Here is a 113,585-nt window from a genome sequence, read left to right on the forward strand (position 1 = left end):
TCTAGCACAGAAGTTAATCTGATACAGTACAAACATTCTTGCCTTTACTATTTTGTAAATTAATGACTACTGTGTCTTAATTCACCTGATACCCAGTATCTTGGCTATTGATAACAATGAGATGAATGGCATCTCTTGGAATACAGCTCTGTGATAGTGAAGAATCATGTAAAATTTCTTAGGAATTATTTTCCACTGATGTATCACAGAGGGAGTATATAAGCCAACATCTAGCTAATGAGGGTTTTGACACAGTTCTTCTGGTGGGGGTTCCTAATTACCTACCAAACTTTTTTTATTCCGTTGTCTGAAGCAGTTACTGATTTCTGAACATGTGATACTCAATCATGTGGCTGATCCCTCATCAAACAATTTTCGGAGGCAGTAACAAGTTGACAGTGGAACTATTTATATGGAGTAACAGTGCTTTGTGTACATTTTTGAGGATGAATTTTGGAGTGCATCCACTCCTTCAGATAGAAGATTTCTGCCAGCAAGGTTTAAGATGGCTTTAAGGTGGCCTTCAAGAATGCAAGCCTACAGATAGCTGAAATGGGTAGGATATACTATGAATGGAAGCGCAAGGTATATACAAAAAATTACCTATGCTTAAGGTGATTATTCTAGAGCCCACAGACAGGTGTTCTTGTAGCTCATGGGTGCAGGTATTTCTTTGTCAGTCGATACCCATAACTGAGAATCATTAAAATAGCCCTTCATGAGTAAGACAGGGACAAGGATCATAGGCAAATTCATAAAACACAGGCTGAAGTTATCCTAGTTATTTCTAGGAACTTAAATAGGTTTCTTAAGTTTGGACAGTCTCCTTTTCTAGTGAATGGAAACCACCTGAGAAAGATTTGGCCCATAGAAAGGACAAATTAGCTTTTGGAGACACTTGATTCACTTTTCACCGGAGGTGTCTTACTCTGTCAATTATAGAAGAAGTCCAGAGCAAGTAAGCTCACAGAAACCTCAATTAAATACCTAAAATTTGTCAGAGTAAAATGGCCCCAGGAAAATGGCTCCAAAAACTTCAAATGCACCAGGCTCTGTTGTAATTCAGTTAACGGACTTTCAAATTAGTCAAAATGTGATCAAAGCATCACATTAAAGTACTATTAAGAGGAATACACTTTGATCATGACTAATGAGGTGCAAAAGTAGAAAAAAAGACAAAACTTCAATGAAATAAAAAGATAGTTAAATGTAAGAACTAATTTTCCTCCATACTGACAGGGCAGAGGTTAATATTAGTGCATATTTAGACAGGCATTATTATTTCATTCTCTAACCAGTTCTTTTCAAAAAAAAAGCTGAGGCTACTTTTCCTGAGAGTAAAAAAGATCTAACATAAAAATGATAGGTTATAGATTGATGGCTTAAATATAATTTTTCCATGCCACTTCAGGACTCAAGTATCAAGTCTAAATTCCAGGTTTTGGAAAAACTGATGAGGCTTTACTGATTCAAGAAAGGACTAGCACCAGCAGAATACCGTACTCATTGATTAAGCTTTGTATCTCTCTGTAAGAGATGAAATGAGTGCCCCATTTATTGGCAGAAAAATGGGAAAACATGGATTAAATGATTTTTCTAGCAAGGGAAATAATACTTTTAAATTTTACATCTATCATTCATTTGCCAGATAACACAGTACCCCTGGTTTATCGGTAAGAAATCTGTTATTGGTGTGGTTTGTACTGCAAAGGAGTATAGCCATGCCACTGGACGTGAAGGATGAGGCCTCTGTGCTCTGAAGAACTAGCACAATAAATATGTGTGGTAATAAAGCTAGACTTAAAGGGAATTTAAAATCTGTTAATTTATCACCATTTATCTTCAGCTTTTATTGACCTGAAAAAGGCTGTGCTACAAAAAAACAAATGTCCTATAAATGATGCTGAATCAACAGCTTCGAAGTATCATCACAGCTGTTGGTAGTATGAAAAATAATAAATATAACACAAATAATACTCGAGGTCTTAGGTTAAATTTCAGCAACAACGATGTATAAATAACATATCATACAATAAATAGTATAAAATTATATAGCATAAGTATAGTATATAATTATACTCTACTGATACTATATAATTATATGGCATATAATTTATAGTATATACATTATATTATGTTAATTATAAAATGTTGTTATGTATTATAAAAGCCAGTTTCACTAATATTTATATCACCTTTTAGTAATATGCATGTGGTAATCTCAATAACAATACGGAGTCTATAGACTGAATATGATACAGGATTTTACTGACCACTTCTTTATTGAATTAAAACATTCATATTTTTTAAATTCAAAGATCTGGAGGAAACAAGACTCTCTCTTTCATCTTGTGAGCATTAAATGTGGAAATAAAAAAGTAAATTTGTCAAGTTTGCTGCATAGGTAGAATTCGATTTATACCTTCTGAGAATGTCATCCATGGCAATAGGTTTGTCTACCTTTTCTCATTGGTGAATGACGGACTGCACCATGAAATAAAAAAAAAAAAAAACCACACTAAAAATGCTTTTAAGTTTGATAAATAGAAAATTATCAGTGAATTATGATTATGATACAAGTTTCAGACCATTGAAAGAGAGCATTTTTCTGTACTATACATCTTCAGGGAAGTGTGTAAATTATGCAAATACTGAACATGAGGTGGAACATTTGTAAAGAGCGAGCAGTGGGTCAGATCTCACTCAGCTGCCCAAAGTTTTTGCCTATTGTTCATGTGAATGTATTTATAAGCATACCCATGCAATCTTAATTCCCCAGCAGCACAGAAACATTCCAGAAAGAAAAATGGGGACAAAAGTTTGGGAAATTTTTTTCTCCTTAACATTCTGACAAGAGAGAAAAACTTCCTAAGTATAACTGTTTTAGTACACTTAAGAAGATGTAAGTATTAGATTATAAAGACTGCATTCAATATTTTTAAATTATGACATACAAAAGCACAATTCAATTAGTGGTAGGTAAATTTTTATATCTATTTATATTTGTATGCCTTTAGCATACATTCTTCTCTGAGTATGAGAAAAATTTAAAATTTCTTTGAGAGGCAGCAAGTATTGGGAAAGCATGAGTGAGGTTCATGGACAAAGACATGAGTCCTGGAACACCAGGTGTTCTGTGAACCTGAGCAATGTGTTAGTCTGATATAAACACTTAAAAATTAATATCTGGAAAATTTAGGAGTGTTATATTGTAAGCTACTCTATGTTGTGATTAAATGTTGATGTTTTGTATATACATGGGTCTTATGGAGTAAATCACAGAGCTGGGTGTTATCCTTCATACCAGGGAAATGACAGTTTTCAAGCTAAGAAAAGCTTTGGCTAGGAAATACTTTATTAAGCTGCATTTCATTGCCATATTTTAAGCAGAAAAGAAAGTAACAACAATTCAACTATGAGAAGATGATAATGGAATATTTGATAGCTAGATGCTGCTGTAGGTAATTCTATGGAACCATTAGCATGTGTCTCAGTATTAAGAATTAAGAGAGTCCCATCACATCTTCTGCTTCCCTCTTCTCCTGCATCTCAGAAAGAAAGGGTGATATACCCAGGCTTGTGATGCTTTCTGGCTTTTGTTAACAAAGAGATTCTTCAGGATGGAGGCTGATTATATCCTTATATTTGTATTCGCTCTCTTTGAAGAGTCTCTGTATGTACAGTTATTCTCACTTTTAACCAGAGATTGGAAACTTTCTGAATCTGAGAGTAAGAAGTCTATATTCTTTTGATTTACCTCTTAATTGCTTCTATATTATAGGAGTTGTGTTAGCTTCTCTTCATTCCCCAATACTCCCTTTGATTACCCATAGGAAGTAAGCTGTTCTCATCCTCTTATACGGGCTCCAGCAGCTTTTACAATTCTAAAATGTACACCTTTAGTCCTGAAACTGTCTGTTTTAAGCGGCTTTAATTATCATCAAATGGAAAAGGAAGTTTATTTATTGAAATGCTGGGCTTTTTAGTAAGGCAAGAAATAAAACATCAAAATCAATGAATTAATTGTCTAAAGCAGTAGCTTATTCTGATGCCAAATTCTCAATGAATTCCTTACTTCTTCTTAAAATGTGTTGTGGAGCAGATTTTTTTTTTAAAAAAAGCAAACAATTAAAAACCAATGAATATTTGTTTATAATGCTTATCAACATGTCTAATAACCTTTGTTAGCATTTCCATGAGCAACTGTGTTTTTCAGTATTTCTAAATTCATAAATTTCTCTTTGGCCACAGAGTTTATGATTGACAGATGGTGGCTGTGCAATGTATTTTGGAACAAATGCAGCTGACAGACTGTAGGTGGTTAGTACATAAAGCTGGCCACTCTCAGTGTTCTGCCCACATATCAATAGCACAGTATATAAGGTAATTTTTTCATTTGTTCCTCATTATTTAAAATAAAATTAAATACTCTGAGTGGGAGTAGGTGTGGTTAGCAGGTCAAGAGAGGTTCTCCTCCCTCTCTACTCTGCCCTGGTGAGACCGCATCTGGAATATTGTGTCCAGTTCTTGTCCCCTCAGTTCAAGAAGGACAGGGAACTGCTAGAGAGAGTCCAGTGCAGAGCCACGAAGATGATTAAGGGGGTGGAACATCTCCCTTATGAGGAGAGGCTGAGGGAGCTGGGTCTCTTTAGCTTGGAGAAGAGGAGACTGAGGGGTGACCTCATTAATGTTTATAAATATGTAAAGGGCAAGTGTCATGAGGATGGAGCCAGGCTCTTCTCAGTGACATCCCTTGACAGGACAAGGGGCAATGGGTGCAAGCTGGAACACAGGAGGTTCCACATAAATATGAGGAAAAACTTCTTTATGGTGAGGGTGACCGAACACTGGAACAGGCTGCCCAGAGAGGTTGTGGAGTCTCCTTCTCAGGAGACATTCAAAACCCGCCTGGACGCGTTCCTGTGTGATATGGTCTAGGCAATCCTGCTCCGGCAGGGGGATTGGACTAGATGATCTTTCGAGGTCCCTTCCAATCCCTAACATTCTGTGATTCTGTGATTCTGTGATTCTGTGGTATGTTGCATTGGTTTTATCCATCAGCTAGCAAAATGGTATCTCAGTCTCTGACTAGACTCTGCAAGATGCTCTCATAACATGAATAAATAATCTATATTTTATTGCAAGAGCATCAGTAGGCCATCAGAAAGGTAAAAAATGTGTTGTACAGCATTTAAAGCTTTTTTGGAAAGGAAAAAAAATAGACATAGAGAGAAGGTTTTTGGGCATAATAGGTATGAAAAGCCTACTGATAAAATCTTAAAGTTAGGTAGACTTTGCCTAATGAGATGCTTCAAATGAAGTGATTACAAGCACTGAACATCAGAACCTACAGTTAGTATTATGTGTGTACTACACTTAGTAGTAGAATGACCTGTTTAATGAGGTTATGGGACAAAAGTTTTCTCCTGAAACAAAAGCAGAGTTAAAAATGGCTCTAATGATTTTATTGCTCAGAACACCCGAAGGGTTGCCCCTGAGAGAAATAATTTTTTGGAACTCTTCAGTTCTTTGAAAGGTCAAATATAAATCTTGCAAGATCTTAAAAACTTTGTGTCACATTTGGTTACAGGATGATGACATTTCATCTTATTAAGGGATTTGCTTTAAAAAAAAAATTCTTTGCTTAGAATTCACAGCTTTCAGACTTTAGCAAGATTTCCCTCTGCTTGTGCTCCTCTTTAGCGAAAAAAGAAGAAAAAAAGTTGCTAAGGAAATACTGACAGAGCACCATGAAGAAAGCTGAGTTGCCTCCAGCACTCATCAAAATAATTAGGAGAATGATGAGGTGGTTTTCTGTCTACCTGCACAGGGCACAGACTTTTTAAATATTGACACTGTTGCTTGGGGAAACATGAACTTAACAGCTCGACCCAGAGATACTCAAGCTAATTAACTATTTCTGTGTAAGAACTGCAAAGGGAGGTCTGTTACAAAACTCTATTTTATAATCACATTATATTTTACCTACTTAATGCTTAAGTAGAGGCTCAGGGCTAGTTTAGTTTATAATTATTCATGTGTTTTCTTCTTGAGTTGAACTTCTGGTACTGTTGTATTCAAGGATTTCTCTAGGTATAACCAACAGGATACAGGGTATTCAAGCTAACAGCCATTTTCTGTACAAGCAAGTTGTCCTGTTTTATCTCTGTCCAAAATACTGCCAGTGTGAAGTACCTTATAAGAATATGAGCTCAAAATTAAATCAGTTTTTAAACAGCTTACATTAAATTTAGATTTTTTTTTGTTTGTTTCTTCTCTTCTTCAAATAGACAAGCCAATGTCCTTAACACTCTTAGTTCACATGAGCATCGATGCTACTGGGAATAGCATCTTTCCAAAGCAAAGAAGTTGTTGATCTTTTTCTAAACATACATTGTGGGACAAAAAAGTCCATGAATGCTTTTCCAGATGGCATTAAGCCAGGTGAGAAAATAAATGTCTGGTCCCATGAATAGTTGTGCTTGTAATACATATATGTCTTCTTCCTCAGTGTAAGTACAAGAACCACACTAATATATTAACCTGGAATTTTTTCCCACAATACACCTCATACTTATGGATAAATGCTCTTCAGCTATCCCCAGCTAGATCTCATCTCACTATCAATAGTGATGTCTACTGATTGAGCTTACTAGCTACTTGCAACTACCCTCCTTCCATCAGCAGTCAGTTTACAATAGATTACTGGAATACTACACACAATATCTGGATAAGGAATGGAGTTTCCTAATGGCTAGCATCAAGAAATATTCTGATGGAGAATAAATTAAAATTTATTGACACTTAGGCAGATTTTTTAATGCTCTGTGAGTTTAGTAACAAAATTACAGTTAAGAAAGATTTGGTAAGACATCATAGTTCTGTTTTATTGCATTCTATTGCATGTAACAAAGGGTTATGAAACTATCTTTCACGCGTTTTCAGAATATAGTGTGTGTGCTTTGGGGAGATTATGATTTATGTGTACATAAAGCACGCAAAGGTAGGAAAGGTCACTGAAAACTAAGCTAAAATTTATATTAGCAATATGGTGCTTTAAATCTTAGGTTAGCTTGAAAAAAAAGGTATGTTCAGTTCTTCTGAGCAGGAACCAAAACTACAACATTTTTTCACATATCCCAACAGAAGTCTTCATTGTGCTTAAAGATGAGTAAAGTTTTAGAGAAAACAGGGATATAATTTAAAGGAATTTTAATTTATACAAATTTGATTCCTTAGATACAAACACCAGGAACGTGCTTATTCTCTGATAATTCTCATCCTAATCAAATTACAGTCTACCTGCCTGTAACAGGGTTGTCTGCCTCATAAGGTCCAAAAGCTCTAGGTTAATCAGTTCTGTTCAGCTGCCCCATCATCTAACCAGTACATGATCTAAGAACAAGAAGGTAGTTTGCTCCTATAAGAAACTGAGTGAAATAAGGGCTCACAGAGTATGATTTGAAGACAGAACTGAGCCAATTGTACTGAAAGCAATGATAAAAGCAGTGGTAAGTTGCTGAAGATGGTTTTGGTCTTGACTTCTTACAATGGATTTGGGTTTTTGGATGCTGAGCGGTCAGGGAAAGGTGGCAACTGTGAAGAGAAACTTTGTGAAGAGATGTTTAAAAAGCAGAAGGAAAAGTGCTGTTTGGAAGCTGCAAGCAGGAGATGGCTGTGAAAGGGAATGTAGTCGCCAAGTTACCACGCAAGAAAATGCTGCATATGATTGATAAGAATAATGTCCAGGCAGGAACTTTGCAGAATGCAGAAGTCATAAAGCCAGTTGTAACATCAGTGTCTTCCATGTTGGGAAAGTGCTAAAAGCTGCTGGCAGAAGGGCAAATGGCAGGAGAAACATATCTTTTCTAGCACTCAGAGCAGGGTAGGAAGCGGAACTGGGATGTCTGAGCACTTCTAAATCAGCACATAGAGAAAATGAAGCAAAGATGGAAAAGAAGGGTAACAAACTTTCCCTTCATTTAAGAGATTCATTTTGAAAGCAGACTATTGCGCAGTGTGACAGAAAATGCTTGACAGCAAAGGAGGAAATATAAAAAATTGTAAGTCAGGAATTGGCAGGGAAAATGGGCTCTGAATTTGTGAAGACACCTGTCATGGGTGCCAATTCATTTAACCACAGAAAGAACTTGAGAGGTGTGTTTCGTAATTAACAGGCATGAGGTGGAATTTGCTGCTGTAGATGAGAACTGGAGGGAGACCCAAAAATAAGGTGCTAGCTGGAATCAGTGTTACTGTGCCAGGTGGGTACATTGATAGGTGAATGTTGTTAAACTCTGCCTCTGGTTAGCTAATGTGTGAGATGAACTCTGAGAGACGAGGCCAAATAAAGGAGCAACTGGGGGCGCTGAAAGCCATCTGGCAAGGAATGAGGGAAGAAATGTGTTTTGTATTACAGGACTTGGCCTGTTTTTGAAAAAGACTTTAAGAGGGATGTGTATAAAAGCTAGCTATTTTTTCGTGGGTTGTGAGGTATCAAGACTAGCTGTTCAGTTAATTGTGCTACTTCACTACTGTGGTGAACTTGAGAGAGAGAAAACCAGGTGGTAAATGGCTTGTGGGTGGTTGGAGTAGGATGATGAAAATCACTAGACACATTTTGCATACAATCTGTCTGGAACTTATCTTATGCCATGAGGTTCTGAGGTATACTACTGCCGTATGGTGTTCTGAGAGACATAGCTGCCCTACACAGTGGAAAATTTGAAAAACGCCCCCATTTGAAGTCGTTTGTATTGAACAATCTCTCAGTATGTGTCTGTATAACCTGGAGCACAATCTAACAGCAGTAAGCAATGGCTGCACTATTTACTGTGATAAAGATTAATTTTAACATTTTATCTTTTTCCTCTGATAATTCATTCTAGATAAAAACTTGTGATTCACTTCTCCTCTGGTACAAATAGATCAAGGCTATCATGTAACTGGTTGAGTTCAAGTTCACCACTTACATAAAACAAATTCTGTCAAATACAAAATGTCCAAGAAATATGGCTGAAAGCAATTACATTAATGGCAAAATATATTTTACAATTGCTTAGTTGTTCTAATTTTGAAAGTAATTCAACATTTTTTAAAAAGCACTGAAGCTTTAAAAGGTGAAATAATCTTTGGCAAATATCTCTTGACTTTTGACTTAACTACCTGCAATGACCCCAGCATTTGAAAGAACCTTTGTGATGCAGCAGCAAATTATCATGATTGATCCTTTCCTTTGGAGATTTATTGAATAGAAACTTAGGCCTAGAGAACAAGAAGGACACAGCTTGTTTTTATATTGAGCTTAAAACTGAAATTACTGTGGCAATTCTGCAGAATATGACGTAGATGGTAGATATGTGTGACTTGCTACCTTTACAGATATATGAGCATAGTTAGTTCTTGGGCTGTCTCTGTAGAGGCAATCATGGATGTATCTATCTATCTGTCTCAGTGAATTGGTGTTAAGTAAATATTAAGTATTTACAGTAATGGCTTATTTTGTCTCCAGATAGGATGCTGTTAAAAAGAGAAGAATATTGAGCAGGGCACTGAATGAGAAGGCTGTTATTTGAAAAAGTGGTTGCCTGAAAGCTGATAAAGCTGGAAAGGGGAGAAAAGCCAGGGATTTGCTGTCACATATATAGATAAGAGAGGGAATGAAAACCACAGGTGAGAGAAGCTACCTGCAAAACAATGGGTGAGTAGAAACCAGAAGGATGAGATTGGGAGTAATTACAAGCTTAATGATTAAGTTCTTTAAGCACAATGGGGAAGGGACACACAGTTGCACAACGGTAAACTACAATGTTTTAACTGTACCTGGTGGGAAGGAGACTGTGTCTGGTCAGGAGGACTTAGGTGTTTTTTTCCTTGAAGGAAAGACATAATCTTTTGGTCTGGTTATGCAAAGAAAGCCAACAATCATATTTGTTTTAACAGTGTGTTTCTGAAAAAGTATGTGTTTGGGAAGAGCTTAATAGATGGCAATAGGTGAGCTGAATTGTTTGAGAGATTTTGTTAATAACATGCTTCATGTGGAGAAGGGGAGAGGAAATATAAGGGTTTTGGGGCATGTAAGGAAGATATTACATTTACTTTTATGCTAAAGGAAAAAAGAGATTAAATACTATATCGAAAATTAATGGTCTTTCAGACCCAAACATCTAGCAGACATCTAATGGTAGTTATACAGCTAGACATTAAAGGAAAGGGCTAGCATTTCACTGAAATATAGAGGATGACCCTTGGCTTTGAGGAGTGGTAATTATCCTGAGCTCTGCTGGATAAAGTAGCTGTGGAATGAACCTCTGCTAATGAGTTGAAGTTACCCATTTTATCTGAATACTTCTTTTATCTAACCTTATGCCTTATTTAGAAGTCTACCCCTTCCCTGTTACACCACTATATATCTAATATTTGATTTGTACTGCTGTACCTCGGAGTCATCAATGCTGTGAGGGAATAAACAGCTAGCACTTGGAGTAAGGTCATTTATTTATTTTGACCAAATAACTTGTATGATCTCCATGCTCGTTGTTGCTCTATGAATTCCAGCTCATGTTTAGAGGTAAGCTGTTCTGTAACTGCTGATCTGCAGACTCAGCCTGGCATATGGCAATCACGCCATGACTTTTTTTTCCCTCCCTTCTTCCTTATCAGCTAGCACAAAAACTCTGCAAGGCAAACTGATCTTATAAATATCTATGCCTGAGGATAACTTGAAAAATATATCTGAAAGCATTTCAGCAAAACTGATCATTACAAGAGAACTTGCCTGGGACTTGCACTTTTTTGACTGTAATGGCTTCAATGGGGAAAATGGTTGTTTAAAATGTCAAAGAAAAAAATTAACTGCACAAAGGGAAGAGGTTTGTTGGGTAGAAAAGTACTACTTTACAAAGTTCTATTTAGAATGAAGTTGGATACTAAGGAATGCAGGGAAGATTATATATAACAGAAAGATTTGACACTTTAAATTGAATACTCACTAGACAACTTCTAAAAGAAAAGCAACTTGACAGACAATTTTTAAAAATAGGAACTAATGCTTGCGTATTAATAAGCAGCATATTGGAATATTTTATTTTCACTAGAAAACAAGTAGCTGTGCAGTTGAGAGAGATAACAGCTGGCATGGGAATCAGTAACATTTTTATCTCAACTTACAAACGCATGAAATATGCGTTTAACTAGAGTTCAGCTTGTTAATGCCTCCTTGTGTAATGTGTGAATGAATATACCTAAAGGGTCATAAAACCCAGGAAATTCCCCAAATACTGAATAGTGAGAGGGAAAATCATGTCTGTTTTTCAAGAAAACCTGTTTTGTTGTTGATTCTTAATGTTAGGAAAAGTTCTATCATGGGGGCTGAACAGCTTGTGTATGCTACTCCTGCTTCTGGTCCTGCCAGTTGACTGAATTTCACCAGTCTCTCAAAAAGACTTCGAGGTCAGGGATCCCTGTCCCTTAAATCTTTACAACTGAATTTCCCTGTTGGATCCAATAAACAAATGGTAAGGATAAGATGATACTGATCATCAGAACAAGCAACAATGCAAATCATTACGAGTGCAACATCACTGCTTGTTTATCCAACTAACTACAAGCAATGGTTGCTTATCACTCACTGTAATTAAATTAATATGATCCATGTGGTATTTTTATAGTTACTGAATGTATCCAGATGTGGACAGCTCCACTTTTCTTGACGGCCTTTGGGAAATATTACTTCAATAAGTATTGAAAAGGACTTGATGCTCTTGACAGTTATGTTACTGATCAAACATTAACTGAAGTCTGTGGAAAGATTTCATTAACTTTATGATGTTTTGAACCTGCCGTAAGAGTAACCATGCTATCCTTTCACATGTTACTGACTTCTCAAACCAAGAGCCAAACAAGGCATTTGAACTGCAGGTACCAGCGTGTCATGAATGGGTGTATCTGAGGTAAATACCTCCGGCATCACACAACAGTTAGCTTGATGATCATCTTCTGCTTTTCTTGCAGCTCAGCTACCTTTTATAGGTGACAGAGAAGAAAACCTGTTGGCATATCTAGCAAGTGCCCAAGTCCTTTCTGTGCTTTACTCCTCCCTGCTCATGAATATCCTTTCCTTAGACATCTTAGGCTGTGGATTGAGCATGAAATCTCAGTTCTAAACTTGACATTGATGCATGACCCTAGGCACTGCAAAGGCTAATTACTTCTGAGAATTATCCCAAGTGCATTGTGCAGTGATCAAACAGGAATACTGTGCTAGTACTGTAAATTAAGCAAAGGCCTCCTGAGTCTGAGTCTTAACTGCAAGAATTCTTCTGTTGATGCAGGAAACTTTCTGCCCTTGGACATATAACTGATGGCTTTATGACATTTTTCACTTAATGAAAACCTACCTGTCATTGGAAATTTTTAATCATAAAGGTCAAAAGCTTTTCATATGCCTTCTATCATTATCGCAGGCTCTAACACTGAATGTATTATTGAATATGTGTAGCTTACAGAATGAAATATGTGCCAGAAGTAATGTTTGACTTAATTCTTTGTATATTTCTTCGTATATTTCTTGAATAAAACAACAAATTGTAGATCTGTTATAGGAGGAACACAGAGGAGCCCTAAACATAAAAGCCCCTGGAGAGAGACAAATTAGACAGAATAGAGAAAGAGGAGAAAGACAAATGCCCTGAAAACATACTCTGGCTCCATTATTAAAATGTTTCCATGTAACTACAGGATGTAGTGTAGATGCATTTTTAGACCTCATCAGCCAAAGTGGATGGAAGGCACATAAAATATTTCAAATCAGACATTAGGCACTGTTCTCCCCTCCTTGTGATGTTTGAATGTGTTGGCCAAGCTGGTGAAGGGTCTGGAGGGTATGACCTATGAGGAATGGCTGAGGGAGCTGGGGTTGTTTAGCCTGGAGAAGAGGAGGCTCAGAGGTGACCTTATTGCCATCTACAACTACCTGAAAGGAGGTTGTAGTGAAGTGGGAGTCGGCCTCTTCTCCCAGGCAACTAGCGATAGGACAAGAGGACATAGCCTTCAAGCTTCGCCAGGGGAGGTTCAGGTTGGACATTAGGAAGAATTTCTTCTCAGAAATGGTCATTAGACATTGGAACGGGCTGCCCAGGGAGGTGGTGGAGTCACCATCTCTGGATGTGTTTAAGAAAAGACTGGCTATGGCACTTAGTGCCATGGTCTAGTTGACATGGTGGTGTCAGGGCAAAGGTTGGACTTGATGATCTCAGAGGTCTCTTCCAACCTGGTTGATTCGGTGATTCTGTGATTCTGTGACATGAGGTTTAAATTATAGTCTCTGTTTAGTGATGGCTACATTTGAAATATCATACCAGTTTATAAATCTAAAGTGGAGTGACTTAATTCATCAATATCTTTGCTTCTTACTCTGTTTCATCTTATTTTCCTTCTATATTTATATCCACCTTATGTAGCTGTTCTGGTTTGGTATCTATGAAAATAAGAAGGTAAACTGCCTTTTGGAAAATATGCTGAAGATGGGGTATAATATATCACATACCTGAAATGTTATTTTTCATTGCTTTGTGCACCAACACATTTATTTTTTAAGCCAGTAAATCACAGTACAAACTTTCATACAGTGATGCAGATTTTGAAGTAGACTTGAAGGATGGCAAATGAATTGTTGAGTATTAAAAGACAGGCTCTGTAACATGTCAGGAATGATTAAGACTCATACCTCTTAGTTGTGTACTTCCACAATAAGGTTGGGGGTTTGGCTACCTTGATTCAGTGGGAGATGTTTCTCTTCTCTCTGCACCTGTAGAGATTCACTTCACATAGCAAGATGATTAGATGCATTACCCAGAGTTTCAGATAAGCTTGGTTAGCTTTGGGAACATTGAGAAATGCCTCCCCATATCACCCACTCTAGTTCTGCCCACTGCTGCAGGTTTCTCTTCATGTACAGTGAACAGCAGATGGAGGTTCACTGTTCGAGAGGAGAAAATAGCTGCTTATGAGACCTGCACCCCTATTTTCAATTGATTCATCAAGGAATGACAGACACAGAGATTGCTGTGGTACTCTAAAGAAAGCAGGTGATGGTCAATAGGATGGGACATGCTGGTTGACTGAACAGAGTCAGGGCTACTTTGGGTACCATAGCTGCAAAATGGAATTTGGGTGAGAGAGCATAGGTTGGAAGAGGCACCAGCATGCCTTGGAAATGTCTCCAGTACTAGCTACAGTGTCCTCTGCTAAGCATCCTTTCAATGAAGAATACCATGTACAGCCTAATTTCGTGTGATAACCTAACAGATGGCAAATCAAAGACCTGTATGAAGGGGCAGATGGAGTTCTGGAGAGAAAAGGAGGGTCCCACAGCGCAAGAGATATTGGGAATGAACTGGGAGAAACCAGGCAAGCAAACAACTGTCCTTACTGTTAATGGAAATCCAGATTTCAAAGTGCAGCGGAATAGCCAGTTCAGTATAATCAACTGACTTTATGTGCTGGGAGATGTGATTTTTTGCAGGCAGGGATGGAAAGCTGCTTTGGCGGATCTGGTTGTTACTGAGAACCCTTCAACTCCCTTTGGGTGAACTGTGTGCTCTGGGGTTTGTTTCCAAACGTTGTTTTTATCTCTTTGACTGTCTTTATGTACTATGTTACCATAGATGTCTAATTGAGTCAGGGGAGGGATGTAAAGTTTGCTGGGGTGTTACATGCTTTTCATCAAGCAGAACATAACTTTCTCCTCTGGCAAGTGGTTCTTCTGCAGGATTGCAGATAAATACCAGATGGGTACTTACTTTTTTGGCTTGCATTTTTTGTTTTTAAATGTGTTGAAACATTTTTCTGAGAAGGATGTGATGCCACACAGAATTTCTCTCAGCCATGCCTCATTGATTTGACTGGATGTGTGCCTAGTTCAACATGCCTCGGTTAGCTGTAGCGTTACCCAGCACAATTTATGGGTTTAACACCTATTTCTTTTTTTTTTTTTTCCATTGAAAAAGTAAATAAAGAAGAAAATTCACCTTTTTAATGATCCAGGTAAGTGCAATGAAAGTTAAGTAAATTCTCTGTTACATAAATTGGAGGATGGAGCACCACTTCTTGCTCTTGATGTTATCACTTTTCTGAAGGTGATAAATATGGATGTATGGGAAATTGATAAATGAGGCTACTGTCTGAGTCTGAAAACATCCCTTGGTGCTGTGGATACCTGTGTTAACTCAGGAAATTCTAAGCTTCCTGCTACTTCATTACTACCAGAAATTGTCTTCACCATTCCTGTTGTGGCTTGCTCCAGAAAGCCTGATCAGGTGTATAGTATTCTGCCTGTATATTATCACAGATACTCAATTTGTGCTTCCCTCTGACCATTCAAATCCTAAATTAATACATACAAAAACCATGGGTAAGGACATCCAAATTAAGTAATTGTGCTTACGAGGTACAGTGTATTCTAGGCAAAGTTAACAGTCAAGAAGGGATGACTTCTTAGATAATGAAACTCACATGAAAATAGACAAATGTAATGCAAGGTCCTTATCAGTGGGCCTTTCTCAAAGTTGTAATAGCTGAGACTTCTCTGGAGTATCGCTGCTGACATTCCCAACACTGGACATGGTAAGGGATTCTGTGGCTAGGCTTGTTGACATTTCCTTAAGAAACAAGTAAATTAAATGCACAGCCAAGAATACTCAGCTATTGTTTACTGTTTATATTACAGTCCACCCTGATCCCTCATCCAGTTTTTGCTTGTTTGCATATCTATTGAACTTCTTCATCTGTTTGTAAATCACTTGCATTTTCTTCTGTGTGTGGAGGAGAAAAAAGGGGAGAGATTTGGGGGAAAGTGGGAAAAGAGGTGTAGGAGTAAGAAACTTTCCACGTTGCTTCTGAATCCTTTTTTGTTCATTTAAACTTTCTTGGTATGTTTTAGTCTCTAGCACTGCTTCTTTTTTGTCCATGCTATAGAAGTTTGGTAACTTTTTAAAAAAAAAAGAATTACAACTTTGACAAAGGCCCACTGATAAGGCTTTTGCATTACAATCATCCATTCTTATGTTTGTTTCATTATATTAAAAATAACCCCAACACTTTCCTCCTTTGCTGTAGCTTTTCTTGTAACACTTTAGAAACTGGCCGAAACTAACAAATTGCTCCTTTTGATGAGCTATTGCTCTTTTAAGTAAATCAGTCTTAATTAGTGTACACTGTGGCCCATGTCTCTCGCTTCTCAAGATAGTCTCAGCATCTTTGTCAACAGGACATATAATTAAGCATATTGAAGGAATTATTTTGATCACTAGAGCAACAACAGATTTACCTATGCACAAAATCCTTTTCCCAGAGAGCTTACAACAAAACCAGAAAAGCAACAACAGACAGCTGCTATACAGTTGGGCAGAAGATGGGCAGAAAAGATACACAACTCCAAGCTTCAAGGAGCAAATTAAAAAATTTGTGGTAACTTCTGATGTATGGAACCTGAAATGTAAAGCATATCTGCTTCAGCTTATCGATGTTCTTGATAGAAACTTGCCTGCAGTTTTAGGATGTGTTTGCATGATCCTCAGCTTTGCCACTTGTGACTTACAGGGCTGGGAGCTGGGTACTCCAGCAAGAATCAGCTTTAGCCAGAATGTATTTGTATTTCCCCGTCTTTCCACCTTCCACATTTTAGGCTTTCAAGCTCAGAACAGGAAACCTGATATAACTTCATTTAAACTTTCAGAGACCCCATGTTCCTGAGCTGGAGTTTTGGAAGCAGTAGTTCCTCCAGGGCTTTGCCCCTGGCTTCACCATGGGAAGCCAGTATCAGATGCTTCTTGTAACTTCCTCAAATACAGATACCAATATTGCAAACAGTTTAACAAATGATATCTATTATCCACTAATGCATAATTCTTGGTGGTGTTAAACTCAAATAACAATCAGTTCCTTATGTCTTGTGCATCTTTTTTTTTAGGAAGTTACATCTTTTAGCTTTGTTTCATTGAATGTCTGTAATATATATGTAGGGTAAAACTGTTATTTTCTATTAACTGTAAAACTGTGAATAATAAACAATATTAATAACAATAATATTGTTATTAATAATTCAATATATCTCTAATGTTCCAGCACTGTAAATCTTCCTTTGTCCAAAAATTTTGGAAAAAAATAGTTTTACATCAGTTTATACTGACATATTCTGACATTCTTAAGAGAAAATTATTGATGTTAAATCACTGGTGTTAAAGCAAATGTCAGCATCACAGTAAGTGAAATGGGCTTTTTATTTTTTTTCTTTTTTTTTCTGATACTTCATGCAAAAGAGAATGGCTGCCCTTATAAGAAGACTGACAAATCCTATTGCAAAACTTGCTTAAATAATTTTAATACCATATATCCTCTTATCTACCCTGTTCTCCTCTGGAAGTAGCAAGCTGGGAAATTAATAGGAAACAGCTAGTGCCAAAACCAGCTTGAGTTGTGTCTCTGCCCTCTGAACTTTATGTCTTCACCCTTACTGGCTCAAATCAATTACTTTTCCCAGATGACAGTCCCTATTAATGAAATTTTTCCTCATGTGCAATGTATATGCTGAGCTAATTGCCTTCTAAACAGGGGAAAATTCTCCTCTGTTTCATAATAGTTAAAATAAGCAGTCGTGATCCCAGCCTAAGCTGTGTAGACAGAGTTAATGAGAACTAAACTGAGGAGGGTAAAAGGTATACTCTTCAAGACTAGTGGTCTTCAAGTATGGAACTGTTTGACAGTGTTAGATATTGCAGGAGGCAATTGAAAAGTCAGGGCTGGAGAAATCACTGATCGCAATATCTGTGTGAAGAAGTGAAGTGTTCTTCATGGGGTTTGCACAGAGTCTGGGGGAAGTCTGAGCTTTCTATCTGTTCAGAAAGCTCCACAGGGAGAAACCAGCATTGATCTGGGAATGAAGATATGATGCGTATGTTTGTAAGTAAATAAAATGAACCAAAGAAGTACCAGATCCCTATCAGACTAATCTAGTTGATGGAAACAACCTGGTGAAGACCCATCTGGTAGCTCTTAAAGGCCAAAAGGAATAAAGTCTGTCTTCACCTTTGCTAAAGCAAAAGGCTTAGTAGTATAGTGCAAAACTATATCGTGAGGCAGAAATTACTTTAAACAGTGTTAACATACCTAACCTTAAACATTCAGTTTGGGTGTTTGGATATTTAAGACTGGGGAATTTAAGCCCCAATCAAAAAAGAAAAAAAAAACCCCAAAGCCAAAAAGCCAACAACCCTCCCAAAACCAAACTAAAAACTCCAAAAAACAAAACCCACACATATTAAAAAGAACTTACTGCAGTCAAGACTTGCATCATCATACCTTAAATGCTTATCTCACAGAATACAGCTCTCAGTTGACTTCATGCTATGCATGCTATGCATGAAGTGAACAAATTGAGGATAAGTTCTGCACCAATCAGAATGTAAAGTAAAAAAAAAAAACCAACCCAACAAACTTAGCCACTGTTTTTATTGTTTGCTGAATCAGAAAGCGAAACCTAGGGCCCCTTTCCATGTAAAAACACCTTAGCCATGAGAAAGCCTTAGTTACATTGCTCTGAACCCCGTTAATTTTTTTTAATTTTTGATTTTTTATTTTTTACTTTAGTTTTGCTTTTCAAAGTTTAATAGCTTCAGCAGAGGGGAGTTGGGGCACCCATTAATCTAGTGCATCAGGAAATCAGGAGTGTATGTTTTCCCTTGCTATGGACATGGTGGAATTAAAGAGTTTTCCCACGCCTTGAGTGTTGTATACAGTCACTCACTGGACAAAAGGACTCCTCTGTGATGGAGGTCATCTTTTGAATGGAAGGGATAGAGTCTTGTGGTTTTTATTCCAGTACAGTAGATTCATATCTGGGGAAATCCTGTAGCATGAGGTAGCTAAGATAATGTGGGAAAATGTCTAATCTATGTGGATCCTAACAAGGCATAGGAATACCAGTACCGAGAAAAGTTTAATAGTTTTGGTTTTGTGCTATGTGCAGTACTACAGCGATTGCAGAAACTGAAACTACATTGCTCACAGATTAGTTGGTAGCAGTAGTAAAAGTTTCTTAAGTTACCTTCAAGGAACTAAGTTCATTTTTGGAACTATATTATCAAATACTGCCTCTATAGAAGTGTTAAAGAGATATGTTAAGCAGCAAGCAGAATTAGTACTCATATCTGCATGGACTTTATCCATTTATAGATAGCTTACTTTAAATAACATTTCCTGCTCTAGTGTATTCTGCTGGCACATCCACTATAAATTGCAAATAGAGGAGGAATAATGTAGCTTACGGTATCTTTAATAAACTTTAATGGCTAACAAAAGATAATGTCATAAAACAATCTCATCACTTTCCAACTGAAACTGATTTTCCCATCCGTGATCTCTAAATAGTATTTGGAATCCATAAAAATGATATAATGTTTAATCAGGTTCCAGTACAGAAATCTCCTGACTCTCCTTTGAGACTTTTTAAAAATTACAGCATGTGCTCTGTTAATCAAGCTCCTTGTTGCTGAAAACAGAAATCCATTGTAATGGATTTCTGTGCCCATTTAATGCAGGAAGTGACAACGTACACTAATCTTACTATATTGGTAGCAAGCATGTGACTTACTTAATGCTTTTACTGTCTAGAACTCAAATTTTCCAAAAGAAATTGACTCTGTTATTCAGGCTTGTTGAACTCTTGTGCGAGGGATGCAACTAAACCTGCAAATCAACTCGGTGGATGTCAGAAGCTCTAAAAGATACCTCATAACTAATCTCTCTTTCAGCCATGGTGAAACTTTCTTCTTTCATACCAAGCTCATTACATATAATTTAGAGCACCTCTCAAGGTACAATAACAGTGAAAGACATCTAAAACCACTATGAAGCAACAGTTTGAGAGAGTTTACTAATTTGGACACAATAGAGTGTTCCGTTTTCCTTCTGATGTTCCAGAAAATCTATTAAACAGAAAAGAGACCTTTCCTAGCCAGGTTAGGACTGACTGAGAATCACATAAACACTAAAGCTGTCATCACTTAATTGCACCAGCTGAAACATCTTTAGGGCCTGCCTCCTTATATCCTATTTCCTGCCCCCTCCTCAGAATCCTATGTCTGGCCACCATCCTGTCAGATTTGTGTGCTAATTGTTTTATACATCCAGCTGGAGAATTGTTAATTAAGAATAACAGGGAAAATACTACTTTTAATCTTTAGATGGAACAACCAATAGAATTTAAACTGTAACAGGAGAAACAATTACTGAATAAACGTTTTTGAATATTTCTCTTATTAGACCACATTATTAATAACAATGGCTCATTTCCCTTGTGGGAAAACATAACAGTGGCAGGAAACTGATGCTTTGAAATAAACATGAAGTCCCATTGCTGTCTGACAGCAAAATGTGTTTCTCTTCAGTAGAGGTGATTTTACATTTTTGTATTACATCTATGCTCCACCCTTACTATATTAGTATTAACACCTAGCTATAAACACCCCACACACAAATAGTGGATACATTTCATCCTGTAGGAATAGACCGCTGAATTTCAAAAGCAAATCTTAAGTCATGTTGTATGTGTTTGGAGCTGGAGTAACAGTATGTGTCAGCCAGCAGGAGAGAAAGCTTTAATAAGTTTTGGAATTAAAACTGAAGCATACAATATAAACTCAGCATTCTATTCAAGAAAACATTAACATTTTATAGGTCTTTGGTCTTGTCCTCCATTTTCTCAATTTGGGCTCCAGGCAGTTCGGGATGTTCAATTTATACCAATTACATGTGATTGTCTTGTGTACTTTGTAATGCTTGGAACAATCAGGGGATTTAATCATCTCTGTTTCTGACGCAATAATGGGTTTCATTTCAAATGTGTTCATTATACAGAACATACTTCGAAAGCTAGATAAATCTGATGACTTTTTTTTGTTTACATCCAACTTAAACACTAAGATATACCTTGCCTGTTAACATTCTGGTTGTGGATCCTTGGCAAGGTAAAAATCAAAGAAAAATAAAGCTCTGACAGATTTTTCTTTTTTAAACTAGCAGAGATATAACTCAGTCAATAAAATACTCCATTTATCTGGGGATTAATTGTGTTCATCTAACAAAAATCCAACATTAACAATTCTATAAGAATGGGCTATGCACCAGGCTAATTCTGCTTCAATCCCTTTTCCTCAATTCAGTGTGTTCCTGTATTAACCAACAAAGGCCAATATTCTTTAGATAAGATCTGCCTGTGTTAATCTTCTTATTATAAATTAAGGATTTGTATTTTGCTTCTTTCACACTAAATCTGCTCTTGACTGGAGTTTTCTGAAACTGACTTTTTCTGCTCTGTGATAGGAAAAAGCAGGGGGTTTTAAGCTGAATTAGAGAGATCAGACTGCTGTTGCTGGTATGTGTGCTGAACTTGTTCCCACATGTGGTCTCAGAGCTACCCCATCTCTATCATATTCCTTAAACTATTTCCGCTTCTTCACACTCCCTGCCCATGCCCACACTTCCCCCCACTTACTTTGTAAAAAAAAATAAAAGAAAAAACCACCTCAGCTCTGTCCTTCCCCTTACTAGTAAAGACTGGTGCATGTGATAGGAGATACAAACACAACACCTAGCCCTGTCTCTCTTCTGCACTGCAAAGCTTCTGCAGCCGGAGCTGATAATGTTCATACCCACAAATGCAACACTACAGTGCTTGAACCTTTCAGACAGTTACTTAGTGAAAGGTGCATTGAGACTCTGGCTTGGTTTTCAGAGAATAAGTTAAATACCTTTATGCGATTCATCAAGAGGAATTATCAAAGGTCAGTTGGCAGGTTGAAAAAAAAAATTAAATCTTTTTTTCTGAGCAGAAAAATATTCCTGTCTAGCTAATCCGCTAGTGACTTAAATTCTGCCTTTTGTGTTCCACAGCACTAAGTACAATTGTATTCAGCTTGTGTTGCTCTTCTGGCCCTCTAAATCTCTGTAAATATGAAAACAAATGACATTTTTATATAAAGGACAACTTAGTAATATAGTAATTCAAATTTACCAAAGTTTATAGGTTCCCCTTTCACTTCTCATTCCCCTCTGTTCCCACAAACCTATTCAATTTTACTTGATTTAAATAATCCCTACAATTCTATTTTAGTAATAAACAAGATTCCCAAAGACTAAATTATCCTTTTGAAAATATTACAAGCAGGTTAACACAAAAATTTAGAACACTTACAAGTCAAGTGCCCCAAGTGTTGCCTCAGGTGTTGATGATTGAGTGTTACCAACTTTCTCACAGTGGAGATTGCAAGTGCCTGCTACTTGTCTCAGCTTTTCCTTGGTACCAGCTTCAGGTTTGTTTGCTTTTTTAAAATTTATTTCCATTGGCTGTTCTCTGTACTGACTACACTGCAGGGATTGGCAGTGGAAGGATAGCTTCATACCTCCTGCAGGTTTCATGTGTGGTGGGATGAGTAGTGCTCTATCACTGTTCTCCTGCTAATTGTGGGTAGTGAGGCTGGTCTGGTACTCTCTGATTCCTCTGGACATGGCAGTTTCTGTTAATCCCATCATACGTCAGGCTGTTAGAGAGTTGCTGTGCTACAATAGATGGCATCAGCTTTCAATCTCTCCAGTTACTGATTATGAGGCAGTTCTGAAAGGCTATGAGTGACATATGCTAAAGATGACTTCTTCACACATACCAAGAATTTATTGCGTAGGAGTCTTGTGAAAGTAATGAACAGAACAAGCACTCATTCCAGATATTTTTCTGTATTTTTGACATTATATTTTCTGCATTTTTCTGAAATTAACAGCTGGAGACTGCAGATTTAACCATTACTCAGTGGTTCATCATCATGACAAGTGTCTGAATTCAACAAAATTGACTTAAGGAGAAGTGTTGAAGTGAGTTGCACAACAGAATTTGACTTAGAAGCCTGTCTATCTAGAGCCTAAATTATAAAAAAGAGATTTCAGTACTGAAACATCTTTTTTATCTAAAAGTTCTGAAAGTTTAAACTTGAAGAACTGTGCATACTGAAATGGAGATTAGGAAAAAGATGGAGGAAAAAATGCACTGAATAGGGGAAGAGAATATTTTAGTTCACTGCATCTATGAAAATGCAATTGAAATCATTGCAAAGAATGATTTAAAGTCAACTTCCACTGAAACAAACCAGGAGAATGCTTGTGAGCATCACTCACTTGGTGCTGTAGCTGTGCCCTCCAGCTCTGTAGTTTCACATCTGCCAGCCCAGTGGAACATCTGCTTTGCTGTGTCTCAGCCCAACTGCTTCGCCCGAAGTGGCAAATTTGTGACTCCTTTCTCCCTCTCTTCACTTCTTGCCAATACATTAGCTGTGGTCATCTTTTCTTCTTCCCTGTGATTTTGTATACATTTAAATTAGACAAAGGTGGGTGATTCAAGTCTCACCGATTGTGCGGAAACATTTGCTGGCACAGTTGGCACACTGTGGGATATTTTAAGGGTGCATGGAGGAGGTAGTGTTTTGGGTTTTTTTGTTTAACTTTGCTTGGAATTTTTTCACTCAGCTGATTTGACTTGACATGTTTACAATACCTTCAACAATACCACCCCCCAATCAGTCTCACTGGATGTTTGCCAGTTCATGAAAAACAAGTGTGTGACACTACAGAGGTTTTGCTGTAATCTTGAAGACCAAATGGTTCTCTCAGCAGCAAAGCTTAAACATGCTTCAGAGGCTTTGTTTCTCATTGGACATGTATTAGTTCGATTAGAAAATGGAAGTTCCGAACAGGTTTTCAGGTTGCTGGGTTATTTCTAGGTTTAAAGTGATAGTCTGTCCTCAGTATCTGCATTAAGTTGGCTGATGTTGTCTATACTCACACAACGCAAAAACTTACTATCTCCTGAGATATTTATCCCTTTTTAAGTAGAACTGAAATAGCCAAGAACGTCAAAAAGTTTTTGGAAAGGAGAAACAGACAATGAAATTGTGTAAGAAAGACACATTGCCCAAGGAAACCAGGCTAAAGATACCTTTTATGTATTTTCTGTTGCTTTGGTTTAGGTCTGGCTTACCTATCAACCCAATTTCATTCTGAATTGAGGTCAGACTTATCTGAAAGGCTCACAAACATTTTCAACAAGCCTAGGATGAACTCTTCAAATATATAACTATCAGAATTTCAGGAGCTTCTGCTCCAATTCTGTTTTGCTGTGAATATCGTGCACAGCTCTCTTGATAATACGTGCTGTTTGTTGTGGATATGCTTTTAAGTGTGGTCTGCAATTGTTTGAGTGCCACAAATCTGCTTCTACTGAAATGCAGCACTATTGCCTCAAAGCATTTCAGTGTGCACTTCTAAAATTCAGTAGGCTTACTGAGACCCTGGCGTCAACCACTACATCCATGGGGGAGGTTTCAAAGTCGTTGAGCATCTGCTCTTTTTTTTTCTGAGTGTTTTTCAGTTTGTCATCAAATTTTTCTGATGGACAATAATCTACGGATAATCTACCTTGCTGATTCAAGAACTTAAACCTCCTATTTTTAAAATTACTTAAGAGTAACTAGAGTAATTACTTAGAGTCTCACTATATCTAGAAAGTGATTGAGAAAGGTGAATTAAATTGATATAAAGGAATATAACTTGACTATATTTATAAGCCAGAACAAAATAAACCCAAAGATTTGTTTTCTCTCTTACAGATTTGAGTCCTATGAATTAATTTTTTTGCCTTCCCAAATGCCTACCACAACTAACAGCACAGTTTATTTTGCCTCTCTCTTTTCTTTAAGGAGAATAAAATAGACCCCAAAAGTCACCAAAGCCAATATCAATGTGTTTTAGCCCTTTCCTCTGTCTCACCCCCTGCAGTTCTATGTTGGTGGAAATAATTCCTTTTTTTGATCACCCTGGGAAACAGCTTGGTTCTAATCCAGCCAGCTGGCTATTTATACATACGTAAGCATGAAAGTTACATTTGTGATCATTTGTTTATCTGCTCATGTAAATGTGTATGGAAAAATAAGCAAGCAAAAATTAGTGTCATTAAATTTAATGTGCTGACCTCCTACTTGTCTGTATAAGTGTGATGCAAAAGGAAGAATGCTCAGTTGGCTTATATAATGGTGCAGACCGCAAAGAGGAGATAATTAGTGCAACCTTAGGGAATTATTGTCTGGTAAAAATGTGTGGATGTTTTGAATACAAACTTGCCTGAGTATAAGACGAACTTGTCTAGCAAGCACTTGTGTGTGAAAATCTGAAATTAGCAGGGTAAGTCAAGAATGTTCCATACAAACTGAAATAGGTGAAGGTGGATATTTATCTGACAGTAATGTGCCCCAAATGGATCTTTTTCCCTTCTGCTTTTCTAAAAGCCAGGGAGGTTTATGATACAGAAAATTATAAGAGGACTTTAACAGGCAGAAAGGATGAAGACAGACTTTCTTTACCCCTCTCAAGTAAAAAATTGCTTTGGATGCTTGCATGCAATTTCCCTGATACAAAGACTTACAGAATACCCACAGGTCATCTCCCTCAAACTAGTTCCAGACGTGCAGAAAAGGAGAGTGCTTTCACTGATGCTACCTGCTTATTCCAAGCGTCATGCTTAGTTAAATGCATTATGGCGCTTCTCTGGGCTTGTCAGGTACCTTTAGCAGGAAAGGGAGAAAGACAGTGACATTTTGCCATATCCACAGCTGAAGTTTGGTGGTTCCACTGGTTGCAAATACACTTTTTGTGCCTGCTGTGACCGGGTAACCTGTCTGAACATACTGCAGCTGATCTTTTGTCATGGAACATTTTGAAGTGCTTTATTTATTTGAGATAGCTCAGAAAATCATCTAGAAAGCTTAAAGCTGGTTTCAAAAGACATCAACTCACTCTTTAATGAGAGGTAGTCTTGAAAATTGCCTGCCTAACTCAGGCCATTGAAATAAAAGGGTGAGGCATTGAATGGGATATTGCTGCAGGGTAGGACACTTGTAATCGTGGGGAAACAGTGATGTCTTGGCACTACTCAGTCTTGCTCGGAGGCAGGACTTGCCAACTCAAGCCCAGCATCATGCTGAGGTAGCCCTGCTGTGCTGTAGTCCCCAGATGGCATCTCTGAACAGTACTGCCCAGCGCATATTATGTGGGTGTACCATTGTGGCTGGAACTACCTCGCAAGTCTGACCACTATATCCCATTTTGTGATGTGGATATGCTCCATAACTGTAACATCTTGTGTCTGCCTCTTAAAAATGCTACTCCTTGAAGCAGCTTCCTTCTGAGTCAAATTCTAGTTGGCAGTACCCATTTTAAATATTTACTGGGAGCTTATGATCTACTTTTCGTATCTTATCACTTACACTTCACCACTATCATAAAAGTATGTTTTCGTTTTGCAACATTGAAAAAAAGTCTATAAAACTGTTCAGTATTGCCATTTTTATCACCCTGTCCAGTTTTATGAGAACAGTGCAATTCCAAATCTTTCCATTTATCTTCCAGACTTCTTCATGTTTCAGTAATTAAATTAAGAGTTTATAAATCCAGCTGGCTTTACAAGACAAAGCCAAGATTTTCATAGCAACATAGTGAAAATCACATTTAAGTATGAGATCAACCCCAAAATATTCTGCTTCAAGTATTAATAAGTGTTAGTTCTGTGCATTTAGTCATGTGATTCATCATCAGCCTTACACTGTTTTGAAGGGGTCATGTCTTCCAGCAATACAAACCACATACCAAACTCTATCTTGATACATTAATTAGTATGCAATTCAGACATCTTCCTAAGGACACTTTTGGTTAACATTTCAGTGACTGGATTTGAAGTGAATCTGACTCTTGTCCTCACAAGTTCTGAAACAAGGAAAAACTAAAATTGCCTCTAATGCAACTATTCTCTTTAATGGTCCTCAGAAATAAAGAAGTGCTAGTAACCCAGCTTACAAAAGTAAAGTTGAGGGACAGGAAAAGTAAAGGATCAGTGAGAAAAATATTCAATTCTCTGTTATGGTGCTGCTTCCAGGATGCTATGGGGTCATTAAAAGTTGTTATCTAGTACAGAGTACCAAGTACTGTGCAACAGAAGCCAGCAGGAGAAAGATCCTTGCGGAACCAGTCAAGAAACTCATGTGAAAAGTGCCAGATTTTGTGAGGATTTTCCTGCACAGACCAGCAGTGAAACAGATCTGCATCCTGCTGAGGACAGCTTGGGGAGCAAGGTGAGAGTGTTGACAATGGCAGAGAAAAAGATGGAATATCCTCCTGCTGCTAATCACACTGGTCTTTTGGAGAGAAAACATGATTTTTATGAGGTGGTGATATTAACTGTACAAAAGTATTGCTGAATTTCTGTAGAGGACAGTGGTAGTCAGTCTATTCCAGCAAGCGGGTCTCAATCTCCATCTGATGAGAAGGCCTCCGTCACTACTCTCTAATGGGACAATACTATACGGAATCGGCCACTAGCTGCCTAGGGAGAGGCACCACAGTAACATGCCCATTGTGACAGACGGTAGGGAAGATCTCTGAAGGTATGTCTGGTTCTATGTCAATCTGCTGAACCTTCTCATGAAACTAACAGCCCATTGCCACGTGACTTACAGAAAACAAAGGGTTTAGAGTTGTAACTTGTTGGGGAACTTGTCTGTGATGAGTTCTAAGAGCTCTTTCCTCAAACAGAAGGAGCATGATATTAATTTCCTTGGAGAATAATCTAATCATTAGCCTAGATGTAAAATGCTCATTAATTTTTATATTATAATTATTATTATTATTGAAGTGCAATGAGGTGCACATTCATATTCAAGGAATTTCATGCTACTTTATACATTTGTAATGCAAACCATTGCCCACCTGACTGCCACGATGCAAAGTAAAGCTGCAGCAGTTTTAACGAATGAATCCATCACACACTTTCAAAATAATTTTTATAATGGTAATAAATCCTAGAATTGCCATTGTTGTCCCTAGGAAAATTAAAGTTAACAGGAAACTAAAATGAAAACCCCAGACCCACTAAGAAACCAACAAATTTGAGGCAAAGCTTTGGAAATAGTTAACTGTTGCTTTAATTAAATTTAATTTAATTCTTGTATTCTCTGACCTAGTATTGTGGTTCAGCTTGGCGCCAGCTCTTGGAGCAATTCAATTCAAGACAATCACAGCATGAGATCATATTTTTGTCTTCCTGGGCATGGGTTGGAAGTGAAAGAAAATCCAGTTTTGCCAAGGTAAATTAAGTTTCTCTCCTTCTTATTGCCACTTTTGCTTAGGCAAGAAATAGGATTTGCATTTTGTTAATTGTTTATGGATGAGAGGTATAAAAAGATTTTAATTTAACACAGAATCTAATTTTGGATGGAACTTATCCCTTCTCTCATCAAGATTAATGTGAAGTTTTAGAGTATTTGTAAGGATTAGCACTGACTTGGGGGAGAGAAGTGATTCTGGGGTGACCAGAGCTCCTGTTACCGCAGAGGTTACCCACAAGTTATGCGAAGATTCACCGACTGTGGTTTTTGCAGTAACACTACTGGGGCAAAAGTCTAGGAAATATTTGCATATTGGCTGCAAATTCTTCTGGCTCAGCTGGCTGCAATATATCACACATGAAAGGATTTTACACTGCAGTATAGAAAAATGTGCACCTTGCAATATAGCCTTCAGAGCCATCTTCTGGGGAAAAAATGGCCATTTGCCAGTGTAGTAAATTATATTTTATAAAAAAGAAAAAAGCAGCAGCAGCAAGCAAAACCATGATGACTTCTTAAAAAAATTTGAAACACAAGAATGCAAGATGAGATTTTACAGTGTGCATTTTGAGTCAGAAGCAAAGATCTCTGTGAAAGTAATTTATTAGTTCTAAATCACCTGGGAACTTCTGAAAATATCCATAGGAAATTGCAAATTCTTTAATTATCTACCAGGGGATATTTGGAAGAGGGTGAAGCTGATACTTTTTATACACCCACCCACACACATACACCCATATACACAAGCCCTGTTTTGATTTGCAACAAATCCTAAGAAATTAGCAAAAAAGCTAGAATAAGCAGAATTACCCAGAGAGTTTGCGTTCAGTTCTGACATCAACAAATGCTTTTGTTAGGCTGGACCCAAATTTCTGTTCTTTGTACTTACCCTAAATAAAGCCTCTGTTTGGGAAACAACAAAACCAGCAAACATTGCCTTGATATAGGTGGCTGTTTTATTTTTTGCTCCTAGCTCTGTGTATCCTTGCTTATTTTCTGTCTTAAATTTCAGTGGCTTTTAAGTATAGCTGAATAAGCTTTCACCACTACCGTCAGACCTGGGGAACCACTGGAGTCCATCACATGTACAAGTTTGTCATGACTCACCTGAGATGGGTATGGTGAACATATATGCAACTTTTGCATTAATGAGCTAATGTTGTAAGGTTGTTCTTTGATGTTATTCATGCAATGAATACTTGAAACTCCTGTTCTCATGCTTTAGGCAACTTACTATCAGTTGACAATACATTCCTTGTGTCTTGATAGTGAAAGAAGTTTTATGTGGTAAAAATTGCAGTAATTGTCTGAGCGCATAGGTTTAGAGATGGCATTACCTGGTTTAACTAGTACCTTTATCAACAAATCATCCCATGAAAGCTGGCAGGACGACTCAAGTCCTAGGAGATTACTAAACAGAATTTAAAATTGCCTCTTCTAGCTCATGCAAGATGTATGCACATATGTTAAATTCCACTGGTTTCCTGGTATTGTCTATGGAAAGTTTTGATTTCCTGGTGTTTCTTGGTACCTTTATGACCATTTCTCTGCCTTTTTAGACAAAGAGTCTTAATGAATGCTACACTTACGTAAAAATGACCATGAAAAATCCAGAAGACCAAATTTGTTATGGCATGGATATTACGGCAAGTGTTTTGTTATTGTTGTGCCGACATATTTCTCTTCTGAGATTGAAAGGTGAGTATTTCAGTATGATACTCTTCCAGGAGTGCTGAGCTGCACTGAGATGAGCATGTTCCTGTCCCTAGCTTTGAAACTATTTCAGAATCAGTAAGCGCCATTATGTTATAGTTAATAACAGAAAAGAATGCCTTTCACCTCCAAAAGCAATTTACAGCTTACAATAAACTGGCGCATAAACTCCTCAGAAAGATCACTTTGTGCATTAGCTTCTTCTGCACCTTATGAATCTATTTAGCCATGAGAGTCAAAATGTGTTGCTGAGCGGACATTGGAGCCGGCTGTTCTTTTATCAAACTTCCCACATAATACAGTGACTGGTAGAATAGCTCCTTAATACAGGAGCAGTATACCAAAAATACAAGTTATGCACACTGTGATTTTGAGTGAAAGCTTTGATTTTTGTTACTATCTGATAATACAAGAATAGCATGTGAGGGGTAGTTCTGCATTTTGCTGGTATTAACATTGGAGCCAGACTTAAGCTTTAACACCAAGGCCAGCTGTTACCTGTTTCCCTACAGCTTTAACCTTAGTGATTTTGTACATGTTTAGGGAATACTGGTTTTTATTGATGTGAATCACCTTAATTTATTTAATTCTCTGGCTCATTTCTTAACACATAAGATGCACATGCAAGAGTCAGACGTCAGTTACCATAAATCAGTGTCCTTAATGCAATGATTATATTGGCCAGGGCTGGGCAAGCAAGGTTGTTTTCTGCATCTGGGTTTCATAACTAGACCTTTTAAGTATTTGGAGTTTATTGTTCACTCACTTCATAGGAGATCAATGAAAGCATCAGAGTAATTTAAAAGATTACCTACAAAATAATGCAATTATTGCTTTGGAAATACATGTACATTGTTGTTCTAATAGGATTTCTGTAAGAATCCAAAAGCAAAGACTGGGATTTTGAGTAGGGGACATGGGTTTGTTTGAAGCCTTTTTTTTTTTTCTTATATTGCATCAAGTTCAGAATAGGTGTTCAGGGGTTGGTAATGCAGGATTTTGAAGAGCTAATAACAATATAAAGACTAGAAAACAATTATACACTTCTAATGCACATTAGAAAAAGTAAAAATAATAAAGGTATTCATTTATGAATGCAGTATAACCTGCCAGTTTTCTGATCCTTATCACAGCTGCACTGTGCACTTTGTTTTCTCTGCCACCTCTGTAAGCGAAGTAGGCTTTCATTTCTGGAGATGATCTTGAGTGTGCTCTCATTTGGGAACTTTTTCCATTTTAATGTGACTGCAGGCAACTTTGAAAGTCTGCTCCCTGTTGAAATCCATGGCAACACTCTCTCTGTGACTGAAACTGTCTATTGTGACAGGCTTGCACTGCCTCCTTACCATTCTGCTGTTACTGACATTGTTACTTCAGATCATTTATTGTTATGCCCCTTCCATATGTTTATGATGACATATGTTTGTGATGAGTTCCCATTCCTTTGTTTTGCCCAACACTGGTACAAGTGGCATGTCACTAGCAGCGTTACAATATATTTACACCTTTGTTTCAACATCTTTTTCTCCTCTATTCCTCCTCAAATCTTCCTGGGCTCCTTTCAGGCCCTTAAAGTTATTTCTGCAGTCATAGCATCTTCATAGGCGTGGGAGTGTTGGGAGGCAGCAGCAGAAGCAGGCAGTGGAGTCCAGGCCTATCGGCACTGACCAGCCCCCACAGCTATAGCTCAGCTAGCCTGGCCTAAACGTAAAATCTTTCTATGAACTGCCTTTTGTTTCACATTTTCTTCTTCCTTTACCATTTCCATTCTTATGTCACCTACCCTTTAATGTTCCTTTGCTTCCTGCTCGCTTTTGCACTAATAAGTGGGGCACAGTTCTAGGGAATTTCTGTCTCCCCACCATCAGATTGTTTTGGTTGTAATGCTGCTGAAAAGCATACGCTTTATTTCAATCTGAACAAAGGGAATGTCGCAAAACTTGTAACTTGAAACACATCAACTTTAATTTTGTCCTTAAAGTGAAGAAGGGAATATTTGCATGATTAAAGGCTAATTTTTTTTCACAGCAAGCTTCATTAAAACAAAGGCCATACGTAAAGAACTAAACATTTTCCCAGTACTCTTGGTTGAATTCTTTGCTCTTCAAAAGTACTATAGCTGGAATATCAGCTCTTCTGACTTCCTGTATTTTTCAGTTGCCCTCCTAGGTCAGAGACTAGCTGTTGTCATTCAAAGCTCACAGAAATTTGTGAAAAAAGTCAGCGTTGCCACCTTCTTCCTCACTAGGGTATGGGTAGTTCTCTTTCTCTGCACACAGCCACTGAAGCTTATACTTCTGGATGAAAACAGGCATTGAAACAGATGGAGTACAGTACTCTGCATCTTATGCTCATAGTATAAAAAAATGGATCAACAACTTTGTTATTGATATCAGATTTCCACTTTCTGTAAGTAATTTGGTTGATATCCAACAGGCACAGTTTCTTTTTCCTTATGTTTATTGCCCACAGGTCAAATTCAAATAAAGTCTGTCTTTAATTCCTCTGTGGGCTGAGAGCTGCCAGGTGACATGCTATAGAGATGGCTCTCCAAAGGACGGCTTTTCCAGAGTGAAAAACAGGCTTATTTCTTGCAACTGTTACATGAGGGGTCAGCTGTGCAGGTTAGGTTTGGGAAAGGAGCATGCATTTTCTTCTTGATGAATTTTTATATAGCATAGTACTCTGGGTAAGCAATAACTCACAGCTAGCAGGTAGCTCTGACTGCCAAGGCTGGATTTGATCACAACTAGCATGAGAGCATCAATTCACCGAAATTCTACATCCGCAGAAACGAGGAGTCAGGGCCTCATTATCACAGGGCACACGGTACCAGCAGCTCCCCTCTCAAATGCCTGCCTGACAGTTCCTTGGCTTTGATTTTGTCTGTACAGAGCACACGATGGAAATGGCAGAGCACGGGGGACAACATGTGAGCATTAATAGGCATTTGCTATAGCTTTGTGGTTCTGGACACCTGTTCTGTAATTGAAAAACTTGTCTTACTGTAAAAATACACCCTAACAGTAACCTGGATCTTTTCAGCAAGCACAGCTTGAAAAGAAAAATTAATTTCCTTAAGGAGGTTTGTATGTGTCTTTTTTTTTAATAGAGCTATATTAAACAGCCTTTTTAAAGCTACATTGAGAGGTAGGCATAAATTTAGAATCGCTGTCATGTGCTTTCAGAAATAAAAGGGTTGGGCTTTTTACTTTCTTAAGCATTCTGCTGTGCATTAAGAATGATGATTTAGTATTCTCTTGAGAAGACAAGGCTAAGGTGATACTTGTTGAAAAGCAGAAACCCTAAGGAAATTAACAGGAATAATACAGCAGCTCTTAGAGACACCTCCAGGGAATCTTTTGAATTTCTGATCCAGACTAAATAATGATATCGTGCTACCATAGGGCACATCATCTTTACACAGGCGAACAGTTGTTGTCTCACAGAAGAAATCCTATGGTCTTGCAGAAATTTATCATTTCTGCTTTAATTTCAATAATGTTGAAAAAAACTTTTAAAATTCCTTCCCGGTTAAACAAAGCCATCCCGCAGCAGAAGCCAGTATTCCTGGGGGAAAGGGGACATGGGGTGGGCTTTTTGAGGTTTTGCTCATTACAGTACATATCTTTAGGAGAAAAAGTATTTTGGGAAACGAGAAAATCAGATGGACCCTGTTAGGAGAGGAAAAATACTTGACATATGTGTTGGACAAGCTGAGCTACCAACTTGCTGAGTTAACAGCTGTTACCTATTAACTTCAGGGGGGGGCGGGGGGTGGGGGGAGGTGAGGGGAAAACACCCAAACAGGTGCTTATTTAAATCGAGTATAAGCTGTTTGACAGCAGGGAGGAAATAACTTTACCCCAGCCCTAGGACTGTGGTAATTACACTGTTCTAAACCAAGACGTTTTGGGAACACAGATCACCCCTCGGATAGCTTTGGCCATTAATTGCTGTGGTATTTCTAGCACATAACCTCACTCCAAATAATTTTTTCATGACACTTCTGGGTCCACCTGCCTGTTTTCAGGCAAAAGCTTCAAAAACAGGCAGGTAGGAGCTGAATTAGCACCATCACATCTCAGCAATTAAACTCCAGCATTATCACCATGTCTAGACACTGGGCACTCTAAGGGCACCTCAGCACAATAAGCAGCTTCATCTCCGCCGCAGTGAACACATTTTTACCTATTAAGCAGTATTAAAATTTTGCTCTCATTCCTTTTGGGATCTGCATCAGAAATCTGTTTGGTTTCCTTGTCGAGGAAGGCTTTTTAGTTATTTGCCAGCTTGGGGTGTTTTTTTTTGCAAGCATTGGATGAAAACTCTTCCCATCTCCTTTATCAGAAATATTGGCAAGGATTAGTAAATTCTCCTCAGATTCCTCGAGCTTTCTTTTATATGAGGTTAGTTAGGACTTCATTACAAAACTAATGATCAAGACATAAGCTGTCTATCTTTCCTGTTCTTGAATCCAGGAACATCTAAAGAAGGTGGCAAATGTAACAGGGAAGGGGAAATCACACTGGTTAAGCTGATGCATTTAATGAATGAAACTTGCCAGGTAGCTTAGCGTTGAAACATTTGCTGACAGACAGAAAGACAAGAAAAATCTCAAAGTATAAAACACTTTTGTCAAAAAGATGAAGACAACAAGGTTCACTTCTCTGTCTGCTGCTGAAGGTGACAGGAAAGCGGGGAAAGCTATTGAGCCAGGTACTGGAGGGAAGAGCTGACACTATTTACTCCACATGCAGTTATCCTTTTGCACCTGACTTTGTTTTAGGTGGAAACATGCAGTTCTCTGAAATGGATAACATAAAACTGTTTCAACTGCTTACTAGGCATTTTTAAAGCTCATTTGCACTGTCCACAAAGTTCAGAGAAAAAAACTTCAGCTATGGGGTAACCAAATGGCCTTTCTACACAGGATAGGATAATGTAAGTCATCATCAGGGATGTGTTGATATACTGGTTATGGCTCCCACATCCAGATCATCTTTCAGTTGAGAGGTATTGGCCAACTGTGTAGGTCACTCCAGCACGGTAGCATTTAAGGGCAATCTGCTGGGTTGTTCATTATCCACAGGTGGAAGGAATTGGTGGTTGCACCAATTTTTGTTTATCAAATCTTGAGACTGTAACAGCCTGAGAATAGGTATTTTTACATCTACAACCGTATTTAATGAAGATGGCCTTTCAACTATCCTTTTCTGTTTCACATCAAACTCTTCTCCCCTGCAAACACTATCTGCCTTGTAGTTATCAAGCCGTGATTAAACTCAAGTACACTTTTACTTGAAAATTTGTAATAGTAGTACATCTTCAGCCCATCAGAGCTGAAGATTAAACTGTGGTTTGACCTGGTTAAGTGTTCTGTGTCAACAGAATCAACAAGTTTGTGTGTTACAGCTCCTGTGAGAGTCTGTAGAAGTTGCATGTCTAGCATCTTTAGAGATAAGCCTGTTAATGACTAGATGTACACTACATCCAAGTATTTTAATTCTAAAAATCTTGCTCAGCAGCTCTGGGAGTTACCAGGGATGCCTCCTCCCCTAGGAGGAAACTTGTCCTTCCTACAAGTTTCCATTTCACCAGTTGCATCCAATAGAAACATCATGAGCTAACAGACGAAATTAAGTCTCTGCATACTGCATCTTTCCACTGCTCAGATTTGGACTCTGATAAGAACTTACTCATTTGCAATTTAAAGGGAAATTGCTGCAAACAATTCAGGAAGCTGCTCTGCAGCTTAACAATGTGGAAGGGTGTTGGGGACTGCAGCAGACAATCTCACATTGTATTAATTTATAGCTGGTAAGAGATTAGGAAAAAGGATGCAGGAGGAACATTTGATGTTGAGAGAAACAGAATAATCATAGTCAGCAAATAGAACTTAAAGTGGGTGAAGTGAAAATGTCAGGTATGCATTATATGAAACAGGTCATCACGTACAGAATTACATAGTGATTCTACACAGCAGGCCCTTTAGGCTTTGCGAGTGGGCTGAATTCCTCCTCCCCCAGGTGAAAACTGAAATCTACACTTCGGATTTGTCACGGTTTAAAGCTGGGCCAGCTATTAAACCTGTGGCAGATGCTCTCTGTTAACCCTTTCCCCCCCAAAAAAAGGAAAGGGAAAGGGAAAAGGGAGAGAGGCTTCCGGGTTGGAAAGTTAAAACAGTTTTAATAAACTATAATAATGAAAAAAGAGTATAATAACAATAATAGAAATAATCAAATATATACAAATATATATATACAAAACCAAGATTGAGCTCCCCTGAAGTCAGCCACGTCACCACCGGCACTGCAGGGCAGGCTCCGGGAAGGCCCAGGCTGGGCCTAGCGACGGTCGAGAGCTGGATTCAGGGATGCACGGATCGGGATCGGGGGCAGCAGGAAAACAGACGGAGTCTTCCTTGGACACCGGCCATAGCAGAAAGAGACCGAGACCCTCGTGATCCCCCCCCTTTATACCGAGAATGACGTCTGTGGGATGGAATACCCTCGTTGGTCAATTTTGGGTCACCTGCCCTGTCTGCTCCCCGCTGCAGCTGCAACCCCCCTTCGGCTCTTCACTTGTAAGCAGTGAGGAATTCAGCAGTGACCTTGGTTTCTCTAAGACTAAGTACAGCAAGAGCCTTACTGCACAACATCCCTACCGGTGCCTCAGCGATAACTACAAACTTCGGGCGTTATCAGTCCTGGAGGCAGACACTGTCTGCAAAAACATGCAGTTAGTTTCAGAAAGTGCAGTTACTTAGAGGAGACTTAGCTGAAAGCAAAAATCACTGAAAGGAAAATCGGCCTGGTTTAGGCCAAACCAGGACAGGATTGTTTTTTCTTTTGTATACATGCTTTTGTCTTCTATGTCTTTACTCATTTTATGAAAACTATATTCTCTGAAACAATCTCTACACTTAAAATGAATCTATTTATGTTATTTTAACATTCAGTATTCTCTTTCATTCATGCAAGTTAACTGTTGGATTTGAGGCTTTTCCGTGATGTCCCAGGGGAAGAGGTGTATGAAACTTTCACTATATTCAGCACTTCAGTATCAAGTGCAAAAATTCAAGAATCTTCATCTAACAGAAACTAAAAATTTCCCCTCAATTTTATCTCACTAATATCTTAAGTCTTGCTTCATCTATTTCACTACAGAGCTTGAAGAATGTAAGATTTATAAGCACTATCATACTGAGTAAATGCTGACTTCACAGAAAATGCTATGTTCAGCTAAGCACTTCATTTGTATACTCAAATTGTATATTTGGGGATTTAATTTTGATTAATTTTCAAGGACTACCATCCTCATTGCAGATTGCTGCAGTGATTGAAGCTTGTTTGGGTTTTTTAAACTGAAGTCACATTAGACATGTACTCAACTGGCCGTGAAGGACACTTTGAGAAAGTCAGCAAGCTCTCCCTCTGCACTGACCTTTCAGCTGCTTTTATAGAGCCATCCTCCACTTGACTCAAGATTCGGTCTATGACACATTGGTGAGCCACAACCACCGTCAGCAGAGAAGCCTGGTCAGCAGCACCAGCTCTGCAAGGGCTTTAAGAAGCGGCCAGGTTAGTGAATATCAGGCACATGGCTGCTTTCTTCACCTCTACCCAATGACTGCCGTTTTCTACCTGCTTGCATGGAGGTGAGTCTCAGATGCGAGGTGGTGTTGGTGGGCTAGTATGAGGCAAAAGTTTGTCATACTTATGATCTGGCTAACCTAATAGTTTTCAAAAGTTGTCTTCCACACAAACCAAATTTTACATCTGTATTCATAGATATCACCATTTCCTCCTCCATCTCCTCACTTGTCCATATTCAACGAACCTTGAAACCATTGAAGGCATATAAACCTAATTTAAACTAAAACCAGACTCCTACAACACAACAGGTCCCCCTGTTTTTGAAAGCAGGGATTGAAAATTCAGAGTGTTTGTTTAAATTAAAAGCTTTCTTCATGTTTTATATGCTAACCTTGAACTATAAGGACAATAGTATTTCTCACAGATGTCTATGCTATTGATCACTGTAAGATCTAGAAACTGTGACCCAAAAAACCCAACCACAAAACACTGAACAAAATGGACCCTTCAGTTTGCTCAGGGATGTGAAAAAGCAGCAATACAATATGTAAGACAAACAGCTTCAGGAAGCAGCAGAGTGTTAACACAGAACTGGTCAAAATGGAATAAAGTAAAAAATGAAAGAATGAAAAGTAATTGTTTCATCCTCCCAACACCTGAAGTATTTCTTAACCTACAGAAATTTAAAATAATTATCATTTAAGGTGTTCTGATAACACATTACCTATGAGCAAATAGTAATATAGAGAGCTCTTCATTCAGTAAAAGGGAAAATACTTGCACCTTCATGTCTTAATCATACACTCAAGCAATGATTGTTTGCATGTGTGAATGTTGTATGCAGATGTTCATCGAAACAAGGAAAAAGTCCCTTTTGAAAACTTATCTTTTTGAAGAAAGTGTATTTTATAACCAAAGATGTCTGTCTAATCCAAAAGTTACTTTTATTTTCTACATGTTTTTTAATACATTCCCTGAGGCTGCAGTTATTGGCACTCTGACATGATGCCTTTCTGCTACCCTATATATGCTGGTGTCCCTGGTATTACACACCATGGGGGCATCACAGCTGCTAGAGATACTTTCCTCATCTGTTCCACTATAAAAGCCTGTTTTAGCTCTCAACTTGAGAATTGTCCATCTGGCTACAAAACTATAAGGATTTATCACATATGCCTCACTTCAATCAACTCCTTTTTCTTACTAACACTCTTAACATGTTTCCCCACCTCAATCCCTATCCTTGGTATCACCACCAAAACTTTTTTAGCCATAAACAAGGGTGTGCTTATAGCCTGTGACGCTTCCTTTTCAAATCTGCTTTTGTCACTATTATGAATGGACAAATATACTGACTTTTATCACAGCGACAACTAGCACTAACTACTGCTATGTCTAGTCTCTCCCTTTTTTTTTTGTAGATAACACAAAGTGGGGTGAGTTTGTGTTATTTACTCTCCTTTGTATATCTGATTAATGATTGTAGCTACTTTCGCATTGTTCCACAAACAGGCAAAAACGAGGCTTTTGTGTGCTCGTGATTTCCATTGGAGTGATTTAGGTGGTTTTTCACTGAAAGTTTAATTACAACTCTGAAAAGAAGAACATATGAAAAACTTGAAGATTTTCTGTTTCCCATTTCCTTATAAGATATTATACTTAATAACTCCACTTTTTTGGAGTCTAATAACCTGCCTTCCACCTTTTAGTTACATAAATTCTTTCATTTAAGATTCTTCACAAGAAACACAGGAGATGAGTATATTCTTCAGTATTTGTCAAGACTATATCTGAGAATCATGTCTTAATTTGTCATCATCTGAGCAAAAGCACTTATTAAAAGCAAATGTAGCTACATACATAGCTGTAAGCGAAGTAAGCGTGTTTATTAGTGTGATGATTTAAGAAATATTTTTACATTTACAACCCCTACACGTACCAAGGCTATTCATAATTTATTAGGTACTTAGCAAAGAGTTTATTTTTTTAATCTCACCAAAACTTAAGGTAAACTATCAAGCCATGCAGAAGTATTACATACAGAATTAATTTTAAGGGCATTTTTAAGATCAGCTTCAAGAAAGACTAAACTGATGTTCAGTCCTAAATCTGTGCAAAAGATGTCAAGTGCTAAAAGCAAAGGGTAAGTGGATTCTAAAGGATAACTGATCTTATTCTAAGCCCCTACCATACCTTGTTCAGATAAGAAATAATCTATGGACTGTTTTGACATTTTCCCATATTATACATGGATTATATTTTTCTAGACCTATGATTTTAAAGAAAATACAAAGTAAGCTTAAATTATTTGCATCAGTACATATATTTGTTACTATAAAAAAACCCAACAGCACAGTATGTATTCCTGATCAAATATAATCTAAAAGTATCTGGGTTTGGGGCTACAAACTATGTATGAAGGAACTCCAATGATTATATTGCTGCCAGTTGTGCAATACACAAATTCAGCTCAGAGATGAGTGCTTCTCTTAGCACATGCCACTACACTTACTGTCTGCAATTCAGTTTTCATTCAATCCATCACTAAATCAAGAGATACAGACCTCCAGCATTTGCAACAGAATGGGATCAAGCCACCGGTTTTGACTTCTAGGTCCGAAATGTATTTCTGCCACCAAGAGGAACCTCTCCTACACCAAGTAACAACCCACAGAAAGTTTTTTTTGCAATTACAAAGTAGAGAGTTGTCTAAGATGCTCAAATATCTTGTCAAAAAGCTTAAAATGTAAATATTTTATATATATTTGGACATTTAGTTTAAATCCTTTTCTTTGGTAATACCTATAAATTCCTTTTTTTGAGCGCCTATCCATACAGTAGCTGTAAGGTTTGTTGCAAGCTGAAAGCTACCTCTCTTGAAGCCAGTAAAATAGAACAGCAATCAAAACTGAGTCATACACTTGTTAAAATGTTGCTTTAAGAATTCTTAAATGGCAACTACTCACAAGAAGCAAAAACAGAATCCAAATCTTAACAACACTGTCCTACTGGAGAGGTTTGTACAATGCAGCCAAGATTAGTTCAGACTATGAAACCGATTAGTAGAGGGTGAAGTAAACCTGGCAAGCAATAATTAAACATACCTGAATGAGTCCTCACATTATTTTAACACAAGATTCGAGTACTGAGAATGTCAGATCTGTATCTGTACTCAATCAGATACACTTACCTAGAATACCCAACAGTGACAAGTCTGAATTAGGTAACCAAGTAGGCAAGTACATACAATCCAATTCCATTTCTTCCTTAAAAACTGAGTTGTGATACGAGTACCAGGTTATACAGAAGCATTTTTTTGCTATTTAATACATGTGGTTTTAGCAAAATGGATTAGCAATACCAGAAACAGGTAAACTCCCAAGCATTACCCTGCAACTACAACCTCAAAGTTGTCACAGCAGCAGGATGACACAAAATATGAACTTGTACAGAAAACTATACTCATAACTGACAAATAATCTATTCTGTAATATTTCATTTTACATAAAATATTTGGACCTTGACACTATTTTTTTTAATTATACTGCAAATAAATTTAAATTAGAGTTTAATTTAACTACAACTTTTATTTTTCAAGATTTGAATGCTTTAGCTATTTCTACTGCAGGAACTTAAATGCTTTTTAAAATTGATAACCTTATTAATATAGCTCTGATACTGACACTTTTTTTTTTAATACAGATGCTGTATAGTATTGGAGATTATTCTGCAAATTGTCACATACAAGTGAGTAAAAGTGAACTTGCACCTTAAAACAGCCTCTCAAGAGTCAGCTTGTACAGTGACACTGAACCTGAAGACCCCGATTTTGCATACTGATCATATTCGTAACAGAGCATCCCACTACCACCTATCACAACACCTGCGCTGTTATTCTTCCACACTATTACAGCTGAATGAGTTTTCACTGATATGTACTGATGACCTTTGCAAATAGCACCTACTGTCTGTGAACATTCATAACCTTCTCAATTACAAATGATTAAAACAAATCTAAAAAAACCCCATCCCAGTCAGGTAATTATGAGGGCAAAATAGAGTATTATCCAAAAACACTGCCAAGTAAACTAAAATGCTCTGTAAGTGCACTAAAATAAGCCACAGCCACCTAAAAATATAACTAATTTATACAGCAAGTACAATACAATGGTTTCGGAGCAAACAAGTTGCCTGCATACTAAAAATCCCTTTAAAATGTAGCTTATTCGTTTCAAACAAATACTAGACCTGAAGCAATTAATTGAGCTATTTCCATTGTCTATTTCAGACACCAAATATTTTCTTTAGTAACTGAAACTCATAAGTCAAGATGATATTCAGTGCAATAATCTTTAAAAAACTCATAAATAAGTGGAACATTGGGCTGCTGGGGAAAATACTATTTATTATACATTTAAATACAAATTTGAAATGTGTTGTGGACACAGCTGCAGGGTTACAGGTAAAAAATAAAAATGTACAAAGTTATGTTCTGCATTTCTCAAGACTGATGCTTCAAAAAAATGTCACAAAATACCAAGAGTTCATCTTTGTAAGAACAGCAAAGATAATAATGCTTACAGTCTTCTGTTTGGCAGATTATCTTTGTTCCCTCCCTGCATAAAGTACCTAGAGTTTGTAAACAGTCTTTAAAAGTGTTAATAGCTTTAAGGAATGTGTAATCACAGTTCATACGGATTCGTCCCGCAATGAATTATAATGCTACACAGTAGTTTCGTGTTTCCATAACCCAGTTCTAATATTACCGGTACTGTCTGCAGTGAGCAAGGGTCCCTCCTGTCCACTGCTTTTAAGTGGTCCATTCTGAATGGCTAAGTTTAAGCCGTAAGATTTTTGTTGGTTTTCAAGTTCAACCGCTATTGGTTTCCTTAGAATATCTTTTTTGTTGTTGGTAGCTATTGTTTTTTCAGTGTTTCTGCTACTTTTGGGGAGTGTACTGCAAGCATCACTGCTATCTTGTTGAGATTGGTTATACTGACGTTCTCTATATGCCAGATAGGCTCTTCGGCTCCTTGAGTGCCCTTCGCTGTTGCTTTGTCGACTTTTAGGTAAGCCATTTTGCACACTTCCTTCCACGCTTGTGGGAACATCATATGCATATTCCCTCAATACTGCAAGCCTGCTAGCACGATGTCCCTTGCTTCTGTTCTTATGATGCCGACTTGGGTGGCCGTTTGTCCGAAACTGTACCTCTAAGGGAGCTACGTGCATTTTGATATCATTATCCACCGAATGTTCAGTGAGACTGTTATCAAGTTGAGGACCTGTGTTCAATGGCAGAGAAGTAGGGTGGCACTGAGCTGCTGCAGCTTGTAAGTTAGTCAGTTTACAACCTTGAGAAGAATTTTTTAGGCTTGATGCACTTTTATTTGTGCATGAAGATTCTGCACTACTGTTGGTGCACTTAGGTGCCTCTCCATTGGTTCCACTGGAACTGGAGGGCTGCACATTTACTTGCACTGAATACGTACTCCTTCCAGGGCAGCAAGTCGTTATCCAAGCATGCCTGACATCTTCCCTGTTGACGCAATGGTGTACCATAAGAAAGGCACTGAGGCTCAAACATGTTGCCCCAAAAAAACAGCTGAAGATCAGGTCCATGGGATAATACAAGGAAACTGACAGAGCTCCAAAGATCCACAGAGCAACATACAAAAGCAAAGTAAGGCCCACTCCCAGCAGCTGTGCTTGAAAACTGTGCTCATTCTCCAAAGCAGATGTGGAAACTAGTGACACCGACAATGAATCTTGATGAGCCAGCTCCCCATGTTCGTTGGTGGCCAGACGCTGCTGTTCCTCAACAGGTTCCTTAAGTTCATATTTACGTTCAGGGTGACGTTTTAGTTGTATGAATATGCTGAGAAAATACATACAGTTTATGAAAATTATAAAGCTAGCTGGTCCATAAAATGCTCCTAAGCTAGGTTCCCAAGACATCCAGCAACTGGAAAACAAACAAACCAAAGAATCAAAATTAAAGTCTTCTCACAAGTCACTTATGCTTTATCATTTCATAATGGTACTTTGAAATGACCTTGGCTGTGTTACATTTTCTGGAAGAATCAGAATTAATTGCAATGAGTACTTAGAAAAGCAAACCCATGAAATCTTATGACAGAGCTCTCAGTTACATGATACTTACTAAGGAGCATTAGGTCTGCTGCCGTAATTTCGGATGTTTGCTGCTGCTGTTATTCCACAAACTATGATAGGGATCCCTCCACCAATAAGGTAGAACCTAAAAAGTAAAACCAGTATATCAGTGGCTGCTTAATGGCAATGGATTTTATTCCGTTACCATGAAGGAAATGAGAGCTTTCCAGGATTATGGAAATATGCCAGTTGTTAAAGAAAATAAATAGGGTGAATCAGGTCTGGGCTTTGTCAATATCAATTTTTTCAATCTTCCTCACTACAATTTTTTTCCTCCTGTTGTAAACCAGCTGCTCACCTCCCTTGAAGGCACTGAACAAAGGTATACACAGTTAGAAGGAAGAAGCAAAAGCTGGCAGTCAAAAGTTGTAAACTGCTGGAAGAGAATATGGAAACTTAGAAGAAAAATGTTTTCTGTGTGGAGGGGTTTGGAGGGTCGTGTTTATGTTGGTTTTATTTATTCGTTTTTAATGGACTCTGTAATCTCATAGTATATATCTCCTGCTTCCCTGTGGTGGTGTTAATGAAACCTGTATGACTTCACAAGCACGAGGGCATATGTTGCTGGGGTATCTAACTTTTCATTCCAATTTCTATGAATTCACATCAAATTCACTAGTGCCACATCAATAATTACTGACAATCATTCCAATTAATGGCACTCTCTCCTGCATCTTATGCTAATCCAGTTCAAATTCAGATCAGAACACACAGCGAAAACTACTACTGTGGCATACGCATGGGTAGTTCGTTTTGTCAGCAAGTGACACCTATTCCAATGGTCCTGGACCTTTCCACTGCATTTCAGATTATTCCCCAGAAGTTACTGCTGTCTCACTTGAGACACAAAACAACAGTCTGAATTAAATGAAGTCTGTCTTGGAAGTCTAAGTACACTAAATATATTACTTAGTTGCCGAATCCTACAAAGATCAAATTCTGTCATTGGTTTATTCCATACGTTGATGCAGTGATCAGGAGCTGGCCAGATGAAACAGATCTTTGTGGCAGATTTTACTCTACGTATCTTTCACTACAAATTACTAAATCACTGCCTCAAAGATGCACCACTACTCAAACATGAACAGCTAGGTGAAGCTGGTTCTACATAAGACAAATTGTTACTGGTGGGAGAGTGAAGCAATATGGATTGTTTGCAGCCATAGGTCAGTTTGCTGTGTTGAAGGAACACGTTTACAACTGGCCTTGAACCATACCAAGATACCAAGTACCAACACACACACACACACACACACAAAAGCATGCACTTGTGTGTTGCTGTGTCTAAGTCTTCAGCAATTCCTAAGAGCCCAAATTACAAACCAAAACTATCACGTAGGAAGGAGCTGTATGAACAGAACAGTAACTAAAAAACATATGCAAAGCATCCTAGAGGAATGCAGTAATATTAAGATTTTGGGGCAGAATGCTGTACAAGCTAAAACTTTTCCTTAAGTTAGATCAAAAAGAGAAAAACAAATCTAATGACGTGGGTACACTAGAGGTGTTAGAGTGGTAACAGGAAAAAAAAACAAATAGTGAAAAGTTGTGTTTCTAAGCAGAACGTTGACCTAGTATTTGCATTATAGTAATACAAATATTTGTATTTATTTTAAATTAAATTACAAAATACAAATATTTTAATTTTATTTCACACTTTACATGAAGTATCCCATTATTAAGATCTTCAGCAAGGTTCTTTGTAAAGCAGCTCTTTTACATAAATAAAATTGAAACTGTTTCCTTTTGTCTTGGTTGGAGTCTGCTGAATTAAATACCATCTCTACACAACAACCTCCCATTTCCTTCTTGTGACTGGCAGCTGAGGACCTCAGTTATTTTTACACCCTCTTGCCTGGCATGGCAATGCAGTATATTTGGCATGAAGTTTTTCACAGTTAAGAAATTCCAACCAGTGCCAAGTGGTGCACTATCTTCTCAACACAGCTGCTGCGAGACACAGCAAATCTCCCCTCTAATGTCTATAGCGGCTTCCTGAAGAACACCAGATCCATTTCAAAGTCTTTTTCCACCTTGTTCATGACCTGTGACAAAGTCCCATTAACATACTGAATGAATAGCATTATCACCAAAATTGTCTTACGTGCAATGAATTTCACAAAATAAAGAATAAAGCTTATCTATGCTAGAGGGGAAGGAAGCTTAACAGGTATGAAGTCCACCCTCAGAAAGTACCTACAGGAACCGAAGATCAGCATAAATGTTATGTCTACCTATCATCTGCACAGTGGACTTCTTTAAATCTGAAGAACATAAAGCAGAATAATTTACATATGGCAAATAAGGAGAAAAATGTGCACCTACAGAAATTCATCAGGAATTTTTTTTCCTGTTCCTACAGATCCTTTGTAATTCTGAAAAGGCATATGGAGGAGGAATATAAACAGCATGGAGACAAACAGAGAATCAGTTGTTTTGTCTCTCTAAATTCAAGAAACAGGGGGCCTGATAACTGTAGGTGACCTGATCCAAACAAGCAAGAAACTCTTGCACAAAACTCTTTGCCCTATGCCACTACGGGTAGTTTTGTTTTAAACTTAAGTTTAAAAGGCGACTGAGCGAAAAAAAAAAAAATCCTTCTATGGCTGTTAAATGGGAAAACATCACACATCTATCTGACTGAGGAAATCCCTGATCTGCAAGAAGTTGGACATTTAGAAAAATCTGAAAAATATGAAGCATATTTGCTCTGTTCTGACACTTGTCTGCAGGGTTACTACCATTGTCACAGATGAGGTGTCCAGATCTGAAATAGTACATACGTGTTTATGTCTACGCAGAGCTGAGCCTGTGAGGCTGGTAACGGTACTGCTACATTTTTCAAAGCAAAAACTCCATGACAAATAATAAGGGATTTAAAAAAAAAATAAATCACAACAGATGTTAAAAGGCTACTCAGTACCCTGCTGGAAGGCACACGGTTGGTGATGGGCATGATATCCTACAGTGAATACAAGAGATTTATTTTTTCTTAAAAGAAAAATAATAAAAGTTAAGGAAAGCAAAGACAGCACTTAAGTGGTATAAATATTAACCTTCTACATTCTGACCTACCAATTAAATAGTTCTATATGCTTGTATGTAGTATTGCAAATTTTAGTTGATGATATTCAGAAAAGCATTTCTGATTTTCTGCAGTCTCTGTACTTCAAAAGCAAGCTTTCTAAATATTTGCCTATAACTAATCAAAGTTAATCAACTTCTGCCACCTTGTGGAGAATTTCAGCTTAGCAGTTTTTAATCAATATCCAGAGGCTCAGTAAGATATATGATTAAAGTAGTTAATATTTTCTATTAAAAATATGTCACACAGGGTGAATTTCACAGCTAATTAGTTCGTTCCATTTCAGTGACTTCAGAAGTAAAAATTCTAAGAGGAATATTTCACAAAGAACACTATTTTCACTTGATAATGACTGATAACCTATTTTTCAAATTATTTGTAAGCAACCTTTGGAAAACATATTAAACTTTATTAACTTCAAATTCAGTGTTTGTTAATTGTGTGATAACACAGTTCTCCACATTCTTTCTTTTATGATATTTTAATGGTAAGTGTTGCTATCTAAAGTCCTAATCAAAGCCCCAGTGGTGATGCTGAAACACTACCAACTTCTTAATTGACAAATCAGGAACACAGCATTGCAACAGTAATATGCTAAGACCAATCGTCCTTCATCTCATCCTCCTTAACATAATGCTGAGAAACAGAAAAATCTGGAAGGGACTTTACGGACCTGGAAAGAAAATCTTCTATGAAAGGCACTTGCAAAAAACCAGTAGTGACCTGTTACATTTTCTGGTCAGAACATAAGCATAGCAACCTTGGAAATAATGAGGTACAGAAACAAACAACAGGCTCACCTCAGCATTGGTCTGGGAGGAGGTGGTGGCTCATCAGGATCTTGACATCTTTTTGCTTTCTTGGTTACTTGCTTGTAAATATTACGAGATGTCACTCCCAGCCACAGTACTGTTGCAAGAGTGGAATAATGGAGAATTATCCCAACCTTAAAAAAAAATTTAAAAAAAAAATGAGCAGCCAAACATTTCCTTTCTATCAAGTTAAAAAATTAATCATTTAACACACAACTTGCATACAGCCTGAATTTTCAAAAGCTTATTTCAAGAGAAGAAAAAACCCTCTTATTTTACTAGGACTGTTCTAAATGCCAAGTCATTGTAGTTTTCAAAAAAGTAAAGTATCTTATGCAAACCCATCTTTGTATCAGTTGAGTCTGGAAAGGCTACATAGCTGCGCTTGCCTCTAGCGGAAGGAAAACTTAGTAACATGGGAAGAACTCTGCTGGCCAACATTTTTAAGATTACATATCAATCATACACTTTAGGAAACTATATTTTACAGAACACAACTTTAAAATGTCTTGTGTTACAGTTATTACTCAAATTGAAACAAGTAAGGGAAAACAAGCTAATGATATCGTGGTAACTATGTAGCACACGGCAAAATACAGACAGCTAACAAACTCGTCAGCAATTTTAACATAATGCAAAAAAAAAAAGTGTCATACTTTAGATACTTAACTAGCCCAAACACTAATGCAAAGTCAGCCTCACAGACTGACTGGGCACTACCGTCAAGAAAATGGTTGTCTGTCAGATCCTGTTGCATCTGCATTGTTTTATAAACTGAACATTGTTTTCTTAAAAGAAGTTCTGTGAATTCCCAAGTCCCTGGGGTTTTGTCAAGGAAAAGCACAATCTGGTTGCCTTGTATTTCCTTAATATAAGCCAACACTAAGATGAAGTGACTGCAAGAAGTAGGTTTCATATATCCCTTAAACTACAGGACACATGCATGGAAGAGGTGACACTTCAGTTTGTTAAGCTGACTGGAGGTAGGTTTTTTGCAAGTTTCAATCACCAGTAAAAGCACAACTTTCAAACAACCCATCTGTATCACAGAATTTCTCTTAGAGGATTACCATCTCCAAGGCAGCATGAAAGAAAATGAAAATTTGTCAAACTGTTTCCTTATCACCATGTATATGCATGTGTGTGCGCACACATAGCGTGCGCACAGACTAGCGTTCTCTTTGTATTTGTAGGAGAAAGATCAGGGACATTTTGTTGCAACACTTTGAACCATCAACCTAATAACTACTGTAAATTCAAGCAAAATCATTATGGAATATTACGGTGAGGGATTAGAAACTTTTACGAATCACTGGATGGAAAAAAGAAAACATTAAGAAAATTCTCACTGATATAATTTCAAAGCAGCAACTGTTACTATACTTAAACACTGCAACTGAATTAGAGATGGCCAAAACTTTGACAAGCAAATCATTATAAGAGAAGTCTTAATAAAGCTAGTGATGTTTGTTTAGAGAAAGCATGGGTCTTTCACTTGAAACACTTCTCTCTCCATCCCTTTAGGTTATACTGAGCAAATGGAAGTAAATATTCTAACACCTGTGGAAATCAGTTTTCACATGGTCTGTAAAGGCCACATACTGGCCTATAAAACAATTTCATAAGTAAGTCTGAAAAATAAATAAAACTTATTCTTTTGTGATAGCATTTTGGGCAAAAAAATTTTTTGTTGCACTTCTAATATTTTTCCAGTTTTCAAGGAACTAATTCGTTTTATCTTCATGGCTGGGTGAAAACACAAGAGAAATCTTTAAGGCAAAAAAAAAAGATTGATTTTTTGTCTAAATTTTACATTCTGATAAAAGTGCCTGTACAGTACTACTGTTCCGTAGGAGGCAAGGGGGGCATATACATATATAGGAGTATGAAACTGTTAACTAATTTTTTCAAGTGTTTGCATGTTTACTTACTGCTTGGCAAATGCTGGCATTCCTGGTCTGAGTTATGCCTCCAATAAACATCGCACATGTCAGGAAAATATGAAAGCTCAGGTTAACTAGCATATGCCAGCTTTTTACACTGATCCGGATCACGCTGTTAAAAGAAACAAATTAGACAACATAAAACACAGCTGCATTATTGTCTTTCAGAAACTAGCAATATACACTTGTGATAAATGAGATATAATTACTGTTAATGATTGTTTGACTACCACATACTTTGTAATCAAATATAATCTCTGGTCTTCATCACAGGAAATTAAAACACCCTCCTATTAACTAGCTTTATACAACTATTTGGGGCCTGATTCAAAAATTTTAGGCTTCAAGCTTTCACATCAACAAAAGTGTAAAAGGCTGAACAGTTTGTTAAATTCTACCATCATTCTTGAGTGGTCTCTTCTTTCATCATGAAGCAAAAGTGAAGAATTAAAGAGATTGATTATGAGAGCCAAATTGTCACACTCAAGAACAGATGAAATAGCTACTTGCTTATCTGTTAGTTTGCATCAACAAATTTTATAGGAAAAAAACCAACAAATACAGATTACTACATCGTGTTCCTATCAAAAAGAAAAAGTAGTACTAAGCATTACAAAACAAACTTTTTTAGTCTAGTAATTTTGATTCATACCTGTGATGGTATATGTAACTGACGATGAGCATCAACAGGCACATTAGCAAAACCATAGCAGTGGCATATATCACTGGATGCAAAAGATCAGCTGCTTGTGTATATAATTCATCTCCTGTCAAGTCCTGACAAAAAAAAAAAAAACACAAAATTAACTTAAGTCCACCTTATCTCTTCATTTTGTGAGGGTGGGAGGAATGGCACAGGAAACACAAAATAAAGAAGTAACAGTAACCTTCTAAATGAAATCTCTTGCCGTCCGCAACCCCGACCCTCCAATCATTCATTATTTGATCTTCCTGGCTTTCTTCCACAATTACCTGCTATTCTAGCTGACCTTTATAAATGCAGTCACACATCTCATAGAACACTTAAACTTCACATATGCTTGAATATACAGGAAAGTTACAGACACACACCATTTTCTTCTTAAAATACTTATATGTATAGCATGTAGAACTGTGTGTTTCAGTTACAGTTATTATCTTCTACAACAACCCAAAGAATGCTACAGAAAGTGCCCTCAGCAAGTTTGCAGATAATGCTATAGACTGAGGAGACTGATCTATTGATCAGGAGGATATTCAGAGGGATGTTGGTGAGACAGAGAAACGGGCTGATAAAACATAATGAAATTTAGCAAAGGAAAATGTGGAAAGACCTGCATCTGTGATGGAATAACCCCATGCATGCAACAATACAGGATGGGCACTGGACTGAATAGAAAGCAACCAAAGAACCATTTGAGGGTACTGGTAGACAAAAACTGACCACAAGTCATCAGTGTAGCCTGCAGCCCAAGGCCACACTTCACTGTACCAGCAAAACCACAGCAAGCAAGTGAATTGATTATTCCCTTCTGTACAGCACTGTGAGACCACCTCTGCAGAACTGTCTTCAATTTGAGACTCCCCAGTACAAGAAAGGCACTGACATACTGGATGGAGCAAGTCAGATCACTGGGATGACTAGCAGAATGAAGCACACAATGTCTGAGGCTGAAAAAGCTGGGTTTGTTCATATTTATGAAGAAAAGGAAGATGGGGGAAATATCATTATTATATTGAACTACCTACTGGGATGGTATAAAGAAGACTGAGTCAAACTCTTCCTGGATCTGAACCATGAAACGATGAGAGGCAAAGGACATCAGCAACATGGAAAATTCTGACTAGATAGAAGAAAAAAATTCTGATGAAAGTGGTCACATACTGCCCAGAGAGACTATGTAATCTCTGTCCTTGGAGATACTCAAAGCTTGACTGAATATGACCTGGAGCAATATGATCTGACTTTGAAGCTGACCAAACTTCGAGCAGGTAATTGGACCAAATGACACCCAGATGTTCCTACCAGACTGTTATTCTACAGTTACTGTTTTACTGTAATAGATAGTTGATAACTCAAATAGAATTCAACAGCTCTTTAGCATCGTTCAAGTTTTCTGAACCCACTCAGCAAAATATTACTTGAGGAGTAAGCATGAAATGGAACCTTGGACTGTTAAAGCATGAAAGTATTTCAAACAACATCTGAGGAGTGACATTTTCATTTACTAACAAGAACAGCAAGAAAAAATAATTCTGTTTGGATGCAGTTACAATTTACTAGGGTTCCATTTCCATAATGGTAATGAACATTGGAAGAAAAAAAAAACACCACAAACTTCAGTCCCTTTCAGTAAAAAATAAAACAAATTTGCTTAACTAAGATCAGTGGAAAAATCTATTAAAAATAATTTTTCAGAACGGACAGAGTTGGCTAAGTTCAAAAGGGTGCTGGGGGAAAAGAGAACAAATTTGGCATTTGCAAAGAACAGTAGAACATTAGGAGGAAGCTTCAGTTTGTTTTGTGAAAAATCACAGTGATAATCTGGTTTTAAGGTTAAGACAGGTAATACGATTTCATGGACAAGAGATGAGCTCTTGAACTGAGGCTTAAAATTAAATTAGAGTCAGCAGTCTCTTCACCACTCCCTTCAATTGTTCTTTCATCAGAATATAAATTTGTTATTCCTAACTAACTCACCAACCTCATTTCAAAATAATTTAATCAGATTGTCAGTTTGATTTTTATGTATTTGGTTTTCTTTGGCAGCTAGAAAAAACACTTTGGGAAAGATCGTAAGATATTATGCCTCAGGCAGCCAGTGTCATCCGATTTCAAGACTAGCCATGGCCTGGTTGATATCCAGCTGGAGATCCCCAGGAACCCATTGCTGTTACAAGCATGAGCAAATGTGTTGTCACACATAGCTGGTGAGTACTGGAGAACAGAAACTGTAGGAGAATTCCAGTTGCTGCTTCTAGATTGGTGACAAGTAAGATTATGCCATGTGTGTATTGGTGTGAGCTTCAAGAACAAGAGCTACAAAGTTGCAAGATTTACAATAATCTCCTAAAACATCTGAGAAAACTCAGCAAGTCTAGCCTAGCTAGCAAAGGCCTTGACCCAATACCCACTAAGTCTACGGAATTCTTAACAACTGCACTGATATTTTTAATCAGACCTACTGAAAGGAGTGAGGGGAGCTAATAACGTTATTTCTGAGCTAAACTGATCCTGAATAATAATTTAATAAAAAAGAATGACACTAAAATAACAGTAGAGATGACATTAAGAAGAACACTGGGGCGTTTATAGACAACTAGCAGAATAACTCTGTTTCTTCTCAACTACTATTGCTGGCTTTTTTCTTCTCCTGCAGGCCTATAATAATGAGATTTCAGCTGAGCCTCCCGGTTATCTCTTTTATTATTGAACAGTGGTTAAAATAGTTTCCAAATAAACATAAAATTTTGTAACTGTATCTTCCTAAATCACTAGATTAGAAAACTAGGCACTGAGTTATGGGTTTCCTTATCAGGGAGGACTTTACATTATGTTCTGAAACATATAAAGATGGGTTGGTACTTTACAACATGGTTTCTTCTACACACATATGTACTAAAGTAAAGTAGACTAAAAAAGAGTGAAATAACTCTGGTTAAGTCATTCACCACCCAGCCAGGATGATGGAATATTGTGTTCAGGTCCCTCCTGCCACTGCTGTTCATGTATTTGATGTTAATGACAACTGCTGAATTAAAAGTCAAACTTCTAAAACTGAACCCAGAAGAACTTCCCATGAGCCTGGGACCAGAACCCAGACTTTCACAAGACTACGAGAGTCTACAAATGAAATAGGGTATTATAGCTTTTTTTGTTAATACATGGATAGGCATTATGAAAACCTTTTTCAGCTACTTGGACATCCAGACCTTTTGCAGCGTATTAAGTGTGTGCAAAGAACATCTAACAGATGAGCGTTACTCTGTCCTCCTCCACCTACCCCTTCCTCTTCAGTCCCTACAGCCTAACATTTTGAGAAGTAGCCAAATATTTAAGGCATACCAGTTTTGAACAAGCATAGAATAAGAGCCACTGGCAGAAACTCAAGTGGAAGAAGAGAGTGTACAGATCACGGAAGGAGGGGCTGGCCACTCGGGAGGAATATAAGTCTGTTGTCAGAGGATGTAGGGAGGCAACTAGGAAAGCTAAGGCCTCCTTGGAATTAAACCTTGCAAGAGAGGGCAAGGACAACAGCAAGGGCTTCTTCAAATGCATTGCAGATAAAACCAACACTAGAGGCAATGTAGGCCCACTGATGAATGAAGTGGGTGCCCTGAAGACAGAGGATAAAAAGAAGGCAGAGTTACTGAACGCCTTCTTTGCCTCTGTCTATACTGTTGGAGGCTGCCCTGAGGAGCCCTGGACCCCTGAGGCCTCAGAAGAAGTCAGGATAGAGGAGGAGTCTGACTTGGTTGATGAGGGCTGGGTCAGGGACCAATTAAGCAATCTGGACGTCCATAAATCCATGGGCCCTGATGGGATGCACCCGCGGGTGCTGAGGGAGCTGGCGGAAGTCATTGCTAGGCCACTCTCCATCATCTTTGCTAAGTCGTGGGCAACGGGAGAGGTGCCTGAGGACTGGAGGAAAGCGAATGTCACTCCAGTCTTCAAAAAGGGCAAGAAGGAGGACCCGGGTAACTTAGACCGGTCAGCCTCACCTCCTTCCCCGGAAAGGTGATGGAACAACTTGTCCTTGGTGCTGTCTCTAGGCACATCAAGGATAGGGGGATCATTAGGGGCACTCAGCATGGCTTCACCAAGGGGAAGTCATGCTTAACCAACTTGATAGCATTTTATGAGGACGTAACCCGGTGGACAGATGATGGTAAAGCTGTGGATGTGGTCTATCTTGATTTCAGTAAAGCGTTTGACACGGTCTCCCACAGCATCCTCACAGCTAAACTGAGGAAGTGTGGTCTGGATGATCGGGTAGTGAGGCGGATTGTGAACTGGCTGAAGGAAAGAAGCCAGAGAGTGGTGGCCAATGGGACAGAGTCCAGTTGGAGGCCTGTATCTAATGGAGTCCCTCAAGGGTTGGTACTGGGACTAGTACTATTCAGTGTATTCATTAATGACTTGGCTGAGGGAATCAAGTGCACTGTCAGCAAGTTCGCTGATGACACAAAACTGGGAGGAGTGGCTGACACACCAGAAGGCTGTGCTGCCTTTCAGAGAGACCTGGACAGGCTGGAGAGTTGGGCGGGGAGAAATTTAATGAAATATAACAAGGGCAAGTGTAGAGTCCTGCATCTGGGCAAGAACAACCCCATGTACCAGTACAAGTTGGGGACAGACCTGTTGGAGAGCAGCGTCAGGGAAAGGGACCTGGGGGTCCTAGTGGACAGCAGGATGACCATGAGCCAGCAGTGTGCCCTTATTGCCATAGACATGATCTAGGTAATCCTGCTCCGGCAGGGGGATTGGACTACATGATCTTTCAAGGTCCCTTCCAATCCCTAACATTCTGTAATTCTGTGAAAAGGAAGCAAGCTGCCCCTTCCTCTAACTTTTTTGATTTCTGATTGTCAGCAGCTCTCTATATAACTCACAATAAGATACTGATATAATCTTACAAATGCATTAAGTTAGAAACAGTCATTTACAGCAGCAGATTGAATATGCTCTTCATTTTTCTTCCTCCAGATGGCAGAAATGTGACCAATTTAAAGCATAATCTCTCTTTACATGCATACTACACATACAAATGAAGTTTAATTCCATTTTAAGAACACTGTTATGATTTAGGAAAGGATTATATATTTAAAAATATCAAAGAAGGCAACTAAAGGATTATAACAGTTTGAAGTAATTTAAAACAGTACCTTCAGAGTATAAAGTGAAAAGTTGCTCTCTTTTAAAAAGTTTGGCATGTAAATCCTAATTTTATTTATGTTTAGCTTTTTGGTATTCTGCTATTTAATTCTCTTAAGAGGAAGATTTATGAAAATTTGAGTTGCAAAACAGAAATACCAACTTCTCATGCACTGATCATCATAAAGGAATCCTCTTTCTTCCACTTAGGATTACATAAAAATATGTATTTAATTCCACACAGAGCACATTAACTACAACAAAACCCATACCAAATTTACACTTAAGTTGACAATATTTCCTAAACCTCTTACTATTTCTCTCAGCTTCCTACTAGCCTACTGTTTTTATTTATCACATTTTATCATTTAGCATCTGTGGTGATGACTGATGAGCAGGGTAACAGTCACCATCTGTAAAAAGGGAAGCTTCCCAGGCCAAATTCTGAAACGAAGAGCTCTGGGAACAGACAAGAAAAAATCCTACTTCATAACAGAAGAGCACTAAAAGGTGTCTCGCTCCCTTCTTCTTCGACTATCACTATATCTTAGAACCATTTTATTGACATCAATATGCTAAGACTACAGTTCAGATACTATTTTTTAAGCAATATTTTGGATAGTAACTCAGTGTTTTGATTTATTTCCTTTTTCAATTGATGCCTTCTCATCACATTCATACATACTAGTGATGAATAGCTAATTTGCAGTGAAACAGCTATCCCTGGTCATGGATTACAGCAAAAAAAAAAATACTAGGAAAACACTCCTGTCAACAGAGAAAGCTAACAAATTTAATCTAAGAAAGAAAAGATAGTTTTTTTCGACTGTTACCTTTATTTTAAACTGTCATTATTAGACTAAAATTCATAAAAGCCCATTTGATTAAATAGCTCACTAAACTGGCTTGCTATAATATAGCACTTTTCATACGAAAATTCTTTTGTGTCTAGTGTATTCAGCAATTAATTTCACTTTCACAGATTTCCACTTAAGCCTCATCTTACATCAACATTTATATCAACACAAGCGAAAACTGAAGATTTATTTCTTGTGTCTAGTTTTATGTGAAATGGAACATGGGAATGCTCATTTTCTTTAATGTGAGAAATAAAGAACAGAATTGCATTTTGAATATTTTTAAGTTCCAGAAAGAGACATGTAATTCTAAGTGTCATACCATTAAAACTGCATAGTTGCTGAGGGAGTAGCACTGAATGGTAGTAATATTTTCATCGGACAGAAGAATGCGACAACCATCAGATTTCCATCCCCCTTGTCCATTCAGTAGATCAAAGTCCCACTGAGCTGCAACAGCATCTGCTCCATGCGCAATACGCCGCAGTGTCACATTTATAGGAACGTGGTGACTGGCTAGGTTTAAACCATCTGTTACAAAAGAAATGTATTTGCTCATGAATTTCTCAACATGTAACACATCAGATGCTAAAAACCTTTTATTAGATATACACAGGTCAAAACAAAGGAGACAAACATGTTTCTTATTTCTTAAAGATCATAAAAAAGTAATAGTAAAAAACAAACCTATCTTGGTAAGAATAACTGGTGTTACAACTGTACGACGTTTCCCATCATCAGCCAGATTTGTTGAATTTCCTGTTGCTGGAAAAAGTTTTCCATTGCGAAATGCAATAAGCTGAAGCTTGTAGACAGATTCATCTGCTGGTCTAATTTCTCTTTTTTGCTTTTGGGTGAAAAGGGAAGCTGGCAACTGGATAGAGGCCTCTACAATTGTGTTCTAGAAATAAACAGATTTTTAAATTTTTAAAGAGAAAATTAAATTCTTTACAGAGATTAAATTAGCAGCTCATCCACCTGAACAGTGTCAGAGATTAATGCATTTAGCAGACTGTATTGTGACAAACCTATCTGACAGTGTTTCCAAATAAACCATGATAAAATAGTTGAATCAAGTTATTAAAGTCTTACCACTTCTTAAAAAAAAAGTTAAGATTCTGTATTTACCTTACTTGTTACAGAGAGTAAAGATGAAGTTGATATCAGTAAAGTATTGTAAGAGTTTTCCAGATTAGACTATTGCCAACTAGAAGCAACAACCAAGACAAGCAGACAAAGAAATGCCATAATTGTGCATTAGTACCATTCAAAATGCACCACTGTATAAACAGGTTTTGATAACTTGTTTGTAAATTATACTTGGGTAGGGAAGCATGCATGCAAATTCATAGAATTACATAAATATAATTTCAAATATACACCCTGCAGTGACATTCAAGCACATTAAGCAATAAAAGCAAACTGGTATGTTGAGGAATGTAACTGAAAAAATACTTTTACAGAATATGAGGAAGTGTTTCCATTCTATACACACCCACATATATGTATGTGTGTGTCTTGTCTGTGTACGTGCACACACACACAAACAAAATTAACCTTTCAGATCCATTTTCTACTTCAATGTTTAATTATAGTATCACTCTGAGCAGAATATTTCAGATATTTAAGGAGACTGTTAATATCCGATTTAATATGCGATGAAGGTGAAAATACAACAAAATAAAGTATTATTATGAACTAGGGAGGATTTCAATTTCCATACTTATGAAAAGGTCTGAAAGCATCTTTCAACTTAAGATGTTTTAATAAAGAAAGCCACACCTACTCATTAAAAATTGTGTCCATTAAAAAAATTATTCTATAATCAAACTCTATCATTTTCACTTGTCACAGTCATTCTGGATTACACAAAAAAGCTACTTTAACATTAGAAATTAATAATATAAGCTTGCTTTCCAAATGGTTCATATTTAAGATATTATTACAAAGTCAGTAGGGAAACAATGAGTATCCGACCTTTAAAGCCAGACTTGAGAGTGTATTTGAGACGTTGCACTTAAAGCTTAATTGTTTATCTAGATTTCCATCTGGATCTCTTCTCCCATAATCACTGAGTCCTGTACGGTCTGATGTAGCCACTTTCTGAAATACGGTGCATGTCATCCCAGTGAAAGCAGCAGCCTTTATTACATAAGCCTCAAGAGCAATATTTGGAGAATACTGTGACGACAAAAATCAAACATTAAATAATTTTACACACCACAGGAAGATTAATAAATAATCTTTAAAGGATTCTCTGCCATAACAGAAAAAAACACCGAGAAAACTGTTTCTGTTTATCTGGCAGGGATAAATCTGTTCAGAGTACTTCTCCCTACAGAAATAGTAGGCATTTCAGATAATGCCAACATGTATTAAGAAAAATAAAAAGCTATTGAAACTCAAGAGCCAGTAAAATGTTTTCTAAATAAATAAATTTATACTTACGGTAGAATAAACTTGAGCTCCATTTGCAAGCCGATACATAGCAATTTTCTGTAGACACTGTACAATTCTAGTGCAAGCCTTGGCTTCCCTTTGTGCCATCCACAGAACACGTTCATCAGCTAACATAATGTTACTTGCTATGTCCACCATCACATCACCAAGCTAACAAGGAAGAGAAATAAGACTATGTTATGTCTTTGAAAGCATTCATCAAGTAGGATTGTTATCAGAAAATCCGAAGTGACTTGTCAGCACAAAAAGCAAAGGGAAATTCATAGAATCATAGAATGTTAGGGGTTGGAAGGGACCTCTGGAGATCATTGAGTCCAACCCCCCTGTCACAGCAGGACCAATCTAGGGCAGGTTACAAATTGGTTGTTTCTATTTCAATCACTGCTTGTCACATTGAGATACTGAAATACTTTGACTCAAACATTTACCTCCACCCAAGAAAACTGCTACAGTCATGTAATTTGTCTGTCTACGTTATACTGAGAAAACAAAAACATGAGAAATACAGATATTTCATTAAAAGCAAAGAATGTAATACCCCACGTTCTATTGTGCTAATTGTTTAAAAAAGACTATTTAAAACCAACTTTAAACCTAAAATAAATAAAAATAAAATAAACTATAAACCAACAATAATACAGTTTCCTTATATGAGGGGAGATAATAAGAAAAGAGTAATACAGGCAAAAATTAGCCACAACCCTTCTGCTTCTCCTCCTTTTGCTATGTCTGCCTTTTCTTCGATTCCTTCCTTGCTTGCCTTCAATTTTGCATGAACTGTTTTAGGTCGCAGGTTATACATGACAGAGACAGGAAATACCCATAGGTACTAGAGCTGCTTTCAAATCACCAATTACATTGTTTTAAGTTTATGCTCACACTCCCTACCCTGTCTTCTGTATGACAGACAAATACAAACTATAAAGGGAATTAATTTATTTAGGCCACAAGTCTGTCACAATTAATGAGCACCTACATTGACAACATTGACCTACAACAGGTTTTCAAAACATTTAAGAAACAGTGACAAACATTGGACCAAAAGTGAAGGTGCATGTATTTTCTAGTTCAATTGACTGAAATGCAGCTCACAGCGCCTAAATTTAGGGACTGGAATTTTCTGAGTAAAGAGAGACAGGGTGGGGTGGGGAAGACATCTCCTTTACCATCCAGGCTTCCCAATTTCTTTTCAAGATATTATTAATAAGGAGAGAACACAGTAGTTTGTTAATTTTTTAATTCTTTAAAAATAAAGGCAAGAAGAGGAATATACAAATATTTACTGTTTTAAGAACTGTCTCTTTTAGGGACAGAAGCTACAATCAGTAAACATTCTCAACAGCTAACACAGACCCTCAAGCAGCACTTGCAGGCTGTAGCCCTTTTCATCAAATTCCCAAGAACAAATCAAAGTTAAATTAATTGAAGATGCTTATTATGACTTATTACTACTTGAAAACATTTAACATGTTTCACACATCAACAAATGGGGGTTTTACAATAAATTATCAGTATTAAGACCCTGAAGTCACAGGACTCAAGTTGTTTGATGTTTCATACTTTTAAAAACTATTACACATTATTCTTTCCCCTGCTTATCAAGGTACACACAAGTTTTTCCAACTGCATTCTAACTTAAGACAATCTACTAAGAACTTTCTGAACATTTGTCTTCAATTTGTTTGTTCTTCTGACATGAAAAAGCTATTAAATAAAGCTTTTCATAATTTATAGTCTTTATCTTTCAGAATAGCCACTGTAACACAAACTAAAGAACTCCCAATAAGATGGTATAAGGGAATACAGTGTCAGGAAAAAGTCGGTAGAGTAATACCGTAATAAGAAATAACTAAGACTTATTAATAACTACTAAAAATTATTAAATAAAATTGCACTCATGTTCCTTGAATATATCAGCAAATCAAAGGTTGACTTCAAATCAAACCAACTAAGATAAAAGAATACATCATCTAAGACCAAAACTACTTATGAATTTAACTTAGACTTTTTCATATCATCTATTACCTTCAAACATCGCAAGGTAATGCCAGGTTGTGTCACTCTACAGACAATAAATCACACCTGAGATAAGAATATCCTTGTAACACAACAAATCATGCAGCAATCTGAAACACGTTTCTATTTTCGACTGGGTACAAAACCAGTCATTTAATGAACTGCTTGTGTAATTCCAAAATACACACACAAAAAAAAATCCAAGCTATGATTGTAAAAGGGAGATCTAGCCTGAAAATTCTCCAAGGAGTTCTGCAAAGAATTTACAACCAGCACTTATGGTTTGCTAAGGGTGGATGGGGAAATTTGGCTTTCTTTTTTTTTGCGCAAGTTTAAAATTGAGGCATTGTGGTTTCCAACTTCCCAACATGCACTGTACAGTGAGATCAATACAACCTCTGTTCAGCAGTGAAACAGAGAGTTCCTACCCACTGGTGGGACTATTCAACCACTTGCACATTTCTCCCCAACAATGAGCGTTCTCTAAGATTTTATTTTAATGTCATGTCTTATATCCTGCAAGCTATAGGAATATTGAAAACCTTAGAGATACAGCTCAATACTGAATAAAGACAGCCTACCATGGTGGGAGGGGAGAAGATAAGTCTTGTTTTATTCATTATTGAGAGGATCTCTGAGGCTTTCATTATTTGTACTTTTAGATAAGAAAATACCAATGAAAACCTGTGTGACCCACTCCATATTAAATAAAAACAGACTTACTGTACCTATCTCCCTGCTCCAGTGCTGACCAGAGGTGTTACTCACATTACAGGTCCAGTGAATGCTGGATCATCTCAGCGCGAATGCAAAGTCTGTGACCGTGGGTCAGCAACTTCAGGGACCTACTAAACAAAAACATGGAATAGAATCTGATAATCCACTAACTCAGGGCCTGCATCTAACGTTGAGAAGGTTTCACTGCTCAGAATACTTAAGGACAAACACTGCGATTATCTTTAAAGTGATGGCAAATTATCCAGTTACCTCTTTATATTTTTCAGCAAATCTTCCAAATTTCTCTATCATTTCAGCCACAAAAATAACATCCATCTTATCAGAAAAATTTGCTGCTTCAACAGTGTAAGCCAAGAGCTGTCTTGCTGTGGCCACTGCATTAGTAAGGTTGAGCGGCATCTACATAAAGAACATTTTGAAGAAGTGAAAATTAAGTACAAGATAGAGACAACACTTCAGCAATTAATAAATTTGCATTTTCCCAAAGAGGACAGCAATCCCCATAGGGATCCCAGTCTTTTAAGTAGCCAGGCACTACCACCTTATCAGTTAGCAAAAACATTTCCTACAAGCCAGAGAACCAGCACTTGTACCTGCAGCCAGAAGCTGGGTCTTGTCCTGTTGTCCTAGAAGGGAGAGAGGTGTTTCACCAAGAAAAGGAACAAAACAAAAAGACAGTACTGTCAAATGCTTATTCTCCTTTTCACCAGAGCCTAGGCATGACAACACAAAGCTCCTAAAATATGGCATTTGTGATGGACAGAGTTTGTATGCCTTAAACAACTTGTTTGACAACTCTGTCTGGAGGAGGATATGGGTGCTACAGAGGCCTGCAAGTCTGGCAAGAGATAAGGGCCTTGGGAACAGAACAATACCCCTGCTGTGCCTTAATTGTGATTTACAACTCTGTCTGGAGGGAGAGATAAGTCCTTCGGAGGCGGGATGGTATCTTTTCCTTGGGACCAGCCTACATGTGCAACAACTTTGCAAGGCCTCAGCCACGCTTGTGCAGAAGCGGGGTCATACAGCGGACACCACAACTAGGGGATCACGACCACCAGACACCCCTTGGGGGACCACCGACTCATTTCGAAAACAATCTAAGACTGCAAAGCGCAGGTGTCCCAATTAGCATGGGAAGCAAGCAGAGGCGGGGAGACAAGAGGGATGTTACCACCCTCTCCTATCTCGCATGCAAATGACCTAAAGTATTTAGACCTTCTCACTTGGGATGCTGATGCGGGCGCTCCCGCCCGCCACCTGAGGACCGATCCTGCAAGCGATTTACCAGAGGAGCAACTCTGCCAGCAACTTACCAACTCTACAGACAACTGACATCGCTGGATCCAAGGGTGGTGATCTCTCTTTTCCTCTCTCTCATAGTCTCTATCCTCTTTCTCTTTTCCTTTTCCCTTTTCTCTCTTTTCTCAATGCCTTTAGAAACCCAAGACACTTACAACCATGCAACTTTCCCTGTATTAATAAATTGTTCTTCATTTCATACCAGTTATTTGGTGTCGTTTCACCTTAATTTACTCCAAGGGATTTATGAACTAGTTGCGACCAGGTCGTAACAGCATTTTATAGCAAAAGAAGCCAAAAGAAATTCAAACACACCACTGCTGTATCATTCACTCTTGATTTTGCAGTTACAGAAAGCATTTGGAATGGAACACACATACACAAAAACAACCAAGACAGATCCTCTCTATGACAAAGCTCATGTTTTCATTCCCGAAACAAGTGCCATGCTGGAAAATTCTTCACTAAATAGTATGCAACATCAACATGCCTGAGCTAGCAGGGACCAAAAATGGGAAAATTCATGTAGTACAGTGGAAAGCTGTGCAAATGTTATCAGCTCATGTTCAGATGCTGGTTTTCCATTATAATCCATACTAGACATGTCCCATCTCTCCATTTTTTAGTGTACAGATCTCTAGTCTGCCCTACCGAATTTGCAATGGGCCATATAAGCACAACTATATATTTCTCCCTGCTGGTCTTAGCACTTGTACATAGATTTGAATGCAATTAATGGAAGATTTTTTTTTCCAAAACACTAAAAGTCATGCATTTAAAGTGTAAATAAAGTTCAAAGTCATAACACTCACTGAACAAAGTCAACTTTAAACTTCAGATATTCTGCATAATTTCTTTGAACTTTTTCTTTAAACACAAACTTCTTTTCACCTAAAACTATACCCGTACAATACACAAATAAGAACAGTCAAATATAAATGGTTTTGTATAAATGTTACAAATGTTTCACTCCATTTTAAACTTAGACCTCTACTTGATTTAAATTGCTTTGCAGAATTCTAATGTTCGAAACAGCTCAACTACCTTTGACCCTCACATTTTAAACTTCCTAACACAAAGCTGGCAACATTCTTCCACAACCTGATAAATGTTGGCTAACCAAAAGCAGTTATAACAGACTGAAGTAATCTAGGCTTTGGAGCAGCTGCAACTCTAAAGCTGGGCGACAGTACATAGGCAGGAGCAGCGTTGAGCTGTTACAGGCGTTGCAGGAAAATGTGAATTCCCAGGTGAGGAAAAAGCAAACCAGCAGCATCAAAGCTTTCAATAAGCAAACACTCAACCTTGCTGTGTCCCAGAAAGGGACAAAGGTATCCCTGGCATCATCTCCCACCTGTTAACCAGTCATTAAGCACCACCTCGCCTCATTTCATCCCCCAAACATGTTTCTTGTGACCAAGCCATGGCATGCACCTCTAGTGCCAGGAATATAAAGCAGTAGAGCACAAATAGTTACGTCAACCCCTAAAGTTTATCCTCAACCAGAACAGGCAGTCCTTTCCCTTTCTCTCCTTGCCACCCTTTCCATCTTTTTTACACCAGTGCTCATTGGTCCTCAGGGAATGAGACCAGGAAGATAAAAGCTATGCCTGCATTAGTCAGTAACTGAACACAGAGGGAGCAAGTCACCAACGACTCATCTACACAATATGCGGTTCAATGCTTTTACCTCAAACTAGATTTAGCCCAAGCCACTGAATGTCAGGCCTTTACCATGTGAATAAATCAGAGACATCCAAAGGGCAAATACCAGTTATAATCCTGATTGTCCCAGTTAGAGGCTGTGATGCTTCTGACACACAGTGTGAAGTCTTCTCTAAAGGGATGTAAGTTCATACACTGAAACACTCTGAACACAGGCAACAAGCAGTAATCCCACCTTGAGGTCAAACAAGCACCATGGCCCAAGTTAAAGATGGGCGGTGCTACCAACATCATCAGCTCAAATGGCATAGCTGTATTATTAACAAACGAAACAAAACGAAACCACACCAGAAAATATTCTTGTATCTCCATGGTTTCCCTTGTTGCACTGATGCTAGTGATATGACAGTATGCACTGGAAAACATCGAGCTTAAACCAGAAGTTCAACAGTTTACAGAGTATTTTACAATACAGTGCCTATACATACAAGGTTGGGTACATCACTGCATGGGTACCTCACTGCAGAACAGTGTTTGTGAAAGCGTGCATTGACTAGAGATAAACCTCAAAAGGAGTGTGGAGCTGAAACCCTTGTGTTTCACAGCTACACTTAAAATCTAGAATACTCTCTTCTATCCTGGTGAGTACTACCAGATTAGGAAGCCTAGTTAATACTTGCTACTTTCACTAGTTAACTCTCATTGGCCACACCGAGTCTGTTAGAGGTTTACAGCAACAGAGGCAGAGCAGAATTTGACTACTCTCTATTATTATAAGGAAAATAGCTGTTCTCTATTACAACTTCAGCCTGTCTTGTTTCTTCATAGCATCTGCGCAGGACAGGGCATCCAGTTGAGAAAAACAGTCGTGACAAGTACCATTATCTTATGCTTTACACAAGTACACCAAAGAATAAAATTTTCCTTGCACTTTCAATCTGGGGGCACTCAAAATAGATATTAAACCAAACTCTTAACATAAACCTACAAGTTCCAGTGCTGTACTCAGAGGCATATGTTCATCATAATTCATCTAGACCACCAGTATTACCAGCTTAAAAAAAAAAGGGAGAAACAGACTTTTGAGGTTTTATCCTCATTAAAGAATTTCATTTTATAGAAATGCACAAGTTACCTGATTGAACATATAAAGAACTCGAGTCACGTCATTTGCATATTGGCACCTGGAGTAGTCCTCTTCTGCCCAGTACCCTCCCCTGTCGCATCTGCGCCAGGCTCTTCTCTCATCTTGTGAGTTGCCAGGATATATCCCACTGCCAGCAGAGTAACGTGTACACAGCAGGTATGCTGTGATGCCTGCCAATGTTCTAGGCCACCTGGGGAGTCAAAAGCAAAAAAAAAAAAAAAAATTCAGACAAATTTACATGATAAGTAAATAAAAGGATTAAGGACTACAACATGAAATAAAGAGACACTCAAAACTAGGTATCTCTAAACTATTTAAAGGGCCACCTTGGCTCGCCTTCAGTATTTTCAAGCTGTTCATATTTGTGTACTATTAACAAAACAAGTTCTAATGCTGGCATGCTTTTTTTGAATTCTTTCATGAGGTTGCAAGTGGAGAGAAAAAGGTGCTTATAAAATTAACAAGAATAGTTTACAATGTTTTTATTTAAAAAACTGGCCTACTTCATAAAAAAATTTGTATTAACACTATAAAAATATTCGTTAAATACATAGTAGTAAGCCCTGCAAGCTTTCTACTTGTCCTGTTCACATGCACCAATGTAACTTTCAAATGACTGCATTCATACCAATACTAAATTGCAGATATGAACAGAATACTACATTTACAGTAAACTAAGAAATAGTAGCAGCAGTACAACCACCTTGACCGATTTTGCAACCAAACATAATACCAAATAGAAATTAATGGGAAAAGAAAGTGTTCATAATGTTAAGAAAGCAGAAAAGAATTCCTTTCACTCGAGGTATGTGGAACTAAGCACTTTAAGAAAACTACTAACATACTCTCAACTTTCTCTTCTGTAATTTTCCAGCATATTTTATCTGTATAAACATATACACAGGTAAAAATGAAAGAAAGAATAAATAAATACAGAAAATTAAATTGCAATATGCCTTTAGAGCACTGATCATTCATGAGATCAGAACTGATTCAAATGAAACATAAGAATAGTAGTGTGCTGGTTTTGGCTGGGATAATTTTCTTCATAGTAGTTAGCATGGGGTTTGGATCTGTGCTGGAAACAGTTTTGATAACACCAGGATGTTTTAGTTACTGCTGAGCAGTGCTTACACACAGTCAAGGCCTTTTCTGCTTCTCACACCACCCCATCAGCAAGTAGGCTGGGGGTGCACAAGAAGCTGAGAGGGGACACAGCTGGGACAGCTGACCCCCAGCTGAGCAAAGGGATGTTCCATACCATATTGCATCATGCTCAGCATATAAAAGCTGGGGGAAGAAAAAGGAATGGGGTGGTGGACATTCGGAGTGATGGCATTTGTCTTCCCAAGTACCCATTACACGTGATGGAGCCCTGCTGTCCTGGAGATGGCTGAACACCTGCCTGCTGATGGGAAGCAGCAACTGAATTCCTTGTTTTGCTCTGCTTGTGCACGCAGCTTTTGCTTTACCTGTTAAAATGTCCTTATCTCAACCCATGGGTTTTCTCACTTTTACTCTTCTGATTCTCTCCCCCATCCCAGCAGGGGGGGGAGTGAGCAAGCAGCTGTGTGGCACCTAATTGCCAGCTAGGATTAAACCACGACAAGAAGGAAACCACACCTGAATTAAGGTGCAATGCGGAGAAGATAGAAGGACAGGGACAAGGAATGCCAGCCACTCTGCCCACCCCTGCTTCCGGCCCTCTCCCTGTTAAGATATGCGTAAGTAGTATTTTATCATTCACAACACTAATACTTTAGTTTAGAAGCAAAAGCATACATACCTAAATTGCAGAATACTAAGGATCTCAAATCCAACAACCCAACATATGAAGTTTAACTAAAACTGAGAGCAAAAGAGAGCTTCTTTTGATCATTCCAGGCTTTCTGTACCATAACCTTGTCAAGCTCCTTGAACAGCCTGAAGAGCTAACATACTTTTTCTCGGTTTTAAGCATTTCAAAGGGCCTTGCACAAAGCAGTTGTCTCCAAAAATTCACATCATCAAACAAAAAATTCTGTTAGACTGTGATTTAAAGCTTGCTTTTATACCTGCACTGCATTTCAGTAAATGGCCATTTAGTCACTACTATCACCTAAATTAAGAGGTGCTCAGAACATACCCGAATTTGAAAAAAAAAAAAAATTCCCATGTTTGCAGAAGGATGGAGTAAACACCTTGAAGAATGTTCTGTTTCAGGAAACTAAAATTTAAGTAAGATTGCCAAAGCAGAGAAACTCAACAAGTCCCTGGTCAGCTCTGTTTTCCTTCCTTTATCAGTTACGTAACTTCTCTTACTGAAATCGCTGGGATTTCACAGAATCACAGAATCAATCAGGTTGAAAGAGACCTCTGGGATCATCGAGTCCAACCATTGCCCTGACACCACCATGTCAACTAGACCATGGCACTAAGTGCCATGGCCAGTCTTTTCTTAAACACATTCAGAGATGGTGACTCCACCACCTCCCTGGGCAGCCCATTCCAATGTCTAATAACCCTTTCTGAAAAGAAATTCTTCCTCATGTCCAACCTGAACCTCCCCTGGCGAAGCTTGAGGTTGTGTCCTCTTGTCCTATCGCTAGTTGCCCGGGAGAAGAGGCCAACTCCCACTTCACTACAACCTCTCTACAGGTAGTTGTAGACTGCAATAAGGTCACCTCTGAGCCTCCTCTTCTCCAGGCTAAACAACCCCAGCTCCCTCAGCTGTTCCTCATAGGTCAGACCCTCCAGACCCTTCACCAGCTTGGTCGCCCTCCTCTGGACTCGCTCCAACACCTCAACATCTTTCTTGAAGTGCGGGGCCCAGAACTGGACACAGTACTCAAGATGCGGCCTCACCAGTGCCGAGTACAGAGGGACGATCACTTCCCTAGACCGGCTGGCTACACTATTCCTAATAGAGGCCAGGATGCCATTGGCCTTCTTGGCCACCTGGGCACACTGCTGGCTCATGTTTAGCCGGCTGTCGATCAGCACCCCCAGGTCTCTTTCCGACAGGCCGCTTTCTAACCACTCTTCCCCCAGCCTGTAGCGCTGCATGGGGTTGTGGTGGCCGAAGTGTAAGACGCGGCACTTGTTCTTGTTGAACCTCATGCCGTTGGTCTCGGCCCATCTACCTAACCTGTCCAGATCCCTCTGGAGGGCATTCCTACCCTCCAGCAGATCGACACTCCCACACAGCTTGGTGTCATCTGCAAATTTGCTGAGGGTGCACTCAATCCCTACGTCTAGATCATCTGTAAAGATATTGAACAGCACCAGCCCCAGAACTGAGCCCTGGGGAACACCGCTAGTGACCGGCCGCCAGTTGGACTTTGCCCCATTCACCACCACTCTCTGGGCTCGGCCAGCCAGCCAGTTTTTAACCCATTTAAGAGTCCACCCATCCAAGCCCCGGGCAGCCAGCTTGTCTAGGAGGATGCTGTGGGAGACAGTGTCGAATGCCTTACTGAAGTCTAGATAGACTACATCCACAGCCCTGCCCTCATCTACTGAGCAGGTCACTTGGTCATAGAAGGAGACCAGGTTGGTCAAGCAGGACCTGCCTTTCATGAATCCATGTTGGCTGGCCCCGATGCCCCGATTGTCCTGCATGTGCCGTGTAGTGGCACTCAGGATGATCTGTTCCATCACCTTGCCTGGCACCGAGGTTCAGGCTGACAGGCCTGTAGTTCCCTGGATCGTCCTTCCGACCCTTCTTGTAGATGGGCGTTACGTTTGCTGATTTCCAGTCAGCTGGAACTTCTCCAGTTAACCAGGACTGCCAGTAGATAATAGAGAGTGCTTTGGCAAGTTCATCTGCCAGTTCCTTCATTACTCTGGGGTGAATCCCATCCGGGCCCATAGCCTTGTGGGTGTCCAACTGGCACCGCAGGTCACTAACCGTCTCCTTCTGGATGATGGGAGGTTCACACAGCCCCCCGTCCCTAACTTCAGGCTCTGGGGGTCGAGTCTCCTGAGGACAACCGGTCTTGACATTAAAGACCGAGGCAAAGAAGGCATTGAGCACCTCTGCCTTTTCCTCATCCCCTGACACTACACTACCCAATAGGAATCATATTCCTATTTATTCCTAATCAGCTCCAACAGAACAATTTTGGCATGTTCAGTAATGGAAGAAAGACTCTTACTTCAGGCCATTTGGCAAAGATTACTTAGGTTTGGGCAAACAGCAACTTAAAGATAGCTGCTGGTGGCATCCTTAAAATGCACAGGTCATGGCAACAACCACAAAAGAATTCAAAGTCAGTAAGGAATCTAATGGAAAAGATTAGACAATAATTACAACAAACCAAAACAGGAAACAAAGGCTTAAATTTGACTACCTTTTATAACAGCTTTGGCATTACAAATCAGTTCTCCATATTGTAATGACACCATTTAGTTAAGAAATTGAGACTTATTATTATGACCATTACCACACTACCTGAATACTAGAAGAGACAGATTATTTGTGTATCATAGTAGAGATTCATCCAGCCTAGCAAATATGCATACACTTACATTCAGAGCCTCAGCAGCCACTTCAAAAACTAACAGAACTGTCAGCATTCAACCTTTATCAGAAAGGAAAACTTATACCGGAATTGGTAGCAATGGAGGTGGTTAAAAGAAAGAAGAAAAAAAAATTAAAAAAGAATTAGAGTTTTAAATGCCAGGAATTATATACAGGTATTTTAGAGAATGTAAATTAATTCAAAGAACAGGTATAGATTCTTCAATGGTAAATTATTTACCATCTTTTCTCATGTATAGAAGAAAAGCTAGCAGAAAGGACAAAAGTCTTCCTTAGAAAAATCACAACAGCCTTTGTGAACTGCAATTGCAGTGGTGACCTTAGTGCAACATCACATGCACCCTAGCAAGCTAACAAAAACATCACTTTGGGTCATGTCTGGCCAACTCTGATCGTGGACAGAACAAGTTATGGATCTGCTGGGAAGGGAGGAAGGGATAAGGGGAAAAAATACATAAACTTATCTAAGTCTCTGAAATTTCTGTATGGACAAATTAAAATAAAGTCTGATCAATACAGACTGGGGAAAAACAAGTACAAAGATGAGCTACTTCTATGCTCCCACTTCTTACAGATACATAATGAGCCTTCAGAGAATGAAGCCAAAAAGAAAACAGGCAGATGAGGACAACTAATAAATCAGCTGGCACAGCTGCTAGAAGACATGCAGGCCCACAAATACCTTGCATAATACACCCAAACCTCAGCTTCCAGAATGCAGAGTCAGGTTTCCAGAAACACTGACACTGGAGTGCCAAAACATCATTTCCAAAACAATTTTATGAACACTGAAATTTTTGTATCAGTTTCCACATCAAAGATACCACTTTGATGGTGATATCTGTCTCTGCCTTTACAGACAGTTTCCCAAAAGCTGCATTTTTCCAAAGCATTTTAAGACAAAGTGTGGTTGGCTCAGCTTTGACTGAATGTATCGCCTTACAGACTGAGTGACACACGGCCTTGGGAGAATTTAAACTCTGCGGTTCTGACAGATGTTGTATGACACAACCTCCAAAATAAGTATTTTCACTGAAAAATGGCATGTGCCATTCCTATCCCTACTATTCACTCCTAGGGCTAAAGAATTAGAAAAAGAGAAACCAGAGTGAAACACTAGGACTCAAATGAGAAATAAGTTTTTCAGGAGAGCTTTAATTACTATATTTTTAAACAAGTAAATTGCTAAGTGATATATATCTTCTGGAACTTCTGTAGCCATCAAATGGAAAAAAGTGAGAGTTTCAGTCTTTAACACTACTTCAAAGGTTATTAGATTATCATAAGATTATTTGGCTTCTCTCCTTGTTCTTCTCTCCACTTTCCTTATTTTTTTATCCATCTTTTTCATTTTTTTTACTGTCCTTTCATTCCTAATGCATTTACTTTTCATTCATCTCCCTGCATAGCATTTTATCATCTTTTACCATGATCTTCTCAAATGACTACTAGCAATGCCAGACAGTCATATAGTCTGTGCTACCTTTATAACAAATTCAGGTATCTACAGAAACATTTTACTGATAAAACTAATATATTATTCATCTAATGATTTAGAAAGTTTTCCACTACACCGGACATAAAAGGTGGGAAATTTAAAAATCACAGCTTTCTGCCATAATTTCATATACACAAAAACAACACAAATGCGCAGTGTCACTAAGAGAAGCGCTTCGTGAGGAACAGTGTCCCTTATCCTCTTTCCTCCCCCATTCATAATATCCTTTGTGCAGGTACAAGTTTCTTTACAGCCCAGTGGAGAATAAGATAGGGGAACTGATTCCAGTTGTAACTACACTTCCTTTATTCCCTGTTTTCGCTAAGTGAATGTTAACCTGGACCATTCTCAGCCATGAACTATCTCTTCCCAATACCTGTATGAGATGAGCTGATGAGACCCTCTGCACTCTCCATGAAGCCAGAGAGGATATCCCTCCAGCAGGATTCAAAAGGTGACTAATAACAGGAAATTCTCATCATGCAAACAAAGGCTACGTAAGTTTGCTGCATTCTTAATTTCTTGTGAGCCCAAGCTTGAATATCTTTCACAGTTTACTCAACTGCTTGCAGAAGTGTAAATTTGGACTGTAGTAACACTCTTATTTCATCACTGTTTGCAATTAGGTGCTCCAAATTTATCACATATACATGAGAGTAGACAGCGGTGGGGGGTAAGATGGTTCATTTACATTTAAGTACTCTAATTTCATTTCAGGAAAAAAAGTCAGACCATGAGATTATAAAAGAAACCTTCCCTTCACGCATATTAATCCTGTTTTGAAAGCATTCATTTCTTTAAACCGACAACAACGTTCACTTACAATGAATTTTTACATCATAACTTCACTAGCTTACAGGCAGTCTAATATTTTTTTCTTATTACATCTTAGTAATGCTCTAAATTCAGCACGACAGTTAAAGTTTTAAGATTAATTCCACCCAGTGAGTAACAGTTTTCAAAAGGATAATTCTTATATTTAAGAAGAATTCTATCAACTACCAGCTAAAATTATTCTAAACACAACAGTTGAAGGATTTACTGAAGTAGAAACATTAGGTTACATTTTAACGTGCAAACTGTATTTTCAAGTTAATCAGGGATTGTAACATATTCAGGGACATTATCTCAGTAAGACTTAAAAGAATATCTAAACTTAAAAAAAATAGATTACATGATGAAGACTTTATAATCTCATGCTAAACTACTATTACTGAGCCAAAGACACTGAAGACAAACATCCTCCTTTGCTACATTTTGCTGTCTTATCTCTGAAGGGATAAAAATCTCGATGCCAGTTTTGAAACAGCTTCCAAGCTAAAATGACTAACCAGTTCCAAGTAAAAAACTATAAAATCAAATTCACCTAGGATCATTTACAGCCATCTGCTCAGAACCATTTTCTCAATAGTCAAAGCATTATTTCCATATGGTCTCAAAGGTGAAAAATTACTTTTTATTATTACTCTACCTAAACTACAAATGGAAGTCTGTTATAGTAAACCCAGACATAGTGAACTTTTTGATAAGCTGAACATTTCCTGAAATCTTATGTCTTTCTACTGAATTCCAGTGGGGGTAAATCCTATTACACTGAACAGTCACTGAACAGCACAGGTTAATTTAATGGAAAACACTTTGAAATAAGCCTTTACCATCTGTTTTCACCTCTAATGGCAAATCAAAGAAGAATGATTCACACTAGTGTCATTAAAAAAAAAATGCATAAGTGATTTAAATAGATGTGTTCTTTGATGAATACGGCATGCATCTGTTTGACTTTCTTCACCTTTTATCTTAAGCAGGAAGTTCTCATTTTCTAATGTAATGCTCATCCCTGCAGCTGAAACAACCACAGTGTGAAAAGAATATACGCACAAAGTTTCTTATATAAATAATTCCTTACAATGTGAAAGTGAAGCTCTTCAGTAGTTCCAAGTTGCCCCTGTGCAAGTGATCCTAACACTACTTCCCTTACTAATAGTTCCTCACACTCAGACATCAGCTACCCTTCTCTCAAGTTGTCCAACTGATGAACATAAAGATGAACTCAGAACAAATGCTCTCAGCCAGGACTTTACCTGAACTTTTGCTACAACTGGAGAAGGCCTGCACCTGAAAGCTTGTCTTCTCTTCCCCGCTAAAAACTATGTCCCAGCAACATGCTTTAATTTACTTTTCATTTCCTAAAATAAAAGTTTTATGGTCTTAGATTAGCTGTATAGAAAGAAGATGACTTTAAAGAACTCTAACGTACACAGGGAAAGGAAGAAGAGTTTATAAATGTAAACAAAAGATCAAGCAGAAGGATCAACACAGACAAGCCCCATAAGAAAACAAATGAGTGGGTAAGAGTAGTTATTACAACATAAAGAAACCCTACAAACCATAGTGAAAACATAGGCTATTACATACACTAATTCTCAGTAGGAGCTACTACAGGGAGGTACAACACAAAGTAGTTATAAAGGGAATTACCTTACATATAGAGAATCTATACAGAAGCTATCTGTTACAGCTGGCACCTCCAGGAGTAACGTGTTGTTAGAGTGACCAGCAGTAGAAAGATCAGAAAAGGAAAACAGGTGAAGAGGTAAGAACAAAAGATAAAATACTCTGCAATACCCAACACAATGGAACATCAGAGCTACCACTACAGTCCCAACAATCAATAAAAGGAAGCACCATTTATATTATTTACTCTAATACTCACAGAGGAAAAAACCCCTCTATTACATGTTTCTTACATAGCGATTTTGTCATGCAGGAGCAGGAAGGTTTTAAAAACAGAATGATAACCTGGTGGTAAACCCCCCGTCAGTATGTAGTCCAACTCTAACTTACAGATCATCAAAAAAGTTTTACTCTAGTCCAATAATTTAATTTATATATTTCTCTTCCAAAGATATGAGTTAACAGGCTCAAAGTTTAACATTTCGTGGTATAGTTGTGTGCACTTCTTTCAACATATACTAATTTAGAACAGTTAAAAAACTATTACACACCATTTACAAACAAACATCCACATAGGTGCCTTTAAAGCATAATACTTTAGTTGAAAACAAAATTAAATGAACTTTTCTTTTCTCTGAAAAAAAATAGAGGTTACCAACCTGAAATCCCCTTTATTGTTCACAACCCTCTCTGGAGGGCAGTACTGTGCAGAACTTTCTAACACCACAATGTCGACTGTCCTTGTGTTATTCCCACGTCTGGTTTGTACATGGCAACCCCAGTTTCCTGTGGAGCCAGCCTGGATGTTTGAGATTGTCAGTGCACTGGGAAGACAAAATAAACAAATAAAACCCAACAGTCTTACAATAAAATTTATATAAGCCTTTACCAAAAGATGAATAAAGTACAGAAAGACAATGGAAGAAACAATCAATTACATACAACTGTGAATGATATTACAAACGCAGAGCTATCTATGAATCAGTGTACTGTAATTAACATAAGAAATATTTATTGTTCTTCTAGCTCTCAATTTTGCCAAGGTAGGAAAGAAAAAGAACAGCCATGGGAAAAAAGTTCCTCAACTTCAGAAAGAAGAGATGAGAAGTCCAAATTCCCTAAGTGTTATCATTGCTCTTCAACACAAAATTTTTATAGTTGCTCCAGAAAGTCCAAACTAAAATAACTTCCCAAGTGCATAATTTGTGATAAAGTTAGAAGCTCTAATTTACTAATACAATTACAGGATATATAACCACTCTGTAGATGCTGAATGAGTCAAAATCTGCTGCAGGCAGAATAAATTATACTTATAGGTCTCTGCCGGAGAACTTCAATATTACCAACTGTGGTGTGCTCAAAAGGAAGAAGAAAGAATTCATGAGTAGTTCACTTAAATGCGTTGTTTTTATAATTTTAATGTTACAAGAGAACAAATGTATCCTAGCACAAATATATTTTACATGCACTGCATTGAGTAATCCTTGGAGATAATTAAAACCCAACTGTAACAGTCCTGGGCAGCCTGCTCTACCTAACCCAGTTTTAAGCAGCTGGGTTGGAGTAATCAAATCTCTAGACCTCCCTGTGACCAAACCCAGGTAATTTAAGAGACGTGTCAAGTTACAGATGACTTCCCTACTTGGGATGTTTCTGTCTACATATGTTCTCTCAGCAAGGATATGAGAGGGCCTTACTGGTTATGGAAATAGTCACTAAATCAGAGCAGAAAATGAGTGGGAAATACATTTTCTCTTTATGGATTCACCTTGCAATCAGTGAGCAGTTATGAATCATGTTTTTTTCAACAAAAATACCCTGGGACTCATCAGTTTCCACTATCTTTCCATCCTGATACCACAAGACTTGCATGTCTTGATCAATATAAGAAGCCATACATTGGAAGGGTAGACTATCTCCTTCAAAGACAACCTGACGGTGAGATGGAGTCATATAGAAAGATGGTAATTCAAGTGGTGGTTCTAGAATTCAAGAAAAAAAAAACCACAATTAATAGCAAGAATCTGTTACATACATAATTTTCAAAAGAGCAAAAGAAATACACTGAGTATAAATTATCAATATAACCTCCTTGTAAGCTGCATCTTGCAAGATTTATATAAAAACTACATTTGATGCATCAGATATTGAAAAATACAAATTCTCATCATATTCTTTTTCAAAATGTATATTCCTTTAATGTAATACACTTCAAAAATCTTTGGCTCTCAGCCAAAAGAGTGAAAAATATAAACTTGAATGAAAAATATATTTATGCATTTTATTTCTTCACAATTTCTCACTATAAATATTTTAAAACCACAAATACATATGTTTTATTATTTTGACAGATGGAATAACTCTAATAACAGCAAAGAAGTTAAGCAAGTTCATCATGGTTTCATCACAACAAGAAGGCTAATCAACAACAGAATCACCTTGTAGGAAAGTAAGTCATAAAATGAAGACCCTTTTAACTTCAGAAATTTGGGCTTGGAATAATTTGCACATCTGAAGTTGGATAGCTAGACTTTGGAAAAAAATTATTTATTTCTGATTCCTCTTGTGAAGTTTAGGTAAAAATCCCTGAAAAACATGGATTAGCAGGAAAAAGGAGTTTATCTCCAGATAGTGCTACTCATCCTTAGTTTCTACAGACTAAAATCCACAATCACCAATTTATTTATTTCCAAAAGGAAACAACACTGCATCAGGACTAAAGATCAGCCTTTGAAAAAGAATCACTGTTACCACTACCATATAAGAGCTGAATTTCAGGGAAACAAAACAAAGCAAAAAAAGTCTGTTCACTAATATTAATAGATTATGGAATGTGTTAGAAAGTAAGTATCAGCTGTCAGGAGTGCTTACCACAGGTCAGAAGCTCTTGCTTAACACCAGTCACCGTCTGCGACTGAAGTGACTTGGGATAGGCACATTTAGTTTCACGTACAGTTATATTTCTTTCTTTTAACCACTGATGCATCCACTGTATGTTGCAATCACAAAGAAGATAATCAGTCTGAAATTCTCTGCAACACAAAATAGATATTCACAGTGACAAAATGCAACACTCAAAGGTCTGAAATCTTGACATCAACAGCTGTGCAATGCCCCTCATTGTCATATACACACAGACAACAAGCAGTTAGGCCCCAGAACACAGCAGAGCTGCCTACCACTATGTATTGAAAGATACTCTAATCCTCTGCAAGCTGTGGTCTAAAAACAAAAGCACACACTCCCCAAGAAAAGGAATTCTCTCCATAAATATGAAGAACATCTAATACCTGTGCATGAAAAAATTTCTAGTAATTTCTTTCATGGAGGGAGCTCGCATCATTTAAGTGAACAATAACAAGGAACTGCTTGAAAATGCATCACTATAACTTAAGAACACGTTTCACTGCTTCATTTTAGCAAATGCTTTAACAGTAAAATCAACAGAAATATAAAACCAGACTTCCACCTATTTCTCTTTTCAGAACCACTATTCACAAAATTTTAATGCTAGTTTTATTCCCCTTTATATAAAAATCATATAAGGCTTTTCACCGATTCATAAAGTCTTCTCTATATAATTCAATATTTTCTAATGAAAAGACATACCAAGTCCCCCCCATAGGCGTCTGTTGTAGTCAGCTAAATTAGAAGAGAACATAAATACTTTATCTGTTTAGAAACAGTTAAAAACGTATCAAAACATATCGCTGTGTCTACATTGGTTTTTACCTCTAGTAAAAACATAATTTACGTTTCTTTTTGCAAATGTCTAGAGGATAACACAACACCACAGGCAGAACACTTCAAACACTAAATCAACATTCCTGTGAAACTTCATTTGGTCTTTGTTCACAGGAATTGCTCCAGACACATATTTTTAATAGCAACGGTTATATCCAGGTTCTCTTATCAGACCTGTGGTGTTCTTGGACAGCAACCTTTATGTACACAACTAAAATACCAGGAATAACAACTTATGAACAATTAAAAAAAAGCTGGAGGAGGGAAGGAAACATTTGCCTTTACAAACAAGAAATTAACTTAGTGTCAAAGCCAGAACTCAGAGCTTTTGAGAAAGTCCCAGTCCAGTGAGCCAACTGTCATGACTACCAGGGAAAAATGCAAGCTAATCAGCACCACTGATAATTTTTTTTCATTTACTTTCTTCCTTACATGAGATTACAACTCTCATTAAATTAAAACAGAGAAAAACAACATGAGGTTCAGATGTACCCACTGTTAAGTGCAACAAAACTACACTGTTCTTCGAGGACTAAGATCTTACTTAAAAATATTTCTTCTCTTTGTTAAAAAAGGTGTAAAACTATTTATTTAATATAAAGTAATAAATGATGCATATGGAATAAAACTTTCAGAAGCCCAGATACCAGTATAGCTTTGTTCTCTCAGAACTATGTAACAAATACTAAGCATCTTTTGAAGGAAGTTATATGAAAACCCAAATATCTGTACATACATTTCCCATGTGCTTATTACAGAATCACAGAATCAATCAGGTTGGAAGAGACCTCTGGGATCATCGAGTCCAACCATTGCCCTGACACCACCATGTCAACTAGGCCATGGCACTAAGTTCTATGGCCAGTCTTTTCTTAAACACATCCAGAGATGGTGACTCCACCACCTCCCTGGGCAGCCCATTCCAATGTCTAATAACCCTTTCTGAAAAGAAATTCTTCCTCATGTCCAACCTGAACCTCCCCCTGGCGAAGCCTGAGGCTGTGTCCTCTTGTCCTATCGCTAGTTGCCCGGGAGAAGAGGCTGACTCCCACTTCACTACAACCTGCCTTCAGGTAGTTGTAGACTGCAATAAGGTCACCTCTGAGCCTCCTCTTCTCCAGGCTAAACAACCCCAGCTCCCTCAGCCGTTCCTCGTAGGTCAGACCCTCCAGACCCTTCACCAGCTTGGTCGCCCTCCTCTGGACTCGCTCCAACACCTCAACATCTTTCTTGAAGTGCGGGGCCCAGAACTGGACACAGTATTCAAAGTGCGGCCTCACCAGTGCCGAGTACAGAGGGACGATCACTTCCCTAGACCGGCTGGCTACACTATTCCTAATAGAGGCCAGGATGCCATTGGCCTTCTTGGCCACCTGGGCACACTGCTGGCTCATGTTTAGCCGGCTGTCGATCAGCACCCCCAGGTCTCTTTCCACCAGGCTGCTTTCTAACCACTCTTCCCCCAGCCTGTAGCGCTGCATGGGGTTGTGGTGGCCGAAGTGTAAGACCCAGCACTTGTTCTTGTTGAACCTCATGCCGTTGGTCTCGGCCCATCTACCTAACCTGTCCAGATCCCTCTGGAGGGCATTCCTACCCTCCAGCAGATCGACACTGCCACCCAGCTTGGTGTCATCTGCATATTTACTGAGGGTGCACTCAATCCCTACGTCTAGATCATCTATAAAGATATTGAACAGCACCGGCCCCAGAACTGAGCCCTGGGGAACACCGCTAGTGACCGGCTGCCAGTTGGACTTTGCCCCATTCACCACCACTCTCTGGGCTCGGCCAGCCAGCCAGTTTTTAACCCATAGAGGAGTCCACCCATCCAAGCCCCGGGCAGCCAGTTTGTCTAGGAGGATGCTATGGGAGACAGTGTCGAATGCCTTACTGAAGTCTAGATAGACTACATCCACAGCCCTGCCCTCATCTACTAAGCGGGTCACTGGGTCATAGAAGGAGACCAGGTTGGTCAAGCAGGACCTGCCTTTCATGAATCCATGTTGGCTGGCCCCGATGCCCCGATTGTCCTGCATGTGCCGTGTAATGGCACTCAAGATGATCTGTTCCATCACCTTGCCTGGCACCGAGGTCAGGCTGACAGGCCTATAGTTCCCTGGATCGTCCTTCCAACCCTTCTTGTAGATGGGCGTTACATTTGCTAATTTCCAGTCAGCTGGAACTTCTCCAGTTAACCAGGACTGCCAGTAGATTAATAGAGAGTGGTTATCTGCTTATCAAGATAATGAAACCACTGCTATGAGGTTTAAAAGTAAAAACACAAAACTGTAGTACAAGTGTATATAAAATGGCTTTTGTTAAGAACACAAATGATCATGCAAATTAAGATTAGATGCAATAAGTACTTACAGAGACTTTAGTGAACCAAGATGATCAAATGTTCCCTCTGTAAGTGTAGAAAACAGATTTCCAGAAAGATTCCTAAGAAGTAAAAGTAACATGATTTGAACTCATGCTCAAGCAACTGACACTTGGAATAGGAAAAAAAAAAAATATCTCTTCAAGATAAAATTATTTTAAAATCTACAAGTTACTTTTATGACACTCTGTCATAGTTCACAAGACTGTAAGAATAACAATCATGTCTGATATCCTAGAAAAAAATCCCAAAATGAACTGTTCCTCAATACTTCTTTTTTAGGTGAAGAATTTTAAGATTGGCAAGAAGGACTGAAAACAAATACTTTATTTTTATTTAAAGCATCAACTAGCACATGTTGAGCACACATTTTAAGAAGTTTAAAAAATAACTTTGTTGTTCTCAGTGAATTGCTATTTGCTATTAACGTGCTGTAAGAAGCATGTTTGATCTAGCAGAACGTTTAAAAAAATATTCTACACCCCACTTCCTCCATATCAGTGAAAGCACTGCATAAGAAGCTAACAACCAGGGCAAGGAAACATTCCATAATCTTACATGTTATTTTCTTAAAGTAAAGGAAGAACTACAAAATGTGTAAGTAAGCCAGCAAAACACAACCACACTTATGCCATGCTACAAGGTACAGATATTAAAAGATTCTATAAACCTGAAATATTTTTCTAGGGAAAATATTTTGTACAGTTTGCTACTCTTTCCCACCCCCCGCTATACCTTCTAAGAAACTGGAAAATGGTTGCAAAACAGACAGAGCACTGAGTAGTACAGTTTTGGTTGCCCCCACTGCCCTTCTTTTTTTTTAAGCTTGCTACTGAGTGGCAAACCACAATCATAGCCACACTGCATGTCTTTCAAGCGCACGCTTAAAACAAACTACTCCCATTGAAACAAAGTAAGTTAACTTACATAAGACTAAAACTTAAGAAGTGAAATTATATACAATAAGTTATACTTACAATCTAATAAGATTTACAAGTCCTCTAAATATATCTGCATTCAGGCAGCCTATTCTGTTATTAGTTAAGTCTCTATAAACAGGAAAAAGCAAAAATCGGAAGAAACTTTTATTTCCAAATGACATACAGTCTGCAAACACAAGTATTTGAACTAAAATTCATGAGTAACAGATTGCATTATATACACATATAGTCTTTTTTAGCAAAACCCAAAAAGTACTGCTATATGGGTGTACACACATGCACAGAATCCTTATTCCACTTCTAAAGTAATAATGGTTTGCAATACAGTTAAATAAGCTTATATCATGACAAATTTTCCTATTTGTTCAGTATGTTCATCACATGTGCTACATCACCTAATTTTTTGACATGCCAGAGACCTATACTAGTGCATTTACTGTACATAAATAGGACCACTTCTATATTTATACTTATGTAAATATTTAAATATTATATATTTTACAATGTAGATCTTAAATTGAATTGCCAAAAATTCTTAAAGGAATAAAAACTAAGCTGGAGAGTAGTAATGGTCCAGAGCTGGTCCTTCAGCTTTATTTTTAAGATTTTCAAAAGTGCAAATACCAACAAAATTTCCTTTGAAGTGAGCCAGATCATCTGATCTGTGACAGATGAACATATATACTGAAAAATTTAGGAAGGAAAGCTGTATGCTGACTAAAGGCAGAGGGTGGGGAGGATGGGTGGGATGGGGGGGTGGTGGCAAAATCACTAAGACTTAAAACCTGTCCCAGATATTCCAAAAATCTGAAGAGTGTTTCAGAAAAAGAAAAAAAAAAAGAAGAAAAAAAAAAAAAAAAGACTGTCATGCTGAGGTCTTGTTTTTCAAGTTTCATCTGGGACAGAGGTTTTACAGCCAAGGTATAAATCCCCCAAAAATGTGTTAATAGGAATGTTGGCACAATCTTCAATAAAGCAGCATTAACAGCGCTATAACTTTGTAACTTCGGTGTAGTATTAATAGCAAGGGACTCTGTGTTCCACTATGACCTTTAAAAAAAAAAAATCACGAGGAGTTTAACATTTAACAAAGCAAGACCTGATGACATCAAAGCCCTGAATGAACGTTCACCCTGTGTTGTTTCAAGTCATCGAAATACAAAAAGGGAGGAATAATACAAGAGACTGTCAGTAAGAACAAGTGAGACTGCCAAGCCACAAGCAGCGGATGTTCTTCAGTCATAAGACTGAACGCAGACTTTGCTGTATACTTACATATAATGTGTGTGTGTATATATTTAGACAGCATATACATGTTCAACTTTTAATATATAATAGCTTTGCTGTCTATATTTCCAGAACCTAAGAGTTACTCTTCTCTCAGGGGTTTTTTGTTTGCTTTTTTTAAACAGACTAGCTAGATACACTACTTACAGTCTTTTCAGAGATGAAAGCCCCAGAAAAGCTCCTGGATCTATAGTACTAATAAGGTTGTTCTTGAGGTCTCTGTGGAAAAAAATCAAGACATTAAATTTATCAGAAGCTACCCTTTAAAACAGATATAAATGCACAAAGATACATTTAACTTGTCTCAACTTGTTTGAAAACTGCCCAAAAAATCCCATACAACACATTTCTACTTTCTCTAATATAGTATCTTTCAAAATGTGAAAATCTGTACTTTAACTAGAAAGAGGAATATAAACAGTATGCGTATTCCTTTAAATATTCTATCAGTTCCTATCACATGAAAGGGTATGGAGTCAAAGATACTTTGCTACAGTGTCTGAATAGATTACAGCTGCTCAGGGTGTAACATTTGCTCATTGCACAGTACAATACAGTTTAGCACAGTGTTGTCTTCTTCAGCCTATCCAACTTTAAATACTTCAGTAGTGCCCAACATCTACCAAAAGTAGCAAAACAAGATCCTAAAAATACACCAAAGACAACATTGAAAGTTTCCACCAACATTACTGGCACAAAAGCAAAGCCCTGGCTGAGAATCCCAAATAAAGCTGGTGAAAAAACTCAGAGCACAGATTTTTAAATCTTACGTTTCCAGAATAGCAGATTGTAAGGAGAAATGTAAAGAACTACATCATTAACTGTTTTAATTGTACAAGTGATATAGGAGTTTTAACTCCTAACTCGAGATATTTTGCACATACAGCTTAATTTGAAAGGTCACAGAAAGCGTCTGCCAGCATCTACAGTTTTGAACAAATTTTATCACTGCATGAATGCTAAAATTATTTCTACCTCCTTATTCATCCAAGATTTTTACTGTATTACCTGAAACTTCACAGGCACTTATTACTACAAGAAAAATTTCTCATTCCTTAGTAACATGTGAATGTTCTGCATTTGAAAAGAAAAATAGTAATTTCAATTAAAAGCAATGTTTTAGTAAGCAAGGGTAGAAAAAACAACTCCTAAATCTACCACATTAATAATTCTGCTGTAAAGAGAACAGTACAAGAGGATTACATCTACCATCACACAGATATGCATGAGTGAAAATATAAATTCATCCCAAAATTTCACAATAGCAGTTCCTGCAGTCAGATTAGCAAATCACAGTACAGCAGACAGTGTCATGGCACATGGATCACGTTTCAATGCTGTACCTAATAAACATTTTAAATACTTGAAATACTTTAAATTTACCTTACCGTACAGTAAATTCATTTTCAAACTATGACATATACACACTTATCTCAACTTTATTTTCTTGTCCTCCACTGTGGCAGGGACTGCCAACTACTTCCAAAGCAGTATCAGGAGCGTGAAGAATTGTAATGTTTTTAAGCCTCTTTCAGTAGGCTTATAAACCCAGTACCAAGGACCATAACAAATCGGAGAATACTGAATGTTATTCATCACTTATTTACCATCAGTCTTCGGGACAGGGAAGAAAAATGATACTGTTCATATTTTAAATTTCAGTTTAAAATCGTGTAACTCCCACTTAAACTTAAAATCTCACTGTGGAAAACACTTAGGGAGAAAAACCTCGACAACAAGCCTTGGAAATCTGCTAGTCTAGATTATCAGTGATCTTTAATTTCACTATGGAAATTCAAAGCATACTCACTGATACACCTCTTTCTTAAATCTATTGCTTCAGTGCAAAAAAAAACCAATATCATTTTAAATTAAAAGCAAGAGTTTTACTACTTCCACAACCTGTTTATACATTTTGTCAGATTAGTTGATAAAAACTAACTAGTCTATTCTTCATGTAATTTTTTGCTTTTTCCCCCCCTCTCCTTAGTAGGTCTTAATACCAGTTCCAGAAGGATAATTACACTAGAATTAATAAATTCTTTTCAAAAAGAAATGCCAACAACTTTCATGTTTTCATAAAACTCATTCAATGTATATTCTGTTTTTTTGTAAATAAGATAACAAAGCATTAATGAACCACCATACTAAAGTAATTTTTAAAAAACACCCTGAATGCCCAAAGTGTTAGCATTTTCTCAACTTACAACTACAATAGTTGGGGACTTGCTGTTTGGGGTTTTTTCCCCCCTCCCAGTGGCAGTCATTAGTAAGCACTACCTATGTATTAATCTATCCAAAAGTATTAGCAGATGAAAACTGTGAAATAAGAGATATTTAAAGATCTCAAAATTAACACAGTGCTGACATGTCTGGCAGCTCTTCAAAAACAGTAAAAGATGTTGATACGCAGACTGGTGCAACTGCTAGCACTCCAGAATCTAGGACAGTTTCTAAATGAAGAAATGACAGTTTGGTTAAACCTACAGACTGATAGGTTTCTCACATAAAAGGGAGGTGGGGAGAAAAATCTCATTAGAAAGTTGTGTTTGGCTTTAAAGTTTTTGTTGTTTTTAACACTTATAAATACACTTACACAAACTAGAGAGTTTTAGCAGTGGGAATTTAATCATCTCAGCCACTGTTTTTAATCATTTTTCTTCGGCAAAGCTCAACCAACAAGATATAGTTATAGATATTTGTCCAAATAAAAGAAAATCTGTCCAAAAGAATTCCGTTAGAAGAGGGTTGCAGTTAGAGTAATATTACAATTTCCACAAGCTCCAGCTCATGGGTACATCTTTTATCTTTCAGTAATTAAATCTTTCATCTAGCAACTAAAAATACTGATACAAAAAAACCCCACAAGCCAGGCAGTAGAGCAATCTTGCACTGAGAAGCTATGTCCTGGTTTGGTCCAAACCAGGCCAATTAGTCTTAGAGAAACCAAGGTCACTGCTAAATTCCTCACTGCTTACAAGTGAAGAGCCGAAGGGGGGTCGCACCTGCAGGGAGGAGCAGACAGGGCAGGTGACCCAAGATTGACCAACCAGGTATTCCATCCCATACACGTCATTCTCACTTTCCTATTTATCACTAACCCACTGCCTCCTGGAGGTGGGGTCCAGGAGGGAGGGGCCCTCCTGTCTCCCACTGATTGGTACCAGCTTTGCCAGTTCTCCAGTTAAATGCCTGCAGGTGTGATGGCAGGGGGAGCTACTGCATTTTCCCCTCTGCCTGTGCTGGGGGGAGCAACTCTGCCTGAGGAGGATTTCCAAGCTCTCAGTCTTGGTTTTGTATATATTTGTATATATTTGATTATTTCTATTATTCTTATTATACTCTTTTTCATTATTATAATTTATTAAAACTGTTTTAACTTTCCAACCCATAAGTCTCTCTCCCTTTTCCCTTTCCCTTTGGGTATGGGGGGGAGGGTTAACAGAGAGCGTCTGCCACCGGGTTAATAGCTGGCCCAGCTTTAAACCGTGACAAGCTATTAAAAAAAACTCCTAATTTTCTCTTAAACCGAAATATCACTGCAAATGCAGATGCCCCTGCATTTATCAGGGAAGGTAACTAACTGAGATTAGGATAGTAGAAAAACTTAGGTTTTAAGGGATGTGTTGAGGTCGTGTAGTCCAACTTCTGACTCACAGCACAACTAAATCAGATCAACTGCCTGCTGTTATGTCCAGTGAAGTCCTGAAAACCTCAAAGGATGCAGATTTCACCATCTCGTCACCCAACTCTCCCAAGTGTTTAACCATTCTCATTACAAAGAATTTTCTTATGTACAATTGGAACAGCCCGTTTTCAAATCTGTGATTAAGTAGGCAAATAGCAACCTACCAACAAGCACAAATATTTTTAAGAGCCTGGCAACTGCACCTAATGTTATCTTGTTAAGATAAGAAAAATATCTTAATGAAAGAATCCTTAAAATTTAACTATGGTTTGCCATGTAAAAAACAAAATCCTTTCGTTTCACTAGAATTGTTAATGAAATGTTTCAGTGGCCAGTTGGCTATGACTTAAAAGGGCACATATACATACTTAAAAATAACTTATGTATAAATACATATTAATTACAATTTACTGCTTTCTGTCTCAGCACAATGAAGATTGTCTTATGACTAAAGCATCCTGCAGGCACAAACAACAATGCCTATATATGCATACTGACATGTATAGATTATTTAGCTCTCTCAACTACCATTGGATAAACTATCTTTTCTTCCTGAACAGAACTTCAAAATGAACATCAGACAAGAAACACATTAACTACCATGGACTCTTACTATACGAAATGCCTTTTCAAAAAGCAAATGGGGAAAGAGGACAAAGTAAGAAAGTATAAAAATAGGTTAAACATTACATAAATTCAGCCTATCCCTCCCACAGCTCTATGGGGTGTAGACTTTATTCAGGCAGATCCAACAAATGCTTATGACTGATTAAACAATTTTTATGTTTCCTCATCATTCACTGTGTACCATTTAAATTCTACCCTATACATACATGGGCTTTCTCCCTAAAACACAGCAGGCTGTATTTATTTTGAATTTTCATCATCAGTGTACCAAATATTTAGAGTACCACCAAAACTTGTTCATAACTGAAAGCCCAATACTTTATTGCATGTGGGTCTCATAGATTTCTGCTTTCAGGTCACCATATTCAAATTGTATGCAAGGATCAAGTAACTTTCTCTAGGAAAGGAAAACTGACTCAAATCTATCACTGATTTCGATGATATGCTATGAGAATAGAAGGCAACTGGAGTGTGCAGGTTCGTAAGGAACCATGGAAGAGGAGACAATAGACAGGGCTAAGACTCGGACATTTTCCAAATGGAAATTAAAAAGTTGTTACTAAAAATCATCTCTTGACTTTTCAAAAAGTTCTTACATATGCTTTTTACATCCCCTCATGTCTAAAGAAATCAACAGCAACTTATACCAGTTTGTTTTGCTTATCCCACATCACCTGTGACATGCACTCATGAAGTACTATAGTCAAAATTTCTTGAAGACGTAACGCAAAAAAGTTTTTAAAGAAAAGCTTCAGTACCATGCTTCTGCAAACTAAACAAAAGCTAGAACCTAGACCAGAAAACCTTTTTGTTTCCTTCAAATAACTTCTGTACTTCCAACAGGTTAGAATACTCCAAAGCTTTCAATTTCACAGCACAGATTTTTCAGCAAGACTAGAAGCACATTTCCCCCCCCCATTGCCTCACCACTCATCTTTCAGAAATTACCCGAGAAGCAGGTGAGGATAGGGAAAATAAATATTTTGTTAGCCTAACTCTCTCAGTCTTCTCCTGAAAGAGCCACAGCTAACAAAGAGATAGAGCTTCCAGAACCAAAATCAGAAGTAAAGTTTGAGCAGAAAACACATTCCTGAAAATTCATAAAACCGTTTCTCTGCTTAGTAATATTCAAACAAGAAATCCTGATACTTTCCAGTTACTTTTAAAGACTTCTGAAAAAAAAGTTCAGGTCCACCACTAGAAGAACTCAGGTCTATCTTTTCACATGCTCTACTGCACTATCACAACAAGAATTAAAATCAGAAATTGTTACTGTCTGAAACAGTATCACATGCTCCTATTTTTCTTTAAGCCATCCATATATCTGTAGATTGGTGCTGTAAAAATAGGAGAAAAAAAAATGAGACTGTCTACAAATAACAGTCCTTTCACACTGCATATTTTGCCTTTTCAAAGGTATGTTAGTATATCCTAAAAATACACTGGATAAACCCTTGTCATTTTTTACAGGTCAATAAATACCAAGCCCTTATTTTGCTATCTAAATAACTTACTGAATTCCATGCCTGTCTCTTCCTCCTTTCTCCCTCATGTACAATGAAAAATAGTACTTTACAAATACATAATCTTCCTTATCCTTGCAAAAATCAACAGGCAGCATTAGCTAGCTTCCAGATGGAAGACAGTAGTTTGCTTCTAAGTTGCTGGACTTTGAAAAATGCTATATAGAGTCAAGTATCTACTAGATGAAAAATTGTCTGTCACAAATTGGTTGTGCAAGAAGTTACTTCAACATTTGAACTGCAGGAAATTCATAGCAAAACATAGCATTAACAAAGTCCATGGAAATTAAAGTATTTAACATCTTTTTGTACAGACACTTTGACTGCCACTTATGACAGTTAAAATCTTTGACCTGCTTACTGTTACTCAGCTATTATTTGCATGGGGGTTTTTTTCCCTATAAGAGTAGATGTAGTCATTTTCTACTATAATTAACAAACATTTCACCCTCCAGTAAAACAAAGCTCTTATTTTGGTAATCTTATCACCCTGATTACAAAATAATGCATTACCAAATTCTACATTTTCATAGATTAACACACATGCACAAAATTATTATCAGATTTGAAATTCCTACTTGGGGCCTACATTTTTAATGTACTTCCCCATAGTTTGTGGCATACAAGCAACAAATAAAACAATCTCTCCCTTTCAATAGTAACAGTGAAGAATTGTCAGGTGGGGATGAGGTAAAGAGATAACATGTTTGAGCAAAACGATAACCTAAAGGGCAACAATTTGCTAGCTGCAGATACCATATCCCCACATTTCTCTGACGAACCGATAAAATAACAGAAATCATTCAAAAATATGTAAATTTTCATTAAGATATCCAAGAACTAAACAGGGGAAAACAAGTTTAGTGTATTAACAGATGAATTATGAAGTTGTGAATCTGTATTTCAGGATGCAAAATATTGATTAAAATGCAATTTAAAATAATTATTATTCTGGTACATGTTCCTGACATATTAGTTTGATTTATTTTTTTCCAAAGGCTTTGGTTAAATATATCTATGCATCTAAACTCTATCCAAAAACCACTAAGGAGAAATGACAAAAGTATTTGCTCTGAAGTATAACATTACAAGGAATGAACAAACAAGCATTAAATGCACACAGAATCTCCTGCCTGGTAAGCAGTAATGTTAAGCGACAATGCTACTGTCTGAATTAAATGCAGTCAGCATTTAAATAGTTATTTCTTTTATCTCTGTTTCATCTCTTAAAATTCTAACAAGAAAGAAAACACTCATAAGGAAACAGGGAAGTATGAGTAGTAAAAAACCCTAAAAATAAGTAAGAAACTGTCAAAAAAGTGCAATTTTAAACCCATGCAAACTATCACAGTGAACATTAAGGAATATAATTTAAAACTACTGAACATAACATTAATATTTAAAATAGTTACTGTAGCTTTCAATTTTTTTCCTTTTACTATTGACTATGCATTTAAGTTTGAAAAATTATTTTAATTACAAGAGTAGCTTCTGTCCAAGGTCACAAGAGCATTTAAAGCAGAAAAGTTTACTTTTACTGTGGTTAAACAGACTTTTTTTTAAATAAGTCTTGCAGATACACACACACAAAAAAAGATGGTCATTTATGACTAGTATATCATGCTGATTATCCCCTCCTTTATCATAAAGACACCTGGCCACTAATAATCATTTGTTGATGTATTAACTCCTACAACAGTGCACATAAAGTGCATTATCTTATTCAGATGAAACCACCATACCATCTAAAATACTGTCATCACAGATCACTTTAAATGCTTAAAACATGATGCCTTCCTTACTGCTTTCTTTTCCTTTTCATGAAAAAAGTTATTAAAATAACCTAAAAAATCCTTACAAATGACAGGAGTTAAATGGAAGAAGGCTGGGTTCTTATGATTTTAAAGAAAATTAAGATTTGGATTCATAAAGCAAATCTAAATGATCATCTCAAACCAATTAGAGTTTCAAGTATTTCCTGTCTGAAAATTGTAACAAGTTGCAACAAATAACAACTGTCAGCAGATACCTTTATTACCTAAGCAAGGACGTCAAAATAATGTGTAAAGATCCAGAATGCCACCACTGCTGATAACCTTGCTGCTTTGGCACAATGGCCTATTTCTACAATAAAGCTCATCTACCAATACAGAAGACAAATCTTTCTTCTGGCATGTGGGGGATGGAGTGATGGAAGTGTTTGAATTTATTTAGGCCAGGTGACTGGGATTGCAGCCTTCAAGTTTTAGATCAAGAATAAAATACTTTTAATCCCCTGAAGCCAAAAGTCACTTGGAACTCTTCCTAGATGTTGCGAGATGATTATGAAACTGGCTACTTTCCCAGTCAAATGGCCTAGAAAAATCCTTATCTCTAAAGTTTCTGTTTGCTCCCAGGTAGATCAACCTGCCAATCCTGACCTTCTACCAGCTGGAAAAAAGCTGACTGTAACAGAAGCTACAATGCTGCTTCTTATCCCATAGGTGATATATATCATCTGAAAGGGAAAGTGAAAACAGGAAGCAAACGGTGTCCAAGAAGATACTCCCATCAGACTCACTCTCATTTCCCCCCCCCGCCCATGCAGTCAGTATATACCAAAGTTGTTAAGTAAGAAGTAAAACTGATAAAAGTCAACAACCAAGTTACAATGAATTTAGCCTCTTTTAGAGGCTCTAATACATCTGCTTCCCCTACAAATATACTTTACAATTGTTTGATAAATGGTTTCACACTTCATAAGACAAGAAATTAAAGAAATAATTTTCTTTACAACATAAGTTTTCATATTATGAGACCAACAACAACAAAACAAATCCAGTCATCATACCACTCCAGTGAGCTTCCCACTGAAACTGCCCTAATCTCACCCGCAGGTGAGTTTATCCCTTTATGCTGTTACATGACATTCATACTTCTGAAGAGAACGTTAACTATGCTAAAGAACACCTATCTTAAATAAGATTGTTCTCAGAATTATTAATGAAACACAAACAGTATATCATTTAAATTTTGAAGTGAAAATAGCTTTTTAAGAAGTGCTTACAATCTTTCAAGAAGGTGTAATCCAAAGAAGGAACCATTCTTCAACTCTGTTATTTTATTGTTACTCAGAATCCTGTAAACAAAAACAGACAAGAACAACAATATATTATAAGTTTGGTAACAGAATTATTTGCTGCAGCTTACACTTCTGGTGTAAATCTTTTTGTTTAACAGCCTTTATATCAAACTACAATGCCTAGCTCGTTGTCTGAGGTGTATATAGCAGCACTGCTTAAATATTATGAAGGAGAAAAAGAGGATTTTCTGTGTTATGTGCCTAAGTACCATACAAGCTTACGTAACTAACATAAGAAAGTACACCCATATAGGATTGGCGCAATAGAAAATGTATTTAACAACCAGTCTACACATTCTGTTCCTCCATACCCATTTTGGTTTTCAAAACCATGCAGCATATCGCCTGTTTCACCTTAATCATTTCTGAGCTCTTTCCAGCTTTATTACACTCAAAAAACTGAGATAAGACCACCAGAACTGAAATAGTATTCAACACAGACAAGCCACAAATCTACATAGTGGGATAATGATGTTCTGTTTTGTTTTCTACTGTTTTCCTAGCAACTCCTAACATCCGATCTGCCTTTACCACTTGTACTAAGAATTGAAGATTTCTGGTCAGCTCAGTGCCCACCATCTTATATATGAAGACAGAATTGTCATCATCCCCAATACAATTTTCATTTTTCTACAATGTGCTCCTTCTGCCATTTTATTGCCCAATTATTAGTTTCACAAACTTCTTCCAAAATTCTTCACTTTACCCTCATCCTTATTACATCAAGCAACTCACCACACTCCGTCAACCCCCTACTCACACAGTTTCACAGGTCATTAAGAAATACATCGTGCATTACAGCTCTCAGACTTCACTCCACTGAGAAGGCTAACCATTTACTTCCACATCCACTTCTTATTCTTCAGCAAGTTAGCTGTTCTTACAATGATTTTCCATTTTAGGCTGACATACTGTTTTAATCAAATGCCTTTGTCGAGGGACTTTTGAAAACTGGATCATCCTAGTAAATATTTTGCCGATTCTGAAGAACTCCCAAGGTTTGTGGGGAAGAGCTTCCCATTACAGGAGATGCATATTTTCCAGAGTACATATCTCTCTCTTTACCCAGGTATCCAATATATTCATTACAAATTCTACTGATTTGTTCAACACAAACATCAGACTTGGAACCATGTAGTTCCCCTAAACTCCTGATGCACTTACAAAAATCAGCATTTACCATCCCTCCAGTCCTCAAAAACCAATTTTATTCTAAGCAAGACTTCAGACATTCACCATTTGACTTTTTCATTCTTGAGTTCTTCTAAAAGCTGTTTAGTTCACACCATATTGTCCTAGAAATTTATTCACTCTGTCAGGTTGTTCCACAACTTCTGCTACAGTCAGTTCAATTTCAGACAGGTCCTCTATGAAATGCATCCTGCAGATCCAACATGTCCATCCACTTCTCCACCTACACTAATTACATCTTCAGGCTCGATAACTACTTCCGCACGTACAACTGCCACTAGAAGATTTCTTTCCAGTCTACTACATCTTTCAGATATCCTTTACAATAGCCATAAACCAAACACACACACACACACACACCTCTCCTTCCTCCAACGCATAAAATTTATTATCTAATGACAAGGATTAGTACTTCAAAATACATCACGAATAAGATAAAACTAAAATACAGAAATATCAGTCTATGAAAACAGCATCATTTTGACACAACCATATATTACGCTAAGTAGTTTTCTTCTCCAGGTTTCTCAGATTGCCTCAAGCCTCTGTGTTTTAGATAAACACAGGGCAGGTAACTTTTTGTCTCAAAGCTCTGGCTTTGAGTCAATCTCTCTCTCTCTTTCTTTCTCTCTCTCTCTCTCTCTCTAACAGAATCAAGACAGCTGAACAAATTATTTTAAAATCTTTCCATTTCCAGTCTGACAGATGGAAGGTTTGAAAATTCTTGAAGTTAAGATTATATCATTCAACCAAGATAACAGTTCTGATGCTAAAAGGAGATCTCATTCCTTCTCCTCCCCTTACAGTCATATCATGTATTTTTGCAGCTCATCTCAAGTCATCCCTGGTGCCTGCTGATCTAACATTAAACTACACACTTACCCAAGGCATCTTCCAAGAGATAAATTTCTGCGTCAACCGCAAATGCGTGATCAACATAGTATGCTACACAGTCACCTAATCCCAGGTGAAGACCGATCACAGGAATGGTAGAAAGGATGAGAACAAAAATACTTAAAAGCATACTGAGAATTTGCTGTTGTATGTGCCTATAACTCCTGTAACATCCACTAGAGTGTCAGCTAAAAAAATTTGCTCTTGTGAAAACAGAGTTTTAGAGTCAAATGCATTAAGCTACCTTACAGGAAGGAAAGAAGGAAAATTACCCCTTGGCTGCAGCTCTGATAACCTAAATGATCAAACAAATGAAACACAGAGTATTTTTTAAAAACAGATGTACAAATCAAGGAAGCCCATGTACTCTTCAGAAATCTATACGTATTTCAAAGAATCCTTGCATCAAGGAAGGTTGCATCAAGATTTCTGTAACAGAAAACCAGAATACACATTTGCAAGACTGCAAATTTGGTAAATATAATAATAATAATAAATAATAATAATAATCTACAACTTGGAAAGCCTGCAAAACTAGTAAAATTTAACTAAAGCATTAAAATCACACATTCTAAAGTCTTTGAAACTACTTTCACTTCTACTCAAAAAGGTTTCAATGTAAACAGTAAGCATTATTTGTAGAAATGGTAGGTAAAGGATTCATTCTGCAAACCAAGTCTATTCAGAGCAAAGTACATCTTTATTTCAGCATCCTTCCTGGTTTAGTTATAATTGACTTCATCTGAAGATTTATTGATTTTACCTGTACTTTTTCCAGAAAAAAGAGCTATTCAAAATGGAGCAGAAATCACTTAAAACATAGCTATAACTGACTGAACTAAATTTAAACTAAATAAAAATCACAGTTCTGAAAAAAATTAGTTTTCTGACACTGCCTATAAAATAGGCCTAAAGTAGAAGCCTTTGAATATCTGTGCACTAAGTAAATTTCTCTCTGGAGTGTAATGTACAAATTATAGTCAGCCTGATTTAGTATCTTCCCTGCAGAGGCTGTTAGTTGCTCAATCATAAAGGTTTAGTACAATAAATGATAGATTTTACAACACTTCATATAACCTAAGACACTTCATCACACTTAAAAATGTTGTTAGTGTGTAATCTTTAAAAAAATTCAGTTTAAAACTTGCTATTAATATATTTAGTCTATACATTATTTGAAGTGTTAAGGGATGTGGCATAAGAAGACAAAACATGATAAAGCATTCACCTCAAAGTAGACATTTTATAGTCACTTTCACAATTTCTGTGCATTAATGTACAGTGAAGTGATGGACTATTATGTACCACTCATATACAAAAAATTATTTGTGATCAATAATAATTCTAAGTTACTAGTTTAAGATCATAATTTTTCCTAAGAGGCAAGTAATTCTGAATATACATGAACTTTTCCATCATTAAGAAGTTTAAAGGGAAAATGGTAGAGAGCTACTCATCCCCATCTTGTTCAAATCTTCTTTAACAAGTGACTTTGCAACATACATGATGTACCTAGAGACTTCCTGAAGGGGTTTCCATGGCCCAGTGTCATTGTTGCTCTGTATGTCTTACAAGCTCCAGGTTAGACTTTTTTTTTTTTCCTTTCCTTCTTTTAAATGATCAACACCACCTGCTTGGAACAAACATGTTTTGTTTGTCCAGTCCTTCAGTAACAGAAAATAAAATGTGGGACTGCCACATGCAAACACACTCACAGCCACAGGAATTAGCACAAAAATCTTTGAAGAAAAAGGCAAGTGAAAAGTAGGTTCTAGAAAGCATTACAGACGACGCCTCAAGTCACCTTAAAACAACTCATTTCCATCTCCTTTGAGCAGAATGGTTGTAGAGACAAAGAGGTGATCTGAAACGATGCACCTCAAGAAAAAAGATACCATCCCTCCCCTAGAAGAACCAAAACTACCCCAGCTTTTCACCCATTCCAAGAACATTGCTGAAATGTTCCTTTGTTGAATATAGCTTGGATCTGAAAGCCCTGTTTCCATTTTGTTCCATAAAGTGGCAGAAGAATTTGGCAAAACTCTGCAAAGAAAATCAACTCTGGCTCTAACTTACTGGCAAGACCTTTAGCAATAGATGCCCAGTTGCAAGCATGCAAAACATTAACTATGCAGTCTAACCCAAAGTCTGCCCCTTGTCTTACAAAGAGTTTTAGTAACAGATACTATAGGTGATGTAATCATCCTTTTCCTTTTGATACAGTGGGGGCGGGGGGGAAATCAAGGCTCGATTTGTTTTTACCATTAGAATAAGGTGATAAGCACTAAGTGAAAAAATTTTTGTTCTATGAAACAATTTTGGTTTGTCAGCTATAAAACAACCATCACTAATACAGCAGTCAAGTAGTCAGGAATTTAGAATGTATCTCCAAACTTCACAAATGAATCTTTTCATAGGATACTACTAAAATACAAACACATCCATTAACAATATTACAAAATAGTCAAAATAGTCTCCAAGAAGCATGTACGAAGACTGGGAGACAGTGTAACTTTCAGCTGAATGCTGACGTAGCTTCCAGAACACATTTTAAGAGACTCAGAGAGTCAGGAAATAGAAAATAAATCAGATCACTTCATTATGATGGCTGTATACTCTAAGGACTGGGAAAGCGGCCACCAGCAAAAACTGGACTAAAATAACCATCTGTACAACCAAGAAAAACGCTTTCTGTTGAAAGCCATGAACATACAAAAAGAAATACATTTTTCAAAGTTTATCTTGTAGAAGCTGTGATTTAACAAGGATAAAAAAACAGTATTTTTCAACAGTTAGTATTTTGCCTTCTAGGGAGTTACTGGTGTCAAAGGGAAAGAAGTAATGGACTGAGCAGAACATGAACAGTACTTGCTTAAAAATAACCCTGAAATGAAAACACTCCACAAGCTATATACAGAGAAAGAATTATAAACGTTTCCAAAGCCCCTAACAAAAGGAGACAGTATTTTCCAATTTAACAAAAACATTAGAATTGAGGAAGCTCAGCAATGAAACATTTGCAAAACAGAAGCTTGCAATAGATAAAAGATCTCCTGTGCTATTTCATTATTACGCACATTAAACAATATTAAGATTGTAAACTAAAACACTCAGAAGTAATGACATTACAGAATTAAAACTGTGTCTATTTATATCACTCCATTTTTAACTGGGAATGGGCTAACTTTATATGATGTAATGATGGACTCTTTTTTTCTCTACACAATCCCTGCATCATTCAAGCAATGATGCTCACTTTGTGCACTGCTATTAAAGATATTTTTATCTTGATATTCGGTATGTGGCCACATGCTTTATTTATTGCCTTTCTTTAAGGACAAACCATTCTTTAAGGACAGAAATTCTTTACTTGTAGTGAAATACAGTGGCAATCACTGGAGTACCTCAAAGAATTTTCTATGTAAAAGTACTAAACAAAATTCATCTTAGAAAAAGGACAGAACTGAGGGGCAAAACAGAATGTAAGAATGAGTAGCAATGTTGCTGAAAACAATACTACTATCAAAAGAAATTCTTGTGAAATTATGACCTTACCAACCAAAACTCTCTTTCTAGTACTTATCCCAGGCTGGAAAGCCTACCTAAGAGAAAATTAAGAGGACACAGCAACACCCAATTTCTTCCGAGTTGCCGTTCCTAAAGCTCATCAAAAGCACTGGTAACCTAAGCCTTGCGACCATTACATTCTGGGAAGCTTCCTCCAAGTTCTCTCTCCCCCTCTCTTCTTATCTGTAGCATCTGCATTAGTTTACAAAATGATGATGGACTTTTTCTGTAGTAACCCTCCCTAACCAATACTAGAAGAGTCTTACTCCCTTCCCTTCTGCTCCCTCCTGAGCTTCCCACTTCTTATTCACCAGATGTACACTTTTTAGTCTTCTCACTGACTTGCAGTTTAGTGCAAGTTTACCCTACGCCTCCAACCTCCACACATACATGCAAGAGAGTTACTCGCTTCGCAGGAAATACTGCACTCACACAGATGCCTAGCCAGACTCTCCTAACTTAATCTGTTATGGCCAATACATTCTGTGCGTCATATCACAGTAGTATTAATTATAGCATATGCTGTCACACCCAATCTCACATGTATTTACATTTCCGATCACGTATATGTGCTCTCTAGAAAGTGCTTTGTCTAGACACATTCGCAAGCACTTCCTCTCAACTGCTGGCACACGAAGATACATTTTCACAAAAATTTATATCCTAATCCTACAGAAGTCAACAGTTTTTGGACAGTTCAGCTCCCTGAACTGACCAGGCATGGAGCCAGACAAATGCTAGTACACTAGCACGGGAGGGGAAAAAAAAAAAAAACAAACACCCCCGCACAGCAAGAGACTGGGAGGTGAAGGTACAAACACACCAGCTCCAGTTCAGGCTACAGTTTTACAAGCAGCTGGATGGGGATGTAACTTTCCTCACTCAGATGGGGGAGATCTCCTTTCCCCTGCCATTGCTCCTGATCATCCCTGTGCCAGAAGCAGGAAAGGAGAGTGGAAGGGGACCTCCCTCCTCCAGCACAGAGCTGTAAGGTAAGTTCACTGCAACCCACGGAAACTTTAATGAGCCCATCGACACATTTTGAGAACTGGTTTAAATTCCTGTTAACACCAGAGGCTGTTCTCCTAAAACAATAGTTCAAAGTATTAGAATCAGTTGTTTGGGATGTCTTACAGGATGCTTTTAGGAATCTAAGCATAACTTGCAAACTCTGCCTGATACTAGGTTTCAAGGTAAAACCTATTCTATAACAACATGGGCTAACTGACGAGTTCTTGCATCTGACAGAAAAAAGCCTTTATGATCATCTCCTCAGATGGAAATAGCACATCATGTGGACAATACCAGAAGAGTTTTCCCAGGTCGTGTTACATCACTACCATATACTTCTATGATCCATCTTCTCCTATTGATATCCAGCCACTATTCCTGCCTTTACTGATTTTGTGGGTAGTTGCTGAATTTCCAAGAATTCTTGCCCACCTCTCAGTAAACCAGTTCACAGAATCATAGAACAGTTTGGGCTGGAAGTGAACTTTAAAGGTCAGCTAGTCCAACCCCCCTGCAGTAAGCAGGGACATCTTCAACTAGATCAGGTTGCTCACAGCCCCGTCCAACTGGACCTCAAGTGTTTCCAGAGATGGGGCATCTACTACCTCTCTGGGCAACCTGTTCAAGTGTTTCACCACCCCCATCGTAAAAAATTTCTTCCTTGTATCTAGTCTAAATCTACCCTCTTTTAGTTTAAAACCATTACTCCTTGTCCTATCGCAAGAGGCCCTACTAAAAAGTTTGTCACCATCTTTCTTATAAGCTCCTTTTATGCACTGAAAGGCTGCTAGAAGGTCTCCCCAGAGCCTTCTCTTCTCCAGGCTGAACAACCACAACTCTCTCAGCCTGTCCTCATAGGAGAGGTGTTCCATCCCTCATCGTGTTTGTGGCCCTCCCCTGGACCCGCTCCAACAGGTCCCTGTCTTTCCCGTACTGAGGATTCCAGAGCTGGATGCAGTACTATATTCACCCTTCAGCACCTTATCTGCTCTGCCTTCATTTCCTCCAAAGCCCTTCTTATTTCCCATCTCCATAACCAACACATCCATTCAAAGAAACCCTCCCTCCCTTCTCAACTCCTCCCCAACTCCCAGTAGTAGTTTCTGCCTTTTAATCTAATCTCCCTGCCTTTCTTCACTCTGTATCTAGACTCTAACTTCCCTCCCTCTACCTCAAAACATCTTTTTTTCCCTACATTGACTGACCTAGCAGAGGACACAGATTGTACTCTTGGACAAAGCACCTGAAGACTGTGCAGCCCACAGCCACCTAGAGCTGTAATGCTGGAGACTTGCCTGGATGAATCCTAGAACACACTGTCCAGTGCAGACAGAATTGTGGAATTAAGCTGCCTATTTCTTAAATGTCTTTAATCAATCTGCATTTATTATGTTTGGTTTGTTTGGGTTTTTTTCCCCAAAAAAGCTCTTAGTTGGTCTGCCTTGCCAAAAAGGTCACGTTCCTACTCCAAAAGCGACAACTTCACAGCCCTGCCAAAACTGGCTAACTAGCTTGGATCACGCACACCACCAAAGCAACTAGCTTTGCTAGTCCCAAAGCTACTTTGGGACATAGCAGCTCTGCACTGCAGTGCACTGGCATCCCATTCATTCTCTAGCAGCCTGGAGATCTGTAGGACAGTACTGTACTGCACCACTGGACATGCCCTGTGTCATTACCGAAGAAGGAGTCACAACACAGTAATGAACATAAACAGTAATTAATGGATATGATCTATCTCACTGTAGCACTCTAAGGGCAGCAAGACATTGCAGTTTTCACTGCTAAACAGCCAAACAGTGAAATCCAAAGGTGAAAATAAAATTCTCACCTATTTACTGTGTTAAAGACTAAAGATATTTAATAGATTAAGATTTTACAAATTAATATTTAAAATTCATTATCTCACTGCAGAAAGCAAAACTCACAAAAACATACTTTAGTTATATTCTCTGAAGTTCTTAAATTTAAAACAATTAATTATTATTAATGAAGAGAAATGCTCAACTGTTTTTAATCTTCATGGATTAACTACTGGTAAAAAGAAAGCATATGAACCATACAAATTCAAAAATTCTAGAGATTATTATGGTGAAGATAAAGACTAAATAAGACAGTGATGACAAATCCATGAATCTGCAACATATCTGGCCCATCCAAAGCACATATGGGAACCACTAAATTCTGAAAAATCTAATCTTGCAGCTCCATACTTGTTTTAAATTACAGAAATAACCTTTGAAACATGAACAAACCTCAAGCAAAAAGGAATGAGACACATGTAGCTGTTCATTCTTCATCACTGCAGTACAAATTCTAGTTCTATTTCTTTAACTGTTGGCATTAACTTTTAAATTTTAGTATTTTCCAGTTTTGCCAAACTGAAACAAAAACAGGACTACTACTCATCAATAAAAGACAACTATAAAAGAAAAAAGTATTAGTCCTGAAGAGGAAAATCTCTCTTCCTGAGCCTAGATACAGCACAACGCATTGAACATGTAATACTCACTGAAGGGCTAATGAACAGACTGCTTATATGGATATCTTCACGGTAATAAAGGTATTGTGCAATTCTACATTAATACTGTGGCTCAGAAAATTAAAAAAAAATTAATTTGTTTTCATTACAAAAAATTAAATTTGCTCTCCAGAATTTTGCAGAACTTATCTCTGTCCTCCACCCTTATTTTTACCTCAGCAGTAATCAATAAATAGCTCTCAATCAAAATCTGAGTCCCAGGCTTGTAACAACTGCCTACAGCTGTATCTATAGTACAGGAACCATATTTCTAATTAATTCACATATTTAATCAAAAGTACAATAATTGTGAAAGGCACCTAAAACAATTTAAAAATGCTTACATAGAAGAATAATCTTTAAAAAAAAAAAAAAAAAAAAAATCAGCATGCATGGATACAATCATTACTGCATGAGGACTACCGATTACAACCCACCAGGTATATTAAAGCCACTACTGCAACACTAGAAGAAACAAGAGAACACTATTCAAACCTGACTGGGTATCCCAGTGGATACATATGAACAATGTAACATGATGTCTTCTGAAGTTGCACAGTCATTTAGGTGGAACAAAATATTGCAATTTAGTAGAAAATGCTGTTCAAATTGTGACCTCAGAATTTTCTTGCAATACTTAAATATACACAAAAGCATACACAATCATAAAAGAATACTGTATGTATTCAATATCCTATAATAATAACCCCACGATAATGAATCAGTGTTGGAATAGGGCATACAGCAAAGCATAATTCTGATTTTCAATGTGGATTTCTATCTTCTCAAGAAGGTAAAAGACGTACACAAAAATCTGACAGATGTATAACTGAAGAGGTCTACTAGAATATAAGCCTAACAGAAAATGAAATGTCACTAGTGATTTTTAGGTGTCAGATGCCACTGGTAAAAAGGCATGCACAAGTGTTGCAGAAGAGAGTGATTAAAGTTTAGGTCACTTAAGGAATCACCATCAAAGATGTTAATAAAAGTGATTTTAACATGAATTTGTAAAAGCGCAACTTAACAAAGTTCAATGGAAAGGTTCACTCTATTACTACATGGGAGAAAGATACAAAATTGAGTTGGAATTGGGCTAGAATGAGAGATCAGGTATGGACAGGGGTAAAGGAGAAAGGGTAAGGAAGACCCTCCTGTTGAGTCACAACATTCAGAATGGACCCCCTTGCTTTCTAGGTGCGGCTGGATCCAATCCTAGTCCCAGACTTGGTCAATGGTATATGTCTAAGGGAACTGGACACAGGGACTTCAGTGGTATTGATTCAACACGCTATTATGTGTTTTGCACAACTTCAGGATAGCAGCAATTTAAGATTATTAACACCATTATGGTCAAGTTTAGATTATATGATTTTCTAGCAATACTTAATCAATCAATAATTAACAATCTATTATAATCAACACAGTGACTTAAAGATTCAACAAAGTTCCCTAAATCAAACTGCATACACATAAACACACACACAGATACAGAGGTTAACCTATGACTACGATGTTTCTTCCTCTGCAAATTATAGTAAACTTTTGGTACCAAACGATCTTTGAAAACCTCGCGAAATCAAAATATAGTGCATTACTCACTCTTTCGATCTTTGTCCGCCGACAGATACCGACAAAGGTAAAGAGTGAGTAATCACCATAATTAGGTTTTGTGATGGTCAGTCTGAATTACCTTGCAAATCTACCTTGAACATCGCAAAATCTACCCTGCAAGGTGTCCCAGCTCGAGGAGATATTGGGTCACACCCTGCTGTGATCCTGGAGAGCTCAAAGGGCTTCACTTAGGATCGTTATTCATAGGATTGCAAGCTGATTGACTTTGGTCAGTACTTTTTCATTATGGCCATTATTCTTGTCAGGTAATCTTGGCACCTTTCAGAGTGGGCTACGAACCAGGCAGGAGGAGTTTTGGGTACGCTTCCCAGCCAACGGGAGTTTCAGGTGTGGTTAGGGAGTGCCTAATCGTCCTAACTCACTGTGCTTGTACCCAGGACAAGAAGGTACCGGATTGTCTCAACTCACTGCACTGGTAAGCAAGATCAGAGAGTGCCAGATTGTCTCAGCCATTGCACTTGTAATTAAAACAAGAATACAATGTTGGCTGGTGCTGACATCACAACACGGCCCAAGGAGGGGGTCTGCGCCACAATAAGTACTTGCGAATTCCTAAATTGTGGACATAACAATTCTCAAGTACTGTCTCTGTACTGCCATGTGCTCATGAGTAAAATATATTTTGCATAGTCTTTGTATCTACTGACCGAATAAAACTTTAAGATAAGTTTTAATGGGAGTTATTAGCCCTTTGTGTCTTCAAAAAATGTTATCACTGCCCAAGTTATTAGTATTGAGCACTTACAACAGTCTAAAACAGACTATTTTAACAAAAAAAGTGATGAGCTGTCAAGAGTACCTTCAAGTTAATAATGGAAATGTACTTTAAAAGAAGAGGTAAACTTCCACAGAAGACATTTACTATGCCTATAATTTCTGTTTGTCAATGTTTTGGTAAAGGACACTTTTTTCCAAACACATAAGAGAGAAAGGGACAACTAAGGAAAACAAAGGAAATGAAACCAGCTTAGCAAGGCATCAGATCATGCCTCAAAAAAAGAAAAGAATATTAAAAATCATAAATGTAAGTCATTACATAATATCTATTTGCTTTATTTTTAAAACCTGGAGATTCCTTTTTCTGTAAGAAGGAAAAAATTACTCATGTAATTACAATGTAATCACACATTGTGATACAAGTGACTCCTTGCAATATGAGTGACCTTTTGCTTTGAAACTTTTGAAATTTAGGAATTTGTGTTACAAATGGAAAGGCTGCGCAGATATCTGGAAGGCCAAATAAGTATGCCTTTCAGCAGCTTAACAGATGTAGTTCGACATGATTATATTTAGGAGCTGGACAAAAAATGTGATATTTTAAGATGTTTCTCAACTGCAACCCAGTTAAGCATATCTTTGAACAGTTCTGAACACAAATCCAGGCTAATGCTCGGGCTTGTGAATTCTAACACTTTTAAGTGCAAACACTGATACTCATATGTTCCCATCAGGATATGTGGGTAGGCAAAGTTGTTTGCAGACCAGTAAGGCTCCTGACTGAGAAACACAATTCTTTACTGAATATATATGCTTTTCCTCTGTTTATTTAGATTCCTATTCCTACAGAATAACCTATGTGTCATAGGTAACTAAAACTCTCAACAAATAACAAGGATTACAACTTCATGGGCTTGTCTTCAGTGGGATTACATATTTTCTTCCAAAAAACAAAGTAATGGCTAATATCCAACAAGTTATGACATCACCATTTGAGCTTGCATCAAAGAAACACAACAGCAATGCATGTCTTATCTCAGACTTCTATTAAAGGAGTATAGTGCATTCCTTAACTTAAATGTGAATCACAGCAACAGCTTCAGTACCTACTGAAATACAGAGCACGTCAGACAAAGCACCAAGCTACATTCACCCAGTTATGTTATCTTCACACCAAAGGCATCTCATCTGGCTGGTTAAACTACAAAGGTCAAAGCCATCTATGGTGTTCATGTAGATACACCCTTTATTTGCATCCCAATTCAGTTTTTATTATAAAAGGCTACAAAAAAATCCTTTCCTTAGCTATAATTAAACTTGAATTCACCTTGGAATTTGACCTAACTGCTCACTAAAGCACCAGCTAAATCTACCTGGATTCTAAAGGAATCTCAACTCACAGTACTGTCAGAAATCCTAAATGTTACTGATTCTCCCATAGACATTTCTCTAATACTCTTCTTCTAGTGTTTGCTTGCCTTCCTCAATCATTACACGAACTTACTTTCTCTCTTATCAATTGAAATCAAGTTAGGATATTTTTTTCCGAATTGTAACTGAAGAGTCTAACTAATATTGACCTAAATTACTAGGACAATAAAAGCTTTTGTGGCAGACAAATGCCAAGGCATTTCGTAAATTAAGTGACCTTGCCCAACTTACCAATATCATTGTTAACCACTAACTGCAATGGTGTGCAAGAATGAAAGAACCTGCCCAGCATCCTCAGATGCTACTTATTTATCCTTATTTCCACTGTTTCTCTTATTTCCTCACTTTTTAGAGACTTTTGTCCTTAAAAATATTTCACTGGGGGGAAAAAAAAAAAATTGTAAATGCTAAATACACAGCAGCCGATCTACTAAAAGTCTAAGAGTTTGATCAGTGATAAGGATGGAATCAGGATTTCCAAAACAGAGTCATTCCTAGCTCACTCAAAAACCAAAAAATTCTATAAAACTATATAGGTCCTCATATTTAAAATTGGTTTGTGCAAACCAAGAGCCAACATAAAAGTAAATTAACTGAATTAAAATGCAGCTGATCTACACAACAGTGATCTATTTCCAGCTACTTATCTCTGCAGTGATCCACTAATCCAAAAAGCTATAACAGAACCAGTACTTATCTTAATAGAAGAATCCCACAAGACTCAAGATTCAAGATAACTCAGGGCAGTTTGACTCTAATCAGACAACCTTCCATTATCCACCAAGTGCCGCAATACTAAGTATCAGCTTGGAAAAAAAAGTAATTTTTGGCAAAAGATTAGATAACGATTAACCCAGCTGCCACTAATCAACATGTTAGTGAAATGGCACTTGGCAACACACCCCATAAATCACCCAAATTTTCTAACCAGGTTAACACGGATTCAGTAAAAGAAAGATCTCTCTCAGAGATACGGAAAGTCACGCCTCAAGAGTCAACAAACTTGAAAGATCCTGAACCACAAAAGTTATTGTGTCCACCCTCTCAGAAAAAGCAGGAGCATTGCTTTAATAATCTTTGCTTTTTACTTGAAAGTAAAATTTCAAAGTGTGTGTTCATATTAATTGTATCAACAGCTATGATAATTACTACAAATAATACTTTAAAAAAATCACGCTGTTTCTTGCTGTCTATTAAAAAGTTTAAAAGGGAAAAATAATTGTTTCAGAAGCTATCATGAACGTCAAAGGCCAGTTAAAACTGAAAGCAACTAACTCGTGTATGTAGGTAGGTTCTAGATACACTCTAGATAATGAAGGAGTATGAAAATCAAGATGAAAAATGAACCATTCTTCCAAACTCCTCTGTCACTCCAATTACGAACTAAGGTCCATTCACAGCAAGGCTGCTGTGTTTGATATCTGCTTGTCTTTCATAGCAATCACAGCTGTGACTCCAGGTTTTTTGAACCAAAAGACTCCCACAGTCAACTGTGACGTATCAACCATACTAACATCTACTTTTATCAAAATTTTAATGGATAATACTATATTTTTACCAGATAATCAGCTGCAAAGCACTTGAGGCTAACAAAGACTAAAATTAATTTGTTGATCAAACAGCTACCACCTTCCACTTTTTGCTTTCTTTTCTACTTAAGAAACCTCATATATGAATATTTCTGGTCCCTTCTCACAGGTCATTTAGAAATATTCTCTGAACCCTTACAGATTGCCAAGTGAGAACACCTATAGCCTTAATCACCTCCCTTTTTTCTTTTCCCTTTTCTCACATGTCCAGATCCATGCATCTGCTGCTGAGTGGGTCCACATCTCACTAAGACTTCCTGAAGGAAGCCCTTCCTTGGTGTTCCTGTGCTGTCGAAGCTCACAAAAAGCAGTAGTCAGATTGTTGTTCTCATGACAGAACTATATACATTCTGTGCTTATTAAGCTCAGATTATCAGTAGATCTTTCAAACTTGTGATTAAGTTAACTAGATAAATATCTTAAGCTAGACCCTGTAATTTCATCGATGTTCTTGCATACTACTTGGTTGCACTTGAGTCTTCCCATGGCAGCACAGGCACTTCAAGGCTCTCTAAAGAAGGGAAGGGGTTCCACCTTTAGGGCCATGCACTGATGAAATCCAGTGCTGCTGATGCCCTTGCCCATGGGGGACTGAACTTGATGATTTTTAAAGGTCTCTTCCAACGCAACCATTCCACGATTCTATGAACTTCTTTGCTAGAGTGACCAGTTAGTGTCTCAGGAAGAAAAACAACTTCCACATCCTTTCTTTACATGTGCACACTCATGTTTAAGTAACAACATATTTCTTTGGAAAAAGTTGCACATCCTGTTTGAAACTTGCTATTCAAATGGATGAGCTAGGATTGCCTCCACATAAAAACAGCATGCCTACTGCTATGTGGAAGTCAACTGACCTTTTTTCCAAAGAAGAAACAAAATAAATCCCTTCAGCTGGTTTAATCGTGAACTGCAAGGGACAAGTTGCTGTTTGTTACCACAAAACTTCAGGCCCACCGAGCCTACCCCACACTGACCGACTTACGCTCTCTGTTAGCATTCAGTTGTTAAAACTACCTCAAAGCACGGTGCACTCCAAAGCTAAATTTCTCCTGAGATTAAAAAAAAAAAATAAATTTAGGTAAGTTTAAAAAAAAATTAATAAAATTGTGAATTACTTTTAATAAAGGAACACCTAAGCTTTCTGACCAGCCTGAACCCTTTGATGAAGAGCAGCTCCAAGAGGGAAGACAGAGCAAAGGGCGAGGTGTGGGGATACTGCTCCGCGGGGCGGGGGACCGCCCCGCGCAGCCCCCCGCGCCACCCCCCGCCCTGTCAGTGAGTAACGGGACGCTCCCCCCTCCTCTAAAATCACCATCCCGAGAAACTAAGGGAAAACACGAAAAGCAGAGCCAAAAAAAAATCCGTTCCTGGGGCTTTCCCCGGCAGCAGAAGGGGTCAAGCGCGCTCCACCCCCCCTCGCCCCTCCTGACCCCATTTTACCTCAGGCCGGCGCTCCCTCCCCGCCCCCCGTCCACGTCGCACCAATGCCCCCCCACCCCAGGGACGGTACTCACAGGGTGACCGTCCGGTTAGGCAGCGCCTCGGGAGGCAGGACCTGAGCGAGCTCCAGGTTGCTGCAAACTACCTTCACCTCCACCGGGCCGCCAGCCGCTGCCGCTTTGCCGGCGCTCTTGGGGCGACCGTCGTACTTACAGCCCGGGGGCAGCGCGGCATCGCCGCCCCCCAGCGCCGTCAGGAGCAGGAGTGCGGGCAGGAGCCCCGCCGGGTGACGACGGCGGCGGCGCAGTGGGCGGCAGAGAGCGCGGCGGCCCGGGGGCAGCATGGCGGGGCTGTGCAGGGCCCCGCTCCGCTCCTCCCGCAGGCGCTGGGGACGACCGGGCCGGGCGGGAAAGGAGCGAGCAGGAGGGACCCGCGGTTCGCCCCGGCCTAGCTCCGCGGGGGCGGCGCCAGGCGCGACCGCAGCACTGCCGCCATGTGGTGCCGCGGGGGCGCTGGGCTGCGGGCGGGCGGGAGCCGCGGCCGCCACAGCCGCCCTCGTCTTTGTGTCGCGGCCGGGCGGGCCCCGCGCGGCGGCAACAGCAGCGCCGCCTTCCGCCAGTGCCGGAGCCCCGCGGCTGCGAGCGCGCCCGGCGGGCCTCGGCCCCACTGCGCAAGCGCCGAGGTGGTGGCGGCGGCCTCCACCGCGGCTGCGCGCCACCGGGGGAGGGGGGCGCGGCGGGGAGGTGCTGCTCCCCGGCGGAGCGGGGCGGGCGGTTCTGGGGCGAGGAAGCGCCCTCCCAATGGGGAGCTCTCGGCCCGCGCCGCCGCTAGTGCGAGTTGCCGGGGCCTTCCTCCCCCGGCCTTCTCCCGCGGGAGCTCTTTGCCTGGGCCGTTGTCTGTTGCCCGATGGCCGGTGTCTTTGGGGTCCCCAGCATTCTGTAGACGCTTCGTGGGCCCTGTCCCCCTCGCAGGAACAGGGTGGAGCCCTTTGGTTTCGCGCTCCTCTGCTTCCACGCCTTTCCTGTCGCCCCCAGCTCCAAATCCTTGGTCTTGCAGGAGGGACTGTTGCCATTCATGCTTCATGGAGAAAGGGTAATCTCCTGCCAAAGTGCTAAATGGCTTTCAATACTCTTAAAGCCAAGCATCTTGTGCTTGTAAGACACGTTTGTCCTCAAATAATCCCTGTGAAATGAGGGAACCCTGTTATTCCTGCTTGACAGTCAGAGAGCCAAAGGATGGAAAAAGTTATTTCAATATCATCAATCTCAAATGTAAAAAACCCACCTACCTACAAGGTGTCTTTTCATTGCAGGCTTGGGACTGCTTTTCTGGCAGCAGTTAGGTCATGTTCTCACATTTCTTTGCAGCCAGGACAGCCAGGCACAAATGCCTTTGTGTCAATGACAGCTGAAATTCTCAATACGTTCATTGCCTCTGGTAGGTATGAGGATAATAAAATAGCTGTTACCTAACTTACAATCAAATTACAAGAACTGGCAGCACCTACTTTAAAAATTTTAAGGGAGACTTTGCAGGACCCATAGGAAGTTCTGATCCCTAACCAAGAACTCACAATGCCCCCCGTCCTTACAGAAGAGCACTGGCAAATAATACCCTGCAAAATACCTGTTATTACACAGGAATGCAATTTTAGGCATTGGCAATAACAGCTGCCAAAATGAGTCTTGCAAAGTGTGTCCTTGAATAATGTTGAACACTTAGGTTGGATCCAGTTTTAATTGTAACCTAATGAAAGATACAGGCAAACAGTAGGAACTGTATATTGGAGCAAGTGGAACAATGTTACAGTAATAACATCACAATCACCTGGGCATGTTGCAGATACTCTTTGCCCACCATCATATTTTCTTTGCTCAATTGTATGGCCTCTTACAAATGAAGATGGAAGCTGTACCATGTACTGAAATTGTTGGCCAGAGTACAAAGAGGACGCAGGTCCTTGAACTTTAATAGGTTTGTCCTTTTAGGTTTGCGTCACTGAGTCACTCAGGAGAACCAGCCTGATCTGGGTGAGATGCAAAGCCACTATTACACTTGAACTAAATTAGGTCAGGACACAAAATACAAAGCTGACAATGCCTTTGTGCTCATATGCTGCTGTTGTGCCAACTGTAAGAGGAGAGAGATCTAATTAGCATAAAACTTACCAGTGTAGTTACTTCTTCCAGTTAGTGCTTTGTTTTAAACAAATCCAAACTGCAGAGTGAATTTGTATTGCATCACTGCTTTGTATTGTGAAGCCCCATCATTTTTGACCTGGCACCAGGAGTTTGAAAGCTGGATTGACCATATCAAACCACAGCCCAAGATACTTTTTGCCTCAGAAGGCTGCACTACACCAGAAGGCTGTGCTGCCATTCAGTGAGACCTGGACAGGCTAGAGAGTTGGACACAGAGGAACCTAACAAAATTCAACAAAGGCAAGTGTAGGGTCCTGCACCTAGGAAGGAATAACCTAGCGGTACAGGTTGGGGGGTGACCTACTGGAAAGCAGGTCTGCAGAGAAGGACCTGGGAGTTCTGGTGGACAACAAGTTTACCATGAGCCAGCAATGTGCCCTTGTGGCCAGGAAGGCCAATGGTACCCTGGGGTGCATTAGGAAGAGTGTGGCCAACAGGTCAAGGGAGGTTATCCTCCCCCTCTATGCTGCCCTAGGGAGGCCACATCTGGAGTACTGTGTCCAGTTCTGGGCCCCCCAGTTCAAGAAAGATAAGGAACTGCTGGAGAGAGTCCAGCGAAGGGCTACAAAGATGATCAGAGCACTGGAGCATCTCTCTTATGAGGAAAGGCTGAGAGAGCTGGGTCTGTTTAGCCTGGAGAAGAGAAGACTGAGAGGGGATCTTATCAATACTTTCAAATACCTTAGGGGCAGGTGCCAAGAGGATAGGGCCAGACTCTTCTCAGTGGTGCCCAGTGTCAGGACAAGGGGCAACAGGCACAAACTGAAACACAGGAAGTTCCATCTAAATATGAGGAAAAACTTGTTACTTTGAGGGTGACAGAGCACTGGAACAGGCTGCCCAGGGAGGTTGAGGAATCTCCTTCTCTGTAGATATTCAAAACCCGCCTGGACATGACCATGTGCAATGTGCTCTGGGGGAACCTTCTATGGGAGTGGGTTGGACTGGATGATCTCCAAAGGTACTTTCCAACTCTAACCATTCTGTGATTCTGTGATAGTGTTATAGTGCTGGGTTAAACAGTACTTTCCTTTTGCTGCTTTCTTCCCATAACCTTCAGCTACATCAATAATATGATCCGATTCACTGCACGGCTACATAAAAAGTTTGTGCTGGGTTAAGGATCAACATGGAGGTAGGGCATACAGCTGCCTCTTCTGGCAGCAGAACCAGTTTATGCCAGTTTAAACCATTGATTCCACCATTGATGGCTTGGCATCACCACAGTTTCAGCATAGCTAATCAAGATTGCACTTCAGTGCTACTGAAGGGAACATTCCCATGTTTTTCTGAAGCTACTTGCTCCTCTCCCTTGGTTTGCATTTGTGGAAATGTGTATGTTTTGACCCCATTAGTCTCCAGTTGTATCAGATAGGTGATTCACATGGTCATATAATCTAAAGGTGATGATGGCAGTGGTGAACTGTTGCTTCTGGTGACTGTGATCATAGACCATCTTAACTCTCAGTTTTCCCATAATCTTGGAGAGACAAATTCATTGCCACTGCTTTTCATCTTAATGTCATGTCCAATTCCTTTCCTTCTAATTTATAGATTTAAGTGTGTTACTTGCCCTTGATGTTTCTGAATGATCATCTGCTCTGTTCTTTCCACTCCACTGAGACCACCCCTACTAAGATCTCTAACTATGAATCCCAGTTGCAAAGCTTCTACAATTCTAAATGATGCCTCTATTTAAACTGCTACTATTGAAACCTTGCTGTTGATTTGTATTCTCTTAGTTTATCTGCTTCTGCAGTGAATCTAATTCCAGGGCATATTGTTCCTCACCTGTTTTCAAAAAGCTTGAAGCCTTCAAGCAAAAGGCTCTTCTTGAAGGCTTGTGCTTCTACCCTTATATTTCCTCTTTCATGCAAATTACTGCAGCTTCCATTCTGTGCCAAAGATTTTAAAATGTATTTTCTTACATTGACTCAGGAAAGCCCTTAATACAATACATATGTCCGACAGGAGTCACTTAACAAATTTCATGTGTTTTTTTTTTTGAACTGCGATATACCTTTGTCGAGTTTATTAGATCACCACCTTCATTGTAGTAGTAGTGGTCTAAGGATATAAGGATAAATTTACATTGTACGTCTGCTTCAAAAACCAGAAAGTCCTGTTCCTCCTAGCTTTCCAGCAACCTCTCTACCTTTAGGTCACTCCTGCTTCACCTGGGGTGGTCATCTGATTGTTCAATAAATCGATTCAACTCCACAACTGAGCTAACCTTTTTTTGTGTTTAGTTTTCTGCCAGGTTATTGAGTTGAATCAGCTCAGGGAGGGGTTAGAGAAGTGCCAGAGCTGGAGGAAGGCAAGGGCACTAGAGAAGGGAGTGGAACTTCCTGCCTCAGCAGCAAAGTAAGCCATTGTATATAACTTCAAGAAAGACAAGGTTTGTAGGGGAAGGCAATATCTTTTATTATGGTAGCTGATACTGCTGCAAAAAAGGGAAGCAAGCTGTTCCCAGAACTTACTGGCTATAGCTGGGGTGGCAGCTACTCTAAAATATTACCTCTTTCTGTAATTTTTTGCTTCTTTTTCTGAATTGAAAAAAAATGAACTTTCTTTCCCTCAATCCCCTCCTTCTCCATCAGTGTTGATGATCTTGTTGGTGCTGGTAATGCTTTACTTGAGGTGAGGTACGTAACTTAAGCTTTTTTGGATGCACTTTGCTTTCAGATTGCAAACAAGTATAGTTCGTCCTTTTCTGTTGTTTGCCTTCCCTTGAAGTTTACCACTAGTACATTCAATTTTGAAAATTAATTTTTCCTCTCTTCTTTCTAGTCTACTAATTACTAACTTCTTGTATCCAAGATATTAAGAAAGCTGTGGGAAAGAGGGGAAGGCAAAGAAATTCTTATCAGTGTTTATGTGTAAACAAAGGTAGCTTTGGCAGCTCTTCAAATCCTTCATATGTCCTCAGGACAGAGGGATAAATAGGAGCTTTTAAGTGATTTTTGTCTGTCTTTCATTCTGATTCTTTTCTTTGCTTACTCCTGTCCTTTGCTTTTATCAGTTCAGGTTTCACATCCCTGCACATTTTTCTGGGCTATCATCACCTTCACTGAAATGATTGCTCCCTAATTCTCCTCTCAAGGGACTCCCGTGCTGCCGCTACCTTCATATCTTCTCTTTTTTTTTCTCACTGCAACAGAGTCTTTTACCTACCACATTTCATCTCTTCTCTTAATGGTTTGGGACATCATCAGTTATGTTTTGTTTGCTACAGCAGTTGTCAAGGAAGAGGAAGCATTTGGTTGCCCTTAGCTATGTCTGCAATACTGTGGTTATTTGCTATTCCAAGTACAGGGAGGTGATGATAACTTCTGGCACATGCTGGCTTGCAGTTGGTAACCTCTAAATACAAGCAGGCTCAGAGTCACCTTTCTACAACAACAACTACTTCTTACGCAGCTGAAGGTCGTAGTATTATATCCCTGCCTCTCTCAGACAGTTCACTGAGTTACTCCAAGCTCTGCTGTTGCTCGTGACAGACATAGGTATTCCCAGATGCTTGGCTGATGTTTGTTATGTTGGACACCCTCCATTTGTTCTCAGACACAGAGGTGTTCTATGCAAACCTCTCTCCCCAGTCTACTGCAGTCAAGGGTCAGAGATCTTCAGTGTCAGTTGTATAAGTGGGGAAAATACAGTTTTTAGACTCGGTTGGGAGTCTGGGGAGAAACACTATTTATTTCCCTTTACATGGTTGTTCCTTTAAGTAGACCTATTTCAAGAATGCTTTGGCAGAACACCAAACATTAGCTGGCTTAGTTTGTATACTTCTTATGGAAAACTTTTTGGAAATGCTTAAAAGGAGAAAGCTCTCAAAGCTGTTTATTTAGAAGTCTCTGGGTTTGGTTATCAATAAATCCCAAATTAAGCCAGAATTAAACACTGAAATTTTGTATATTAAAATTTGAAATATCACCAGATGCACTTCTGCAGGAAGAACAGTCAGGCCCAGAAGATTT

At 38.3% G+C, this 113,585-nt stretch overlaps 1 protein-coding gene across 2 annotated transcripts; it reads right to left on the minus strand.

Moving 5' to 3' along the window:
• Positions 1 to 41,952: 41,952 nt before the first annotated feature.
• ADGRA3 (adhesion G protein-coupled receptor A3) lies at positions 41,953 to 107,795 on the minus strand. Of its 2 annotated transcripts, XM_068402942.1 has the most exons (19): positions 107,479 to 107,795; positions 91,331 to 91,402; positions 82,594 to 82,665; positions 81,196 to 81,267; positions 80,209 to 80,280; positions 76,966 to 77,126; positions 75,863 to 76,076; positions 74,754 to 74,918; positions 65,609 to 65,810; positions 61,756 to 61,905; positions 58,741 to 58,902; positions 58,270 to 58,473; positions 56,980 to 57,193; positions 56,615 to 56,823; positions 50,234 to 50,358; positions 49,570 to 49,693; positions 47,627 to 47,772; positions 43,731 to 43,826; positions 41,953 to 43,532 (listed from the first exon to the last, which is right to left on the minus strand). In XM_068402942.1, the coding sequence occupies exons 1-19, from the start codon at positions 107,745 to 107,747 to the stop codon at positions 42,290 to 42,292; spliced, it is 3,972 nt and encodes a 1,323-aa protein (XP_068259043.1). In that variant the 5' UTR covers positions 107,748 to 107,795; the 3' UTR covers positions 41,953 to 42,289. The 2 variants fall into 2 exon arrangements, with proteins under 2 accessions (XP_068259043.1, XP_068259044.1); XM_068402943.1 differs by lacking the exon at positions 81,196 to 81,267.
• Positions 107,796 to 113,585: the final 5,790 nt, after the last annotated feature.

This window comes from Nyctibius grandis, chromosome 6, assembly GCF_013368605.1.
Source record: "Nyctibius grandis isolate bNycGra1 chromosome 6, bNycGra1.pri, whole genome shotgun sequence".
In the NCBI taxonomy this organism is placed as follows: Eukaryota; Metazoa; Chordata; class Aves; order Nyctibiiformes; family Nyctibiidae; genus Nyctibius; species Nyctibius grandis.

Excerpts from the sequence above, each read along its gene's own strand:
- ADGRA3 (XM_068402942.1), bottom strand. The coding sequence starts at position 107,747 with ATGCTGCCCCCGGGCCGCCGCGCTCTCTGCCGCCCACTGCGCCGCCGC. Across the intron at positions 77,127-80,208 it reads CTTGGTTCACTAAAGTCTCT|AGAATTTCAGACTGATTATC; the intron begins GTAAGTACTTAT and ends TTTGTGTTGCAG. Across the intron at positions 58,474-58,740 it reads GAGCTCAAGTTTATTCTACC|TATTCTCCAAATATTGCTCT; the intron begins GTAAGTATAAAT and ends TTGTCGTCACAG.